This window comes from Oncorhynchus mykiss, chromosome 3 (genome assembly GCF_057628025.1).
Source record: "Oncorhynchus mykiss isolate SJ-2025 chromosome 3, ASM5762802v1, whole genome shotgun sequence".
In the NCBI taxonomy this organism is placed as follows: domain Eukaryota; kingdom Metazoa; phylum Chordata; class Actinopteri; order Salmoniformes; family Salmonidae; genus Oncorhynchus; species Oncorhynchus mykiss.
In genome coordinates this window covers 61,360,481-61,504,659 of record NC_143024.1, presented here as the reverse complement: position 1 = coordinate 61,504,659, position 144,179 = coordinate 61,360,481, and the positions used below count along the sequence as shown (strand labels likewise).

At 42.8% G+C, this 144,179-nt stretch overlaps 3 protein-coding genes across 20 annotated transcripts; all 3 read right to left on the bottom strand.

Moving 5' to 3' along the window:
• Positions 1–36,948: 36,948 nt before the first annotated feature.
• LOC110520115 (cell division cycle-associated protein 7) lies at positions 36,949–40,781 on the bottom strand. Of its 2 annotated transcripts, none has more exons than XM_021597179.3 (10): positions 40,405–40,781; positions 39,535–39,663; positions 39,302–39,421; positions 38,966–39,181; positions 38,799–38,873; positions 38,474–38,662; positions 38,207–38,341; positions 37,960–38,109; positions 37,727–37,863; positions 36,949–37,635 (listed from the first exon to the last, which is right to left on the bottom strand). In XM_021597179.3, exons 1-10 carry the CDS (start codon positions 40,423–40,425, stop codon positions 37,605–37,607), a joined length of 1,203 nt encoding a protein of 400 aa, XP_021452854.3. In that variant the 5' UTR covers positions 40,426–40,781; the 3' UTR covers positions 36,949–37,604. The 2 variants fall into 2 exon arrangements, with proteins under 2 accessions (XP_021452854.3, XP_021452856.3); XM_021597181.3 differs by having other exon boundaries at positions 39,535–39,660; positions 40,405–40,779.
• Positions 40,474–94,432, bottom strand: zak (sterile alpha motif and leucine zipper containing kinase AZK). Of its 6 annotated transcripts, none has more exons than XM_090229777.1 (21): positions 94,169–94,425; positions 92,184–92,385; positions 89,462–89,549; positions 75,651–75,731; positions 63,991–64,092; positions 63,525–63,590; positions 63,322–63,350; positions 63,071–63,208; positions 58,834–58,920; positions 58,363–58,437; positions 56,162–56,268; positions 51,818–51,953; positions 45,841–45,885; positions 45,695–45,725; positions 45,448–45,587; positions 45,241–45,303; positions 45,055–45,150; positions 42,916–43,032; positions 42,563–42,637; positions 42,162–42,315; positions 40,474–42,018 (listed from the first exon to the last, which is right to left on the bottom strand). In XM_090229777.1, the coding sequence occupies exons 2-21, from the start codon at positions 92,340–92,342 to the stop codon at positions 41,312–41,314; spliced, it is 2,496 nt and encodes an 831-aa protein (XP_090085903.1). In that variant the 5' UTR covers positions 92,343–92,385; positions 94,169–94,425; the 3' UTR covers positions 40,474–41,311. The 6 variants fall into 6 exon arrangements, with proteins under 6 accessions (XP_090085903.1, XP_090085904.1, XP_036830330.2 ...); XM_090229778.1 differs by having other exon boundaries at positions 45,448–45,584; XM_036974435.2 differs by lacking the exon at positions 75,651–75,731 and having other exon boundaries at positions 94,169–94,432.
• Positions 94,433–94,665: 233 nt separating this feature from the next.
• LOC110520113 (rap guanine nucleotide exchange factor 4) lies at positions 94,666–143,191 on the bottom strand. 12 transcript variants are annotated; one of them, XM_090229769.1, is made up of 29 exons: positions 142,651–143,191; positions 142,176–142,301; positions 141,987–142,075; positions 123,170–123,245; positions 122,670–122,734; positions 117,942–118,087; positions 117,733–117,854; positions 117,433–117,616; positions 117,173–117,257; positions 115,550–115,610; positions 115,237–115,313; positions 114,866–115,012; positions 111,646–111,773; positions 110,562–110,647; positions 105,748–105,826; positions 105,318–105,468; positions 104,961–105,049; positions 104,838–104,868; positions 104,583–104,661; positions 103,780–103,926; positions 99,814–99,911; positions 99,324–99,449; positions 98,756–98,934; positions 96,661–96,751; positions 96,508–96,558; positions 96,183–96,270; positions 95,797–95,861; positions 95,653–95,707; positions 94,666–95,548 (listed from the first exon to the last, which is right to left on the bottom strand). In XM_090229769.1, exons 4-29 carry the CDS (start codon positions 123,228–123,230, stop codon positions 95,421–95,423), a joined length of 2,619 nt encoding a protein of 872 aa, XP_090085895.1. In that variant the 5' UTR covers positions 123,231–123,245; positions 141,987–142,075; positions 142,176–142,301; positions 142,651–143,191; the 3' UTR covers positions 94,666–95,420. The 12 variants fall into 12 exon arrangements, with proteins under 12 accessions (XP_090085895.1, XP_090085897.1, XP_090085893.1 ...); XM_090229771.1 differs by having other exon boundaries at positions 117,981–118,087; XM_090229767.1 differs by lacking the exons at positions 142,176–142,301; positions 142,651–143,191 and having other exon boundaries at positions 141,987–142,093.
• Positions 143,192–144,179: the final 988 nt, after the last annotated feature.

Here is a 144,179-nt window from a genome sequence, read left to right as displayed (position 1 = left end):
TCACCACTGAGCGGCACATCACTGTCTGTCTCAGTACACTCAGAGAAAAAAAAGGTACTACCTAGAACCCAAAAGGCTAAAAAAAACGGTTATTTGGCTGTCTACATAAGAGAACCCTTTGAAGAACCCCTTTTGGTTCCGGGTAGAACTCTTTCCACAGAGGGTTCTAGATGAGGTCAGCCAATAACCCTTTTGGAACCTTTTTTTCTAAGAGTGTAGCCTACTCCCTGTAAAGCAAAGTTATTATGAGAACTTAGTAGCCAATTGTTTTGCTCTTGTTGATGTAGGCTCTGTTTAACGTTAGCCAGCTAGAAGGATGAAGCAACAAGCTAAGTAAAAATAGCCAGAGCCCTTCAATGTTACTGCAGTAGAAGTCTCTGCCGGAAGCTAGCCACATGACTGACTGACATACAGTCGCAAGAAAAAGTATGTGAACCCTTTGGAATTACCTGGATTTCTGCATAAATTGGTCAACAAATGTGATCTGATCTTCATCTAAGTCACAGCAATAGACAAACATAGTGTGCTTAAACTAATAACACACAAATGATTGTATTGTTATTGTCTATATTGAATAAATCATTTAAACATTCACAGTGTAAGTTGGAAAAAGTATGTGAACTTTGCTGCCTCAGGGCCTGGACAGCTTGCTATCATCGACGGAAAAATGAATTCCCAAGTTTATCAAGACATTTTGTAAGAGAATGTTAGGCTATCTGTCCGCCAATTGAAGCTCAACAGAAGTTGGGTGATGCAGCAGGACAACGACCCAAAACGCAGAAGTAAATCAACAACAGAATGGCTTCAACAGAAGAAAAATACGCCTTCTGGAGTGGCCCAGTCAGAGTCCTGACCTCAACCTGATTGAGATGCTGTGGCATGACCTCAAGAGAGCAGTTTACACCAGACATCCCAAGAATATTGCTGAACTGAAACAGTTTTGTAAAGAGGGATGGTCCAAAATTCCTCCTGACCGTTGTGCAGGTCTGATCCACAACGACAGAAAACGTTTTGGTTGAGGATATTGCTGCCAAAGGAGGGTCAACCAGTTATTAAATCCAAAGGTTCACATACTTTTTCCACCCTGCACTGTGAATGTTTCAATCAAGACATGAAAACATATAATTGTTTGTTTTATTAGTTTAAGCAGACTGTGTTTGCCTGTTTGTGACCAAAGCCACTCCTGAGTTGTCTTGGCTGTGTGCTTAGAGTTGTTGTCGTTTTGGAAGGTGCACCTTTGCCCCAGTCTGAGGTCTTGAGCGCTCTGGAGCAGGTTTATATAAAGGATCTCTCTGTACTTTGCTCCGTTCATATTTCCCTCGATCCTGACTAATCTCCCAGTCCCTGCTGCTGAAAAACATCCCCACAGCATGATGCTGCCCACCACCATGCTTCACCATGAGGATGGGGGCAGGTTTCCTCCAGACGTGGCGCGTGGCATTCTGGCCACAGACTGCAATCTTGGTTTCATCAGACCAGAGAATCTTGTCTTTTGCAAACTCCAAGCTGGCTTTCATGTACTTTTTTACTGAGGAGTGGCTTCCGTCTGGCCACTCTACCATAAAGGCCTGATTGGTGGAGTGTTGCAGAGATAGTTGTCCTTCTGGAAGGTTCTCCCATCTACACAGAGGAACTCTGGAGCTCTGTCAGAGTGACCATCGGGTTCTTGGTCACCTCCCTAATAAATGCCCTTCTCCCCCAATTGCTCAGTTTGGCTGGGCGGCCAGCTCTAGGAAAAGACTTGGTGGTTCCAACCATCTTCCATTAAAGAATGGTGGAGGCCACTGTGTTCTTGGGAACCTTCAATGCTGCAGAAATGTTTTGGTACCCAGATCTGTGCCTCAACACAATCGTGTCTCAGAGCTCTACGGACAATTCCTTCGCCCTCTTGGCTTGGTTTTTGCTCTGACATGCACGGTCAACTCTGGGACCTTATTTGGGACCACATTTTGTTATGGTAGTTTTTTTCTGAAATGGATTAAAGAAAAAAAATGTTAATCAATATACCCACAATACCCAATAAGGACAAAGCGAAAACAGAAATATGTTATTTACATAAGTATTCAGACCCTTAGCTATGAGACTCGAAATTGACCTCCGGTGCATCCTGTGTCCATGGATCATCCAGATGTTTCAACAACTTGGAGTCCACCTGTGGTAAATTCAAATGATTGGACATGATTTGGAAAGGCACACACCTGTCTATATAAGGTCCAACAGTTGACAGTGCATGTCAGAGCAAAAACCAAGCCATGAGGTTGAAAATAGCTGTGCAGCGACGCTCCCCATCTAACCTGACAGAGCTTGTAAGGATCTGCAGAGAAGAATGGGAGAAACTCCCCAAATAGATGTGCCAAATTTGAAGTTCATAACCAAGAAGACTTGAGGCTGTAATTACTGCCAAAGGTGCTTCAACAAAGTACTGAGTAAAGGGTCTGAATACTTATGTAATATTTCCAGTTTTTTTTTGTATAAATTTGCAAAAATGTCTAAAAACTTGTTTTTGCTTTGTGTTATTGTGTGTAGATTGAAAACAATTGAATCAATCGTAGAATAAGGCTGTAATGTAACAAAATGTGAAATAAGTCAAAGGGTCTGAGTATTTTCTTTAAAATGTTTTATTGATTGTTATTAAAAATGACAGAGATCCGGACTTCTACATATGAATGTAGTTACTGCCATGTCTATAATAACATTTACCAGGTTATTTATTCTACTTAGGCTACTTGCCTTACGCTTTTTTAGTAAATACCCACTGGGCACACACTGGTTGAATCAAGGTTGTTTCCACGTAATTTCAATGAAATGACTTTGAACCAACGTGGAATAGCCTTGCATTTACGTCAATGCCCAGTAGGTTTAAAGTAGTCCTACTGACTCCTAGGATGGTGTTGGAAGGAGGAAATGCTATTTCCTAGAACCAACTGTCATGATATTATGTTCTCTGTGCCGTTGTCTGTTGGACTTCCTGTCCTCTCCACTGGCTGACCGCATATTCTCTGTTTTACTTGAAGTCCATCAATAGATTTAAAAAAAAAAAAAACATTTTCCATTAGGTTGCTGAAATCAATTAGCAATAAGTAATTTGACACAGAATACAATTTTAAATGAGTTTCTATTGATATTTTCATTTTTCTCTATCAGTAGAATACCATTGACTAAGAGGTCGATAGGTCATATTGTCAACGGTGTGTCAGTGTCTTACCCTCGATTACTAAGAGGATATTAATCATACACCCACAAATCCATATTGCTGCATACTTGGTGATGACCCTGTAGGTCATGTCAAAACCAACAAGCATTTATTTGTGCTTAAGATAATGCCCCATTCATAAATGTATATCATAAGAAGAGTAGTACAGGTTTTGTTGATGCATTGTTGACAGCTAATATAGCAAGTTAAACCCAGAGCTGTTATGCAGCGTCCTCCAGTTATTTAGCTAATAATGAACCCTTTCACATATTTTGCTCATGTAATTTCCAGACCTCCACAATGGAAAGAGCTTTATAATTTCAGAGCAGATGTATGAGGACCGGGGGTCCTGTCTTCCAAAGACCTGGTACAGCGATGGGAGATGCCTAACCTGAACTGTGGTGCCTAACCTGAACTGTGAGAGGGACTGCATGATGTTCACGGTCCCTTTCTGCCTGTGCGACACCTTTGCAGTGCTACAATATGGGTGACTCCCTCCCCTCCCGCCTTCGCCAACCTTTATTAGCTCTCTGCCCATTAAACCTGACCTGAGCGCTCATTCTGCATGGAGACACTTAATTGCATGCTGCCGTGGTGCCAGTCCTCCATTGGGTAACTAATAAGCGCTGGTTCCTGAGGAGACTATGCATGAACTGCATATGAACTGTAAAACTTTCCCTCTTTTTCCCTCCTCTCAGTTCCGCTCATTATCTTAATCACCTCAGAAATGATGCTCTCTGAATTAAACACACATCTGCCATCTGAAAATATTAGCCCTTGTATAACTTTACAAATATGAATTAAAGATGAAACCATTCCTTCTTTATAAATTATTCCATTAAGTGTATGTTAAATGGTTTACAAATAATCAGTAATTACTTGATTTCAGTTTTCAGAAATGTATAAATCTTTATGCGCAATCACACTTTGGGGAATTATTAAAATTGCTGGGTTTAGAAGAATAGATAGACTAGAGATGTATTTCCAGCGTAATTGTTTTTCAACTTGTGTTTATTATTGAAGTTTGACATCCAAGGTAAAATATTGCGCTGGATGACATCTGTAGTTCTCTTTTGCGAATGGCCATACCCTGTTACTATCAAATATGTCTCATACTGTTTTATAGATTCGGGAATATGCCTTCTTACAGCATTAACCATTTAGTGGTCACCAGCTCCCATGCCTGAGCCTATACAGTTTACGTAAGTGATGATCCAAAATAGGGAATAGTTTGCTGGAGTAGTAAGACACCTCTGTCTAACACTTGGTGCGAAGTCTGTGTGTGTTAGTCATCTCTCTTGGGAAGAATGTGGCAGCCCACAATGGGAGTTGTTCATTTTGTCCCTTGTTTTGCCTGTGGCTTTCTTAGCACATTCAGGTCAGAACCCAGACATGGCGGCCTTACAGATATTCCATGAGAGAATATTGGATACACTAAAGTAATTATGGTAGCATCCATCTGAAAGATGTTTTGTTCTCTTGATGATTTCCCTCGGTATTTCCTTTCAAATCCAGGACAATGTGTACAATTATTTGTTTGTTTTTCATCATCATTCAGAATGCAGTTAATAAACCGTGCCCATTTTTTTTTTTTTTTTGAATGGTTAACTGTAACTGGACACAGTCAAATGACCAGGTCAACATTTGAAACAAACGGATCATGTTTATTTAGCAAATTGCCAAGCATGATAAACAGATGTTGGCTATGAAGGGAAGCCACAAACATCAATAGAGGATGGACAGACCCTTTCCAATGGCTAATGTTCACTCAACCCATTGTAGTCCTTTCTGGTAATTAGTAACAACTAATGATATTCTGTAAAATGATATCGCAGAATGTTGTGATGTATCCCGGCTGTTTGGAAGTTAGGTCTACCCTGAAGGTATTTCAGGGATGCCACGTGACATTACATTTGAGTCACTTAGCAGACGCTCTTATCCAGAGCGACTTACGGGAGCAATTAGGGTTAAGTGCCTTGCTCATCGGCACAGACAGATTTTTTACCGGTTCAAAGCCCTGCAGGGCTTAGGGGAAGGGTTAGCTAACATGCTAAGTGGTTGCAAAGTAGCTAAAAAATAGTAAGTAGTTGCAAAGTTGCTAATTAGCTAAAATGCTAAAGTTGCCTGTGATGAGATTCAAACAAGCAATATTTGGGTTGCTAGATGTTCGCATTGCCTTATAAGTAAGCTTCTGTCTTATGTAACCATACCAAACATAACATACACTACATGACCAAAAGTTTGTGGATACCTGCTCGTCAAACATCTCATTCCAAAATCATGGGCTTTAATATGGAGTTGGTCCCCCTTTTGCTGCCATTCTTCTGGGAAGGCTTTCCACTAGATGTTGGAACATTCCTGCGGGGATTTGCTTCCATTCAGCCAGAAGAGCATTAGTGAGGTTGGGCACAGATGTTGGGCGATTAGGCCAACAAACCATTTCTGTATGGACCTTGCCTTGTGCACAGGGGCATTGTCATGCTGAAACAGGAAAGGGCCTTCCTGAAACTGATGCCACTAAGCTGGAAGCACATCTTGTAGCATTAAGATATCCCTTCACTGGAACTATGGGGAATAGCACGAACCATGAAAAACAGCTTCAGACCATTATTCCTCCTCCACCAAACTTTACAGTTGGCACTTTGCACAGTGGTGGAACTAGAGTTTTATACATGGGGTGGCCAGGGGGTGGCCAAGAATACTTCAGGGGGTCCATAGACCATGACATAAAATGTGTGTGTGTAACCCTAACCTGGCATCTAGGGAGCATGAATTAATCCTATGATTGCTAATTAGAGGTAGAAGTGATAATTCACTTAACCCGGAGTTCTTCAATGTGGCAGATATTGTGGTTCAAAAGGGTTACTTCACTAGAATTCTTTAGCATACTATGAATAGTCAGTGTCTACCTCGGAACTGCAGCTCAATTTCTTTCTCTCTCTCACTCACACACACACACACTGTACTCACATATTGGAGAGACTTGGGTCACTCTGTTCTCATGAATATATAATCTGGGTCTATAAGTGTTGAACATCCAAAATATTTTCAGAAAATAAAACTCAAGCACCAAGGAGATAAGAGCATTTGTTTGTTACATAAATTGCATCGTTTATTTACAAAAAAGTACATTCACAAAAAAACACACTACAAGTCCTCATTTATGACATCTAACATTGATGAGTTGCTGTCAATAGACCTTTTATGCTGATTCCAAGCATACATAGCATTGATATGATGCTTACCTTCGAATGGAGCTTAAACCCAGAATCTTTAAACAGCGCCTTTTTTCAGTTACAAAAACCTGCCTGTGATGTGAAGACAGATTCAGGTGTAGGGCAGAGAAAAATGCCAACAGGCTTACAGAATATTAAAGCCATGAATTGTCCTTATACCACGAGCTGTTGAAAGCCCTCTTCCTAGTACCATGCTGAGTTCTGGGAAATGTTTTCAAACACAGCTGTACAGGACTCTCTTCTCTGGATCTTGAAATGTCTGAAATACACGTTAAATAATGTGTCATATCTCTATGGAAATGTATAATTTAAGGGATCCACAAGATTAGATACTAACAGCTGCGAATTAAAATGTGTAGTTTAAAGTATAGGCCTGGCCTATCATTGGGTTCTTTTGGAACAGAAGTCTGATATCTCATGTTTAATCGACCCTATGCAAAAATAGGAGAGTCTGTGGTTATATCCAATTAGCCACATTTTAGTCCAATCTCAATCTTAATTACAAATCCCCATAACTGTAAATTAACTACCAGCCTAAGTTACTAGTTAGATCATGGCTAGCCCTACTTTGCAGTAAGTAACTTAGCTAGCTATAATTTCTTACACCTTTACGATAGCAAACAGGCTATCTGCAAATTGGGGTAATCTTTTGAGTAATGTTAACAGATTGATAATAAAAGTTGTTCGTTTTGTGTTCAAGTACGAAAATCTAACTGAGTTAATGGATTTCAAATTGCTGAATGTTTACTTTCTGAACACTGACAGCTGTAGCTTACTAGTTACCTCACATTAGCTAAACATTTGTATACTGCAACTTACGACACTACACTGTATATGCGTGTATTACTACCACAGATGTAAATATAATTTTAGACTAAATTGGGAACCCATCTCTCTTATCTGATTATGTCACGACTTCTGCCGAAGTCGTTGCTTCTCCTTGTTCGGGCGGTGCTCGGCGGTCGACGTCACCGGCCTTCTAGCCATCATTGATCCATTTTTCATTTTCCATTGGTTTTGTCTTGTCTTCCCACACACCTGTTTTCAATCCCACTCATTACCTGTTGTGTATTTAACCCTCTGTTTCCCCCCATGTCTTTGTCAGAGATTGTCTTATTGTCAGTGTAGTTTGATATTGTATAGGTGTGCGTCGGGTCCTCGTACCCATGTTTGTTTATGTCTGTACACTTTAGTGTTATGGAGCATGTTACGTGGTCAATTATTAAAATACTCCATTTACACTCCATTTTGACTCTCCTGCGCCTGACTTCCCTGCCATCTATACACACGACGCTGACAGATTAACTGTCTGTTAATGGAGCAAAAGGTCTAACATTAACTTACACAGAGACTCAACTTTCGTAAAAGTTGTTCAGGAAACCTACACCCGATGCTTAACCTTAAAACTTACTTCAAATATGATTATTTTGCCAATCGCGAAAAGAGCTCGTGGAGCTGTGGAAATATTCTCTCTTCTTCTGTATGTTATTCTTATTCTAGTGTATCTCGCAACCAACGTTAATATTCTCTCTTCCTCGTCCTTGATTTGAAAAATGCGCCTCCGAACGTCAAAATAAATGTTTCTTTCAACATCAGCATCAAACTGCCAGTAGCTAATTACATTTTGGGGTGGCACCCAGGGTGGTCAATCAGATGTCAGGGGTGTCCAGTGTGACCCCGGACACCCCTCTGGCCGTCGGACTGCCAGATGGTGACTGCCAGATGGTGATTCCTCACTCGAGAACGTGTTTCCACTGTTCCAGAGTACAATGGCGTCGAGCTTTACACCACTCCAGCCAACACTTTATTGCACATGGTGATCTTAGGCTTGTGTGCGGCTGCTTGGCCATGGAAAACCATTTCATGAAGCTCCCGACGAACTGTTATTGTGCTGAGGTTGCTTCCAGAAGCAGTTTGGAACTCGGTAGTGAGTGTTGCAACTGAGGACAGACGATTTTTCAAACCAAATCAGATGTATTTATAAAGCCCCTTTTACATCAGCAGATGTCACAAAGTGCTTATACAGAAACCCAGCCTAAAATCCCAAACAGCAAGCAATGCAGAAGCACGGTGGCCTGGAAAAAAAACCTAGAAAGGCAGGAACCTAGGAAGAAACCTGTCCTGAATGAAGGGTTGCTACTGCTATAGCCACATGCAAAACAGCAGAAACTGGATCAGCAGCACGACCATGTGTACTGGGGACAACCAGGAGTAATCAGGCCAGGTAGTCCTGAGGCATAGTCCTAGCGCATCCGACGATACCCCCGGATAGGGCCAACCAGGCATGATAGAACCCCACTCACTTTGCCAATGCACCGCCCCCCACACCACTAGAGGGATATCGACAGACCACTAACTTTCTACCTTGAGATAAGGCTGAGTATAGCCCATGAAGATCTCCTCCACCGCATGAGCCCAAGGGGGCGCTTCAGCACATGGCAGTCCCATTCTGTGAACTTGTGTGACCTACCACTTCGCGGCTGAGCCGTTGTTGCTCCTAGACATTTCCACTTCACAATAACAGCACAGTTGACAGGGCAGAAATTTGACGAACTGAATGGTTGGAAAGGTGGCATCTTATGATGGTGCCACGTTGAAAGTCACTGAACTGTCCATTCTACTGACAATTTATGTCTATGGAGATTGTGTAACCGATGTGAAATGGCTAGCTAGTTAGCCCTGGTGCGCGCGAATAGCGTTTCAATCGGTGACGTCATTCGTTTTGAGACCTTGAAGTAGTGGTTCCCCTTGCTCTGCAAGGGCCGCGGCTTTTGTGGAGCGATGGGTAACGATGCTTCGTGGGTGACTGTTGTTGATGTGTGCAGAGGGTCCCTGGTTCGAGCCCGGCACCAGGGACAATTGCATGGCTGTGTGCTCAATTTGATACACTTGTCAGCAATGATGGGTGTGGCTGAAATAGCCGAATCCACTCATTTGAAGGGGTGTCCACATGCTTTTGTATACAGTGCCTTGCGAAAGTATTCGGCCCCCTTGAACTTTGCGACCTTTTGCCACATTTCAGGCTTCAAACATAAAGATATAAAACTGTATTTTTTTGTGAAGAATCAACAACAAGTGGGACACAATCATGAAGTGGAACGACATTTATTGGATATTTCAAACTTTTTTAACAAATCAAAAACTGAAAAATTGGGCGTGCAAAATTATTCAGCCCCTTTACTTTCAGTGCAGCAAACTCTCTCCAGAAGTTCAGTGAGGATCTCTGAATGATCCAATGTTGACCTAAATGACTAATGATGATAAATACAATCCACCTGTGTGTAATCAAGTCTCCGTATAAATGCACCTGCATTGTGATAGTCTCAGAGGTCCGTTAAAAGCGCAGAGAGCATCATGAAGAACAAGGAACACACCAGGCAGGTCCGAGATACTGTTGTGAAGATACAAAAAGATTTCCCAAGCTTTAAACATCCCAAGGAGCACTGTGCAAGCAATAATATTGAAATGGAAGGAGTATCAGACCACTGCAAATCTACCAAGACCTGACCTCTACCAAGAACTTTCAGCTCATACAAGGAGAAGACTGATCAGAGATGCAGCCAAGAGGCCCATGATCACTCTGGATGAACTGCAGAGATCTACAGCTGAGGTGGGAGACTCTGTCCATAGGACAACAATCAGTCGTATATTGCACAAATCTGGCCTTTATGGAAGAGTGGCAAGAAGAAAGCCATTTCTTAAAGATATCCATAAAAAGTGTAGTTTAAAGTTTGCCACAAGCCACCTGGGAGACACACCAAACATGTGGAAGAAGGTGCTCTGGTCAGATGAAACCAAAATTGAACTTTTTGGCAACAATGCAAAACGTTATGTTTGGCGTAAAAGCAACACAGCTGAACACACCATCCCCACTGTCAAACATGGTGGTGGCAGCATCATGGTTTGGGCCTGCTTTTCTTCAGCAGGGACAGGGAAGATGGTTAAAATTGATGGGAAGATGGATGGAGCCAAATACAGGACCATTCTGGAAGAAAACCTGATGGAGTCTGCAAAAGACCTGAGACTGGGACGGAGATTTGTCTTCCAACAAGACAATGATCCAAAACATAAAGCAAAATCTACAATGGAATGGTTCAAAAATAAACATATCCAGGTGTTAGAATGGCCAAGTCAAAGTCCAGACCTGAATCCAATCGAGAATCTGTGGAAAGAACTGAAAACTGATGTTCACAAATGCTCTCCACCCAACCTCACTGAGCTCGAGCTGTTTTGAAAGGAGGAATGGGAAAAAATGTCAGTCTCTCGATGTGCAAAACTGATAGAGACATACCCCAAGCGACTTACAGCTGTAATCGCAGCAAAAGGTGGCGCTACAAAGTATTAACTTAAGGGGGCTGAATAATTTTGCACGCCCAATTTTTCAGTTTTTGATTTGTTCAAAAAGTTTGAAATATCCAATAAATGTCGTTCCACTTCATGATTGTGTCCCACTTGTTGTTGATTCTTCACAAAAAAATACAGTTTTATATCTTTATGTTTGAAGCCTGAAATGTGGCAAAAGGTCGCAAAGTTCAAGGGGCCCGAATACTTTCGCAAGGCACTGTATATAGTGTATCAGACTAATTTTAGTGTCCCAAATTTTCGTTTTCTATGTTACATCTACTCTATGAGACCAGCCTGGTACTAACAGCCCCCTACACAGATTCTACAAGTACCACCGTCCTCCTCCACAACGACGGCCAAAAGCAGCAGTGCCTAATCATTACTTCTCAGCACTCTGTAAAGCCATCTCCAGGTGGCGTGGTGGTGGTGGTGGTGGGGGGGGGGGGGGGGGGTTGAGAAGGAGAAGGGGGGCTCTGGAATAATCACACCTCGTTTGAAAACTTTGACAAACACACTCCTCATCACAGTGAAGTGTGGGGAGCCGGGAGGGGGCACAGGTCAGTGGAGCTGTGAATAGGCCTCATCAGCGAGGGTGAGGGATCAGATCCTCATATTAGTTACACTGCAGTCACTCTCAGCGACCCAAGCCGCTTTATGCAATTATTTGCAATCAGCAAATGTGGGATTCATTATAAAATATTTTTTACCCTGACATAATTTGCTATTGTTCGTGTAAAAAAAGCCACACAAAAGAACAGTTTTAAGTGTTATTGTGAAGAGCAGGACCTCTGTTTAAGACACTTTCACATTGCAGCTTTGAAAGTCTGATTAAACTTTCAAATTGTGAGCAAATTGTGAGCAAATTATGCACTGACCCTTGCTGAGAGAGAAAGTGGCAGGCTTCTTGAGCACCCTTTCTATTGGGCTGATTTGTAAATATAAGCTTTTGAAATATTGTACTGTACAAGCTCATGAATATTTCAATTTGTTGCGTCTCATGGTGCCATAGTAATCCTTTGCATCTTGTGTTTTAAGGATAGACAATACTGACCTAGCTAACTACAATCTCCATATATTCTATATTGATGGCAGGAAGAACTCAGTGTAGGCCTTAAACTGCTGCTGATACTCTCATAATGAGATATACTTTAGACTTCCAAATATAACCTGGATTCTAAGAGGCAATTAACCGCTCGAGGTGTTTGTCTGTACATCTGTGTTTGTCTTAGTTTCATTTGTTGACAGGAAATATATGGAGCCCAAACTCTTCAGCATGCTGCTATCTGTTTTGGTTGGACTGTGCTAGTTAGTAATGCCAAAGAAATATCAGTCTAATTAGCAATTTCCTCACGTTGCTATACGTTGTTTCGCTCTGCATATTTCTGCCTTCCAGATAGTAATGCAATTAGGCACAAAAAAAAATTCTCCCAACAAAATTGCTTAAGTAGATGTAATTACGAAGTACATGCAGTGATGAGGGGAACATAACTTAAAGAATATAGCCATAAACTTCTATAGTGTAGAATCGAAAAAAGCTATTTTTTGTTTCGCAATTTGTTCTTTAATCCTATAAAAATGTATTGTATGTTAGTATAATGCATAAGTTTATGGACACCCTGTTTATATGGATTTGGAGACATTTTTCAAATAGTCAATTGAGTTTCACACCAGCTTGAGAAATTCTGAGTGAATGTGGGATAACTCTGTTGTCCACTAAATGTGAATTCCTATGTTTGAGAGTCAACCTCCTGGCTTGTCACAAAATACCCCACAGCATATGGTATACCATTTCAAATTGGTTGGTTGTCAAGAAGATAACTAATTATGTGATAGCATAGACTGCATTGTTTTCTATTGTTTAATTAACATTGTGTCGTGACCCAATCTCAGCACCCAGAACCAAAACAGCTACTCAATGTTAATGCTGTTGTTAGAGACTAGTGACCAAACCACACCAGTTATTGCATGAAGTGTTTTTGTGTTTTGTACAAGTGGGAATACTCAATGAGCAAACAATTCACTCAGGTATGGAACGCCGTTTGGGTCTTTGCATGTCAAAAACTATACATTACTATACACTATTTGACGCGTCAAATAAGCTTTTAATTTGACACGTCAAATAATACAATTATATTAATGCAGGGAAACTTAAATCCGTTTCACCTCATTTCTACCAGCATGTTAAATGTGCAACCAGAGGGAAAAAAACTGTAGACCAGCTTTAATCCACACATAACGTGGACAAAGCTCTCTCTCACCCTCCATTTGGCAAATCTGGCCATAATTATATCCTCATAATTCTTGTTTACAAGCAAAAACTAAAGCAGGAAGCACCAGTGACTCCGTCAATAAAGAAGTGGTCAGATGACGCAGCTGGTCGTCCCCACAGTGAATGTAAGTACATACCCCAACCAGAAGCCATGGATTATGGGCAACATCCGCACTGAGCTAAAGGTTAGGGCTGCCGCTTTCAAGGAGCGGGACTCTAACCCGGAAGCTTATCAGAAATCCCGCTATGCCCTCCGACGAACCATCAAACAGTCAAAGCGTCAATACAGGACTAAGATTGAATCGTACTACACCAGCTCCGATGCTATTCGGATGTGGCAGGGCTTGCAAACTATTACAGAATACAAAGGGAAGCACAGCCACGAGCTGCCCAGTGACACAAGCCTACCAGACGAGCTAAATTACTTCAATGCTCGAGTTGAGGCAAGCAACACTGAAGCATGCCTGAGAGTATCACCTGTGTGATCACTCTCCCCGTAGCTGATGTAAGACCTTGAAACAGGTCAACATTCACAAGGCGGCAGGGCCAGGTGGATTACCAGGACGTGTACTTTGAGCATGCGCTGACCAACTGGCAAGTGTCTTCACTGACATTTTCAACCTGTCCCTGACCGAGTCTGTAATACTCAAGCATACCACCATAGTCCCTGTGCCCAAGAACACTAAGGTAACCTGCCTAAATGACTACCAACCCATAGCACTCACGTCTGTAGCCATGAAGTGCTTTGAAAGGCTGGTCATGGCTCACGTCAACATCATTATCCCAGAAACCATAGACACCTACCAATTTGCATTGTGCCCCAACAGATTCACAGATGATGCAATCTCTATTGCACTCCACACTGCCCTTTCCCACCTGGACAAAAATAACACCTATGTGAGAATGCTATTCATTGACTACAGCTCAGTGTTCAACACCGTTGTGCCATCAAAGCTCATCACTAAGCTAAGGACCCTGGGACTAAACACATCCCTCTGCAACTGGATCCTGGACTTCCTGACAGGCTACCCCCAGGAGGTAAGGGTAGGTAACAACACATCTGCCACACGGATCCTCAATCTGGGGGCCCCTCAGGGGTGCGTGCTCAGTCCCCTCCTGTACTCCCTGTTCACTCATGATGGCCAGGCACAACTCCAACACCATCATTATGTTTGCAGACGACACAACAGTGGTAGGCCTGAGACAGGCTATAGGGAGGAGGTCAGAGACCTGGCCGTGTTGTGCCAGGAAAACAACCTGTCCCTCAATGTGATCAAAACAAAGGAGATGATTGTGGACTACAGGAAAAGGAGGACAGAGCATGCCCCCATTCTCATCGACGGAGCTGTAGTGGAGCAGGTTGAGAGCTTCAAGTTCCTTGGTGTCCACATCACCAACAAACAAACTATCATGGTCCAAACACACCAAGACAGACGTGAAGAGGGCATGACAAAGCCTGTTCCCCCTCAGGAGACTGAAAAGATTTGGCATGGGTCTTCAGATCCTCAAAAGTTCTACAGCTGCACCTCAGAGTATCCTGACTGGTTGCATCACTGCCTGGTATGGCAACTGCTTGTCCTCCGACCACAATGCACTACAGAGGGTAGTGCGTACAGCCCAGCACGTCACTGGTGCCAAGCTTCCTGCCATCCAGGACCTCTATACCAGGCAATGTCAGAGGAAGGACCTAAAAATTGTCGAAGACTCCAACCTCCCTAGTCATAGACTGTTCTCTCTGCTACCGCACGGTAAGCGGTACTGGCGCACCATGTCTAGGTCCAAGAGGCTTCTTAACAGCTTCTACCCCCAAGCCATAAGACACCTGAACAGCTAATCAAATGGCTACCCAGACTATTTGCATTGTTGCCCCCCCTTTTACGCTGCTGCTATCCTCTCTTTATTATCAATGCATAGTCACTTTAACTCTACATGTACAGTACATATTACCTCAATTAGCACATTGACTCTGTACCAGTACCCCTGTATATTGCCTCGCTACTGTTATTTTACTGCCTCTCTAATTATTTGTTATTTTTTACTTTTCTATGTTTTACTTAACCCTTGTTTTTCTTAAAATTGCACTGTTGGTTAAGGGCTTGTAAGTAAGCATTTCACTGTAAGGTCTGTTGTATTTGGCTTATGTGACAAATAAAATTTGATTTGATTTATTATAGAATGTGCTGAATTTGCAAGCTCCACCACTAGGATCAGTTGCACTGTCAAAACAAACAAGCACACAACGGCCACGAACGATGTGTTTACAATACCGTGTTGGTAATAAGGCATTATTTGTTTGACGGAATGGTTAAACTTCTGTGTGAGCATTTGAAATGAGGATTAAAAATGTTTGCAAATATCTTTGATACAGATGCTATTAGCAACTTCTGCGGTAGCTAGCTAGCTTTAGCTTTGTACCTAGCTAGCACCAATGCAACCAGCCTGAAAACAATGAGCAGTAGAAACTGCAGTCATTTTCAATATTCTTAGCAATGATTAGGAATCCATGTGAGTAAGTATTAGCTAGGTAATCATTACTTCTCAGCACTCTGTAAAGCCATCTCCAGGTATGGGGGGGGGGGGGGGGGGTGAAGGGTTCAACTTGTTGTTGAACTTCAGTTTATGAAAATAACTAGCTAGCTAGCTATTTAATCCTGTTGCCCAAAGCTAACATTATAAGCGGCCAGATAGCTTCCTCTGGCTAGTGAGGATTGACCAGACCGGATATGTGTCGTGAAGCTAGCCACAAAAAGGAATAGCCACAATAGTAGAATTTGAGATCGGCCTTCAAAGTCCCTCTTTGTTTATTTATGTAACTTTTATTTAACTAGGCAAGTCAGTTAAGAAAAAAATCTTATTTACAATGACAGCCTACCCTGACCAAACCCTAACCCAGACGACGCTGGACCAATTGTGCATTGCCCCATGGGACTCCCAATCACGGCCGGTTGTGATACAACCTGGAATCAAACCAGGGTCTGTAGTGACACCTCTGGCACTGAGATGCAGTGCTGTAGAATGCTGTGTTACTCGGGAGCCTTTGAATGTGACGCAGAACATTACAATTGGTGGATTCATGCCATATTTAGACTAGATAATGTTAAACAAGGTTGGAGGGTTGTAATGTGGAGCAATGAAATGGGGTATCAGTCTACTGCTTGGTGACACCCGCAGAACACAACTGTGAAGGGTTTACACAAATATTAGCGTCGTAGCTCTTATCAGGGACTTTGACTGAGTGAAATCACCTGTCCTGTCAGCCTATTGTGCTTACTGACAATCATACTGCACTGTACAGCCATACCTAAGGATTGGGGATTAATGAAATGGGGGTATCAGTCTACTCAGTACACAAGTGCTATTTTCCCAACAGCCTCGTCAGAGTTATCAGACTCCAAAACATCCACGTTGTATTGTTTTCCCCCTGGAATAGTGTTCAATACACATTGAAGGTTGACTGGTACAATACAGGTTCTCTGGGTATCAGTGACAAGACTGATACCCCCATGTCATTGATCCACAATCCATAGCTAAAGCTGTACAATGAAATAAGTATGTGTCACGGATCCCTCTGGAACTTTCATTGCGCACACCTGGCCCCTATTCCCACTGATTGTATTTGTATATATGTGCCCTTTGTTCACCATGGTGCTGTCGATTATTGTTACAATGTCCGTTGGTGCATGTGAGTACCTGTGCTGTGTGTTTTGGCTTTCGTGCCATTGTGGATTGCGCAGATGATTACCTGTCTCGTCCCGTGTGTTAATCATTGTGCGCGTGTGTTATTTATTCGAGGTACTCCTCGCTCTTTTGTTTTGGGTTTCTACCCTGTGTTTTGTTACGTGTCTTCGTCCCGTGCCTTTACGTGGCACGCTGTAATTTGGGTACAATAAAAAAAACTTACGCATTCCTGCACCTGTCTCCTGAATCATTCATGCCGACGTGGCAGAATAATCGGCCATTAAGGGAGACAGCGGGAATGGCCTGTCCGATGACACTGCGACTGGTCCATCTGGCGCCGCTACAACTTCGGCAGCTGCAACTGGGCCATACGACGTCGCCACAATGGGTCCGTCCGACGACGCCACTTCAGCAGCCACAACTGGCCCGTCCGTCGCCACTGCTACTGGTCCGTCCGACGCCGCCGCATCATCGGCAGCGCAACTGGCCGGTCCGACCACGACGCAACTGACGCAACTTCGGCAGCTGCATCAGGTCCTGATCGACCAGCACTGCGTTCCTGTGATCATCCTCGAGGCCGATGTCATTGCGCTGCTGGTCTTCGTCCCGGTGCCTTTACACGGCGTGCTGTAATTTGGGATCAATAAAAAACCCTGTTACGCATTCCTACACCTGTCTCCCGAATAATTTATGCCGAGGTGACAGTATGCCCCCAATACAATTCTAAAGTCTAATACATTTTTATGTTTTATTCATTTAACTAGGCAAGTCAGTTAAGAACTAATTCTTATTTACAATGACGGCCTACCCCGGTCAAACCCTAACCCGGACGACGTTAGGCCAATTGTGCTGGAACTCCCAATCACGACCGGTTGTGATGCAGTCTGGAATTCAACCAGGGTCTGTAGTGATGCCTCTAGCACTGAGATGCAGTGCCTTAAACCGCTGTGCCACAATCCCGTGTGATTTCAACAGATTTGTCAAATTAACAAAATTATTGTCTTTTGTTGAATTTATATAACATTCCAACCTCGTTTAGCATAATCTATTAAATTATTGCATAATTCCACTATTTTTTTATTAATTTTCTTCACCGTCAATGACAGACTTTTATTTTGAAGGCGAACCGCAAATTCCACTAGTGTGGCTAATCCTAATTGTGGCTAGTTTAATATAGGGGAGTCCTTCCACCGTTAATCAAATAAGAACTGTTTTATAAATTAGGGGCATTTTAGATGATGACACCTAGCTATATAGTAAGCTAGCTAACTATAGCTACTGAAACAGATTGTCGTTTTGCTATGTTTTTGGGAAAGAACATCCAACTTGCTAGCTTTTTTTTATAACCAGCACTGTCCACAGTTTGGGGAAGTGAGTCTGTGCTCGTGCGGCTGCGTTAGGTGCATATATCATAACATATGTTTCGGTGAATCGTTGTGACATGTGACATACGAGTGATAGTGTAATCAATGTGTAATAACTACGTAAAAAATGAATGAACCTGTTAAATTATTATGTGACGTCCAGAGTCATATTCAGGTCCTTATTGGTCAACAAGTTTATTTGACGCATCAAATCGCGTTATTTGACATGTATCTTTTTTGACACGCAAAGACCCAAACGGCGTTCCATACTCAGGTTCTAAAACATAGCTCCCGCTGGTTCCCTTTCCCATATCATGCATAGTGAACTCCGAGGCATGCAGAGAGTTTATGAACATGTGTTAGCATGTGCATGCATCTGGGTGAAACCTGGGTGCAGCAGGAGGATGCGTTACCATCGCCCATATATACGATCAGTTACAATGGAAATAAATAATTCATGACGGGGAATGAGTCTAATTAGCAGGCAGTTTTGGGTCCTTTGATAAAGCTGAGGACTAATTCTGTGAAGGGCAGGAAGCTCTGTCATCAGTCAGCCTTGAACAGATTAGCATCTATTATGAATGAGGGACGAGCACCCTGGTGAAACCAAGTGTGTCCTAGAGACAAACTTAATAGCTCCTGCAATGGGACAAACTTCACCTCCCCCTTCCCTCCTCCCTCAGCCAGCTCCACACACACTAGTGAGTCTCCCAGGGCTATTGTGTGCAGGTAGGAGCATGCTGCTACTGTGGAATTCCCAGCCTCCCTGTCCATCATTTTGACAGCTGTGGAAATACATTCGCCAAGCAGTATTTAAAAGCATCCGCTGTGTTCAACAGCACTTTAAGCACAAAAGGAACCTATAATTCAAACTCTGCCCTTGGGGTAACTATGCATGTGTCCAATTTAAGAGTTTTGGCAACGGATTCTCCAGCATTTAAAATATTCGGGGAAGGTGTTGCAATGTTTTGTAGTTTATTTTTATTCCACAGGATGCTGGCACGTGTAAAGGCCTGATATTTAATCTAAGAGTAGTGTATGTGATACGGTGTGTTAGTTTTGGTGAAAAGTAGAAGTAAAACTTACTGAGCTGAGCGATGTCATATTTATTTTCTCTGATGAGAGCCCAACACAATGAGGGCCAATTAGAAGCTGGTGTCATGGCAGTGGCGGCTGGCGTGTGTGAGGTGCTGGGGACAAGTGAGGGCCCGGTGTCAGGGGGACACGGGTGGGCGTGGTATGCCTGTCAGGAGTGCATTGGGAAAGATAACAATAAATGGCTAGTAATGACACTTAATGAGCTTGATTAAGTTGATTTGTTACTGGAAAAAATGAAGTAGCAAAGGGTGGATGTAGGCGATGTAATAAGAGATTCATTTTAATAGATAGCAAATTCTGTAGGGCTTTGGAACACAATGGGACTGGAGGGGAAATTAGTGTAGGGTACAAAGGGATGCTAAATTAATTCTTACCAGACATATTTAAGATAATTGCGAAAAATGAATATCATCTCTCATTTAGCTGAGCACACTCTAGCTCTGTTTATACCTGGTTCTAACATGTGGCCTTTGTCCTGATCTTGTCCTCATACTGATTGTGCCCACATTTTTAGACAAGTGTAGAGAATCAAAAGACGCATTGTGACCTGATTGTGATCATATCTAATAAGTGTAAACAGACAAAATCAGGTTACGATCAGGACAATGGACGCACGCTAACGGCAGATGTAAACAGGGCTGTTGACTGAGTTATGGCTTTCAGGTGTACTTTTTCAACATATTTCATAGTATTTTCCAGATGTCCTTGGGTTTATAATTTTTTTAACATTTTTTCTTGAGAGAACAAGTTGAAAATGTTCCCATATGAATATATCATACTGCTATTATGGATATGCTGATGACTGTCAGGTAATTATCTCACCCACTCACAGTGTTGAAGGCTGTAGGATTCCTTTCATTCCATCTGATAATTGACTATGAATGGGTGGGAAATGTTATATACAGTTCATATAAGCTCACTTTCCCTTACACAATACCAGTGGAAATTATTACAGCCTATACACGTTTCTGAATGAATCTGTAAACAAAATGCCATATTATACAATGTTTTTCACTGCTTTTGAATATGCCTCTCCCAATTTTCCTTTGAAAGCGTCAGAAAGTCAGATGAAGGGAAGTTTAATTAAGTAAGAACCTGTTGAGGAAGATTTCCAATCATGGTCTTCAGAATGAGTGCATTCACCGTATTCATCTCCAGGCGATATCCTCTCTCTTTCTCCAAGTGTGCGCTGGAGTTCTCTAGAGGGACCCCAGTTAATTGAATACATTAAAGGAGAGCGCCGGGGGCTTTATTTATTTTCTACTTTTCTTAGACTTGTTTAAATGAGACCAACTGCTGCTGTTTGGTCCCTTCTAGAGTCTAAAGGGTCTCTACACTGGGATTGGTGGGTAGCAGTGGCTAGAGCACAGGCTCAGTGGAATCCAAAGTGTTATTTATTCATGTTGGACCCCTGAGAAAGACTATCTCAAGCATTTGCCAATCATTCAAAGATAGTAAGGCCATTGCCAAATGTCCCATATAGCTGCTGTATGAAGTGGTATGAGGTGTTGAAACCATTAAGCCTTATATTTGATCTGTCTGGCCTTCTATACCTCTAAATTGCAATGTTGTGTGGAACTTTTGTCAAGAATACACAGAGGTGGGTTGTTCTCCTCTTCGTCCTTTATGTTGATATATTGTTGGTATTATTCTCCTCTCTAGGACAAAGCTGAGCACCATCCATCTCCTCCTGGCCTGGTTGGCATAGCTGCCCTCGGTGGTTTCAGACAAAATGTAAGATTACTTGCGTAACCCCGGTTCTCTGATATTGTGAGTGAGATATGGAGGTTCGCTAGGACCACCTACTCTCTCGGAAGGGGAAAGGTGATACCTAGTCAGTTGTACAACTGAATGCATTCAATTGAAATGTGTCTTACGCATTTAACCCAACCCCTCTGAATCAGAGAGATGCGGAGGGCTGCCTTAATCGACATCCATGTCTTCGGCACCCGGGGAACAGTGGGTTAACTGCCTTGCTCAGGGGCAGAACGACAGATTTTTACCTTGTCAGCTCGGGGATTCAATCCAGCAAACTTTCTGTTACTGGCCCAACGCTCCTACCCACCAGGCTACCGGCCACCGTACCTATCAAAAGAGTTGGATACAGACAGGTAGAGTGGTGAGTGGCGAATAAGGGGAGACCCTCACTTTCCAAACCCGTAAAATGTCATGTAAAAAAATGTAGATTTCCGCCTAAATAGACACCCAAAAGTATTGATTTATCATAAGAGAGCCATAAACAATACCCAGTAATGCTTATACTGCCAGAAATATTAAAATCTCACCTTTCTGGTAAATATAGTTAGCAAAATATCTGCGGTGTAGTCACTTTTGAGGACACAAGCTCAAGTACACTGTAGAAATATGATAAAATTATGAAAATATGAAATATCTGCAACAAAAGTGGGGGAATACGGCTTGAAATGATTAACTGCTTTCTAAATATAGTAATTATCAAATCATAAACTACTTACTGTAATATTTCACCTGTCTTATAACTGTAAAATTAATATGATCATACTTAGCGACAGGACAAAATTGGCACCATTTCATATACCTGATGACAGAGCATTTTCTGCCCAGCGTCCTGTGAGCGACACACAGATGCCATTCAAATGCCTGCTGACTTGTTACAACTTCCGCTTCAAGCACAAGGGGATTTCCTCCCTCTGTGACCAAGAGAAAGTGGTCTTTTTTAAATTCTACAAGATTGTTTTGTTTTTCATGTTGAGAGCTCTAAATCCTTCTGAGAACATTACGGCGAGATTAAACTGTTTTTGCTGCAATCGCTAGTCTCCCATTCATATGCCATATTGTAAGCCATATTGTAAGCCGAGCTGCGAGGTTGACAGACAGGGAAGGTCGATCTTTCATCTAAAATGTAGAAAATGTGACGTGTCGCTCTTTATGCAAATTAGTTGTACGATTTCACATACTGCATTTTAGATGAGAACGGCTTGCGAAGCGATCAGAGCTGTCACGGAGTGCACAGCAATTGATGTTGCTCCATTCACACAAACCTTTTAGTCGGAACTAGTCCCCCCAAAATGACTTTATGTTTAAGTTAAAAGGACAACTCTCCTGCCTTCTGTTTATTATCAAGCATGCCTATCTTCTTCATGCTCTTGTGAGCAGGGGAATGCTGAGAGATACCTCACTCACAATATCAGAGAACCGGGGTTACGCAAGTAAGCTTAAGTTCTCTTCAATTGTACTTTTTGATATCTCACATGGGGGGATATGGCCAACTCCCGTGCTCTCCGAAGCCAGGGTAGTCCCAACATCAGCATCCCTTAGAGGTCCCGAAACTAAGGGAGTACGCATCAAAAATGTTCCAAGACAACACATCAGAAAACACCTCATTACAAAGTGAGGGGAAGCCCAATACAAGGTGCACACAATCTTAGTTTAATGAGATATGTCCCAAAAACAGTGCCCAAGAGGTAAACTCCTCTGTAGGATTGGGCCCTTCCAGTCCCCTCCGAAGGCTATCACCCTCTCGCCATTATAAATCAATATAATAGTCCCAAATATCCGTCAGGATAATGTCAAAACGAGAGGGTGGTTGCCCAATGATCGAAGAGCATAATACCCTTGCCCGAACACGCCTACAATCCAAGTAGATGTGCACTGCGCGTACTTGACAACGACATCCTTCTAGGGAAGGTGACAGCTGAAAAGCCTTAGGCTCCAAGGTGCGCCAATAGGAAAAAGTTGTCTCGGGCCAAAGATTGGGTTAGGTACATTAACCTGAAAAAAAACAACCAGGGCAGACTGTGGGCGTGACCAGTGGTTGGTAGAGCCAGTCCACACGTACACTTAGGGACGCCAAGGGCTGTAGCAAAGTGAAATATCAAGGAATTTTACATGTTTCCACTTTTCAGAGGCTATTAGATGCTGTGGAAAGAGCTTAAGGACAATAGACATGTTCCAGGACGAGCTAAAGGCCTAGAGCAGGGTTCCCCAACTGGCGGTATGCGTGATCGTATACAACTGTAAAAAAAGGTTTGAAATTATGATGTTTTAGTCAAATATGTTATCTGTTTGGGCTTCTTGCGGTCAATTTGTAGTCCCCCCAACCTTCTGCTCAAGAAAAAATCGTCCCGTGGTTGAGACTGTTAAGGTCCTTTAGCCGCTTTTGCCCCAGCCCCCTTAAGAGACAACACAACTGTTATGGGTAAACTGTATCACTGTCTGGTCCTATGCACCTTGCAGGATCTTTTTGATTGAGACAAGGTTAATTGATGTTAGGTCGTCCTGGGATGTGTCTATTGTGCTTAAGATCTTTTCACAGCAGCTACTAGCCACTGAAAAGCGGGGAAAGGTAATATTCATTGATATTTCAGCCCTTCCTTGCTACAGCCCTTGGCGTTCCTAAGCGTATGTGTGGACTGTGCTCTACCAGCCACTGAACAACAATGAACCTTCTCTCTGTCCAAAAGATCCTGCAAGGAGCATTGGACCATGGAAAAAGTGTAGGAAGAAGTGTAGGAAGAAACATAGTCACACCACTTTTCCACAAAAAAACACACCAACTAAAACAGAGAGTGTACATAATGGGCTGGCACTCTTTTCCAAGAGTCGTGGTTTTGTCTCTTTCTTTTTTTCTTTCTCTCTTACTGGCTATGACCCGAAGGCTAAAGCTTCCAGGTGAGGATAGAGAGTTGCTTTGTTCGCTAGGATATAAGCCCTGAATGATGATAGCTGGTCGTAAGCAGCATTGACTGGAAAATCACTGGTCATCAAGGGGCTCGAAGATGAGGAGGGAAAGCAAGCGGCATCACCAACATTTCCCTTGGTGTGTCAGCAAGTCCACCCCAAACGGCGTGGTCCCTGTGTTTTGGTCCCTCATAGGGTTGTCGCTTGTACCAGGCTGCAGCAAGTCAGTCTGGATAGATGTGGGAAGCGGACTGTCTCGGGACAGAGCAGCCAGCGCCATGACGTCAGATCTCAGGCAATACAGGACAGCAGTATTCCTAATGCTGGGCAGTAGGACAGCTACGTAAATGGTATGTCTTGGTCCTGCTCCGTGGAGGACGGCTGTCAAGAACAAAGATAGTTCCTCCGCCGCTCGCTCCTCCATTGGGAGGCAGAGCAGGCAGTGGTCTGGCTAAGTGAACCAATCGCAGTAAAACATGGGACGAGGAAAACCAAAGCTTTGTGGACTCAGGAGTACCAGATAGCTGTCTGGGGCTCTGATGCCTGATTAGGGAATTACTATACTTACTGATCTCTAGCTCAATGGAGAGTGTTCTTAAGAACAGAGCCAAGTTCCGCCACTCAGAATCCCAAAAAGAGCTTCAGAGTGAGCCCTGGAAACCTGTCCTCCAGTAGAACAGGGGAGCGGAATGGTTATGGTTCCCCTGCCTTGTTGTATAAAGTAGCAGTGTCCTCTGGCAGGAAAACCGGAGTGGCGCACACAAGAACTTGCTTGACTGTGATAGCTTGCGCCATAGCAGTCAGAAGCAAAAGGCCATAGACACTGGGGAAATGGGCCACACTGGATGGCGAAAGACAGATTGCCGTCCTGCTCCATGTGTCTGTGAGACCGGAGGGAGGGCTGATATGCTGACTTCTGCCCCCGACTCGAAACCTGAGGGGAGAGCCTCAGGGAGGGAGGCATTCGGGGGGCAACAAAAAAGTGCATCTCCTCCAGGAGTAGCAACCGTTAAACCCGAAAAGAGGGGAGAGGGCCGTAGGCCCTACACACTATACTCCTCAGCCGCCAGGGCTACGCCCTAGGTTAGCTAACCATTCTTACCTCCCTTAAGAGGGTTAGAGGGGCACAAGTCTGCTTCCCTACAAGTTTGGCCTGGTTCATTTGGCAGACTGCTGAGTCGCCGGGGATCTTAGTCCTCCAAGGCCAGCTTGTTGTCCCTTCCCTAAGGCTGGGGCGAGATGCAGAAACCAACAGGCTGTCACGGAGCCCGGATCTGCGGGGCAGGCAGAAGATGAAGGCTTCGTCTTCTTTTTTGTTTATGTCACACTTCTGCCGCATGGCAGCGACAGTGGGCCTGAACAACTCCTTGAGTGTCACTGGAGCATCCAAGAAGACCACTTTTTCTTTGTCTGTTAAGCTGGATGAGCTCATCCAAAGTGCCCTTTCTCCCACTCTCAGTAGGCTCATGGTACATCCACATCCTTGGATGACACTACGGGATGCATGGAGGTTCAGGTCTGTAATCCCACAGATCTCCTAAGCATCTGGGTCTAGGGTGTCAAAGTTAATTTGCTTCCCCACCACCTCCAGTAACTCAGCCTGATATGCCAACAATAAAAAGGTCACATTCAGAACTCTAATTGCTTGGGCTGAGGCCTTGTACATCTTCTGAAAAAACGGAGGCAGTAATGTGCTTCATCTTCCCAGGGATTGAGGCACTGATGTCGTTAGCAAAATGGTACAAGGTGGCTGGGGTGGTAAGAATCTTTCTGGTGAGGGTTTTTTCCCACAAGCTCCGAGCTTCCATGAGGCAAGCTGGTACTGCTGGGAGTAGTTACTAAAACGGAGCTGTATAGGACGGGAGTATTTTCCCGTCATATAGGTCTCTTGACAGGCCCTGAGCCCCTACAGGAGATGACCCCTCGATATCGAGTCTGGCCACGGCTCATTTGCATACATTAGGGAGCCCAAACTCCACTGGAGGAGGTTCTCGGGGCTGTCAGGCCTGCAGGCCTGAGAGGGTGGAAGAACGGGGTAGTCAGTCCCAATCTCTTGCCCTATCTCGAAGACATCCATGAGATTTATCCCATCATCATCCATGTCATCCCTAACTAGCCTTCCCCTGACACTACATCATCAGACAGTGAGGGGAGGGAGTCGAGGCTATCCATGACCTCGACCCAATTGGGCTCAGTTGCGGAGAGCTGAGCCTCATCTTTCGCTGTTGGCTCTGAGGCAAGAGGGGCTATCGAGATAGAAGCATGTATAAGCCTCCTCTTCACTTGCCCTCATCAGCAGTCTGCAGTGCTCACAGAACTCAATATCCTCGAGCGCCTCTAGTGCATGTACCTTAGCAAAGCAATTGATGCATAGAGGGTGGGAATCGTTCCCTGCAATCATGGAACCACAAGCACAAGAACGTGGGGGTTAGAGTGCTGGGCTAGGCTCGTCCTGGGATGGGATAGCAGTAGCCATTGTGAGGAACAAGGCTTGCTAGGGGGACCGAACAACACCTGTCGTAGGAACAACGTGTAGACAGTGTATGTTGCAAAAGATTTGGCAAAGAAATACATTTGATGTCCTGAATTCAAAGTGTAATGTTTGGGGCAAGTGCAACACAACACATCACTGTGTAACCCTCTTCATATTTTCAAGCATGGTGGTGGCTGCATCATGTTATGGGTATGCTTGTCATTGGCAAGGACTGGGAGTTTTTAAGGATAAACATTTATGGAATAGAGCTAAGCACAGGCATAATCCTAGAAGAAAACCTGGTTCAGTCTGCTTTCCAACAGACACTGGGAGACAAATTCACCTTTCAGCAGGACAACAACCTACAACAAAAATATACACTAGAGTTGCTTACCAAGACGACATTGAATGTTCCTGAGTAGCCTAGTTACAGTAATAACACCACGCACAATGAATCTTACAAAAGCAAAATGATCTTCTTTCCTATTGCATAATTGTTCATTTTTGTCACTTGACTTTTGATTTTACCCAATATTCTGTGTTCCTACCTTGCCACCAGATTTCAAAGGTCTATGCACAACAAGGACGTCATCATAAAATTGGTTCCATGTTTCATGAGCTGAAATAAAAGATCCCAGAAATGTTCCATATGTACAAAAAGTTTATTTCTCTCAAATGTTGTGCACAAATTAGTTTACATTCCTGTTAGTGAGCATTTCTCCTTTGCCAAGATAATCCATCCACCTGACAGGTGTGGCATATCAAGAAGCTGATTAAACAACATGATTATTACACAGGTTTACCTCTAAAATGTGAAGTTTTGTCACACAACACAATGCCACAGATGTCTCAAGTTTTGAGAGAGCGTGCAATTGGCATGCTGACTCCAGGAATGTCCACCAGAGCTGTTGCCAGAGAACTTAATGTTAATTTCTCTACCATAAGCTGCCTCCAACATTGTTTTAGAGAATATGGCAGTATGTGGCTTCTTCAGCTGCGCGATTGTCTGATAACAGCCACCCGGACAGCTGATGAAACGATTGGACGTCCAAAGAATTTCTGAACAAACTGTCAGAAACCATCTCAGGGAAGCTCGTCTGCGTGTTCATCATCCTCACCAGGGTCTTGACCTGACTGCAGTTCAGTGTTGTAACCAACTTCAGTGGGCAAATGCTCACATTCGATGGCCAGTGGCACGCTGTAGTAGTGTGCTCTTCATGAAAGAATCTCGGTTTCAACTGTACCGGGCAGATGGCAGACAACATGTTGTGAACAGAGTGCCCATCGTGGCGGTGCGGTTATGGTATGGGCAGGCATAAATTACGGACAATGAGCGGAATTGCATTTTATCGATGTACGACAGTGTGTTCCAGTTCCCACCAATATCCAGCAACTTCGCACAGCCATTGAAGACGAGTGGTACAACATTCCACAGGACACAATCAACAGCCTGAGATGTGTTGCACTGCATGAGGCAAATGGTGGCCACACCAGATACTGACTGGTTTTCTAATCCACGCCTCTACCTTTTTTTAAGGTATCTGTGACCAACAGATGCATATCTGCATTCCCAGTCATGTCAAATCCATAGATTAGAGCCTAATGAATTTATTTCAATTGACTGATTTCCTCATATGAACTGTAACTCAGTAAAATCTTTGAAATTGTTGCGTTTATATTTTTGTTCAGTGTAATTATCCTTGAAACATTACTTTTAAACAAATCATATTTTTGTCTAGTAATGTATTTAGTACCTTTTTTACTACCACGTCAGTAAACTAAGCCTATAGGCATTAACATGTGAAATATTCATCTTTGCTGTTGAAAGATGTCTTTGAACATCAATCGACCTGGCCACAATTCCTCACTGAATATAAAACACTATAATTTGTGGATTGAGATCCCTTTTAATAAAGAGACTAAAGTAAAGATTTAAAATGAACACGATGATTAAGAGCAAATGTGCCAGGCATTTATATAGCACGACTGCAAGATAATTAATAAAGATTCATGCTCTAGACCAAAATTTGAATTTTGAACAAAATGTGCCTGATGTGGGCAGCATTTAATCACCTTACTGACAGGAGTAACTGCTTTCATTTAACCTTGACTGAAGATCATGAATTCTAACGCGTTTAATTGGATACATCATTTAACAGAATGAACAGAGCAAATTTCCCCCAATTCAAAGGCTCTGATTGACAGACAGTGGCAGTAAGACCTGCTACAATTAAAGCTGATCTGTATTCACTGCCCCCGTCACCCAGCTCCATAAGTGATGTGACTGTTTGATCATCGCTGCAGAGAAACTTTGCTGAACTTCACCTTGTTTTGAAAGGGCTAGACGCTGAATAAAAGGGGAAGGTTTGGGGGGGGGGGGGGGGGGGGCACCCTCAAGGGTGGAGACACACACAAGCCCCTTGGGTGCCAGCGATGCCTCCCACCTCTGGCCCAACAGCAGTTACCCTCCTGATTCCTGGCAGGGACATGACAGGACAAAAGACAAAACTGGAAGTCTCACACCATTATGTTTATTATCACCATCAGCAGCTTAATTGAAATGTTTCAAAATCAGGAAAATGACAATGCCACCTTTCCGAGACATTGGAAATAATGACTTTGTCTCATAGCCCTCTGCAGACAATTGCCCCGATGATGTGAAAACTGTGTTAAGTGGCATACAGTGAAATGTGTTGCAGACACTTAATTGTTTTCTTGCCTTTGACTCTCGAGAGAACAAATTTAATCTGTGAGCCAGACATTTCCTCAGCGACGAAGCCTATCCAGACAAAGCATGTTTGGTTAAGCAACCATGCTCCAGGGTTAAATTTCATATTTTGCAATTACAGGGTTTATTTTTTCGAACAAAAAATGTAATGCATTATTTAAATGATCATAGCTTTGGGATGTTTTCAGGGATCATGCTTCCAGGATGTTATATTAGGGAGCTTAAACTGTCAATATGTGAATCAGTGGCATATAGGCTACTGGCTAATGGATGTATAACCCTGTCAATTGAATGATTCATTTATTTAGACGTTTGTGTTGGAGAAAGACCCTTGGTTTGGTGCTAAACCTTCTCTTGTTGTTGCAGCATGTGGTACAAAACAGATGGATGTGTAACAGCGAATCTCTGAGTGAAAGTGAATGTTTAACTCACTGACTTCATAGCTTCGAAACATGTACTACCTGATCTGATCAACGAAGAGGTGTGTTGTTTTGGAGATAAGCAAGGATGTTATGTGGACAACAAATCTCTCACGCTTGTTCATTGGGAACAATCCTTGGATGTTGCAATAGGCTAACTGGGGAATGTTGACACAGTGGTTAGGCCAGCTGGGTCAGATCAACACTGATATTACGGAACAGAAGAAAAAACATGTTAAAGGAAAAACACATTTAGGGGATCAGATCCAGTCGAGTGTTGTTCATTCTGTTTCACCACAATAATACAAACCATCTGTGCTGATTTTAAGTGGTGAGAATGATTTTTAAGATTATTGAGTGGCTTCTGGTGCTAATTATCTAAGAGCTCTTTTCTTTCTCTCAACTTTAGACTGACTACCTCAAATGTTTTCTCTGTTTCTTTTGTCAACTGATAGCTTTGTGGAGATGTTGTTTGAAAGTTGGCTAACAACCATGACAGATCCATTATTTCAGCTTGTGTGGTGAAACAGATGTCACATGATGTTCTTCAAGGCAGCAGTTCTAAATGATAATATGTTGAAATGCAGAAACTTTAGAAGCCTCTACTGTCTCTCCAGAAGTCTACAGACAGCCAATGCTTAAATTTGCTACTTTTACCACTGCACATTATTTCGAGTCTGACTCTTTCCTCATTCTCCAGTATTAGACCATATACCAAGTCAAGCGTCAGATCCAACACTAGTAAGACTTGTTTGTCCAGCTGTTGTACTTAGCGGTCAATCTACAAGGTCACGCCTGGGTGAATTTGAAAGTCACCCCCTATTGCTGCCCCGCCTCCACCCGTTTCCTCTGCGCTGTAAACCAGTATAGTCAACCACCATGGGTTAATAGAGACAGTAGATATTACAGGGCAAAGAAGCATGCGGGTGCTTTCATGATTGATTGATATTGTTGGGTTTAAGACTGTGAGACTATAATATTAAATAAATGATCCATTGAAAAGTAGGAGGTGCCATGGCAATGATTGAAATCCTTGCTGAGGGAAAAGGGACCGCTAGATGTCCATAGATGTTTCAGAAACAGAAGAGTAAACCAAGAGGCCTCATGACATACTTGACTTTGTGTGTCTTTCAGCTCGACATTTTGACGTGGGAACAAGGGTCCGCAATTTATTGATGTAGCGAACATCGTGACGCAACGTAGTTCACAAACATGCAGACTCCTCTTCCAATTATCAAAGTGTTTAACTTTTGAAAACATGGAAAATGACCTTTGCTCCATTTTAACCTCCACAGAACAAACGTACAGTAAATTCCTCTGGATATCAATTCCAGACAGCGTTTATGCTTAACTTCAGTCCCTAGACAAGTCCTGGGATTGTTTCTTAGCCTTTGTTTTCGGGTTCTCACAGCACTGCGGATATAAAGGAGCTTTCACAATAGGATTTATTTGAGACATCATTATATCATTTCTGCAGTTTAATATAAATGCTTCATTTAACTAGCTAGAGTAAAGAATGCTTTGTTTTTCAGACAAGTTTTCCAAATGTGAAGACATTGATCAAATGTAGTGAGCGAACTCATAAATACCAAATGCCTCTAAGGTTCTGCATTTTGCATGTGTTTGTGATTTATTCAGACTGTGTTAGTCAGTATATCCATTGCATTGTATTGTAAGTACAGTTGAAGTCGGAAGCTTACATACACTTAGGTTGGAGTCATTAAAACTAGTTTTTCAACCACTCCACAAATGTATTGTTAACAAACTATAGTTTTGGCAAGTCGGTTTGGACATCTACTTTGTTCATGACACAAGTCATTTTTCCAAAAATTGTTTACAGACAGATTATTTGACTTATAATTCACTATATCACAATTTCAGTGGGTCAGAAGTTTACATACCCTAAGTTGACTGTGCCTTTAAACAGCTTGGAAAATTCCAGAAAATGATGTCATGGCTTTAGAAGCTTCTGATAGGCTAATTGACATAATTTGAGTCAATTGGAGGTGTACCTGTGGATGTATTTCAAGGCCGACCTTCAAACTCAGTGTCGATTTGCTTGACATCATGGGAAAATCAAAAGAAATCAGCGAAGACCTCAGAAAAAAAATTGTGGACCTCCACAAGTCTGGATCATCCTTGGGAGAAATCACCAAACGCCTGAAGGTACCACGTTCATCTGTACAAAGAATAGTACGCAAGTATAAACACCATGGGACCATGCAGCCATTATACCGCTCAGGAAGGAGATGCGTTATGTCTCCTAGTGATGAATGTACTTTGGTGTGAAAAGTGCAAATCAATCCCAGAACAACAGCAAAAGACTGTGTGAAGATGCTGGAGGAAATAGGTAGAAAAGTATCTATATCCACAGTAAAACAAGTCCTATATCGACATAACCTGAAAGGCCGCTCAGCAAGGAAGAAGCCACTGCTCCAAAACCGCCATAAAAAAGCCAGACTACCGTTTGCAACTGCACATTGGGACAAAGATCATCGTTTTTGGAGAAATGTCCTCTGGTCTGATGAAACAAAATAGAACTGTTTGGCCATAATGACCATCGTTATGTTTGGAGGAAAAAGGGGCATCATGGGGATGGAAAATTACGTGGATATATTGAAGCAACATCTCAAGACATCAGTCAGGAAGTTAAAGCTTGGTCGCAAATGGGTCTTCCGAATGGACAAAGACCCCAAGCATACTTGCAAAATGGCTTAAGGACAACAAAGTCCAAGGTATTGGAGTGGCCATCACAAAGCCCTAACCTCTATCCCATAGAAAATGTGTGGGCAGAACTGAAAAAGCGTGTGCGAGCAAGGAGGCCTGCAAACCTGACTCAGTTACACCAGCTCTGTCAGGAGGAATGGGCCAAAATTCACCCAACTTATTGTGAAAAGCTTGTGGAAGGCTACACGAAATGTTTAACCCAAGTTAAACATTTTAAAGGCAACGCTACCAAATACTAATTGAGTGTATGTAAACTTCTGACCCACTGGAAATGTGATGAAAGAAATAAAAGCTGAAGTAAGCAATTCTCTCTACTGTTATTCTGACATTTCACATTCTTAAAATAAAGTGGTGATCCTAACTGACCGAAGACAGGGAATATTTACTAGGATTAGATGTCAGGAATTGTGAAAGACTGAGTTGAAATGTATTTGGCTAAGGTGTATGTAAACTTCCGACTTCAACTGTATCTGATACTGCTGTCCATTTTGCCAGTGCTCTGGATTCATGACCACCAATGAATTGTGTGTTGTAGGCTCTGGAGGAGACAGTTAATTAAGTAAATTAATGAAGCACGGGAGCACCACCAACTCACGGTGGTAAGCTCCTTCCATGCTCCTTTCGTAATGTATGATCTCAATTCAATCAATCCAATGTACCAGTTCTCATTTAAGGTAAGATTAGATTTACACATTACGGCCCAGCACTTCCCTACATCATAATTAGCTACTCCCTCTGATCGGGACATAGTGGCATGCTGGACTCCCCTCATCTCCCTATTGCTACTCACAAATTTAATGAGAACTTTCCCAAGGCTGTGCACACTGACAATGTCATCACCCTCTCAGGTCCCAGCTCTAGGCCCTGCCTGTGTGAAGCCCTCACTAGTGGGACAGAGTGAGGGACAAAGAACCCAGACTAGTCCTCCTCCTCCTCAGCTCTCTTGTTCTCCTCAAGTCCCTCCTAAATCAGTCTCTCGGGGGGAATAAGCTACAGTAATGAAATGGCACTCTAAATTAAGCACTATGCTAGCTACAGTATGTACTTAGCCTACATGGATTGGCGACACATCTGTGAAAGTACTACTCTCGTTGACTAAAGACAAATGTATCTGTCAATTTCCTGTAGTTGCGGGTGAAACCATTACCACAACCTCATTGATAAGATGCTTCTGTTTCTCCACCAACTCTGTGGAAGAGTCACTGAAAGTTGCAGCTGTCAAGATGAGGCAGTGTACAGAGTTGCCTGTATTGGAGCTCCCCCTTCAGGAACAGCGTATTGGGTATCTTCCATCAGATGAGGTGATAAGATAGAAAACAAGCATCCAAAATCTGGTGATGGTGTGAGAAGCCATGCTATGTCTGTCCAAACTGCCCAAAATCAGGTATGTATGTATGGTCAAGAGTGTGGAACATGCAGCACTGACCACCAATGATAATTTGTGTTTGACTACGGTGGTGCATGTGTGATCACAGAGCAGTTAGGGTTGCTGTGGTGAGGAGAGGGTCAAAGGTGAATGTAGTAGAGGTAGTGCATTGACTTATAGCCTAGCTATGGGAGATTAATGACCTTGTTACCCTTCAGAAATTCTCTTTCAGATGTATCACTTATAAACTCAGCAAAAAAAGAAACGTCCCATTTTCAGGACCCTGTCTTTCAAAGATAATAGTAAACAGTGTTTAAACCCCATTGTAAAGGGTTTAAACACTGTTTACCATGCGTGTTCAATTGAACCATAAACAATTAATGAACATGCACATGTGGAATGGTCGTTAAGACACTAACAGCTTACAGACGATAGGCAATTAAGGTCACAGTTATGAACACTTAGGACACTAAAGAGGCCTTTCTACTGACTCTGAAAAACACCAAAAGAAAGATGCCCAGGGTCCCTGCTCACCTGTGTGAACGTGCCTTAGGCATGCTGCAAGGAGGCATGAGGACTGCAGATGCAGCCAGGGCAATAAATTGTAATGTCCGTACTGTGAGACGCTTAAGACAGCACTATAGGGAGACAGGATGGACAGCTGATCGTCCTCGCAGTGGCAGACCGAGTGTAAAAACACCTGAACAGGAATGGCAGTTTTCTGCCATGGCCAGGGAAGAGCCCGGATCTTAATCCCATTGAGCACGTCTGGGACCTGTTGGATCGGAGGGTGAGGGCTAGGGCCATTCCTCCCCAGAAATGTCCAGGAACTTGCAGGTGCCTTGGTGGAAGAGTGGGGTAACATCTCACAGCAAGAACTGGCAAACTTGGAGCAGTCCATGAGGAGGAGATGCACTGTGGTACTTAATGCAGCTGATGGCCACACCAGATACTGACTGTTACTTTTGATTTTGACCCCCCCCCCCCCCTTTGTTCAGGGACACATCATTCCATTTCTGTTAGTCACATGTCTGTGGAACGTGTTCATTTTATGTTTCAGTTGTTGAATCTTATGTTCATAAAAATATTTACACATGTTAAGTTTGCTGAAAATAAACGCAGTTGTCAGTGAGAGGACGTTTAATTTTTTTATGAGTTTAGTAGAGGTAGTGCATTGAATCCTATAGCCTAGCTATGGGAGATTAATAACCTTGTTACCCTTCAGAAATTCCCTTTCAAATGTATCACTTACACCTGAAATATCCAAATAATCAGACAATTCGACTATTTAGGATATTGAACATATGCTCCCCAACAAGTTAGCTTTAATGAAGCATGCAAAAATAACAGGATTGACAAGTTCAGTTGCATGATGTGTTTTTTTCCCCCCTCTGTGAAGAATTCTGTATTTATAACGTCATTTTGTCACGCGTTCTTTGAAGGCGGCAGCGAGTGCACTTATGCCTTCCTTTGTTAGGGTGAGTTGGCAATTTCCTCAGAGATGGAGCAACTGCAGGCAGCCTTTTTTTCTTGGATAATGTCCCTGACACCTGGACCAAACTGCTGTTTCCATTTGCTCACAGTCTGGAGTCGGTGGTAAGATACATGTCATAAGTCTCCTGCCACCCAAGAGTCACTCGCTGCTGTTCCTCAACAGCGGCACACTCTCGACAGTCTACAGGACACAGAGGTCTGGGGGGGGGGGGGGGGGGGGGGGGGGAGGAATATTATTATCTAGAAACTTCTGTCCACCTGCACAAGAAATCACAGAAAAGAGTACCGAAGACATCTTAGTCCCCCTGAATGGGCTCTCCTGCCGTTCTTTTTGTGCTCGTGTGATCCAGGCCTTACAGTGGCTCTTAACATGGAACATGACATGACAATCTAGTTACGGCGTTCCATGGCAGTGAGCTGAAAAGGGTGTTTATTGCGGAGATCTGACAGATGCATTCTACATTGTAATTCATCTGTTGATTTTGACCTACAGATCCCATCGTGATCATGAATTGTGTGTTCCATTTATTCAGCTGTTATTCCTCTGGCTTCTCAGTCACTAGACACCTAGGAAAGTAAAAGTAATTTTGCAACCCTGCAGCCATAATGAAAATATCAATCAATTAAACTGAAGAAAAAAAAACATGCATGAAAAATCCTTCTATGCAATCTGAAAACCTGCATGATAATAGCTATGCAGTTCAACCAGCACAATATCACTATCATTATTCATGTAACATGATTGTCATCATTACTACTCTAACTCCTCCAGCCCTGGCAGAAGAGGGCATTGTGGGGGCTGAGGGCCCATCTGTGTGCGGTCTTCAGATAAAGTGATGTAGTGCTGGGGTCTGGACAGACAGGACCAAGGAAGGGCTGTGGCTCTGTGTTGCTCAATGTGGCATGGCACTCAGGGCACTTCAACCCCCATTCCCTCCTTACAGGTACCCGACAGCCCACCACCGTGCGCTACTCATTTACTGCTACACTGGTTTTCATAATTAGCGCCGCAAGGCCTCATTAAATCCGCTCTAATGAATAAATATTGTATTTCATAGCCTGATTACCAGATCAGCTCAATGCTTGCACGTCGTAAACAATTATTTCCCTAAATATTCATCACCTCAAAGTGGATGATCATTGGTATTTAATACCAGTATTTTCAAGTGCATCTTTATTATGCTAATAATAGATTTTTAAAGATTTGTTTCTGGGGGAGAAAAAGATGATCCAAAAAATATGAAAATGTAAATGTAGGGAACAGAGATGATGACCTAAACACAGCATCACTGTATGGATTTGTGGAGAACTGTTTAAAGCAGTAAAACTTGCTTCTTTCTTTGCACATCTCCAGATGTCTACTTTTATAAACTGAGGATGCTATTCAGACCAAATCTGTGGCGTGCCTTGATCAGCTTATGTGAAACGGTCGCCAAGATTTTTTCCAATGTCAACGCAAGCCAGAGCCATTTTCTACTGCATATGACAGTAGGCAATGGACTACTACAAACTTGTGACCAACATGCATCCTTTCGTAACCCAGGACAAGCTTCCAACTGTTTTCCCAAAATTTAACAAAGCAGCGCACACCGAATTAGAGTAGCTACTCCTGTAATAAGAGTCTTTCGCCGAACACACTCGAGCGTTGACTAAAATGTCAAAACGTAAAGTGTCAGTGTTAATGAGAGCATGCTCACTGGATACGGTGCAGGTCAAATGCAGTACATTTTCAAAGGCTTAATAGCAATGAACCACCAAAGAGTCACCGCACATGCCCTGCGCGGTACCACACTACTGAACAGAAAATACAGGCAATAACTTCTTTGCTACTTGAGTGACAACTGAGAACATTACTATTTGCACTGTAAAACATAGCTGGAAAATGAAAGGAGAGAAAGAGGAGAGCGAGAAAGTGCTTTAATAGAATTGATTTACAGGTATGAGATTCCCATTAGACACTGCTAATTGTTTCCACACCATTAGTGACAGTTATCTAATGAAGGATATAACCAGGCACTGTCAGATATCACAGTGGGGGGGGGGGGGGGGGGGGGTCAATGGCTCACTGTGTCCTCTCCACCCCAGGGGCATTGTGGGACAGTGACAGACTACCAAATAGTCAAGAGTAACCGTGACAACATTTTTTACTTTCCAACAGCTGAGACTAAAACAGCCGATAAGCCTTATTGAAGTTAAAAGCTAATTTTCTTACAGAAAAATGTATGAATCTTGAGTACAATTACCGTAGAGCCCAACTAGTCCTTACACATTTGATATATATTTGGGTTTATAACAACTTGCAGGTTAAAAGTGAGATCACAAGCAAACAACTGTAAACACTGAAGATATTCATCATAACAGTATAAACAGTGAGGAAGACTCATCAAATTACGTCACGTAATTGATGGTAAAACTTTATACATTTAAAACAATGTAAGAAAAGAAATACAGAATCAGGAACAATAGATGAATTAACCGTTTTGCATTATGGAACATAGAGATATTTAACACAACGCTTGTCAGTCAGGTCCAGAATCAGGTGACGCCCTCCGTGGTTTACTGGCTCTCGTCCATTTCCTTTTTAAGGCTGCAGAGAGAGAAAGAGCCATGTTTGACTTCCCAACACAGTAGCAATCACAGTCCTACGATTGAAGTGCTTCAGCGGAAAGAACATTTACCTTTTTAAGTAGGCATGGGCGTTGTCATAGCCGTGGTATTTAGCCAGGTAGACCAGAACTCCAGTGGCACAGCGACCCTCTCTGGCTCTACAGAAGCTGCAGTTGCAGATCCCTCTGCATGTCGGACACTCCCACTCCTGCAACATACCAAGGCGAGTTCAACCAAGGCTGCACAACAGTCAAAGAATGAGTCACCGTTTGATGGCTCGGGAGTAGAACAGTGCAGTACTTACAGGATCCAGCAGGGCATCTCGGACCTCCTCTCCGTAGCGGTTACGGAGACATGGGCCACAGAACTGACCCCTCACCCCCACACACTCCGGGTTACGACAGTTGGTCTTGGTGTCGATCGTCTTCTGGCGGCACTGGTGGCAAGTGGATCCCTAGGTCAAGTAAATCAGAGGGGTGAATTTTCTGAACATGGCAGTACGAATGTGAAACCTTGCGTTTGAGAACCACCGTAGGAGAATGGGAACTTACAGTGGAGCTGTTGTACACCTTCTCCCGCACGTTGTTGGCGATCAGATCCAGCTCCATCTGGGAGATGTCCTCCACAGGCCGCACCACATGAGGAATAGCTAGCCCCGAGCTGTAGTTACGCCGATGAGGCGCCTTCTATAAACACATTCACAAATATATCAACCGAACTGACAATTCCTGGAGTTCAGATCCACTACTGTTGAACGGACAGATCAGGAAACATAAAAATATTTAACTTTACAACAAGGGTATGGGTGTGCCACTCACCGCCTCATCCACCTCCTCATAGTAGCGGCTCCTGCGCACCAGGTTGAACTTGTCCTCCTCTTCCTCTGGAGGAGGGCTGGGGGGGCCGTCCACCAGGGTGCGGGAGCGAGTGTGGGGCCGAGAGGTGCGTTCAGGGTTCCTCCTACGGGGTCCTGAGGCTCCCAGAGACTGGCGGGGGGCACGACGAGGCTAGAGGAAATTAAAACATACCCAATCAAATACAGTAAAAAAAACAAACATGGTAGCTAGACATCAATAGTCAAATCTTCGGTTTCCTGATATGCGTTTTATAGTACAGCCTCATCCTCCATCTTGTCCCACTTACCGTATTCATCATAGGCAGGGATGATCTTCTGGGGAAGCCAGGTATTTTGTTGAGTTCTGCCATCAGCTTTGCAAGCTAAACAAAATATTTCACAAAAAAAAATTAGCACTCAAATGTCACTCAGCAGGCAACTGCCAGAATGACTCCTGTGAATGAGCCCGTCCTACCATTGCTTTGTTCTCCTTAATGTTAAGCGCTCTCTTGTCCATGAAGTTGCCTCCCTCCTTGGAGTCAGACTCTTTTTTGGGCTGTTTAGAGGGCTCTGCTGCAGTAGTCTTCTGGGTGGCCCTCCTGGTGGGGAACTTCAAGGCCACCTTCAGGGTTTGGGACCGACGGCCCTTCCGCCGAGGCCCCACCGACTCCTCCGAGTCAGAGTCCACTGTCTGAAACACAGAGCAACATTCTGAAAGGTTATTGTTTATAGTAGCCACCATTGTGTAATAAAATTAAGCTGGTAATATCAAGAACATTTTTTAAATATTTTTAAAATTTAAATAAATCACCATGGCACTCATTTTACTGCTGAAAGCATTCTCGAACCCAGTGAGAGACTCTTCCTCCGAGCTAGCCTCAAACACCTTGGCTCTCTCCGCCACCTTCTTAGCTTCTCTGAAGCTACTTTTCTGCACAAAGTGAAACCACAAACTACAGTTTCATTAACAACGAACTCATTAAAATGAGTGAATATGGTAAAACATTAATTCTAACTGGGTGGAAACGTAACAATTCGGCTTACCGTGTTGGCAAAGCCACCGTCCGAGCCAAAACTATCACAGCTGTCATCTGAGGAGGAAGAGGATGTCTCCATGGGCACGTTACGGAAGCTCCGCAAACTCATCCTGGTGGAAGGAGGCTGGGGGGCCTGCTGGAGCGACAAGCGGAAAAAGTTAGGAAAAACTGAATGACCATAGACAAACACCGTGAGTACTATTGGTTTTAGAAACTGCCTGTACACTGCTGCCCTCCTAGACAGGGAGAGAAGCAGCAATACCTATGGTGGTAGGGGTGTGACTGCAAGATTCATTCCGGACACCACAAGGTAAGTTAGCTAACGTAGCGCTATATCACGGCTAACACAAATGGATCTTACAAGGTCAATGAAGTTAGCTATAGAAAAAGGAGTTGCTAGCTACAGTAGCCAAGTAAGATTCACTCACGTTGATTTAGGATACAACCAACATTTGACATCTGACAAAACTTGTCAGGATAAAATATGAATCTGAGTAGCCAAATCTGTGGTGTAACTAGTTAGTAGCCACTGAAATGGTTGATTAAAAACATAACTAGTTAACGTTACTTAATATATTTTAAAAACTGTTTAGATTCACACATGGTAGCTAGTTAGCGAAGCAGGATACTTGATTTGAAGCAAAGGCAAAGCAACGGTTGCATTGCAATTCCAACGAGACTGCAGGCAGTCTGCAGCAGCTTTTGCGGGAAGTATGCAACAGCTTGACTAAAATGTGAGCAAGAAAATAGAAAAGTTAACGTTAGCTAGCTACAAGTTTACCACAGGAGAATTGTAGGTAGCTATCATTCTCTGCAGCTATCTAGAAGTACCCTGTAACTTTGATATAGCTATTATATGTAATTATACATTCCTTACCCTAGTGCGAGATGGACTCATTTGGTTTTCTTTAAAGCTTTCTGCAAAGAAAGTCAATCTAAACTCGTGTTCACGCTTGTTCAGTCCTTTAATGAATGCAGAGAAACACCTCCAGACTTGCAGATGGGGCAGAGAAATTTCCCGCGCCAGGAAAATGTCCTAAAAGGTATATACACTTTTTTTTTTAAATACGAGCTAAAAGGAAAATAGAACACACAAATCTGCGACAACAAATTAGCAAACATATATATTTTTACAAACGGCTGTTCAACACATTTTTATTTGACAAATATTTGAAAATACTATGTCATATACTGATCCACCAACTTGTAACCTTTCAAGTACTACGCCCTGGCGCGAAATCATAGCGTAGAACTGTGCATAAAGGGGCGGGTTTATAGAAAAACTCCCGCGTCCTTGCCACCAGGTGTGGTGGTCGTGTTCTTGGATATTGAGAGAATCGTATGAACTTCATATATATATGTTTCTTTTTTTAATCTCTACATATAGTTAAAACCTATATAAAACATATATTACGTACATTAACTTTTCTATATTGTAAAAAAAGGCACAATTATCTCTCATAAATAGAAATATTACAACAATGTAGTCAATACAATTTACTATATAGCCTTATATAAAACAGTTCACATATATGTAGGCTTACATGTTAAATATAAAATATATTTGAGTGCATACAGTACAATTCAGAATTCAGCCCTAAAAGACTGAACTGTGTGCATTCCCTAAATCACAATTCTCACAAGCTCAAATGACTCCTAAAAAGATCCCTCGAGAGAACGTTTAAAAATATATATTTTTGAAGTAGTGTGAAGGATAATGTTCAAAGTAAACCTGCTGTCCAGTCTATTCAGACATGTAAACAGTTTCAAACAACAAATGATCCTCAGCTTCGACCACTACAGCCACCTCTACCCCCTCTCCTCAGTCTTCCTCTGACCTGTTTATTGTCCTGTCGCGGTAACCTTTTCTGGCGCTCCACTTTGATCCATCCCCCCTCACTGACTTTAGCCCCCTCTTGCTCTGTACTGGAGTTTTCCACCGCTGGTGATATGCCCGGTATCACCCTGGGCCGGTTCTGAGGTACTACACTGTAACTATGGGACCGAGGCCTCCCTGTTTGCTGTGAGGTTCTGCTAGACTTATTCTGTGTGAAGTTTCCCCTTGTATTGGACCATGCACCTCTGTTGTGGCCCCCTGTCACAGTCAATGAGTTTTTAAAGTAGCTGCTGTGCCTGCGGTAACCTTGCACTGCCCCAGCACTGAGCGGGCGTTCACGCTCCAATGCGCTATCTGAGGTGGTGCTGGAGGGGCTGCTGCCCTTTGACCCCAGGTAGAGGGGGGAGAGCATGGCAGACAGGCCGGTGGTGGGGGATGAGCTGCGGGAGCACCAGGGAGAGAGGGAGCTGCGGTTGGGAGACCTCCGCACTGCTGCAGCGTAGGAAGAGGCCTGGTCTCCATACGCAGACAGGAACTGAGACAGGATGCAGGTCTCTGAGCCACCGGTGGGGGTCCGGGCACCATGCTGCTCTGCTGCTGACTGGTTCTTCAGCTGCCTCTGTCTCAGATTGTACATCCATCTGGGATCCACATCTGGAACCAAAAAGAACATCCACTGGTAGGATCGGCTACATAGAAGTGCTCATACATTTGTTCATTCTGTATTTAAGACAGCTTTAAATGCACCACGTGTCAATGAAATCTGCATCCAAAGCACAATAGAAAGTAAAGTTTACCTTTTGAGTCTGATCTGCTTCTGGGGTTCCCTTCTATGTTCAACTGGGTTGTTTCTATCAGCAGCTCCACAGTCTTGATCTCATCTCGTCCACCAGTGGGGTTCCACATCACTGCATGGCTATATCGCGTAGACTTTGGTGATCTCACATCATTCTAGTGGCAAGTGTAGGGACACAACAATCACTGTAGGCGATTTTAAACATCAGATCACATTTACAAGTCAAATTAAATTCAATGTATTTCATTTTTTAAGACAGTACACTGTGAACCTACATTTTACTGTAGAATTCTTATTATTGGTAATGACTAGCCTAAAGGTGGTGTAGTGTAGGCCTATGTAGTGCAATGGTTAGGTCATTGTAGGACTGTCTCCCTATAGGATATGTTTTTAATGACTCACCTCATAATTAACAATGCAGTCAACAACCTGATTGTCCCGTAGTCCAACTACCCATTTGTCCATCACAAATGGGGGCTGCAAGGAAATAGTTTGATAAATGGTAATTAATCATCATGCATAAGCTAGCTAGCACGGTGCATCTTCAACACTGCAATGACATCAATTCAAGGAATAATTACATTTATCTGAAGATACAAAGAGGGACTTTAAATGTCATAACATTTAGCAAAAGGGTACGCTCCTTCAATGGTCATAAAAACCGTCAACAAAGAAATGTAAAGGACAAGTGACTGTTGATTTTAAGTCCGGATGCCCTTTCAGCACATGGCATGGCGTAATGCTTATGATCACACCTTGGTCATCTTCAGGACATCCACATCCTGTCTGTTGGCATCAAAGGTCACATCCTTGATGTACGTTATTGCAACTTCATCTCCGTCAAGTTCCATGTACATTTTCCATTTGCAGTCCTAAAAAAAGAGAGATTGTAGGTCTTACAGTATATTTATTTATCCCTGGCTGGCTCCAAACTGTTGCTTTCCGCAAAAAAATATATAAAATAGAACTGCTGTCAGTTGAGAACCTAACTTCATTTTTTCCTAAACCAACAGCACAGCCTAGAGGTAGTTCCTTAGAACTGAACATTTCTGTAATGTGAATGTATATGAAATTCTGATCAAATTTGACAGGAAGCGCAAGTTATGTTATACTTTTAGATTTGAATTCTGCTTTCACCTAGTATCCTGTGTGAGTTGCGTTCAATTAAGACATAATGTTTGAATATTGAGTGCTTTCCCCACACTTTTTTTTTTATGTGCTCTCAGAATCAGAGGATGGCATGTCTCTTGAATTATCATAGCATGAAGGATGACCTAACAAGTGGTCAAACATGAATAATAAAAATGAGAATGTTAACAACCTATGCTTGCAAAGACATTTATTTTACTTCAGGGGTAAACATAAGTTGCTACGGTGGATATCTAGTATTATTTCCTGTAGTGGATATGGTTTGCAGAATCTTGACATGTGGTGCTATTTTTTGTGAAAAAATACAGTGTAATGCTAATATTATTCCAGTTAGCTGAAAATAAACTCAGAATTTCAATATTTTCTGCTCAATGGACATAGGGATCAAATCCTCACTAGGAAATACAAATCTGAGCAAACCCCAACGCCATACTCCTTCTGAATATTGCATGCTGACAAAGCAGTAATGATTTTGCCATCCCCAAAAGCCAGCCATGAAGCCACAGGTCACTGCTTAACCACACAGGGTTCACGGTGTGGACCAATCTATTGTGTGGAAGGATCACAGAAGAAGACATCAAAGAAGTGCCACTAACACACTCGTCTGAGGAGCCTCAGCCCACTCCTGCACCGTCCCCAGGGGCTGGACCGGGGCTCAAAGGGGGAGCAAGTGTGAGGAAGGCTCTGGCTCCGAGACACACCAGGCAGCGGCCCTGTGTCGGCCCTGGCCAGTCGCACCAGGGCCCCCAGGTCCACGCTGGTCTAATCACTCCAGCAGAAACAATGTCTGATAATGATGCCCAAGACCGGAGTGCGTCTGCTCTAATGACAACTCATACATAATTCAGCACCTTTCTCTTGGCTGCGCGGTGATATCCTCATTAGTAGGGGACCCTCAGTGGTTGTCAGATGGTGGCCGCACAATCGCAGGCCCTCATTTTGTCTTTGAGAAGTGCAGCTGCTACCATGACACCGCCAGCAAAGAGAGGCGGGAAAAAAAAGCAGTGCGGGTTTGTTTTATTTAGTGCAAAAAAACCTTCCAGTTTGTAAAAACAAGGCTGACACAGAACCTGACACCAGGCAGGGGAAAATAATTAGCTCTCATTTTCTCAGCCTCCTGTTTCCTTCTCCCTGCTGTGTTTTCTACCCACTAAAGCACCACATGTCAGAAGAAATGGGAGGCAATTAGCAGGCTCGTTTCAGCCCCGCCGAACTCACTGAAAGGGGACTATTTATGATGGGACAATGAACAGCTGAAAGATTAAATAACATTTGCCTTTTAAAAAGAAAATGACTTCTGGCTAAATGGGCTATTTTTTTATGAAATTCAAAAAGCAAGTGGAGAAGCAGCCTCTCTCCAACGTTTGAGACCCTAACAAAGGACGATGAGCAAGTGGGGGTGGATGGGATTATATGAAATGTTTATTAATCTGTTTCTCTTGTAAGGATATGTCTTGAAGGCAAAGCAAGCTCAGTGAAACAGTGGTCAGTGTTTGCTTGAGTTTGATGGGGAACATATGGGCATCTTTACCTAGAGAAACAGCATCTTGAAGATGAGCATTTCCATCTTGGCATACCAGTTTCAATCTTATCTGACAACAAGTTTGCTATGACTATAGGCATTTGAACCAAACCAGAACTGAGACTAAATTATTTTACAGATACATTTGAAAATGCAAAAAAAAAGTACCAAGACATCTTGGTTATTTGTCATATAATATTTTCAGTGTCCATTGAAAACCTACCGAGTGACCTGTTCCTGCTTTCCAGTGGTACCCAAACACCAGCTCCAGATTAACAATCTTCCTCCTCTCCTCCTCCTCCTCCTCTGCCCACGCATCCTGTGGAACAGAGATTTCCAGACGGAACATATTGTAACAGTAAACAATGCCAACCATTTCATAATATTAAAGAGAAAGGACATACAGTACCTTCATTAGTGGAGGGAAGTGGAAGAGCCCAATGTAGTCATTGGTTAGCTTCTCAATTTCACTCTGTTGGAGAAAGCATGTTATACATAGACTTCAAACTTCAAAATAATTAGTATGAGCATATTGCTCAATTTCAATAATTATACCATATGGACACATTGTGAAATGGCTGGCTAGTTCATGCTAGTGTGAAAGGTAATATGGTACCTTGAGGTGCATGATGTGACCTTTGGACCTGACCCCCAGGTCTCGCATGTCTGTTTCCGTGAGCAGCAGCAGCCTCTTGCCAGTGATGTGGTTTTCCTTAAACAGGTCACCATACAGCTGCATGCCATATGCCCCCTCTGCTGAGAACACAGGGAAAACAAATGCAAATGAAAACGCATACACGCCAAAACGATGGGTTTCTTCATTTGAACATACCTACAGCATAATATGGTGACTTTGAACATACCCGCCCCAAATATCTGCTGCATCCAAAAGTACTGTGGGGATGGAATTGGAAAAGCATTACTATTCATAGTCAATGGAGGCATAAATGGTTATTAAAATGGTCAAGTAAACTAAATAAGTCATCGATTGATACGTGTTGATACTGACCACATGTTCCTCTGTCCAGGAATGAATATGAAGGTTGGGAAGGAGCTGTGTAAAAGAAGAAGAAGAAGAATGAGACAAAACTGAATTAGCACTAGGGAATACTGCTCTAAATGGTCACGTAGTACAAATGTGCACAGCTCAAAAGAAACAAATGCTGCCTATTCTTTACGTTTGGACTCTGACACAGATTTTGCATTCATGTGTGCAAGTAAATCATTATGAACATCGGTGCATTACATACAGTATACATTACATACAGGCTTACTTCATTCCAAGACATGTTTACCATGTCTTATAGCAATGGTTTTTGCAGCTAGTGTTCTGCAATCAAGATGACTGGGTCCTGAATGTCTATATCAAACTAAAATGTGTCCAATGCCCATCTGACTGGTCTTTCATGATGCATTTTAAAGATAAATAATTTACTGTTCAAAATGCAAATTTCATCATTATGATCACGAGGCTTCTATGTGGTGGCAGAAACGATGCACCGGGAGAATTGAGGGGAAGATGACTAAATTAATTACTAATCGGAGCATTCTCTATTTGCTTCCCACGGAATCGTATAACAGCCCAGAGCCTGAGATGAATGGCAATCTCAACAGATCGCATTCAAAGAGGGCCGTTTTAGAATTAGCGCGATACACTTCTTTGCAGCCTCCTTCTGAAGTCCCTCGCCCCCAGCTGCATTTTTCGTCTACTCCAGTGGTATGGTTCGGAAGTAATCACATAAAAAAAACACCAACCCTACACTACTGCCACAGTTCCATAACAGAGTTTGCCTAATTAAAGTGACATAATATCGCGATTACAGGAGTCATATTGTATGTCACAAATGACTTCAAATCGTTTAATAAAATCCTTAGCATACTGTTGACAAACGGAAACAGATCTTAATTGATGACAGGAGGGGAAGGATGGGGGGATATCAGTAGAAATTGCTCAGCCTTTGGGATTCCTTTGGCAGGGAAGATGAGTTCAGTAGTTCACACAACTCTGCCCCCATGTGGAATGGGAGTATACTGTAGCAAGTTGATTACACTATAGAGGCGGAAAAGCATTGGAAACCTGTTGGCTAGTGGCTACACCACAAATTCAACATGACTTTGTCAATCCCCGCAGGGGCAATTAAGCAGGCATTGTCCGTAAGTGTAACATATACAATACACATTTATGTTCTGCGCCAAGTATGAGTGGTGCCCAGTTGGCTAATGATAGAAGTCCCACCATTGACTATATATTTATTTGAAACCTTGAGGACTACAGTGTGAACATGGGTCTAATGCAAATCAATTAAATGTAATATGACTCATTTCAGGTCTTACTTGTTAAAACATAGTTATTCCAGACCACATCTGAAGTTATATTTCTAACCAGTCACATTTTCTTCATTTTCTCCCAGCACAAAATGTTTCTTATTGTCTTGGCCACATTTGGAATTTTGTGGCTAACAAACCTTTGTTGTGACGTTATTGTAACGTTTTTGAATTAGTTGTTAGTTTCAAGGTAACAAAAAAAACAACAAAAAAAAACTGGGAAAACCAAGAGGAAATGTGAGAAGACAAAGATTGAGGATGATAGTGGGAGAATGGCATCCCTTAAGAGGGCAAGAATGAGATGAATGTTATGAGAAGTACAATATTACCATAACGAGACACATACATATACAGAGGAGGAATGGAGGGAAAAAGAGAGGCAGAGGAGGTCAAAGAGAGAGACGGAAGAAGAGGGTGAGCTCGAGTCAGGTAAACACTTTGGGGGGAAAAAGGGAGATGGTTAGTCGAAAGAATGGCAGAAAGTGGAAGCAGTGTGAGACCTACGCCAGATTGAAGACAAGAGGAGAAATGGAAGTGAGTGAGTGTGAATTATCGGAGGTGGCAGGTGTGGTGAAGTCCTCGGAGCCTGAGGCTTGCACTGATGGTCAGGATAAAAGACGAGTCTGTGACTGTAGGAGGGATATTTTTGGAGGAAGTGGACCCCTGCCTTTTGTCTGATCCATTTGTGGTTTCAGTGTGTGAAAAATGTGTTTGGTACTGTGGAATCGGTGAAGGTAACCCGAAGTGGTCTTGTGATAATTGTTTGTGTTTCTGCTGGTCAGAGGGAGCAGAGGCTTCGCGCCAAACTAATTGGGACAATAGATGTGACTTGAATTGCTCCCAAGAAAAGGGCGCCATTGAAAGGAGCGATTACTGGGGTAGCAGTAAATGTGAAGGTTGACCAACTGAAGGGGAAGATTCCCGGTGTTTGTGATGCTCGTCGTTTGGTGCAACACAGACAAGGTGGCGTGGGTGGTAAAACAGAAGAGTCATTGGCTGTTCTTTAGAGTTTTCATGTTGAGTCTCTGCCCAACAAAGTGAGGTTAGGATATTTTAGTTCTCGTAAAAGCTTGTTACAGGTTGTTACGTTGTAACAGGTGTCAAGCTTATGGGCATGTGGCAGCAGTGTGTAGGAGGGAGGGTCCTTGGTGTGAGCAGTGTGCAGGAGGGAGGGTCCTTGGTGTGAGCAGTGTGCAGAAGGGAGGGTCCTTGGTGTGAGCAGTGTGCAGAAGGGCATGAGACAAAGGAATGTGTAACATTGGGGAAAGAAGCTGTATGTGTTTATTGTAGGGTTGCCCATGGAGCTGGGGATCAGAAGAGTCCAGTGCAAGAAAGGCAGGTTGAGGTTACCAGGGTTACAGTAGAGCAGAAGGTGTCGTATGCTGAGGTAGTGAAGAAAGTTGAGGAAGATGGGTACAGGGGGAGGGATCCTGACAGGATTTGTGTGAGTAGTAGATCTGTATCAGTACAGAGGGATAGGCCAAAATATGATATATGCTTCAGTAAGAGTTACCGGGTTAAAGGGTTTGTTGAGTGGTAGTGTGTACTGTCCTTTCAGGCTGTTGGCCTGAGGTAGGACTAGAAACGTTTCAATAGTGGAGTAGGGTGGTTGGGTTTTAATGAGAGTAGGGTTAGATGGTAGGGTATTTTAAATGTATTTGACTTTTTTCAAGCAAAGTATAAGGGAGTTATACTACAGTCTAGTTGGTGGCGGTAATGCAACATTTACTGGATGCCAACCGCCGTTAAACCTCATCGAAGAAGAAGGAAATGTAAGAAAACAGGGAGAGTAAAGAACCAAAGCAGGAAGTTTAATGAGAAAATGTTTATTGAAAAACAAGGAACAGTAGAGGTTGCAGAAAAATATGTTCATATCAAACAGCAGTCTGTCTAATAGTGTCTCTTTAATGGTGTGCCATAACTATCGGAATAATTCAAGGAATTGGACTAATCCAAGGTGCTGAAGTTTGCATAGATCATATTGCAACTCTGGGTATTCGATGTCCTGAAATACCTTACAAAGTGGTTAACTTTCACATCAGGAGGTGTATCGGTTGGTTATTGTCTATGTCAATGGATGTGTTTTGGAGTGACTAGGTTTAAGAACTACACAACAGAATACAAAAACATACATCAACTAAGTAGAAATAGGTGGAACCTGTAGGGCCAGAGTCAGACAGAAATAGCCTCCATATTGGATATGTTTAGAAGAGATGAGGTCCCATATGACCATAAATAGCAGAATTTACAGGGCATTTGGTGATGGCACTTGTTAAGGTGAGCTTCAATAGGCTCAGTTTGGGCATGGTTAAACACACTTTTGTCTGTGGTCAAAACTGTTGGTGCAGATGCATACATGTTTAGCTGAAAGATAATCATTAGCTTAGAGAAGCCATCTAAAGAATATTTCATATCTCTCCAAAGAGATACTGTTATTACTTCCTAAATAATTGAATGAAAGGCCAACCTACCACTGAATAACAGAGTTAGTGGAATAAAGGTCCTTAATAGTTGCCTTTTGTCTATGAGAACTTACCCCTGTCAAGGTGTTGTAGTCTAAGGTCTATGGTACTCCTCACAAACATCCTGATTATATGCATCTATAACATGCAGCAGTCAACCAGCACACGAAGCGAGACTACACAAACACCTGTAGTGCACTTTACACCAATAAGCCATGGTTTGCGGGCCTGAAATCCAAATATTCCAAACACTGTATATACAGAAAAAGGGCACAGGAAGTCTGTAGTTTAACATGGATATCAGGAAACTTTTTCTCTCTCTCCCGCTGACATGAGTCAGGGTCAGCTGAGGGACACCACATGTACATTCTCGTCCAGGTGAGAGACTCAATCAGAGCAACTGCACTCCACCACATTCAGAACAAATTGGCCAATCTTAATGTCAGCAAAATGTCATAAAAGCTTTGCCTCCTCAATACAAGTTGCTCACATGACTCTTTACAGCATGGCACTATACATCCAGTACATTAGGCATTAATGACATCCATGTGAGCCATGTAGGAGGACCGTTTCTAATACATTGTGTTCATACGGCGAGAAGAACATCTCTGTGCTACATCAAGTATAGTATCTTTGGATATGCTTTATTGTTTTTCAAAAGAATGTGTGAAAAATGGATTGTTCCAACAACAACAAAAAAAAAAACAGTCAAGGAATAAAAAGCTATTAGTAATGAATGATCTAATGTTTGAAGATGGTGTCCATAACACCAGTAATGTGAAAAGGAATATGCATGGGAGCTTGCTGCAAGACCACAGTTTAGACACAGGCCAAAGTGATTGATGGACAGATGTTACGGATGCTACCAATCAGGTTGCTCTAATCACTGTCGTCTGACATCCCCAAGGCCATGTTGATTTTGCGGCCCTCTCTGACACTGCTGGACTTGGAAGAGTTCTGCTTGGCCTGCATGTTGCCCTGCATGCCAGAGTGCAGGACGGGGCCCCCCATGTCCAAGGCAAACATGTCCCCAAAGCCCTTCATCATGGCCTGCAGACTCATCCCCTCCACCTCCCCGTTACTGGAGGATGTGATCTGACACGTCATCTCCGAACTGTTCGACTCCTCCGTCTTAGACTCATAGAACGACTCAGTGCTAATCTGAGCCGCCACGGGTAGGAACAGCATAGAGGGAAAGATGGGGGAGAGAGGAAAGGTAGGGAAGAAGAGGGAGGAAAAGAAAAGGAGGGAAGGAAATCAGTCTTTGACCACACACTGTACACCAAGACGAATGATTAAATGTGTTTTGTTTTTATACCCATTATAAAAAAGGTGACTGTCAAACACTAGAAGAGTAGAGTTGAGAGATATAGTAAATTGGATTATCAAAGAAGGTTGGACTGAAACAATTGGAGTCTACAGGACAGATTAAGTTAGGAGAAAGGGAGAAAACAAAGAGATAGCTAACACGGTAACATCTCCCAGGATGACAGTACTGATTCTTACCCAATACATCAGTGCATGTATCAATTGAAACTAATGTCAAATTGATGCCAAGGCAAAGCACTGTAAGACATTCCCATTGCATGGCTGTAGAATGCAATTATACAATGGACAAAACAAAGTATTAGTGCTACAATGTGGAAGTGCGATAAACAAATCCAACCAACACATCCAACTACAAAGGTAATATTTAGGTTAAATGTGTTGCATGCCAAAGCAATAACAGAAACAGGAGGCCAAGGCAGAGTGGGGTGTCCCTTTGAAAGCTTCACATAGAAAGGGTAGTATAGGCAAATACACACAAGCAGCGAAGCGTGACAACATTGGCATTCCCAACATTACAATCACACTGACCTCTAATTATCACTGATGGCCAATGGGGGCTCAGTGACATAGTCCCACACAGAGTAGCACGATGAGCTAATACCTCTACTCAACACAACAGCCCATCGGTGAGACTCATTGAGCCTAGCCAGAGCCTTATTTTTAAATTTTCCCTCCATTCCAGACTGAAATCTGAAGTAAACTGAATTATTTGCTTCCCTTTGTGACCAAGAACATAGGCCGTGACACATGGACCAACACAGTGAAGGTGGTGCTAAACTGTGGTGCTGTTCATGTTCAGGGAGGAGACGGTGTGTGGGGGTTGTGCTGAGGGTGTGGGGTGCAGTGGGTTTTGGCTCCTGAGGAACTTACCGGGGTGTTGGACTGCTCGATGAGCTTGCGCTCCCACATCTTCAGGCGACGTTCCCTCTCCTTCAGTTCCTGCTCTTTGGTGCTCAGATCCCTCTCCAACTTCTTCAGTCTCTCGAGTGTGGCCTCGATCTCACAGCTACAGCACAGACAACATAGGGATGCGTTTCAGTGGCGTCAGTTTAGTTAAACCGAGGGTATGGCAAAGTGAGGTGGGGTGTGCGAAGTTGAAGCTCATTTGCTGCATTTCTACAGAGATTTAAAAACAAAATGACCCCAGCAATTAATTATTATCCGCAATATTAGGTTAAAAGGTCTGTGGAACGGCGTGTACAATGTCAACCACTACTCAACTCCCACTCATCATTAATTGACTAATTTACTTGTAGAACGGCGCATACAGTGCAACATGAAATAGATGCATAATTCACTCTATCAAGTCACAACCAGGCCGAATTGAAATGCAGACATCAATGTGAAAGTAACTAGTGCATAAAACAGGTGACCGCGGAAGCAAACTATGCCAGATAAATCCTACACACGCATTGAAATAAAAAGGCATAGGTCTACATCAAATTACTTACTTACAATCGACAAGGACACATGAAGACAAACTCGTTCAAAGAATGTCAAAAATGACAAAAGCCCCTTTACATGTCAGTGTCAAACCTATGCGTTTCGTGTAGTCACATTTTCTTCTGATTGCCCCGTAATGTGGGCGCCCAAGCTAGTTTTTGCATTTGCCTGTCTGCATTATTCGCCAGGGAAGGGAAAGCATTGTATCAACAAGGCTGCTCAGAGAATATTGAAACGTTTTGTGTCAACAAGGCGGCTCCGAAATATTAATACAGCCAACGAGGGGGCGGTCCGCGAAAAAGTTTCCCCGGGCCATTTTCGTCTCCTTCTGATATCATTGTGTTGCCTACAAAGCAGTTGCGATATCTGACTGCTCATTCTGTCAACAACAAAAAAACAGCCCTACAGCTACACTATAGCCAGTACTTGACGTGGACTGAAATAGGTGCCGGTACTGTTTAGGAGCTCCACAACATTTTTGAGCTAATATTCTATAAGACGTGCAGGACCTCTAGCAGTAGAAACATAATTTAGCAATATTTAATGATGTTTTGCAAGCATGATTGATCTGTTAGAATATCTCATTTTAATTCAGGAAGGTGGACAAACTAGACTGAGAGGTGGGAATGCATTATATCAGAGACAGGTAGGGATTATGGATGAAGGCTGAAGATGATGATGTAGGCCTAAGTAATCTTTCATGATTTGCATTATCTGAATATTAGCATTCTGTCACTTCATGAAAATGCACATTTGGCATAAACAGGACATGTATTTTGGGCAGATGCTCTAAATAGCAATTTGTTCAATTGTGTCTATTTTCATACATGAAACCAACATTGCACTAGCCTACTGGGCAAATGAATGAAAATATCAATTAGGCCTAGAGCTATCACAACCTATATTTTAATATCAATAACATACACTGAACAAAAATATAAAACGCAACATGTAAAGTGTTGGTCCCATGTTTCATGAGCTGAAATAAAGGATCCCAGAAATGTTGCATACGCACAAAAAGCTTATTTCTATAAAATGTTATGCAGAAATTTGTTTACATCCATGCTAGTGATTGTTTCTCATTTGCCAAGACAATCCATCCACCCGACAGGTGTGGCATTTCAAGAAGCTTATTAAACAGCATGATCATTACACAGGTGCACCTTGTGCTGGGGACAATAAAAGGCCACTCTAAAATGTGCAGTTTTGTCACACAACACAATGCCACATATGTCTCCCCTAAACAGATGCATATCTGTATTTCCAGTCATGTAGAATCCATAGATTAGGGCCTAATGAATTTATTTAAATTGACTGATTTCCTTATATGAACTGTAACTCAGTAAAATCTTTGAAATTGTTGCATGTTGCATTTATATTTTTGTTCAGTATAGGTTTTGGTTGCGGATGATCACCAAAAAGGAGGGCTCCCTCAACTCCCAATTCCCAATTCAAATAATCCCAGATTATCAGATTACAGCAAGGTTTAAAAGCACGAGTTCAAATGCCAACATTAAATTCAAAACAATCAGCGCACTGCCTAAACGGCTGACAGGCAAAGCAAACTCACACTCTCTGCTTTCTAAAAGTGAGAGAAAAGCCTGCAGGCTGGCAGCTGCTCTCCGAGAGATGTTCTGCATGGTTCTAAAGCCATCCAGCCACCCAATACGCTAAACAGCCATTGGGATTTAAGTCTACTTTTTTGTTGTTGTTGCCTACTTTATATTTTTGGTCTTGAGCTAAGGTATGACACCCCTGATGTGTTTAGTAACCAACATCATCCACCTCAACACTTATAATACTGGTGTTAAACTGTTGATTTGAGGTACTTGTGCTTAACTGAGATTCCAAAACATATCTCTCCCTGACATCCATGCAATATACACAAGAGTTCAAAGTTATGCATGTGTTTCTCAAGTTTGGATTCTGCCCTTTTAGTGACAGCTCTAAGGCCACAGACAGTAGAGGAACACTTACCTTCCAGTGTGTTTGCTAATGTGGTTCACACACACTGAGTGGTCGGGTCTGCTTTGCCCAGCAGGTGGGGCTGTGTGGTGCACCATGGGTAGCTATGCTGAGTCAGAGGCCAAGACAATCGGCTCCCAAAGTAACTATTTATAAACAGGCACGTGACACAGACAGGAACTCCTGCCCTGTTCCTGCATCCTCCCACACTCCCTCCCATCCCCTCAAAGACTTTCCACTAATACTTGAAACTTCCCTCATAATTGATTCTCTTGCTTGTCGCTTTCCTGACAAACACTGTATTTCTAGTCCTATCCTGCTCATTTACAGGTTTTCTAATACCTCTCACATTACCTCCCCCAGCACTCTAACTTCCCCCTTTCTTTTCCTCCCCAACTAACTCCCCCTCTCTGCTCCTCCTCCCTGATCTAGACAGGTGCCAGAGAAACAGCGAAAAGAGGAGTCCCTTCATGCTCTACTGGACCATGTGCAAACTGCCTTAATATAGACTGCAACAAGAGCCCTCTGAGCCATCGTTACAGAGCAGTGAGCAGCTTCTAACTGACACTATTACACAAATGAGTGCATTGATAGCTAATGAGACAGACAGCCACTGTTCACTGGACTAACAGTCTGATAAAAGAGAAGAAACATAGCATGAGGCCAGATTTAGTATAGCCAACACCAGGAGCCATTTGTCAGCGGAGGCTACCGAGGGGAGAACGGCTCATAATAATGGCCAGAACAGAGCAAATGGAATGGCATCAAACACCTGGAAACTATGTGTCTGATGTATTTGATACCATTCCACTGATTCCGCTCCAGTCATTACCACGAGCCCATTCTCCCCAATTAAGGTGCCACCAACCTCCTGAGATGCAAATACAGGACACCTACTCCTAGTTTTACTTTTTTCAAGTGCCAGAATTGACAATACCATTGAGCCTTCATCAGCGGGACACTTACTTATTATAATAATTTGTTGGGTGCTTATATATGTACAAGTTTGTATTGTAGACATGTGAATTGGAAGAGTGGGGTCGCGGCCAGGGTCAGCCAATACCAATGGCGACACTGGAGCAATTAGGGTTAAGTGCCTTGCTCAAGGGCACGTCGACAGATGTTTTAAATCTTCTCGGCTCTGGGATTCGAACAAGTGACCTTTCGGTTCTGGCCCAACGCTCTGCCTGCCACCCTGAGAAACTATAACACACCGCTCCTGCAACCTGTTTGCCTCTGATGCAAGAGAAGCTCAGGCTGCACCACTCCACACTTCTCCCGTTTCTTACTAGCTAGCTACTACGACTGTACTTGGTGTGCAACATTTCCCTCACTCTAACCCACATGTTCTTGATCGACTCTCACTACTGAGCTGCTCACCTGCTTGGACACGGCTCTATGAAGAGTTGTGAGCGTAGAAAAGCCCAGAGAGAGAGAAATCAGTAGCAGCTGACACCCAGGCTGTGCTGAACATCACTAATCCTCCAGCTGCTCATGCAGGCCAATTAAACACTTGGACTTGAAAAAGATGTTGATTATTTTTTAGACCTTATGGGTATAGAGAGGAAGGAGATCCAGATGGGGGATTCTTTAGATATTTGATGCCTTTATGTTATCAGTGCAATTATAAAAGATCTGTATGCACACTCCCAAAAATCCCTTCAGACATTTAGTGGCCCACAAAAGCAGCACTTGCGCATAGATGGGCCTATTGATTTGAAACAGTTCTGGCGTCTCCTTAGAATATAGCGGTGTTGGTCTAGAAGAGATGGAGAGGATTGCAGTCGTACAGTATGATCTCAGTACCTCCATTCTGCCTTGTTGTGTAGGAAGGAGTTGCACTGCTCTGGAAGCTTGCTGTCATTGGACATGGTCTCCAAGGTTGTAAGGATAAGTTTGAACATGGGTCTTTCCTAGGTGGAAACGAAACAAAACAGTTTGATATTCATAAGCAGACATGTAGTATATCTATCTACTCAAGACTATTGGACTGGCCTTGTAACTGTATGTAACATAACATTACTCTTTAGTATTATCCATTGTAGTACTGACTTGTGTGCTGAGTCTACTGTGCACAGTGGCTATGTGTGAGTATGCACAGTTGAAGTCGGAAGTTTACATACACTTAAGTTGGAGTCATTAAAACTTGTTTTTCAACCACTCCACAAATTTCTTGTTAACAAACTATAGTTTTGGCAAGTCGGTTAGGACATCTACTTTGTGCATGACACAAGTAATATTTCCAACAATTGTTTACAGACAGATTATTTCACTTATAATGTATCACAATTCCAGTGGGTCAGAAGTTTACAAACTCTAAGTTGACTGTGCCTTTAAACGGCTTGGAAAATTCTAGAAAATGATGTCATGGCTTTAGAAGCTTCTGATAGGCTAATTGACATCATCATTGGGGCGGCAGGGTAGCCTAGTGGTTAGCGTTGGACTAGTAACCAGAAGGTTGCAAGTTCAAATCCCCGAGCTGACTAGGTACAAATCTGTCGTTCTGCCCCTGAACAGGCAGTTAACCCACTGTTCCTAGGCCGTCATTGAAAATAAGAATTTGTTCTTAACTGACTTGCCTAGTTAAATAAAGGTAAAATAAAAAATAATGTGGATGCATTTCAAGGCCTACCTTAAAACTCAGTGCATATTTGCTTGACATAATGGGAAAATCAAAAGAAATCAGCCTCAGAAAAAAAATTGTAGACCTCCACAAGTCTGGTCACACACACATCCTTGGGAGCAATTTCCAAACGCCTTTAGGTACCACGTTCATCTGTACAAACAACAGCACGCAAGTATAAACACCATGGGACCACGCAGCCGTCATACCGCTGAGGAAGGAGACGCGTTCTGTCTCCTAGAGATGAACATACTTTGGTGCGAAAAGTTCAAATCTATCCCAGAACAACAGAACAAGGACCCTGTGAAAATGCTGGAGGAAACAGGTACAAAAGTATCTATATCCAATGTAAAACGAGTCCCATATCGACATAACCTAAAAGGCAACTCAGCAAGAAAGAAGTCATTGCTCCAAAACCGCCATAATCCAGATTACGGTTTGCAACTGCACATAGGGACAAAGATCGTACTTTTTGGAGAAATGTCCTCTGGTCTGATGAAACAAAAATATAACTTTTTGGCCATAATGACCATCGCTATGTTTGGAGGAAAAGGGGGAGGCTTGCAAGCCGAAGAACACCATCCCAACCGTGTAGCACGGGGGTGGCAGCATCATGTTGTAGGGGTGCTTTGCTGCAGGAGGGACTGGTGCACTTCACAAAATAGATGGCATCATGAGAGAGGAAAATGATGAGATGTTGCTTCAATATATCCACAAGACATCAGTCAGGAAGTTGAAGCTTGGTCGCAAATGGGTCTTGCAAATGAGTCTTCCAAATGGACAATGACCCCAAGCATACTTCCAAGGTTGTGGCAAAATGGCTTAAGGACAGCAAAGTCCAAGGTATTAGAGTGGCCATAACAAAGCCCCGACCTCAACCCTACAGAAAATGTGTGGGCAGAACTGAAAAAGCATGTGCGAGCAAGGTGGCCTACAAACCTGACTCAGTTACATCAGCTATGTTGGGAGGAATGGGCCAAAATTCACCATACTTATTGTGGGAAGCTTGTGGAAGGCTACCCAAAATGTTTGACCCAAGTTAAACAATTTAAAGGCAATGCTACCAAATACTAATTGAGTGTATGTAAACTTCTGACCCACTGGGAATGTGATGAAAGAAATAAAAGCTAAAATAAATTCTCTCTACGATTATTCTGACTTTTCACATTCTTAAAATAAAGTGGTGATCCTAACTGACCTAAGACAATGAATTTTTACTAGGATTAAATGTCAGGAATTGTGAAAAACTGAGTTGAAATGTATTTGGCTAAGGTGTATGTAAATTTCCAACTTCAACTGTATGTGTGCGATAGCATATAATTACATATAATTCAATAGGATCTCTGTGTGCGTGACAATGTGGGTATGTGTGAGGACGTCGTACCTTGGGATCAGTCACCCAGCACTTCCTCATCAGCTCAGCGAAACTGTCTGGGCAGCTACTGGGAATGGTTAACCTCTGGAACAGACAGACACAGTCACACACACAATCACTAAAAGGATTGCAGTCGTCTCAGCTTTCAGTTCTGAGGTCAGAATATGAATTTAGAGCATGTCAGGAGGCAGGTCAAATATACGGATGACTTATGTGACTGGAGACCTGGTTCTGAGAATGCGGATATTGCATGAGTGGGATCAATTGGCTTTGGCCCATATGACGATCCCCCAACTAGTTATACTGGTGTGTGATGACTGAAAGGATTCCTGTAAAGATACACTGGCTCATTAAGAAAAACTGTCAGGAATCTGTCTCTTCACAAAATCTATTAGCATAGATAAAGGAAGCTACAGTACATCTACAGTCAATCTGTTCCTAGAAGACTGCATAATGAGGAAAAAGGAAGTGCAGCTGTACCTCACTCTTCTCCACCACCAGCCAGGCGACTTGTAAACCCTCCAAGCCTTTAAAGGGAATCTCCCGGGTGAGCATCTCCCACAGAACCTGACACAGGGAAACGAGAGGGGTCATGGTCAGTCAACGAGCAAATGCATCTATAAACTAGGGTACCAGTGAGGATTTCCTACACTGGATAACTTATTACAGCTGATGATAAGTCATTGATAATAATCTGCCAATTTTCTTCATGTCATTACATTAAGATTAGTGGCGGTCGGTGCCGTTTAAGAAGAGGGAGGACGATTATTTTTTTATGAGCATGGCCTTATTTCTATTACAGCATATTGGATGACAGTCATTCATATTCCATTCACCCAGCTCAATGTACCATCGATAGGTATAGGCTACTTCATGATACTCAAATGTTCCCTATACCCATCATGAGGTTGCTACAACCTAGCTTATGAATTACATTTTTGTAGGTGCACAGTTCGAGATAAATTTTAGTAGTCAAGGTCACAGACAGTAACACATTCAATACCACCTTGCACACTCTTGCCTGCATGTAGCTGATCTATAATTCCTTCTCGTATATACAGTATGCGCTCTCCTCTCAACTTTTCCCTTCGCTTGTGGACTTCAGTGCACAACACATCAGCTGTCTGTGACCAGGCAAAAACACTTTCCAAGCCAAACCTTCATATCATAACCGCTAACCTCTACACACAGCCTACACCATTGTCACCATGTTAGCTAACGTTATAGTCAAAATAGCTAATAGAACTAACGCATTAGTAAACTTTCTACAATCATGCAGTACAGTGTACAGTCAGCAAGCAGTTTAGCTTACCTTGACTTGGAAGAATTCCAGTGTTGGATAGCCAAAGCCAGCTAGCTAACATAATGTAGCATCCCTCTCCGGGTGTTTGAGTAGGCTAAACTAGCTAGCTGCATTCACTAAGGGAAAGTGAAAAAAAGACAAGGAAATCTCTCTTGCTTCTCTATCATTTTTGAAGAAGTTCATTTGTTCAAAAATGTTCAACTATTCTCTCTCTCTCTTGAGTAAACTACTCACCACATTTTATGCACTGAAGTGCTAGCTAGCTGTAGCTTATGATCTCAGTACTAGATTTATTCTCTGATCCTTTGATTGGGTGGACAACCTCTCAGTTCATGCTGCAAGAATTCTGATAGGTTGAAGACCGTCTTCTGGAATTTGACATAATTACTGTGTAAGTCTATGGAAGGGGTTGAGAACCATGAACCTCCTGGGTTTTTGTATTGAAGTCAATATACCCAGAGGAGGACGGAAACTATCTGTCTTCCGGCTACACCATGGTGCTACCCTACAGAGTGCTGTTAAGGCTATTGTAGATCTTCATTGCAAAACAGTGAGTTTTAATTAATTATTTGGTGACATGCAAACATATTTTGTATAGTTCTAACTAAAAAGGATAACTTTATTAATGTTTCACTATTTTTATTTTTATTAAATTCACTGAGGAGGATGGTCCTCTGAGGGATAATAGCTATTTTCAATCAAATTCAAGAGTTCATTGAAATGTTTTATGCTTTATTATGGTTGGTGTCTTGACAAATGTGTTCAAAATCCTGCGACATAAAACATAACTTTTCTGTCCTTGCATTTATGGCAGTGTAAATTGTCATTATATCATATATTAATCATTAATCAGTTAAAATAGACATTGAACTTGAACGCTGTAGAATCCTGGATCTAACTCTCAGACAGTTTTTTATATAGAGATCTCAGAAATGCAGTGTAAGTACATAACATTTCCTGTCTCCTTATGTTATGGGGTGAAAACAGATTTCATCGGCACACATATCCAAATGCATTGGAAAATTGAATGCTTCTAACCGAAAGAGTCACCTCACCTTAATACTTAAAACCTAAAATCGGTATTGTCATTAATGTGGTTCTTCAATAATTATGCATAATACTTGTTGGATTTCATTTGGTGTCCAGCTGATTAGTTGTGCCTTAATATTTTCACACATCATCATCATCTGACCCAGAAAGGAATTTTCTGAATGACAGTCAAGTGGTGAACAGCTGTTGTGATAGCGCATGTGATGCGACAACAGCCCAAGTGCTGGAAAATAATTGTGTTTGCGAGGAATGTCCAGAATATTTTGGTGTCTCACTCCTTACGCCAGGGAAGACAGTTGTGCCGGGATCCACGTTGGATCTAAGATCCTTAGCGAAATGATGTTGATCATCTATTGTTGTCTGCTTGATTTATAGCAGGATCTCATTCCATTTTTTTTAACAGAGAAAAAAAGCATCACGGTAACGAGTTCATGTTTTCATATGTTTTTGTGCCTCGGATTGGACAGTCTACTGTATGCAGTTGTGTAGTACTGACTATTGCGCAACACACACCCAAAGCTATTTCTATTCATTATTCTGGATATAATGACAAATTACTGTACACAGCCTGTTCAACTATTCATCTGGTAATGAAATAACATGATAAATACATTTTGTTTTCCATGTGAGACCTGCATTTTTAAACAATACAAGGGGCTTGGAGGAGACTACTTGAATCCAGGAGACTCCTGGAATAGGCCTACCTTGAAAATCAGAAATTTTCTCAATTTGATGCTTGAAAAGTTATTCTAATTATTGTAGGCAATTTATAAATTCTCCTGCTCCCTTATAATTAATTATCTGTGATAAAAAAAAAAAATCTGTTTTTGTGAGCGATGTGGCCACTTTCTTTTTCTGCAGCTTCAAATGAAGGGCGTTGCGCCACGCTGTTGCGGTAAAACCATGTGCGGTTATTATGAGGACGACATCTAATGTTGGCTTCAACTTGGCTTTCCATACAAATCCTTCCATTAAAAAAAGGAACCTGGTTTTTGGTCACTTTCTCATGATAAAAACAGCGATGGTGAGATTCAAATTGTGAGATTAATGCTACCGCTATTCATGTGTGCCTGCATCGACCACATAGGAAACAGAAAAATCCCCATGCATCCAATCGATTTAGTCAGGCAATGTCCACATTATTCTCACATACTGTATTTTAGAATGTAGTAATAATTGAAATACCAATGTATTGGCAAGGCCTAAAAAATACATTATTCTTAAAGTGGTAATGGCCTACTTTATTGACACTTTTTGGGGGGAGCGGGGTTCTATATCCGGCCCTGTATGTACAATTATTTAAATTTTACAATTGTATAAACAATTGTACAACTGCGGTCATTGAAAATTACAATTAAGTGCTTGAAAAAGTCCCTGAAAGTCTTTGAACTTGACTTGCCAATGTCTGTATGAACCCTGCTTAAAGGATGTATAATCCTAGGCCTATTTTGTTGAATACTATAGGTGGAGATATGGGCCAATTTGCATTTATTCACTTGTATTCCTCCAAGTGCACATGTGGAATGCATGAAAGTCCTTTTTATTTTTGTTCAAACCATTCTGAAATGTTTATCCAATGTCACACACCGGCCCCATTATTTATAGAAAGACCCATCTATGTTAGACCTGCATGTTAGACCTCAGGCCCTGATCTTTGTTCACTGACTATTTATGTCACTCAGGAGTCAGGCCCTTGACTGGCTGGGGGACTCGAAGCGTCCCCTATATGCTCTGTCACTCTACACTTCACACCTTCTCCATCGCCATGCAGGAATGTAGCGAGCAGTCGCACACGCAGACAGGCAGATACACAAACAGCCACGCACGGCCATGCACAGACACACACACACACTGAAATATGCCCAGGCTTCAAACTCTCTACTCAGGGATGAAAGATGATAGAAATTAGGCAGAAAACGTATGGAACTGCTGCTAGCACTTCTACAAAAGGTCAATAATGCCGCTCCCGACTACTTTTCCAGTGGCAGTAATGAAGGCATGAAAATGTCATCTCTGAAAAGTCTGTTCTTTCAAGTGCTAGGTACTGGTTGATTGACAGTCTACTCTCTCAGCCATGCAGTGATATAAGAGCTTTTTCTTAACCATACTTGTTCTTTGGCTTCCTCTACAAACTAAGCAACTTCCTTACCAAGCTGATTCAGTCCCAAGTCAAACAAGTCTCTCTCTGATGGTTTCTGTACTTAGTAAATAAAAGTCTAATGTATGAGCCGATACATATGAACATCACAAGCAGATTGTCTTGCAGAATCAGCTGGAGAAAAATAGCCCAGTCTCAGTAACTATTGGATTGAGTATGAACAGCTGATCTGTGGTCAGTGTGTGTCCTATGTGTTGGTCACTCACCACGCCGTAGGAATAGGTGTCACAGGTCTCAGACACGGGCAGGCTCTGGATGACCTCCGGGGCCATCCAGGGGAACGTGCCTACCAGGGACATGTGTGTGGTGTGGGAGTGGAACCGGGACGCCCCAAAATCACAGATCTACACAGGGAAACAGGTACTGGTGAAGGTCCGGGTTTTAGCAAGAGTTGGGAGAAAAAGGTTTTTGGGTAAAACCAGTATGCAAACGTATGATCCCATGTAAACAAATGTACCTTAAGAACTCTGTCTGCCGTCACAACCACTGCAATAGAAAACATGTCTGTCAAGTCAGGAAAAATATGTATATTCAGGTTTCTTCTAATTCAGCTTATGTAATATTTGCCTCTGGCTATATCCGTTAGACCAGAGGTGTCTTTTGTATAGACTCAGACACATAACAGAAGGCTAGATGATGAAGATGAATCTGAAATCTTACCATTCCTGGACTTCAGGTCTCTGTGGATAACCTTGACCGGGGCCTCTGAGTGTAAATAGTGCATGCCTGATGGGGAAATAAAGCACATTTCCTCTGACCAATCAACGGGCAACCAGGCTGATATAAACAAGTCTGTGTTCATCTGTGCTCTCCTAAATGCCTCATCCAGACTTTCCTCACAATGTCCATTACTTATGTAAACTAAGGACACATATTAATCACATGTAGGCCTTCGTGTTTTGACTTCACTTGTTCTCAATGAGACCGTATTGTTCTCAATGAGTTGGAATAGACCCCGAGCGTACATATCTGAAATATATTCTACTGCTGAGTTGGTAACGAGCTAAAACAAATGTGGAATCTCATTCAGTGTTTAAGTTTAGTCAAATGGCTTTGCAAAAAATTTGACAAGAACACGTACCCTTGCATGTTTTAAAGGAGCTAAGACAATGAATCATGACTGTACCTTTGGCAATCTCCATGGCCCAAGTCATGACCTGTTCCTGGTCCATCTCCTCACTCTCTGCACTGGACAGGTAGTCATACAGGGACCCTCCACTGGCATAATCTGTGGTGATAACACATACCATTATAAGACTCCCAAAATAGCATTTACATTGCTCTGCACTATCAATTTTGTCTTTATACTATAGTTAAAGGTCCAATGCGGCCGTTTTCATCTTAATATCAAATCATATCTGGGTAACAATTAAGTACCTTACTGTGATTCTTTTTGACCATTTTAATTGAAAACAAACAAAAATAGCTTCTCAGCAAAGAGCAATTACTCAAGCAAGAATTCTGCTAGGACTGTCTTGGGGTGGTCTGAGTGGGGAGGGGAAAACTGAAAACTAGCTGAAATTTCAGGTGGTCTTTTTTTCAGCTCTTAAATGCTGACCAAACCGACGGCATTGCGTCTGCATAACCAGGCGCTAAAATATAACTTGGTTCTAGTTTAGATGCTTGATGTGCTGCAAGTCCCGCCCCTCCCATCTACTCATTGGGTGATTAAAAGAGGAACAAGGTCCCCGCTTCAGCCCAGTTTGTGACGGTAATTCACCTTAAAGTTGGTTGCCAACCACCATATAAACTGAACAAAAATATAAAGAGATATGCATCTGTTGGTCACAGATACCTTAAAAATAAGGTAGGGGCGTGGACCAGAAAACCATCTGGTGTGATCTGATCTGCCTCATGCAGCGTGACAAATTTCCTATGCATAGAGTTAATCAGGCTGTTGATTGTGACCTGTAGTATGTTATCCCACTCCTCTTCAAAGGCTGTGCGAAGTTGCTGGATATTGGCAGGAACTGGAACACGCTGCCGTACATGTCAATCTAGAGCATCCCTCCCATGTCTGGGAGTATGCAGGCCATGGAAGAACTGGGACATTTTCAGCATCCAGGAATTGTGTACAGATCTTTGCGACATTGGGGCTGTGCATTATCATGCTGAAACATGAGGTGATGGCGGCGGATGAATGGCACGACAAAGGGCCTCAGGATTTTGTCACGGTATCTCTGTGCTTTCAAATTGCCATCAATAAAATACAATTGTGTTCTTTGTGTGGATCTTATGCCTGCCCATAACATAACCCCACTGCCACCATGGGGCACTCTGTTCACAATGTTGACATCAGCAAACCGCTCGCCCATCGACACCATACACGCTGTTTGCCATCTGCCCGGTACAGTTGAAACCGGGATTCAGCTGTGAATAGCACACTTCACCAGGGTACCAGTGGCCATCAAAAGGTGAGCATTTGCCTTCTGAAATCTGTTACGACGCCGAACTGCAGTCAGGTCAAGACCCTGGTGAGGATGACGAGCATGCAGATGAGCTTCTCTAAAACGGTTTCTGACAGTTTGTGCAGAAATCCTTCAGTTGTTCTATCCCACAGTTTCATCAGCTGTCTAGGTGGCTCATCTCAGATCATCCAGCAGGTGAAGAAACCGGATGTGGGGGCCCTGGGCTGGTGTGATTACACGTGGTCTGCGGTTGTGAGGCCGATTGGATGTAGTGCCATATTCTCTAAAACAATGTTGGAGGCAGCTTATGGTAGAGAAATAAACAATAAATTCTCTGGCAACAGCTCTGGTGGATATTCCTGCAGTCAGCATGCCAATTGCACGCTCCCTCAAAACTTGAGGCATCTGTGGCATTGTGTTGTGTGACAAAACTGCACATTTTAGAGTGGCCTTTTTATTGTCCCCGGCACAAGGTGCACCTGTGTAATGATCATGCTGTTAAATCAGCTTCTTGATATGCCACACCTGCCAGGTGGATGGATTGTCTGGCAAAGGAGAAATGCTTACTAACAGGGATATAAAAAACAAATTTGTGTACAGAATTTGAGCAATATAAGCTTTTTGTGCATATGGAACATTTCTGGGATCTTTTATTTCAGCTCATGAAACATGGTACCAACACTTTACATGTTGCATTTATATTTTTGCTCAGTATACATTTCTTTGATTGTTTATACTGTACGTTATATACAGTGCCTTCAGAAAGTATTCACACCCATTTACTTTTTCCAAATGTTGCTGTGTTACAGCCTGAATTTAAAATGGATTAAATTGAGATGTATTGTTACTGGCCTACACACAATATCCCATAATGTCAAAGTGGAATTCCGTTTTTTGAAAATGTATTAAAAAAAACTGTCTTGAGTTAATAAGTATTCAACCCCTTTGTTTTATGGCAAGCCTAAATAAGTTCAGAAGTAAAAATGTGCTTAACAAGGCACATAATCTGTTGTATGGAGAGGAAGGAAACCACTCAGAGATATTACCATTAGGCCAATGGTGACTTTAAAACAGTTACAGAGTTTAATGGCTGTGATAGGAGAAAACTGAGGATGGATCAACAGCATTGTAGTTACACCACAATACTAACCTAATTGACAGAGTGAAAATAAGAAAGCCTGTACAGAATAAAAAGTAACAAGGCACTAAAGTAATACTGCAAAAAATGTGGCAAAGAAATTCACTTTTTGTTCTGAATACAAAGTCTTATGTTTGGGGCAAATCCAATACACACACATTACTGAGTACCATTCTCCATATTTTCAAGCATAGTGGTGGGTGCATCATGTTATGGGTATGCTTGTAAGGACTGGAGAGTTTTTCAGATTAAAAAAATAAACGGAATGGCGCTAAGCACAGACAAAATCGCTAAGCACAGAGGAAAACCTGGTTCAGTCTGCTTTCTACCCGACACTGGTAGATGAATTCACCTTTCAGCAGGACAATAATCTAAAACACAAGTCCAAATCTACATGGGAGTTGCTTACCAAGAAGACAGTGAATGTTTCTGAGTGGCTGAGTAACAGTTTCAACTTAAATCTACTTGAAAATCTATGGCAAGACCTGAAAATGGTTATCTACACTCTTAGAAAAAAGGGTTCTTCAGCTGTCATCATTTTAAGTTCAAGGTAGAAACCTTTCTGGTTCCAGGCAGAACTTTTTGGGGTTCCATGTAGAACCCTCTGGGGCAAAGGTTCTGCATGGAACCCAATAGCCAAATAACCTTTTTAGGTTCTAGATAGCACCTTTCTTTCTAAGTGTAGCAATGATCAACAACCAATTTGACAGAGTTTGAAGAATTTTGAAAAGATTAATGGGCAAGTGTTGCACAATCCAGGTGTGGAAAGCTCTTAGAGAAAGAGACTCACAGCTGTAATCGCTGCCAAAGGTGCATCTACTGACTCAGGGGTGTGAATACTTATGTAAATTAGATATTTCTGTACCGCATTTTCAATAGATTTCCCCAAAAAAATCAAAACATTTGTTATGGGGTATTGTGTAAAAATCACAAAATGTGGAATAAGTCAAGGGGTATGAATACTTTCTGAAGGCACTGTACATAGTCTTAGCAAGAGTTTTGGCAGCAAGTTGAACCTATTATAATATTTAGCTACCTACGTTAGTTTAGCTAGCTAGCTACCGGTCTCAGCCTCCTAGTTTCCTAAATGACAGTGGTCGAATAATCTAGTGTAGGCAATAAAAAAATGTCCGTAAAACCAGCTATAGCTTAGTTTACAAGAAAGACTGATGTTTATTTTCTACAGGAAAATGTATTTTTATGCCCACGTAGTGTACAGCAGCAGCGAAAAAACGGAAACAGTCATTTCCAGAGAGTCCCCTGCAATTTGACCACCCCTTGTGCGAGGGAAAGGCCTATACAGGGCAGGCACTTGCTAGCTAGCTAATGATAGGATGTAGCCAGCTTGCTTTCAATAATGTTCAACTTGAACTGGCTAGGTAACGTTAGCTAGCCAACTAATTTCAACTCAGACAAAAATATAATAACTAACCGGGATTTGCAAGTTAGGTAGCCAGCTAGCATTCGGGGGCTTCGTTTGCTAACCCAAAACAACATGCCTGTTCTTATAAAAGTTTGTGTATTTTCGAGGGCAAAAATAAATGAAGGATGGTACTTATCTACTAAATATATAGCTATGGCAGCATAGCAAAACGTATCAGCAAGCATTCAGGAACGTACACAGCTGGTTGCATAGTAACAGCATCAGCGTCACCAGCCTGAATCTATTCGGTAGTTGCCGTGCCTGTTTTAGCATAAAAAGTACTTTTTTAAATATTTTTTTCTCGCTATATGTTTATTGTGTGATTATGTGTCCCTTGTGAATTAGCAGAGAATCAGGAACTCTGACTGGCTATGTTCAACCGTATAGTTACTGTTGGCTTCCATGACTGTGAGCGACAGTCTTTCTCTCTCTCTCTCCCTCTGTGAAACAGGAGCTGTGTCGGATATAGGAGCCGAAGCCAGGCTCCTTCATGACTAGTATCTGTGATGAGAGAGGCCTGGAGCAAACAGGTCAGGGAACACCATATACCCTACAGGAAGGTATAATATTTGCACATTGTTATATTAGCAGAACACTCCTAATATACTTAGGGAACAATGGTTTCTTAAGTATTATGTGAAGTATTATTTTTTTCTACATGGAACTGTTACACTTGAAAGGTATAAAAACACTTTTTTTCAAAATAGGGCTACTTAATGTTAGATCCCTCACTTCGAAGGCAGTTAGTCAATTAACTAATCACTGATCATAACCTTGATGTGATTGGCCTGACTGAAACATGGCTTAAGCCTGATGAATTTACTGTGTTAAATGAGACCTCTCCTCCTGGTTACACTAGTGACCATATCCGCATATCTGCGCATCCCACAAAGGCAGAGTTATTGCTAACATTTACGATAGCAAATGTCAATTTACCACAAAAATGACTGCGTTTTTTAGATATCACAACCTCTGTAAATAATGACAGGAATGGAGGTCTTTATTTCAGTGAGATTGCTAATACGAACACGGCCATGTTTAGTTTTGCCCAACCTAGATTGAGGCACAGACATGGTCTCAATGGGGATGGCTGAGCTGACTACATTGACTATGCTAGTGAAGAAAGTCCACTAAGCTGGCTGAAAGCAGTTTGCAACCAGCGATTGAATTGTGAGTGCTGTAGAGCAGAGCTTCTAGTCAGGAAATCTATGCAGCGTACTCAATCACTTTTTATAGCTACTGTTTACAGGCCTCCTGGGCTGTATACAGAGTTCCTCACTGAGTGCCCTAAATTCCTATCGGACTTGTAGTCATGGCAGATAACAGGGAGGCCTGTACATTCACATTTTGGGTGACTTTAATATTTCACATGGAAAAGTCCACAGACCCTCTCCAAAAGGCTTTTGGAGCCATCAACGACTCAGTGGGTTTTGTCCAACATGTTTCCGGACCTACTCATTGCCACCGTCATCCCCTGGATCTATTTTCTTCCCAGTGGAATAAATATTTTGGATCTAAAAGGTTTTTCCTCATAATCCTGGACTCACAGACCACCATCTTATTACATTTGCAATAGCAACAAATACTCTGCTCAGAGTACAAAAATCAGTTAACCACCTAATCTGAGGATCTAAATGTAATATGGTGTAATACCTTAGATGCAGTCGCACCCTTGAAAACAAAACAAAAATTGTCACAAGAAACTAACTTCCTCCCTGCTATACAGAAAATATTTGAGCCCTGAAGCAAGCTTCCAGAAAATTGGAACGGAAATTGCGCTCTACCAAATTGAAAGTATTCATAATAGCTTGGAAAGACAGTACCGTGCAATATCGAAGAGACCTCATTGCTGCTGGATCATCCTATTTTTCCAACCTAATTGAGGAGAATAAGAACAATCCAAAAATGTATTTTTGATACTGTCGCAAAGCTAACGAAAAAGCAGCATTCTCCAAGAGAGGATGCCTTTCACTTCAGCTGTGATGAATTCATAAACTTCTTCGACAAAAAGATTATGATCATTAGAAAGCAAATTACAGACTCCTCGTTGAATCTGCATATTTCTCCAAAGCTCAGTTGTCCTGAGTCTGCACAAATCAGCTCAGGATCAATGGTGGATCAATGGAGACGCTCAAGTTTTTTTATCCTACATTGTATTTGTCACATTCGCTGAATACAACAAGTGTAGACTTTACAGTGAAATACTTACTGACAAGACCTTAACCAACAATGCAGTTAAGACAAAATAAGTGTTAAGTCAAAAATAGATAAGTTAAAAAAAATTAAAATAACAGCAACAAATAACTAAAGAGCTGCAGGAAAATAACAATAGCGAGGCTATATACAGGGGGTACTGGTACAGAGTCAATGTGGGGGCACCGGTTAGTCGAGGTAATACGTACATGCAGGTAGAGTTAAAGTGACTATGCATAGATAATAAACAGAGTAGCAGCACCGTAAAAGAGGGGGTGTGGGGCAATGAAAATAGTCTGGGGATCCATTTTATTAGCTGTTCAGAAGTCTTATGGCTTGCGGGTAGAAGCTGTTAAGATGTCTTTTGGACCTAGACTTGCCATGCAGTAGTGGAGAGGACAGTCTATGACTAAGGTGGCTGGAGTCTGACAATTTTTAGGGCCTTCCTCTGACACCGCCTGGTATAGAGATCCTGGATGGCACGAAGCTTGGCCCCAGTGACGTACTGGGCCGTACGCACTACCCTCTGTTCTGCCTTGCGGTCGAGCAAGGCATTGCCATACCTAAAAGTGAGTAATAAAGCCTCTCTTGAAAAAGCCAAACCTTGACCCAGAACATGTTAAAACCTATCGGTCTATGGTGAATCTCCCATTCCTCTCAAATTTTTTGAAAAAGCTGTTGCGCAGTAACTCACTACCTTCCCGAAGACAAATAATGTATATGAATAATGTATATGAAACGCTTTGGTCTGGTTTTAGACCCCATCATAGCACTGAGACTGCACTCGTGAAGGTGGTAAATTACTTTTTAATGGCGTCAGACCAGGGCTCTGCATCTGTCCTCATACTCCTAGACCTTAGTGTTGCTTTTGACACCATTGATCACCACATTCTTTTGGAGAGATTGGAAACCTTAATTGGTCTACGGGGACAAGTTCTTGGCTGGTTTAGATCTTATCTGTCGGACAAATCAATTGTAAGTTTCGGTGTTCTTCAAGGTTCCATTTTAGGGTCACTATTATTTTCACTATATATTTTACCTCTCGGTGATGTCATCAGAAACGCAATGTTAACGTTCACTGCTATGCAGACACACTGCTATGCAGACACACAGCTATGCAGACACACAGCTGTGCAGACACACAGCTGTGCATTTCAATTAAACATGGTGAAGCCCCAAAATTGCCTACCCTGGAAGTCTGTGTTTTAGACATAAGGAAGTGGATGGTGGCAAATGTTTACTTTTGCAAATCTGAACATTTGCAGAAAAACTGATCCATGCTTTTGTCACTTCTAGGTTAGACTACTGCAATGCTCTACTCTCCGGCTACCCGGATAAAGCACTAAATAAGCTTCAGTTAGTGCTAAACACGGCTGCTAGAATCTTTACTAGAACCAAAACATCTGATCATATTACACCAGTGCTAGCCTCTCTACACTGGCTTCCTGTTAAGGCTAGGGCTGAATTCAAGATTTCACTGCTAACCTACAAAGCATTACATAGGCTTGCTCTTACCTATTTCTCCAATTCTGTCCTGCTGTACATACATACACGTATGCTACGGTCACAAGACACAGGCCTCCTTATTGTCCCCAGAATTTTGAAGCAAACAGCTGGAGGCTTTCTCATATAGAGCTCAATTTTAATGGAATGGTCTGCCTATCCATGTGAGAGATGCAGACTTGGTCTCAACCTTTAAGTCTTTAGGTCCTATGATTGAGTGTAGTCTGGCCCAGGGTTGCGAAGGTGAACGGTAAGGGACTGGAACGACGAACTGCCCTTGCTGTCTCAGCCTGGAAGGTTCCCCTCTCTCTATTGGGATTCTCTGCCTCTGATCCTATTACGGGGGCTGAGTCGCCAAGGAACTAGAAGCTATCAAACTGCGCCACTACAGCCACGTCGATGAGAATGGGGGCGTGCTCTGTCCTCCTTTTCCTGTAGTCCACAATCATCTCCTTTGTCTTGATTATGTTGAGGGAGAGGTTGTTGTCCTTGCACCACACGCTCAGGTCTCTGACCTCCTCCCTATCGGCTGTCTCATCGTTGTTGGTGATCAGACCTACCACTGTTGTGTCATCGGCAAACTTAATGATGGTGTTGGAGTCGTACCTGGCTGTGCAGTCATGAGTGAACAGGGAGTACAGGAGGGGACTGAGCACGCACCCCTGAGGAGTCCCCGTGTTGAGGATCAGAATGGCAGATGTGTTGTTACCTACCCTTATCTCCTGGGGGCGGCCCCTCAGGAAGGCCCCTCAGGAAGTCCAGGATCCAGTTGCAGAGAGAGGTGTTTAGTCCCAGGGTCCATAGCTTATTAATGAGCTTTGACGGCACGATGGTGTTAAACGCTGAACTGTAGTCAATGAATAGCATTCTCACATAGGTGTTCCTTTTCTACAGGTGTGAAAGGGCAGTGTGGAGTGAAATAGGGATTGCATCATTTGTGGATCCGTTATGCAAATTGGAGTGGGTCTAGGGTTTCTGGGATAATGGTGTTGATGTGAGCCATGACCAGCCTTTCAAAGCTTTTCATGACTACAGACGTGAGTGCTACGGGTCAGTAGTCATTTAAGCAGGTTACCTTAGTGTTCTTGGGCACAGGGACTTTAGTGGTCTACTTGAAACATGTTGGTATTACAGACTCAGACAGGGAGAGGTTGAAAATGTCAGTGAAGACACTTGCCGTTTGGTCAGCGCATGCTCGGAGTACACGTCCTGGTAATCTGTCTGTTCCTGCGGCCTTGTGAATGTTGACCTGTTTAAAAGTCTTATTCACATCGGCTGCGGAGAGCTTGATCACACAGTCGTCCGGAACAGCTGATGCTCTCATGCATGTTTCAGTGTTGCTTGCCTCGAATCGAGCATAGAAGTTATTTAGCTTGTCTGGCAGGCTCGTGTCACTGGGCAGCTCTCGGCTGTGCTTCGCTTTGTAGCCTGTTATAGTTTGCAAGCCCTGACACATACGATGAGTGTCGGAGCCGGTGTAGTACAATTCGATCTTATTCCTGTATTGACGCTTTGCCTGTTTGATTGTAAGTCGGAGTGCATAGCGGGATTTCTTATAAGCTTCCGAGTCCCGCTCCTTGAAAGTGGCAGCTCAACCATTTAGCTCAGTGCGAATGTTGCCTGTAATCCATGGCTTCTGGTTGGGCTATGTACGTACAGTCACTTTGGGGACAATGTCGTCGATGCACTTATTGATGAAGCCAGTGACCGATGTGGTGTGCTCCTCATTGCCATCGGAAGAATCTCGGAACATATTCCAGTCTGTGCTAGCAAAACAGTCCTATAGTTTAATATCTGCCTCATCTGACCACTTTTTAATTGACCAAGTCACATGTGCTTCCTGCTTAATTTTTTTCTTGTAATCTGGAATCAGGAGGATAGAATTATGGTCAGATTTGCCAAATGGAGGGCGAAGGAGAGCTTTGTACACGTCTCTGTGTGTGGAGTAAAGGTGGTCTAGAGTTTTTCCCCTCTGGTTGCACATTTAACATGCTGATAGAAATGAGGTAAAACTGATTTAAGTCTCCCTGCATTAAAGTCCCCGGCCACTAGGAGCGCCACCTCTGGATGAGCGATTTCCTGTAGGGCTTATGGCGGTATACAGCTCATTGAGTGCAGTTTTAGTGCCAGCATCGGTCTGTGGTGGTATGTAGACAGCTACGAAAAATACAGATGAAAACTCTCTAGGTAGATAGTAGAGGTAGTAATCGGAATGGCCGATTAATTAGTGCCGATTTCAAGTTTTCATAACAATTGGAAATCGTTATTTTGGGCACCGATTTTGCCGATTTAATTTATTTTCTTTTTTACACTTTTATTTAACTAGGCAAGTCAGTTAAGAACACATTCTTATTTTCAATGACGGCCTAGGAATGGTGGGTCAACTGCCTTGTTCAGGGGCAGAACGACAGATTTTCACCTTGTCAGCTCTGGGATTCAATCTTGCAACCTTACGGTTAACTAGTCCAATGCTCTAACCACCTGCCTCTCATTGCACTCCACAAGGAGCCTGCCTGTTACACGAATGCAGTAGAAGCCAAGTTAAGTTGCTAGGTAGCATTAAACTTATCTTATAAAAAACAATCAATCATAATCACTAGTTAACTACACATGGTTGATGATATTACTAGTTTATCTAGCGTGTCCTGCGTTGCATATAATCGATGCAACGCTGGGGGATGATTTAACAAAAGCCCATTTGCGAAAAAAGCACAATCGTTGCACGACTGTACCTAACCATAAACACCAATGCCTTTCTTAAAATCAATACACAGAAGTACATTTTTAAAACTGCATATTTAGCTAAAAGAAATCCAGGTTAGCAAGCAATATTAATCAAGTGAAATTGTGTCACTTCTCTTGCGTTCATTGCACGCAGAGTATATGCAACAGTTTGGGCATCCTGGCTCATTGCGAACTAATTTGTCAGAATTGTACGTAATTATGACATAACATTGAAGGTTGCACAATGTAACAAGAATAATTAGAGTTAGGGATGTCACCCATTAGATAAAATACCGAACGGTTCCGTATTTCACTGAAATAATAATGTTTTCGAAATTATAGTTTCCGGATTCGACCATATTAATGACCAAAGGCTTGTATTTCTGTGTGTTATTATGTTATAATTAAGTCTATGATTTGATATTGGATAGAGCAGTCTGACTGAGCGATGGTAGGCAGCAGCAGCAGGCTCGTAAGCATTCATTCAAACAGCACTTTCGTGTGTTTTGCCAGCAGCTCTTCGCAATGCTTCAATCACAGCTCTGTTTATGACTTCAAGCCTATCAGCCTAATGGCTGGTGTAACCGATGTGAAATAGCTAGCTAGTTAGCGGGGTGCGCGCTAATAGCGTTTCAAACATCACTTGCTCTGAGACTTGGAATAGTTGTTCCCCTTGCTCTGCAATAGCCCCTGCCTTTGTGGAGCGATGGGTAACACTGCTTCGAATGTGGCTGTTGTCGATGTGTTCCTGGTTCGAGCCCAGGTAGGGGCGAGGAGAGGGACGGAAGCTACACTGGCAATACTAAAGTGCCTATAAGAACATCCAATAGGGAAAGGTATATGAAATACAAATGTTATAGAGAGAAATAGTCCTATAAATACTATATTAACTACAACCTAAAACCTCTTACCTTGGAATATTGAAGTCTCATGTTAAAAGGAACCACCAGCTTTCATATGTACTCATGTTCTGAGCAAGGAACTCAAACGTTAGCTTTTTTACATGGCACATATAAAAACTTCTCCAACACTTTGTTTTTGCATTATTTAAACCAAATTGAACATGTTTCATTATTTATTTAAGGCTAAATAGATTTTTATTGATGTATTATATTAAGTTAAAATAAGTGTTCATTCAGTATTGTTGTAATTGTCATTATTACAAATAAATTGTAAAATAAAAATAAAAAAATTGGCCAATTAATCAGTATCGTTTTTTTTGGTCCTCCAATAAATCGGTATCGCAGTTGAAAATCCTTGACCTCTAGGTAGATACTGTGGTCTACAGCTTATCATGAGATACTCTACCTCAGGCGAGCAAATCCTCGAGACTTCCTTAGATATCATGCACCAGCTGTTGTTTACAAATATGCATAGGCCCCCGCCCCGTGTCTTACCAGAGGCTGCCGTTCTATCTTGCCGATAGAGTGTATAACTCGTCAGCTGTATGTTATTAATGTCGTCGTTCAGCCATGACTCTGTAAAACATAAGATATTACAGTTTGTAATGTCCCGTTGGTAGGATATATGTGCTTTCAGTTCATCCCATTTATCTTCCAGTGATTGAATGTTAGCTAACAGTACGGATGGCAGAGGCAGATTAGCCACTCGGCGCCTGATCCTCACAAGGCACCCCGATCTCTTTCCGCAAACTCCCTGTTTCTTTCTCCAGCAAATGATGGGGATGAGGGCCTGTTCGGGCTTTTGGAGTATATCCTTCCCATCTGACTCATTAAAGAAAAATTATTAGTCCAATTCGAGGTGAGTAATCACTGTTCTGATGTCCAGAAGCTCTTTTCGGTCATAAGAGATGGTAGCAGCAACATTATGTACAAAATAAGTTAAACATTTTGTTGTGTTACAGCCTGAATTCAAAATTGATTTAATAAAAATAAAACATCTTGCCCATCTACACACAATACCCCATAATGACAAAGTGAAAACATGTTTTTAGAAATTGTTGCAATTGTTTTGAAAATGAAATACAGAAATATCTAATTTACATAACTATTCACACCCCTGAGTCAATACATGTTAGAATCCCCTTTCTTTCTTGGTAAGTCTCTAAGAGCTTTGCACACCTGGATTGTACAATATTTGCACTTTATTCTTTAAAAAATTATTCAAGCTCTATAAAGTTGCTTCCTAGACATTTTCAAGTCTTGCCATAGATTTTCAAACCGATATAAGTCAAACTGTAACTAGGCCACTCAGGAACATTCAATGTTGTCTTGGTAAGCAACTACAGTGTATATTTGGCCTTCTGTTTTAGGTTATTGTCCTGCTCAAAGGTGAATTAGTCTCCCGGTGTCTGTTGGAAAGCAGACTGAACCAGGTTTTCCTATAGGATTTTGCCTGTGCTTAGCTCTAATCCGTTTCTTTTTATCCCAAAAAACTCCCTAGTCCTTGCTAAAGACAAGCATACACATAACATGATGCAGCCACCACCATGCTTGAAAATATGAAGAGTGGTGTGTTGTGTTGTGTTGGATTTTCCCCAAACATAACACTGTCTTCAGGACATAAAAGTTCATTTCTTTGCCAAATCTGTTTTCAGTTTTACTTCAGGGCCTTATTGCAAACAGGATGCATGTTTTGGAAAAGTTTTATTCTGCACAAGTATAGAAGTTCCGGCACCTACAGAGATGGCCGCCTCGCTTCACGTTCCTAGGAAACTATGCAGTATTTCGTTTTTTTACGTGTTACTTCTTAAGTTGGTACCCCAGGTAATCTTAGCTTTTATTACATACAGTCTGGAGGAGCTATTGGATATAAGAGCAACGTCAACTCGCCAACATTACGACCAAGAATACAACTTTTCCGATGCGGATCCTCTGTTTTGCCCATCACCCAGAACAATGGATTGGATCCCCGCCGGTGAACAAAAACATTGACGCCGTAAAAGGGGCAGACGATGCAGTCTTCTGGTCAGGCTCCGGAGACGGGCACATCGCACACCGCTCCCGAGCATACTACTCGCCAATGTCCAGTCTCTTGACAACAAGGTAGTTGAAATCCGAGCAAGGGTAGCATTCCAGAGAGACATAAGAGACTGTAACGTTCTTTGCTTCATGGAAACATGGCTCACTCAAGACACGCTATCGGAGTCGGTACAGATCAAATCAATTTATATAGCCCTTCATACATCAGATGATATCTCATAGTGCTGTACAGAACCCAGCCTAAAACCCCAAACAATAAGCAATGCAGGTGTAGAAGCACGGTGGCTAGGAAAAACTCCCTAGAAAGGCTAAAACCTAGGAAGAAACCAGGCTATGAAGGGTGGCCAGTCCTCTTCAGAAGCCAGAAGGGCTGTGCCGGGTGGAGATTATAACAGAACATGGCCAAGATGTTCAAATGTTCATAAATGACCAGCATGGCTGGTTTCTTCTTCAGCCAGCTGGTTTCGTCACGCATCGCGCCGACAGAAACAAGCATCTTTGTGGTAAGAAGAAGGGCATGCCTTATGATTAACGAGACGTGGTGTGATCATAACAACATACAGGAACTCAAGTCCTTCTGTTCACCTGACTTAGAATTCCTCACAATCAAATGTCGACGGCATTATATACAAAGAACATTCTCTACGATTATAATCACAGCCGCATATACAGTGCCTTGCGAAAGTATTCGGCCCCCTTGAACTTTGCGACCTTTTGCCACATTTCAGGCTTCAAACATAAAGATATAAAACAGTATTTTTTTTGTGAAGAATCAACAACAAGTGGGACACAATCATGAAGTGGAACGACATTTATTGGATATTTCAAACTTTTTTAACAAATCAAAAACTGAAAAATTGGGCGTGCAAAATTATTCAGCCCCCTTAAGTTAATACTTTGTAGCGCCACCTTTTGCTGCGATTACAGCTGTAAGTCGCTTGGGGTATGTCTCTATCAGTTTTGCAAAACAGCTCCTTGCAAAACAGCTCGAGCTCAGTGAGGTTAGATGGAGAGCATTTGTGAACAACAGTTTTCAGTTCTTTCCACAGATTCTCGATTGGATTTAGGTCTGGACTTTGACTTGGCCATTCTAACACCTGGATATGTTTATTTTTGAACCATTCCATTGTAGATTTTGCTTTATGTTTTGGATCATTATCTTGTTGGAAGACAAATCTCTGTCCCAGTCTCAGATCTTTTGCAGACTCCATCAGGTTTTCTTCCAGAATGGTCCTGTATTTGGCTCCATCCATCTTCCCATCAATTTTAACCATCTTCCCTGTCCCTGCTGAAGAAAAGCAGGCCCAAACCATGATGCTGCCACCACCATGTTTGACAGTGGGGATGGTGTGTTCAGGGTGATGAGCTGTGTTGCTTTTACGCCAAACATAACGTCTTGCATTGTTGCCAAAAAGTTCAATTTTGGTTTCATCTGACCAGAGCACCTTCTTCCACATGTTTGGTGTGTCTACCAGGTGGCTTGTGGCAAACTTTAAACAACACTTTTTATGGATATCTTTAAGAAATGGCTTTCTTCTTGCCACTCTTCCATAAAGGCCAGATTTGTGCAATATACTGATTGACTGATTGTTGTCCTATGGACAGAGTCTCCCACCTCAGCTGTAGATCTCTGCAGTTCATCCAGAGTGATCATGGGCCTCTTGGCTGCATCTCTGATCAGTCTTCTCCTTGTATGAGCTGAAAGTTTAGAGGGACGGCCAGGTCTTGGTAGATTTGCAGTGGTCTGATACTCCTTCCATTTCAATATTATCGCTTGCACAGTGCTCCTTGGGATGTTTAAAGCTTGGGAAATCTTTTTGTATCCAAATCCGGCTTTAAACTTCTTCACAACAGTATCTCGGACCTGCCTGGTGTGTTCCTTGTTCTTCATGATGCTCTCTGCGCTTTTAACGGACCTCTGAGACTATCACAGTGCAGGTGCATTTATACGGAGACTTGATTACACACAGGTGGATTGTATTTATCATCATTAGTCATTTAGGTCAACATTGGATCATTCAGAGATCCTCACTGAACTTCTGGAGAGAGTTTGCTGCACTGAAAGTAAAGGGGCTGAATAATTTTGCACGCCCAATTTTTGATTTGTTAAAAAAGTTTGAAATATCCAATAAATGTCTTTCCACTTCATGATTGTGTCCCACTTGTTGTTGATTCTTCACAATAAAATACAGTTTTATATCTTTATGTTTGAAGCCTGAAATGTGGCAAAAGGTCGCAAAGTTCAAGGGGGCCGAACACTTTCGCAAGGCACTATATTCCCCCCCAAGCAGACACATTGACGGCCCTGAACGAACTTCATTTGACTCTATGTAAAATGGAAACCACATATCCCGAGGCTGCATTCATTGTAGCTGGGGATTTTAACAAGGCTAATCTGAAAACAAGACTCCCTAAATTCTATCAGCATATTGATTGTGCAACCAGGGTTGGTAAAACCCTGGATCATTGTTATTCTAACTTCCGCGACACATATAAGGCCCTCCTTTCGGCGGGGGCCCTCCTTTCGGAAAAGCTGACCACGACTCCATTTGGTTGCTTCCAGCCTATAGACAGAAACTAAAACAGGAAGCTCCCGCGCTCAAGTCTGTTCAACGCTGGTCCGACCAATCTGATTCCACGCTTCAAGATTGCTTCGATCACGACTGGGATATGTTCCGCACTGAGTCAAACAACAACATTGACGAATACGCTGATTCGGTGAGCGAGTTCATTAGAAAGTGCAATGACGTCGTACCCACAGCGACTATTAAAACCTTCCCAAACCAGAAACCGTGGATTGATGGCAGCATTCGCACGAAACTGAAAGCGAACCACTGCTTTTAAATCAGGACAAGGTGACCGGAAACATGACCGAATACAAACAGTGTAGCTATTCCCTCCGCAAGGCAATCAATCATACAAGCTAAGCGTCAGTATAGAGACAACGTAGAGTCGCAATTCAACGGCTCAGACACGAGAGGTATGTGGCAGGGTCTACAGTCAATCACGGATTACAAAAAGAAAACCAGCCCCGTCGTGGACCAGGATGACTTGCTCCCAAACAGACTAAACAACTTCTTCGCTCGCTTTGAGGACCATACAGTGCCACTGACACGGCCCGCTACCAAAACCTGCGGACTCTCCTTCACTGCAGCCGACGTGAGTAAAACATTTAAACGTGTTAACCCTCGCAAGGCTGCAGGCCCAGACGGCATTCCCAGCCGCGTCCTCAGAGCATGCGCAGACCAGCTGGCTGGTGTGTTTACGGACATATTCAATCAATCCTTATCCCAGTCTACTCTTCCCACATGCTTCACGAGGGCCACCACTGTTCCCGTTCCAAGAAAGCTAAGGTAACTGATCTAAACGACTACCGCCCCGTAGCACTCACTTCCGTCATCATGAAGTGCTTGGAGAGACTAGTCAAGGACCATATCACCTCCACCCTACCTGACACCCTAGACCCACTCCAATTTGCTTACCACCCCAATAGGTCCACAGACGACGCAATCGCAACCACACTGCACACTGCCCTAACCCATCTGGACAAGAGGAATATCTATGTGAGAATGCTGTTCCTAGACTACAGCTCAGCATTTAACACCATAGTACCCGCCAAACTCGTCATCAAGCTCGAGACCCTAGGTCTCGACCTCGCCCTGTGCAACTGGGTACTGGACTTCCTGACGGGCCGCCCCCAGGTGGTGAGGGTAGGTAACAACATCTCCACCTCGCTGATCCTCAACACTGGGGCCCCACAAGGGTGCATTCTCAGCCCTCTCCTGTACTCCCTGTTCACCCACGACTGCGTGGCCATGCACGCCTTCAACTCAATCATCAAGTTTGCAGACGACACTACAGTGGTAGGCTTGATTACCAACAACGATGAGACGGCCTACAGGGAGTAGGTGAGGGCCCTCAGTGTGGTGTCAGGAAAATAATCTCACACTCAACGTCAACAAAACAAAGGAGATGATCGTGGACTTCAGGAAACAGCAGAGGGAGCACCCCGCTATCCACATCGATGGGACAGTAGTGGAGAGGGTATTAAGTTAAGTTCCTCGGCGTACACATCACGGACAAACTGAATTGATCCACCCACACAGACAGCGTGGTGAAGAAGGCGCAGCAGCGCCTCTTCAACCTCAGGAGGCTGAAGAAATTTGGCTTGTCACCAAAAGCACACACACTTTTACAGGTGCACAATCGAGAGCATCCCGTGGGGCCGCCTGATACGGCAACTGCTCCATCCACAACCGTAAGGCTCTCCAGAGGGTGGTGAAGTCTGCACAACTCATCACCGGGGGCAAACTACCTGCCCTCCAGGACACCTACACCACCCGATGTCACAGGAAGGCCATAAAGATCATCAAGGACAACAACCACCCGAGCCACTGCCTGTTCACCCCGCTATCATCCAGAAGGCGAGGTCAGTACAGGTGCATCAAAGCAGGGACCGAGAGACTGAAAAACAGCTTCTATCTCAAGGCCATCAGACTGTTAAACAGCCACCACTAACTAGCAGCTGTCTATCGTTGTCTCTGATTGGGGATCATATATAAGTTGTGATTTTCCGTTTGTGTTTTTGGGGAGTTCTTTTCTCTTTAGCTGTTTTGTTGCCTGACAGAACTGTGCGCTTTCGTTTTTTCTACTTTGTTATTTTGTTGCGGTGTTCAGGTTATTAAAAATCATGAACACCGTGGTCTCCTTCTTTAACCCATGAGAGCCGTTACATTGGGAAAAAGGAAACTATGACAATATTTTATGTCACTATCATGCACAAGCACCCTCTCACACATAAGGATGACTCTGTTGCGGAAAGACTGATACATGTTTGATAGTGTCTTGATGCTGTATTGTTTGTCCTTCATGTTCTAATACTTTAATGTTACCCCCTCGTGTTTTTTGTAATAAATAATAATTGAAAATTAAAAAACAAAATAATAACTTTGCCATGCTCAGTGATATTCAACGTAGGCTTTTTTCTTTCTTCTTTCTACCCATTTACCAATAGGTGCCCTTCTTTCGAGGCATTGGAAAACCTCCCTGATCTTTGTGGTTGAATCTGTTTGAAATTCACTGATCGACAGAGGGACCTTACATATAACTGTATGTGTGGGGAACAGAGATGAGGTAGTCATTAAAAAATCACATTAAACACTTATTGCACACAGAGTGAGTCCATGCAACTTATTATGTGACTTGTTAAGCACATTTATACTCTTGAACTAATTTAGGCTTGCCATAACAAAAGGGGTTGAATACTTATTGACTTAAGACATTTCAGCTTTTCATTTTCTATTCATTATTAACATTTCTAAGAACATAATTCCACTTTTACATTATGGGGTATGTATGTAAACTTCAACTGTGTATGTATATAAATAAAACTCCCAGTAATTTATTGGGTAAAACAACCCACTAAATTACTGGGAGTTTATATACAGTTGATGTCAGAAGTTTACATACACCTTAGACAAATACATTTAAACTCAGTTTTCCACAATTCCTGACATTTAATCCCTGTAAAAAAATTCCCTGTCTTAGGTCAGTTAGGATCACCACTTTATTTTAAGAATGTGATATGTCAGAATAATAGTAGAACTATGCTAGCTAACTGCTGTCAGCTTGGTTAAACAAGGTCAGCGCAGGTTTTAGCCTACACATAAAACTGAATTAGCTGACCATCTTAAGATGGCAAGTCAGTCAGGAGAGGAGAAGTCCTGAATGTCGATCTCATAGCAAAGCTAGCTTAGCTTACCTCACTACTGGCCTTGTTGTGATTGAATGGCAAAGACACACCCAAGAAACACCCACATCAGACCGACACACACTCATGACCGCTAGCATTTCTTAATGAACATTGATGGAAAACAAGGCCAAATCAGGAAGTGCAGTCACCCTATAAACTATATCCCTGTAAAAAACTATTTTTCTATCATGTTCAAGAAGGATCAGACCATATTACTCTAATGCATACTTTCCCCAGACCAGTAGTGAAGGGAAACACACGAACATAGCAATAACAGAAGCATCATGTGGAAGTAGAATGCTTTGATAGTCCATGCAACACCTCCTTATAAAAAGGCCACAAGCACTGCCAATAATCATTGTTAAATCATTGAGACACTTCGGTACCGGGGAGACACAGAGACAGACAGACACACAGCTCTCCTGTCGCTCCATGAACTATAGAGTGGCCTCACCTGACAAAGACAGATGGCTAAAATTGACATTATCTGATATCAACTAGACTAGTGGGAGTCTGATGTTTGCACAACATACATTCCTATCTCACCACAGATAATAGTGCAAACAAGAATCACGGTTGAGGGAAGGAACCAGGCCTGTACTTGTAATTAATAATATGAATTGACCTGACCATATTATTCCCTAATATAAATCCAGGAAGGATGTAGGTTATAGATCTAATCATTTACATTATGTGGTTTAGATACAAACACCAAGACCTCTTACAGATTTCATTGTGGTCTTAAGGGTTACTCTAAACCCCAATTTCAGCCTTTGCCCAACCCCTTAAAAAAATATATTCAGGTGTGAATTGCTAATAAATATTAATTTTGGGGGTGGGTAAATGTAGTTGTACCTGATCCCAACACTTCCTCACTAAAGCATACTTACCAGAAGTCCACTGGGACTCTGATAATAAAACTACAGTATGTGCATCATTAGCAAATGTGGCTCTGGACAGTTAGCTCACAGTGGTAATGTCACGTCGGTATGAAGAGATCGGGAGACAGGCGCAGGAATGCGTAATAAGGTTTTTATTACCCAAATGACAGCGTGCCGTGTAAAGGCCCCCGGGTCGAAGACCAAACAAACACGTATACAAAACATAGGGTAGAAACCCAAACAAAAGAGTTAGGAGTACCTTGAATAAATACACAATCGCACAATGATTATCACATTGGACAAGACCCGTAATCATCTGCACAATATACGTGGCATGAAAGCCAAAACATCATAGCACAGGTACTCACACAAACCAACGGACATTGGAACAATAATCGACAGGACAATGGTGAACAAAGACCACACTTATACAATTACTAATCAAAGGGAATAGGGAATAGGTGTGCGTAATGACGGTTCCGGAGGGATCCGTGACAGGTAAGTTCCTGACATCTATTGCCACTTGCCAACACAATCTCAAACTTAATTCGTGCAAATATGTACAAAAAGTATTTCAGCGTAATTTGTGTGTTTAATGCATTTTTGTGTGGCTTAATTCGTGGGAAAAAAATGTTTGGGGGCAAACTTCGGAACAATCTTTTGAATGTTATTAGAGCAATGCATGATGGGCAATGGTTTTCTACACTTTAATAGTAGCCTTACTTTTTAAAATGATTTTTTATTAATGTCAATACTGTTTTGGGATACTGGTGCACTTGCAGTCAGAGAGGCCCTTTTTTCATGTAGGCAACAGTAGGCCTACACGATTTTCTTCATAACGCATTTCATATTTTCTGGAGCCTACATTATACAATTTTCTTTCATAATGCATTTTATACAAGGCTATCTTGAATTTTATGAGGGTTTCCAGATTGGAGAATATATAAACTACCGTTCAAAAAATGTAGGTTACTTAGAAATGTCCTTGTTTTTGAAATATTTTTTGTTGTTGTTGTCCATTAGTAAATAAATAAATAAATAAATAATAAACAATAGGGTGGCATCCCTAAGTCTAAATATTCTTGTGACAATGCACAACCTTCAATGTTATGTCATAATTACATAAAATTCTGGGAAATTAGTTCGCAATGAGCCAGGCTGTCCAAACTGTTGCATATACCCTGACTCTGCATGCAATGAACGCAAGAGAAATGACACAATTTCACCTGGTTAATATTGCCTGCTAACCTGGATTTCTTTTAGCTAAATATGCAGGTATAAAAAATATATACTTCTGTGTATTGATTTTAAGAAAGGCATTGGTGTTTATGGTTAGGTACAGTCGTCCAACTATTGTGCTTTTTTCGCAAATGCGCTTTTGTTAAATCATCCCCCAGCGTTGCATCGATTATATGCAACGCAGGACACGCTAGATAAACTAGTAATATCATCAACCATGTGTAGTTATAACTAGTGATTATGATTGATTGTTTTTTATAAGTTACGTTTAATGCTAGCTAGCAACTTGCCTTGGTTTCTACTGCATTTGCGAAACAGGCAGTCTCCTCGTGGAGTGCAATGAGAGGCAGGTGGTTAGAGCGTTGGAATAGTCAACTGTAAGGTTGCAAGATTGGATCCCCCGAGCTGACAAGGTGAAAATCTATCGTTCTGCCCCTGAACAAGGCAGTTAACCCACCGTTCCTAGGCCGTCATTGAAAATAAGAATGTGTTCTTAACTGACTTGCCTAGTTAAATAAAGGTATCATTTTTTATTTATTTTTTAATCTGAAAAAAAATCGGTGCCCAAAAATACAGATTTCCGATTGTTATGCAAACTTGTTATAGATGCAAAATCCATGCAGTTGCAAATTTCAACCAAACAGATTTTTGTTTGCCCACATTTATTGATTCATTCATTTCCCATTATGAAAATGTATCCCCATTCCCAAATCAAATACCTTCATCAATACCACAAAAGATAAAAACAGACAAACACAGCTTTTTACTCCAATCTGGCAACCCTCATAAAATCCGACATAGCACCAGTATCCCAAACTATTAAGCGAAAACAAGCATAGAAAACAGCATTGGCATTAATAAAAATTCTAAATTCAAAATTCAAAATGAAGGCTTATTCAAAGTGTTTCGGTGACAACTTGGCTTATTAACAATATTGGGTTGTTAAATAGTTTTTTTTATATATAAATACATTTAGGATACAAAAAAAGACAGCTCCAATAACTTTCAAAAGAATGTTCCGAAGTTTGCCCCCCAAAAAATGTATTTTCCTATGAATGTAGTCGCACAAAGAGTTGTGTATTTTCCTAAGACACACAAAAATGTGTGTAATTTCAAAGAAACTAAAAATCCTCAAAATCTGCTGAAATATTTTTGTATATATTTGCACGAATTGAGTGTGAGATTGTGTTGCACTTACAGTGTAAGTTCGAATCCCCCATGGTACGCAAAATAAATCTTTGAAATGTGGACTCACATTTAATAAGGTATTCACATTTATTGCGGTATTGTGTTGGGAAGAAAAGTGCAATCATCACCTTGAAAATGACGATCAGGGGCTCAATTCAATCCAACCCACATTGCAGTATATAAGCAGTAGCTTTTTATCCAATGGTCAAATTAACTCACATATTTGTCTTGGGTACTATATAAAAACTACACTACACTCTTAAAAAAAGGTGCTATCTAGAACCTAAAAGGGTTCTTCAGCTGTCTCCATAGGATAATCCTTGGAAGAACCCTTTTTGGTTCCAGGCAGAACCCTTATGGGTTCCATGTACAACCCTTTCCAAAGAGAGAAACCTCAAACCTACAACTTTTCCAAGTATAACCTCAAAAGGGTTCTACCTGGAACCAAAAAGAGTTCTAACTGGAACCAAAAAGAGTGATCTTATGCGAACAGCCAGAGAACCATTTTGGAACCCTTTTTTCTAAGAGTGGCAAATTTAATAGATAATACAACTTCCTGAACTGCTTTTATCATACAAAGTGTTGCTGTCCATCACAGTATAGCCCCCTCAAAGTGAGTATGAATCCTAAACTCAAAGGAATAACGATATAAGGTGTTATGGCATAAAAAACATTTGCTTTCCTGCAGTAAATGTATGTAGTTATTGACAAACACGATGCCACGTGGGTCAGCCGAGACAAATGTCATCTCCTGATAGACATTGTTTGTTAGATAGCTGAGACACCAGCCCCTGATATATGAGCAGGAGAAATGCATAACTGAGCTGATGAATGTGGACATGGCATGATCAGAATTGTCATAAAACACTTTCCTTCATCTGGTGCTAATTAGATTATGCTTTGATAAATAGCGACAGCAGCTCATTGACAACCAGCCGACCCAGTGTTTCCTTTGGATATTGCGGGGGGGGGGGGGGTTTATAAGAACTGAAAAGCTCAGTAAGCATTATCATCAGTAGCCCAACTGATGCAGCATAGTGGCTATAAATAAAAAGGCTGAAGCATGGGGCTGCCCATCTACATTTAGCCCATCAGGCTAATCATTAGCCAGATCTCAAATGTGATCTTTTAAATAGTTAGCATCCTATTGATTGATTTTATGTCCCAAAAAACTTGCATAAACAGTGAATATAATATAATGGGGTAATCCGCCACCTGGTATAACACACACCCCCCCCCCCCCCCCCCCCGCCCACCTGTACTTTTTACAGAAACCACATCATGTCACCCTGGTTGCCACTACTCTTGCTCAACAAAAAATGTAATCCGTCTCATCACAATGTTTTAAGTCACTGCAAGAAAATTATTTTAGGTAGGGTGGCATTTTACCCAAAGTTACCCTACAATTGACCCGTGTTACATATAGCCCCACTCTCCCCTGTGCACTCACAGTGCATTGCCGAGAAGTAACCTGCTTAACCATGCAGCTGCTAAGGTCTCTGGGTTTCAGATGGTGCAGTTGGCACATATTTAGGGGTTGAGAAATAAATCAATCGGGAATGGAAGGCTGGGAGCCCCCTCTTTTTAACAAAGGCCATTAAAACTGCTGTTTTCATAAATTGCAATAATTGTTGTGCATTGACTGCTTGTCAGAATGCATGTTTCCATCCCTACGGCACTCGTAACTTGAATGCACCTCGAGATGAATATTTATCTAGCATAGAACACACAACAACAAGGTAAATAGATAAACTATTCTACTATGGGCTAGTCTGATTTTTCTATTCATTACTCATTTTGTTTGCAGAGGAAAAGGGCTGTTCTATTATCTTCAAAGTGCGCTTCGGCAGAAATATTGTTTTATGTTCCTTATTTTTTTGGGGCGAGGCGGCAATGGTTTTGCCATGGAGCAGAGCCACAGCAAAAAGACTGCAACGGAAACACTGAGCCAACCCCATCTCTCGCACCCATGTAACACTGGCTGGAGGTTGTGAAATGTAAAGTCGGAGAACACTGTGAACGATTTGAACATTACTGCCTCGTAGCGACTAAAGGGCAAATATGACTGTATTATAAGACATAAACAGACAGAGGAAACATCAAAGGGGCATCTGTTTTCCTGTCCGAGCAATACCTGATTTTAACAAAGATATTTCCCAATTCCTCAATCCATGAAGTCGCACAATGCTTATACAATGTGATTCCCTTTCTTGTTTTCCCCAACTAGGGCTGCGTGTTTCCATACAACAACATTCCACGATCTATGGGATCAGAGCAGGAGCAGGTGGAGTAAACATGGGAGATGGGAAAGAGTACATGTAGTTAAATGTCATTTGTGGAAATCATCCTAAAGGTAGTGGTTGGACACTTCCAAAATAACCTGATTGCTTATGTCACTGTGAGGCCAAACTGCAAAAACTTAAAGGAAAATACCACTTTTGTTTCATTAGTCCACTGTTGATACAGTCCCAACATGTTTTTCATGTCAGCAATCACGTTTTCAAGATATATAGCTTTCAAAACACAGAGTTTGGACACATCACTTTCTGTATTTTGAAAGTTCTATATCTTGAAAAATGTGTTCATGAAACAAATATCAAGATAGTGTTTTTGAGTGTTATTGTCCTTCAAGCTTGCCCAATAAAACGAGTTATAGAGAACAAAGATAGAATCATGTCTGAGGCAAGGCTGCAGACAAGAGATGAAAGGTGAAAATCCACAAAGTATAACTCAATACAGTAAATAGATACCTAGTGAGCACTATTTCTATCAACGGCAGTGTCATTCACCACTCATTCACCACTCATAGCTTACATCCTAACCATGGGAGTATTGAGTCGGCCAATGACTGCCATGTGATGTGATACTCAGAATATGCGCAGGGAGGGGTTTCTCATACCACAGGGTGAGGACTGTCACATGGTATGAACTCTAAAAACATCTTAGTCGCTAACATTAACAAAAAGCCAGCAACATGTAATCTTACTGAACCATAAAGCCATCTACTAACTAATGTGTTAATATAGACCACAGCACCATTCAGTTCTAAGCAAACAAAATAGCTGTGAAACAAGTATGAACAGATGGTGTTTGTTGGTTTTCCATTAACCCGATAGATATAAACGTGGTCTGAATCTCCTGAGGAGATAATAGCTGTGGTTACTATTGCATGACAAACTAGCAAGATTAGGGTTGTCGAGACTTACCAGTGACGATTCCATAGTTGGGTGCTTCAAGGATCGCTCCATAAAACTGAATGATGTTCCGATGGCTTAGTACACTGAGGATTTCAGCCTGAACAGGGGGACACACCGGCAAACATAGAATTCACAAACAAAATATACAATGCCTTCAGAAAGTATTCACACCCCTCGACTTTTTCCAAATGTTGTTGTGTTACAGCCGGAATTTTAAATTGATTAAATTGAGCAGGGAGGTTTTCCAATGCCTCAAAAAGAAGGGCACCTATTGGTAGATGGGTAAAAAAATAAAAAGCAGACGTTGAATATCCCTTTGAGCATGGTGAAGTTATTAATTTCACTTTGATTGGTGTATCAATCCACCCAGTAACTACAAAGATACAGGTGTCCTTCCTAACTCAGTTGCCGGAGAGGAAGGAAACCACTCAGAGATTTCACCATGAGGCCAATGATGACTTTAAAACAGTTACAGAGTTTAATGACTGTGAGGCTGGATCAACAACATTGTAGTTACTCCACAATACAAACCAAATTGACAATCACCATATTTTTAAGCATTGTGGTGGCTCCATCATGTTATGGGTATGCTTGTAATTGTTAAGGACTGGGGAGGTTTTCAGGATAAAAAATACATGGAATGGAGCTAAGCACAGGCAAAATCCTACAGGAAAAACCTGGTTCAGTCTGCTTTCCACCAGACACTGGGAGAGGAATTCACCTTTCAGCAGGACAATAACCTAAAACACAAAGCCAAATCTACACTGTAGTTGCTTACCAAGAAGACAGTGAATGTTGCTGACTGGCCGAGTTACAGTTTTGACTCAAATCGGTTTGAAAATCTATGGCGACTTGAAAATAGTTGTCTAGCAATGATCTCCATTCAATTTGAAAGAGCTTGAAGAATTTTGAAAAGAATAATGGGCAAATATTGAACAATCCAGATGTGAAAAACTCTTAAGAGAATAACCCGGAAAGACTCACAGCTGTAATCACTGCAAAAGGTGATTCTAACATGTATTGACTAAGGTGTGTGAATACTTATGTACATTTATTTGTATTTCATCTTCAATTTATTTGCAAACACGTCTGAAAACATGTATTCACTTTGTCATTATGGGGTAATGTGTGTAGATAGGTGAATTTTTAAAATATTTAATACATTTTGAATTCAGGCTGTAATATTACAATATGTGGAATAAATCACTGGGGTATGAATACTTTCTGAAGGCACTGTAGCTGACATCTAAATTGTGCAGGATATCAGTGAAAATATTTCTGCAGGCCCCAAAATAGGCATATTAAATAGAATAAGTATGAAAAGGTAACCGTATATACAAAAGTATGTGGACACCCCTTCAAAATCAGTGGATTGGGCTATTTCAGCCTGTTGCTGACAGGTGTATAAAATTGAGCATAGAGCCATGCAATCTCCATAGACAAACACTGGCAGTAGAATGGCCTTACTGAAGAGCTCAGTGACTTTCAACATGGCACAGTCATAGCATGCCACCTTAACAACAAATCAGTTTGACAAATTTCTGCCCTGCTAGAGCTACCCCGTCAACTGTAGTGGCTGTTATTGTGAAGAGGAAATGTCTAGGAGCAACAACGGCTCAGCTGAAAAGTGGTAGGCCGAACAAGCACACAGAACGAGACTGATGAGGGCTGAAGCTCGTAGTGCATAAAAATAATCTGTCCTCAGTTGCAACTTTCACTACAGAGTTCAAACATGCTTCTGGAAGCAATGTCAGCACAGGAACTGTTCGTCGGAAGCTTCATGAAATGGGTTTCCATGGCCGAGCAGCACCACACAAGCCTAAGATCACCATGCGCAATGGCAAGCATCAGCTGGAGTGGCGTGAAACTCGCCACCATTGGACTCTGGAGCTGTGGAAAGCCTTCTCTGGAGTGATGAATCACACTTCACCATCTGGGTTTGGCGGATGCCAGGACAACGCTACCTGGCCCAATACATAGTGAACACTGTAAAGTTTGGTGGAGGAGGAATAATGGTCTAGGCCCCTTAATCTTAAGGCTACAGCTTACAATTATGTGCTTCCAACTTTGTGGCAACAGTTTGAGGAAGGCCCTTTCCTGTTTCAGCATGACAATGCTCCCATGCACAAAGCGAGGTCCATACAGAAATGGTTAGTCGAGATCGGTGTGGAAGAACTTGACTGGCCTGCACAGAGCCCTGACCTCAACCCCATCAAACACCTTTGGGATGAATTGGAATACCGACTGTGAGCCAGGCCTAATCGCCCAACATCAGTGCCCAACCTCACTAATGCTCGTGGCTGAATGGAAGCAAGTCCCCACAGCAATGTTCCAACATCTAGTGGAAAGCCTTCCCAGAAGAGTGGAGGCTGTTATAGCAGCAAAGGGGGGGGACCAACTCCACATCAATGCCCATGATTTTGGAATGAGATGTTTGACGAGCAGGTGTCCACATACTTGTGTACATCAGGTGTATTTTTGTCACAAGAAATCTCCAGAATCAGAATCATCCATTCTTTAATTGGGCCTAATATGATCCCTCATTTGGCAATAGTCGTTCTTTAAAGCATACAGCATGTGAAATTCTGTGCAAAGCGAGGGGGAGTATAATGACTATGACTGATGGGTACCAAAAAGTCACCACAACCCACTAAACGGGGTAGCAATTAAAATGATTACTATACCGACAATTAAAAAGTATATGAAAAGCCTCGGCAATTAGGACTCCTACCTCATTTTCGATCTTGAGCAGCTTTTTCACCGCCACCTCTTTGTCCTGAGGGATCCACCTGGCTCGGTACACGCTCCCGAAGCTGCCGCCGCCGCAGTTCTCGTAGAAGTGGATGTCATCAAACTTGATTTGCACGAAGGAGGCACTGAGAGGCAACATCTCATAATAACACTCAGCCCCAGATCAACGTCTGTCTGGAGGACTACAGGGAAGGAGATAGCGGAGGAGGAAAAAAAAGCATAGAGCTCACTAAAAAGCAGTTAAGAACCGATGCTCAAATCTGTCGTAGGCTTGTCCCCCCCCCCCCCCCCAAAAAAAACTCTGATTCCTCAAAGTAAAAGTCCTGCACCAGTGACACAACTGAGAGCAGCTGTACACTTGAGCACACCATTAGAGTGTGTGACTGGGAAGCTGGATGTGCTGCTAACAGTACCCCAGGGAGGCCTCTGTGTCATTGGCTATGTCTGCCCGGAGTGGCACCGTGATATCCCTGATCTCAGCCAGTGATTTACAGGACATTCAACGAGCCCGCCTGTCCCAGACCTACGCCACACAGTCACCAGTAAGCACGAAGTGAGTGTCCCAGGATCCTCTGCTTGTATAAGGACTATGGATGGCATCCCAGGCATGCATTTTCCCTCTACTGTGATCACTAAGCACAAAATACGCACGGCAAAAGTCACCGACTGTTCCAGCAGAGTCTAGAGTGGTCTGTACAGTACATGTAAGGCTACAAAGCTAGACACAGCAGAGCTCTTAACGGGATTGCATCCTCTAGTCTCCCATGAATCACTGCAAACTTTTCATGACACACTATCACTACACACTTGTTTTAAAAACAAACCCAAAAGGTGCTACACACCTCTAATTCTATATTCAAAGAACAGGGACCATGTCTTCCTAATGTATATAAATGAAAGTGCGATAATAGGTAGAGGGAACACCAAACCAACTTTTTGCCCACAGACAACAATTAACGCACACTTCCCTTTGTTTTTAAATATCAACCCAAGTGCATCTTGTAAAGAAATAATCCCTTCATTACAGGAAATTGTAGCTCGGATATTGTTCAGAAGTTTCCCATTTACTGCTCAGCAATTATGGCTTTTAAGAGGCTGTTACCTGGACCTAAATCAGGATTGCTATCCAGCCCAGCAGGAAATGCCTCCATTGTCACAGAGGGGAGCCAATTCTCTCTACTGATTTACGGCTATTGATGCTATACTTAGCTTCACACCAATCTTTTCAGTACATGAGCAGCTCAGACATCTTCTGTAGACACTTAAGCCCGAAGGGTTACAGGGTTATTGGAGCTCGTTTTTGCCTGTACTCACTGGAAAGTCAACACTCTGCCCCAGACACTGAAATTATGGACCAATACCCATGTGAACATATACAGGCAAGTGGATACCTGCCAGAGCTCTACAGATGAAAATGTAAAAATGTAGCAGAAATAATCTAAATGTATTGAGTTAACCTCGTCTGCTTGACCCATTCATATCATCCCGGTGGCGGACATACTGTCCCCCATCAGGAAGTACAAACTTCAGCTCCAGAGTTTAAACTACCACCCGAAGCAAAACTAAATAGAAGTCTCACTGCGGTTACTTACATAATCAAAATGTCTCCAGGCATTTACAGTAAATAATTCAACCAGGAAATGGTCTATTTGCAGTTTAGACTGCATACATACACCACACACAAAATATGTATAGACTCGTGTAAATTGTGTTAAATATAATTTTGCAAGATTAAGACACTTCAGCAGTTCAGGATCAACAGGAGTTTAAAGGCAAGAATACCAATTTCCTCGATGACACGCATGTTGCGATGACACGCATGAGACCAAAGCTTTTGCCAAACAGACAACTGCAAAACAATGGAATTTGTTATTCACAACTTTCAAAAAAATATGTAATTGAAAACATGTAACGGCGTGTAGGCCTACTCACTGAAACATAATGCGATATTAGTACATAGCCTACCTTTGAATTTTCCAACAAATACTAGAAACATTCAGTTTGACAGATCCAATGGGTAGCTTAACTTCTGCAGGTAAACATAGAACTACTGTAAAGAACCCACTTTCCTGGAAACCGGGCGTGACGTTTATGATTTCCTCACACCGGGATTTCTAGTTGCACAACTTCTTCCTTGACTTGGGCTGAGTGCTGAACGCTAGAGAAATAGCCATAGACATTAAAACCAGGGAAGTATCCCAACATTTTTCAAAGAGCTTCACAAATTCTGATGACAACAGCGCCACTCAATGGGTAAAACCGGTACACCTCCAACGACACCATTAAAATGAAGTAGCAGTCTGTTATAACAACCAACACCTGCATTAATAGGGAATTTAATTCGTTTTCCTATTATCAAAAGATAATACTATGACAGCATAAAAGTTATTAGTTATTAGTTAATTAGTTATTATACTAACTAATTATCTAAATAATCAATGAACAATCAAATGGACAGCAGATACATCGAATTCATTTTTAATATTTACAGAATACACATGGCTAAAATGTTTGCAGAAAACGGTTACCTTAGAGACTTTCAAAGAGGAACGTGCTCACATACTGTACACCCCAGCCCAACATCTCAAACCATTGCATGCTGAGGCCATAATAGATATATGAACACATTGTACATGTGTAATAAAAAAGCATCAAATCTGATTTAGAAAAAAAGATTGGAAACAACATCTGAATATCAGGATTTGGAATTTAGGAGGTTAAGAGAGTGAAGTAAGAGCCAATGTTCCCACCTGGAAAAGTTATCCGTTTAACATAAACCTCACAGATTATTGTACAACAATCAAACGGACGATTATTTCCAAACGATAATTCGCTTTATAGATTGTGTCCTTTTCGTGGGGCTGGTGACTTCAAAGAATTAAAATAGAGCTTCAGGGACATGAGAATGAGATGAATTTGAAAATACTTGGTGAAATTTAAAGCGGAGTGACTGTTGCCCATTGATAACAAAGATGAAAACGATACACAAAGGAAAACAAGCAGCAGAAATGATACTGACATTTAAAATACAGTTGAAGGTGGAGCCGATGAACTCTGCAGCTGCAGCTTACTTGACTATACTGCATGTATAATAAATGTGAAGTTCCATGTAGCAAAGTGGATATGTGTGTGTGTACTGGTACAACATATAAAGCAAGCTTATTGTTGGCAGTAGAGCAGCAGCATGTGACATGTCTGTCCAGTGTCCGTCCAAGCTTCAGGTCCTGCGTGGTTCCAGTCTGTGGGAGAACTGAGATAGTGTTCTCTGGTTGTCAATCACAGTCAGCTGGCGCACATAGCTCCTCACGTCCAGGTGGTTCTTACTGGTCTGAGATGGTTCGGCACCTGAGAGACGATGGGAAAGCGAAATACCACCTTCCTTATAAACCGTGTCCTGTATGCCCAAGCACTTAGAAACCTTCCCAGTCAAGTGAAGACTGTTTACTTACTGAATGGCAGACTTCTGCAGTATCTCACTATTCTCACTGTGTTAGCGATCATTCGCTGAAAAACAAAAATAGATGTTACCATTATGAATTTAGACTTCCAATATAATATCATGTCAAAATCAATATCCTCAGGGAGGGCCTTACCATTTTCTCAAAATTGACCAAACTGTCAATGAACGTCTTGTTTCCATCATGAGTGAAAGTCATGTCTGGAAAGATAATAGCAATATGATTGCACACACAGAACATAGACAAAAGAATAAGGATTGGAATTGACAAGAGCAAACAATATAGAAGCTAGATACACTGTGTCCCAGGCTGACACTCCAAAAAGAGATCAAAACTTGCTGATAATAACTTCTTCACACAAGAGGCAGTGAGGACAAACCTCTCAATAGTCAATCAATAGGTAAGATAATGGGTAAAACAACATGGAGGGTCATGTAGACGGTGGGAGAGAGCTGTGTTGGGTAAAACAACACGGAGGGTCATGTAGACGGTGGGAGAGAGCTGTGTTGGGCTGCACTGACCTTTGATCAGCAGCGGCATGAAGGGAATGATGGGCGGGTCCAGCTTGGCCACAGTGAGCCGGTACGCCCGGTGGTTCCTGGACGGGTCCTGTGGAAATACTCACACTGTTCTGAGATCTGCCACAACCATGTTAAGTGGGCACATCACAGTCACAGCCAAGGGTGGTGTAGCTCAATACATACATTGTTAGATGACAAATGACCATGCAAGAATGTGACGTTTCAATTAAATATTTGAATAATTGGAGCTTTAGAAAGCAAGGATAGAGACTATGTGAGTGGATGAATGGTTGATATGGGACTAAAAATAGTTTAGGGTACTCACCATTAAGCTTTCAAATTCGCTATAAAACTTCTTAAATTTGCTGGGTAGTTTCTGTCAACACAAGTAACAGGGAAAGTTAACAGACAGTTAAAATCATATTTTTGGGCAGATGCTAAACACATTTGAGGGACAGACAGACAGACAGACACCCACCTCCCATGTCTGACTCAGTCTGCTCACGGCTGGGTTACTCATGCCCATGATAATAGCGAAGAAGGAGTTGAGGTTCTTATACTCCTTACAGCTGTTACAGAGAGAAAGTAGTCCAGAGATGTATCAGTATCAGGTAACATGTTACGTGGGACTAATTTAAGTCATCACAGGGGGTCATGAAGGAAACACTTGTCATTACCAAAATGATACATGTACAGGTCATTCGGAAAGTATTCAGACCCCTTCCCCTTTTCCACATTTTGTTACGTTACAGCAACTTTGTTACGTTACAAATTGATCAAAGAAAAATAAATCTCAATCTACATTACCCCATAATTACAAAGCAAAAACTTGTTTTTAGACATTTATACCAGTGTATAAAAATAATAATAAACAGAAATACCTTATTTGCGTAAGTATTAAGACCTTTTACTATGAGACTCGAAATTGAGCTTAGGTGCATCCTGTTTCCATTGATCATACTTGAGATGTTTCTACAACTTGGAGTCCACCTGTGGTAAATTAAATTAAATTAAATTCGGTGCCAACCTTGCTAGGCGCCTCAGAGATTTGGGAGAGGGCAGTGAGTACTCCCTAATCTTGAGGGAGGACAGGGAGTGCTTCTCACAGTCTCTAATCTTTGTCGGCTGGGTATTGATACACTATGTGCGTAGGATACCTGTTCGTGTGTATGTGCGTATGATATCTACTGTTTGTGTGGAAGTATGTGCGCCGCTATAAAATTGATGTCTTTGTATTGTGGACTTCAGAACGTTCTCGTGAATAAACATTCGACTATTGTAGGCTGGGCCTCTGTCTGTTTTCATTTCAACCAGTATCTTACAAATTCTGGGTTGCAAGACTGAGTAGTTAATTGAAGTTCAGTTTATGAACATTGAGAACATAATTCTCGCAACAGATGGTCACTCTGACAGAGCTCCAGAGTTCCTCTGTGGAGATGGGAGAACCTTCCAGAAGGACAACCATCTCTGCAGCACTCCACCAATCAGGCCTTTATAGTAGAGTGGCCAGATGGAAGACACTCCTCAGTAAAAGGCGCATGACAGCCCGCTTGGAATTTGTCAAAAGGCACGTAAAGCGCACTCCGACCATGAGAAACAAGTTTCTCTGGTCTGATGAAGAGATGGCATTCAGGCCAAAGAGTTCAAAGTGTCACATCTAGAGGAAACCTGACACCATCCCTACAGTGAAGCATGGTCGTGGCAGCATCATGCTGTGGGGATGTTTTTCAGCAGCAGGGACTGGGAGACTAGTCAGGATCAAGGGAAAGATGAATGGAGCAAAGTACAGAGACATCCTTGATGAAAACCGTCTCCAATACGCTCAGGACCTCAGACTGCGGCAAAGGTTCACCTTCTAACAGGACAACGACCCAAAGCACACAGCCAAGACAATGCAAGAGTGGCTTCGGGACAAGTCTCTGAATGTCCTTGAGCCTCCAGTCAGACCCCGGACTTGAACCCAAAGCCACTCCTGCATTGAACCCGAAGCCATCTCTGGAGAAACCTGAGCAGCAACGGTCCCCATCCAACCTGACAGAGTTCTGCAGAGAAGAATGGGAGAAACTGCCCAAATACACATCTGCCAAGCTTGTAGTGCCATAACCAAGAAAACTTGAGGCTGTAATCATTGCCAAAGGTGCTTCAATAAAGTACTGAGTAAAGGGTCAGAATACTTATGAAAATGCAATATTTCAGTTAAAGATTTAATACATTTACCAACATTTCTAAAAAGCTATTTTTGCTTTGTCATTATGTGGTATTGTGTGTAGAATGATAAGGGGAAACAAAACTATTTAATCAACTTTAGAATAAGGCTGTAACGTAACAAAATGTGGGAAAAGTCAAGGGGTCTGAATACTTACCGAATGCACCGTACATTCAGCCATTCACACATTTGTTCATCTTGACACTTAAACCTTTCCTTTAGGGATTGATTGGGAGGGTTGACTGTACCCTACAGCTAAGTGACACAGGTATGCAATTCTACTACTACAGCTCTGCAGTCAGGGGAGACCGTGTGCACGCAAATGTGCATGCATGAGAGAGAGGGCGACAAGGCAAGGGCCACTCACTGGGCAGCGATCTTGATGAACTTCTTGAGCAGCTGAACACGCTTGCTGAGCTGAGCACACAGACAGATCTCCGTGATCACCCACAGCTGAATCTCATTGAACCTCCTGAGGAACAGGTCCATGTTGGCCGTAGTCTTCTTGAAGTTCTTCCTCCCAAATGTATAGTAGATCAGCTCATGCTGTAGTACAGTGCAAGAGAGAAAGTCAATGACCGTGTCCCTGATAGTTTCCATTATAATGTATCACTATATTGGTTTAATAGTTAATAGTTGCCATCTAGAACCTTCTGAAGAAACCTTTTTGGTTCCAGGTAGATCATTTTGGATTCCATGTAAAAACCCTTTCTTCAGAGTGTCCGAAAAGGGTTCTACCTGGAACCAAAAACGGTTCTACCTCCTATGGGGATAGCCAAATAGTGTAGGAAGACAGCCTGCACCCAGAATGGCACACTATTCCCCATAGGGCAGGGGTCGAAAGTAGTGCAAGAAAGATGTATAGGGAATAGGGTGCCATTTAGGTCGCAACCATAGAATCAAGTCATTCCTAATTCGTCATTGGTCTGAGGCACCTCGTGTACACAGTGGAAGAGTTCCCAGTCGTAGAGAGTCATCTGGTAGGCCAGGTCTTTAGAGCTCATCAACTCAAAGCTGCCCAGGGAGCCTGTGGAGGGTCCTTCCTGCTCTGGTAAGGGCATCTGAAATATTGCGCAAATGTAAAATACTGTATAATTTACAGTTGTCTGTATATCATTCTTCCTCATACAATTCACACTGATATGACATACAGGACTGTTTTGATAGCTACAATGACCGTTATACAACTATAACAAGTCGAATTGCAACAGTAGCCTCAGGCCAGTGAACATATGTCAGTCGATTAAAACAAATATATTCCATTAGAGAAACACAACATGAGACGCAACATGCTTCATAGTAACAGCTGCATGAGATGTAGCTTGTAGGGAAACCTCTGGGAATTAGTTGGGTGGGTCTGAATGCTTGTTTTTCTGCATTGTTAATTTGTTGGGCAATATGTTTTTCTGGGGGGTATTTACGCACCAATGAATCCAGTTGATCCCCGGGACAGACAAATAGACGGCCGTTGATGCTGAGTGTGGAGAAGACGGAAATATCGTTGGGTTTTAGCACCACTTTATCTGAGGGAAAACAACAAACGAGCGATAATTAAAACATGATCCTATTAAAGAGCAGCATCAAAATAACAATAGCGAGACTACAGAGTCAATGGGCGGGGGCACCGGTTAGTTGAGGTAGTATGTACATGTAGGTAGAGTTATTAAAGTGACTATGCATAGATGACAACAGAGAGTAGCAGTGGTGTAAAGAGGGGGGAGGGGGCAATGCAAATAGTCTGGGTAGCCATTTGACTAGATGTTCAGGAGTCTTATGGCTTGGGGGTAGAAGCTGTTTAGAAGCCTCTTGGACCTAGACTTGGCGCTCCGGTACCGCTTTCTGTGCGGAAGCAGAGAGAACAGTCTATGACTAGGGTGACTGGAGTCCGACAATTTTTAGGGCCCTCCTCTGACGCCGCCTGGTATAGAGGTCCTGGATGGCAGGAAGCTTGGCCCCAGTGATGTACTGCGCCTTTCGCACTACCCTCTGTAGTGCCTTGCGGTCAGAGGCCGAGCAGTTGCCATACCAGGCAGTGATGCAACCAGTCAGGATGTTCTCGATGGTGCAGCTGTATAAACTTTTGAGGATCTGATGACCCATGCCAAATCTTTTCAGTCTCCTGAGGGGGAATATATTTCATCGTGCCCTCTTCACGACTGTCTTGGTGTGCTTGGACCATGTTAGTTTGTTGGTGATGTGGACACCAAGGAACTCTCATCCTGCTCCACTGCAGCCCCGTCGATGAGAAAGTGGGCGTGCTCGGTCCTCTTTTTCCTGTAGTCCACAATCATCTCCTTTGTCTTCATCACGTTGAGGGAGAGGTTGTTGTCCTGGCACCACACAGCCACGTCTCTGACCTCCTCCCTATAGGCGGTCTCATCATTGTTGGTGATCAGGCCTACCACTGTTGTGTCTTCGGCAAACTTAATGATGGTGTTGGAGTGGTGCCTGGCCGTGCAGTCATGAGTGAACAGGGATTACAGGAGTGGACTGAGCACGCACCCCTGAGGGGCCCCTGTGTTGAGGATCAGCGTGGCGGATGTTGTTACCTACCCTTACCACCTGGGGGTGGCCGGTCAGAAAGTCCAGGATCCAGTTGCAGAGGGAGGTGTTTGGTCCCAGGGTCTTTAGCTTATTGATGAGCTTTGAGGGCACTATGGCATTGAACGCTGAGCTGTAGTCAATGAATAGCATTCTCACATAGGTGTTGCTTTTGTCCAGGTGGGAAAGGGCAGTGTGGAGTGCAATAAAAATTGCATCATCTGTGGATCTGTTGGGGCGGTATGCAAATTGGAGTGGTCTAGGGTTTCTGGGATGATGGTGTTTATGTGAGCCATGACTAGCCTTTCAAAGCACTTCATGGCTACAGACGTGAGTGCTACGGGTGTAAGATGGCGCCGGAGCAGACGTTTACGTTCCCCCAGCAAATTGTGTTTTTTGTTTATTTATTTGCGTTGTTTGTAACTTATTGTTTTTACAGATTTTGTACATAATGTTGCCGCTACTGTCTCTTATGACCGGAAATAACTTCTAGACATCAGGACCGCGATTACTAACCACGGCTTGGTAGAATCCTTTTTTTCCGTTCACGACTCTGACGAGCCCGACGCGAAGGATATACTGCTTCCTCGGGAACAGGCCTCGATCCCCGTGATCTGTGTGAAGGGGAGGCGGAGAAAGAGGGGCCGAAGGGCGGGCTGCTTTCTGAGAATTCATAGGCTATCGAATAAACCCCCACTTCCCTCCATTCTGCTAGCAAACATGTAATCCTTGGAGAATAAAATCGACGAGTTACGCAGAAGATTAAACTTTCAACGGGACATTAAAAACCGTTACATTTTATGCTTCACGGAGTCGTGGCTGAACGATGACAATATTAACATACAGCTGGCTGGTTATATGATGTAAGGGCAGGATAAAACAGCGGCGTCTGGTAAGACAAAGGGCGGTGGACTATAATATTTTTGTAAATAATAGCTGGTGCACGATATCTAAGGAAGTCTTGAGTTATTGCTCGCCTAAGGTAGAGTATCTCATGATAAGCTGTAGACCACACTACCTACTGAGAGAGTTTTCATCTGTATTCATCGTAGCTGTTTACATACCACCACAGTCAGAGGCTGGCTCTAAGACAGCATTGAACGAGCTGTATTCTGCCGTAAGCAAAGAAGAAAACGCTCACCCAGAGGCGGCGCTCCTAGTAGCCGGGGACTTTAATGCAGGGAAACTTCAACATTCACAAGGCTGCAAGTCCAGATGGATTACCAGGACGTGTACTGCTGGCATGCGCTGACCAACTGGCAAGTGTCTTCACTGACATTTTCAATCTCTCCCTGTCCGAGACTGTAATACCAATATGTTTTAAGCAGACCACCATAGTCACTGTGCCCAAGAACGCCAACATAGCCTGTCTAAATGACTATCGCCCCGTAGCACTCACATCTGTAGCCATGAAATGCTTTGAAAGGCTGGTCAATAGCTCACATCAACAGCATCATCCTAAACACCTTGCACGCACTCCAATTCGCATACCGCCCCAACAGATCCACAGATTACGCACTCTCTATTGCACTGCCCTTTCCCACCTGGATAAAAGGAACGCCTATGCGCGAATGCTGTTCATTGACTACAGCTCAGTGTTCAACATCATAGTGCCATCCAAGCATATCAATAAGCTCAGGACCCTGGGACTAAACACCTCCCTCTGCAATTGGATCCTGGACTTCCTGACGGGCTGCCCCCTGGTTTGGAGAGTATTTAACAACACATCTGCCACATTGACCATGAACACAGGGGTACCTCAGTGTCCACAACGACAGGACTGTAATGGAGCGGGTCGAGAGCTTCAAGTTCCTCGGTGTCCACATCACTAAGGAATTAACATGGTCCACACTAACCAACACAGTCGTGAAGAAGGCACGACAACACCTCTTCTGAAAATAATTGGGCCCTTAGATCCTCAAAAAGTTTTACAGCTGCACCACTGAGAGCATCTTGACTGGCTGCATCACCGCTTGGTATGGAAACTGCTTGGCAGCTACCCCCAAGCCATAATACTGCTGAATAGTTAAAATAAATGGCTACCCAGACTATTTGCATGGAACCTTTTTTGCACTGACTCTCTTCCACTGACTCTACACACGCTCACTGGACTCACAAAACACACACATATGCATATTGACGCCACACACACAAACTTTCCCACTCTTCACATACACTGCTGCAACTATGTTAATTTTCAATCCTGATTGCCTCGTCACTTTTACCCAGAGTCGTCCTCTAACTTTATTATCAAATAAAATGGTCATAAATACTATGAAGAGGATGCGATCATGATAGCATTAGAACTGGCAATATTGCATTGATCATGACAGACAGGGGCATCCATCTTCCTCTGAATCCTCAGTAGAGAAGTGGGCAGCAAAACAAATGCTAGTAAATAACAGATTTGTGGGCAATATGATTAGGGTCTCAGAGACAAAGGAGCAGTGCTTCTGGCTTTATATTACTACTTGGTACGGGTGAAGCGCAGGTCAAACATAGGCCAGAGAAAGAGGTGGATCAGTACACCCTGGCAGAGACACTGGAATATCCATACAGCAAGTCCCAGCCGATGGCGGCAACATGCCGGTGTAGAATCTTAGGAGTTGAAGCAAGCTTGCAGCAATATTGCCCCAACCTTTTCTCTATGCCGCAGGCCATGGCCCTCCTGTCCCTATACTGAGCATACACCGGGTAACTGAAACAGACCAATCCAGCACCAACACACAATAATTTCTAGTAAATCAGGCCTGATTAATGAGCTTCATATCATCTGTAAATAGCAGGCCATGTGTGGAAAGACTGTCAACCACCATCGTTTGATTAGCGTGTAGCTGTGGCCCTTTTCACCTCCGGCCGAACTGAGGTTGACCAGGAGAAGGTCCTCCGCTGACCCCAGCTTGTCGGCCACTGCGCTGATGACCTCTCTGACCGAGGCGGCCATGGGGACCCGGATGGTGGTGTAGGTGTGGTCGCTGCAGTACACTTTGAACAGGACTGCATGGGGAGAGAGCACAATGCAGGTCCCTTAACATTTAGGGTTGAAGGATGGGTACTGGGAAGACAGATGTGAGGCCAAGCGCATCAGCCTTGTCATGGTAGAGGTTCAAAACAGATTAGAAAACACTGTGTGTCACTCCTGGCTGCAAGGCCAAAAGGCTCATGACTGCTAAACTGTGCTTTTCTATAGCTTATAGCTAGCTCTCTTCGAACGCATATCCTGCATGCTTTCACACACACACACACACACACACACATACATACATACATACATACATACACACACACACACACACACACACACACACACACACACACACACACACACACACACACACACACACACACACACACACATACATACATACATACATACATACATACATACATACATACATACATACATACATACATACATACATACATACATACATACATACATACACACAGTATATATATATATTTTTTTTGAATTTTCATGGTAGGACATAAAAGACTGTAAAAACACCAGGAAATCAGCTCCAAGTATCTCCACGCATATTAGAGAGACACGTGATCATCTAACAATATAAACAAAGGTTTGAAATGATTGTTTTAGTAAAATATTCTATATTTTTGGCCAGTTGGAAAACCCTGCACTATGCCATACTTACTCTCATCATTACTCTTGATGGCCTGTCGTTTCTGCAGCTTCTCATCCCCCATGCTGAACTGCCTCAACAGGATTTTGTGCTAGAACAGAACATGACAGACAGAAGTGGTTCAGAAGTGTGTTGGTTCAACAACATGACAACAAAACCATGGGTGGGAGTAGGATGTAGCTTGGGGAAATGTAGCTCGGGCTGCCAATGAAAACAAAAGCACAGAACATGACTGCAGAGTGCTTGGGTCATAGCTGGGTGACATACCTTTTGTTGAGAGGATCTGGCGTCATCAGAGCTGAGAAGGCAAACAAAGTGAGATTACATCATGCTAAAGCCGGGGACACTAAAGATAAGTACAACGCAGTAACAATACATTCACACACTTACTTGTTTTTAACGATCTTCTCTAACTCTGGGAGTTGATCTTTCAGAGCAGGAATCACCCTGGCATCATCAGATACAGACACAAAGAACTCCTGGAGCACACAACACACTCTCAATGAGGAGAGATTAATGAGCCCAAACTAATTTGGATTATCAAATGACAAATCACTAATACTATTACAGCAAACAGTATATTTTTAAGCAACAAGCTTAATAAGAGCGCCTATTAATAAAGGTTTGTGAGGAAGACACTGGTTACCTCTGCAATGGCAACCTATTCTCTTCATAGGGCACTCGTTTTGACCAGGGCCCTATGCCCTATATAGGGAATAGGGTGGGACTTGGTATGCATCCACTGACCTCTAGGAAGGCGAGGGAGGCATCCTCCTCCTGCAGGTGGTCTCCATGTACTGAGGCCCACTGCAGCACCAGCCTGATCACCTTCCGCTTGTTGTTCAGGGTATAGTCAAGACGCTCCTGTTCTGAGCCCTGGGACGCCTCAGCATGGTAGGTGCAGGGCAGTTAAGGACAGAAAAACGTCTGCGCTACATCATCTTCACTGACTCACATCTAGTCCAGGGGCCGTTTGTAGCAAGCGTCTCAGAGTAGAGGTTCTGATTCAGGATCCATGTTGCAATTTAAGTCACAATGAATATGATTATTTGGACAGGGCGGGCCGGATCCTACTCTGCAATTTTTAATACATATAAGGGATACTGATTCTCATCAGTAGAAATACACACAAAAACATACAGTAATTATTTGCTATTTTCAGTGACTGAAAGGATATTGGGCCATGAGCACCGGACACAGCTGACTGTTAGGGATGAAGACGCAGTGCATGAGCAGAAAGTCGTCCAGAGCTGGATCTGGGCAGAGAGAGAGAGAGAGAGAGAGAGAGAGAGAGAGAGAGAGAGAGAGAGAGAGAGGCAGAGAGAGGCAGAGAGAGGCAGAGAGAGGCAGAGAGAGGCAGAGAGAGGCAGAGAGAGGCAGAGAGAGGCAGAGAGAGGCAGAGAGAGGCAGAGAGAGAGAGAGAGAGAGGAGAGAGAAAGAGAGATTGAGAAAGCGTGAGAGAGAGAGAGCAGAAGACAGACAGAGAGAGAGAGAGGGGGGCACCTGTGATGTCAGATGAAAGGATGCCAGACCAGGCCAGCAGGCTGACAGTACTACAGGCCTGATCACACATGGCTGCTGGCTCTGTCACCGCAGACGGCTGGGACATGAAAGCAGCCAGGAGTTCAAGCGTAATTAGATCAGCCCTGTGATGCGCTGCTAATTATAAAACATGAACAAACAGGTCAGCAGCAGCATGGAGGCCGGATGCTCGCTCTCTCTCTCTCTGATGATACATCTAAGCACGATAGCCATGACGAACACAACACATTCATCTACATTACAGTCAAATCAAATCTTATTTGTCACATGCGCCGAATACAACAGATGTAAGTAAGCACTTCACTGTAAGGTCTACAAGTCCTTAACCAACAATGCAGTTAAGAAAATTGCCCAAAAAGTAAGAGATAAGAATAAGAAATAATTAAAGAGCAGCAGTAAATAACAATAGCAGGGGGTACCAATACAGAGTCAATGTGTCAATGTGCGGGGGCGGGGCACCACCGGTTAGTTGAGGTAGTATGTACATGTAGGTAGAGTTATTAAAGTGACTATGCATAGATGACAACAGAGAGTAGCAGTGGTGTAAAGAGGGGGCAATGCAAATAGTCTGGGTAGCCATTTGATTAGCTGTTCAGGAATCTTATGGCTCGGGGGTAGAAGATGTTTCGAAGCCTCTTGGACCTAGACTTGGCTCTCCGGTACAGCTTGCTGTGTGGTAGCAGTGAAAAGTCTATGATTAGGGTGGTTGGAGTCTGACAATTTTTAGGGCCTTCCTCTGACGCCGCCTGGTATAGAGGTCCTGGATGGCAGGAAGCTTGGCACTGGTGATGTACTGGGCCGTACGCACTACCCTCTGTAGTGCCTTGCGGTCGGAGGCCGAGCAGTTGCCATACCAGGCAGTGATGCAATGGTGCAGCTGTAGAAACTTTTGAGGATCTGAGGACCCATGCCAAATCTTTTCAGTCTCCTGAGGGGGAATAGGTTTTGTCGTGCCCTCTTCCCGACTGTCGTGGTGTGCTTGGACCATGTTAGGTTGTTGGTGATGTGGATGCCGAGCTCTCAACCTGCTCCACTGCAGTCACGTTGATGAGAATGGGGGCGTGCTCGGTCCTCCTTTTCCTGTAGTCCACAATCATCTCCCTTTGTCTTCATCACATTGAGGGAGAAGTTGCTGTCCTTGCACCACACAGCCAGGTCTCTGACCTCCTCCTTATAGGCTGTCTCATCGTTGTCAGGGATTAGGCCTACCACAGTTGTGTCATCGGCAAACTTAATGATGGTGTTGGAGTCATGCCTGGCTGTGCGGTCATGAGTGAACAGGGAGTACGGGAGGGACTGAGCACGCACCCCAGAGGGGCCCCCCGTGTTGAGGATCAGCGTGGCGGATGTGTTGTTACCTACCCTTACCACCTGGGAGCAGCCCGTCAGTAAGTCCAGGATTCAGTTACAGAGGGAGGTGTTTAGTCCCAGGGTCCTTAGCTTATTGATGAGCTTTGAGGGCACTATGGTGTTGAACGCTGAGCTGTAGTCAATGAATAGCATTCTCAGATAGGTGTTCCTTTTGTCCAGGTGGGAAAGGGAAGTGTGGAGTGCAATAGTGATTGCATCATCTGTGGATCTGTTGGTGCAGTATGCAACTTGTAGTGGGTCTAAAGTTTCTGGGATAATGGTATTGATGTGAGTCATGACCAGCCTTTCAAAGCATTTCATGGCTTTAGACGTGAGTCTTACTCACATCGGCTGCGGAGAGCGTTATCACACAATTGTCCGGAACAGCTGATGCTCTCATGCATGGTTCAGTGTTGCTTGCCTCAAAGCGAGCATAAACGTTATTTAGCTCATCTGGTAGGCTCGTGGGCAGCTCTCGGCTGTGCTTCCCTTTGTAGTCTGTAATAGTTTGCCAACCCTGCCACAGCCGAAGAGCATCGGAGCCGGTGTAGTACGATTCAATCTTAGGCCTGTACTGACGCTTTGCCTATTTGATAGTTCATCAGAGGGCATAGGGGGATTTCTTGAAAGCGGCAGCTCTACCCTTTAGCTCAGTGTGAATGTTGCCTGTAATCCATGGCTTCTGGTTGGGGTATGTACGTACAGTCACTGTGGGGACGACATCCTCGATGCACTTATTTATAAAGCCAGTGGCTGATGTGGTGTACTCCTCAATGCCATCGGAACCGGAACATATACCAGTCTGTGATAGCAAAACAGTCCTATAGTTTAACATCTGCTTCTTCTGACCACTTTTTTATAGACCGAATCCCTGGTGCTTCCTGCTTTAATCTTTGCTTGTAAGCAGGAATCATGAGGATAGAGTTATGGTCAGATTTGCCAAATGGAGGGCGAGAGAGCGCTCTGTAAGTGTCTCTGTGTGGAGTGGTCTAGAATTTTTTCCCCCTCTGGTTGCACATTTAACTTTCTGACAGAAATTAGGTAAAACTGATTTAGGTTTCCCTGCATTAAAGTTCCCGGCCACTAGGAACGCCGCCTCTGGATGAGCGATTTCCTGTTTGCTTATGGCGGAATACAGCTCATTGAGTGCGGTTTTAGTGCCAGCCTTGGTCTGTGGTGGTATGTAGACAGCTACGAAAAATACAGATAAACTCTCTAGGTAGATAGTATGGTCTACAGCTTATCATGAGATACTCTACCTCAGGTGAGCAAAACCCTGAGACTTCCTTAGATATTGTGCACCAGTTCTTGTATACAAATATGCATAGGACCCCGCCCCGTTCTGTCCTGCCAATAGTGAGTATAACCCGTCATTTGTATGTTAGTAATGTCATCGTTCAGCCACGACTTGGTGAAACATAAGATATTACAGTTTTTAATGTCCCGTTGGTAGGATCTGTGCTTTCAGCTCGTCCCATTTATTTTCCAGCGATTGAACGTTAGCTAGCAGAACGGAAGGCAAGGGCAGATTAGCCACTCATCGCCTGATCCTCACAAAGCATCCTGATCTCTTTCTGCAAAAACCTAAGTTATTGGATATTTCAAATCAAAAATCAAAAACTGAAAAATTGGGCGTGCAAAATTATTCAGCCCCTTTACTTTCAGTGCAGCAAACTCTCTCCAGAAGTTCAGTGAGGATCTCTGAATGATCCAATGTTGACCTAAATGACTAATGATGATAAATACAATCCACCTGTGTGTAATCAAGTCTCCGTATAAATGCACCTGCACTGTGATAGTCTCAGAGGTCCGTTAAAAGCGCAGAGAGCATCATGAAGGAACACACCAGGCAGGTCCGAGATACTGTTGTGAAGAAGTTTAAAGCCGGATTTGGATACAAAAAGATTTCCCAAGCTTTAAACATCCCAAGGAGCACTGTGCAAGCGATAATATTGAAATGGAAGGAGTATCAGACCACTGCAAATCTACCAAGACCTGGCCGTCCCTCTAAACTTTCAGCTCATACAAGGAGAAGACCGATCAGAGATGCAGCCAAGAGGCCCATGATCACTCTGGATGAACTGCAGAGATCTACAGCTGAGGTGGGAGACTCTGTCCATAGGACAACAATCAGTCGTATATTGCACAAATCTGGCCTTTATGGAAGAGTGGCAAGAAGAAAGCCATTTCTTAAAGATATCCATAAAAAGTGTCGTTTAAAGTTTGCCACAAGCCACCTGGGAGACACACCAAACATGTGGAAGAAGGTGCTCTGGTCAGATGAAACCAAAATTGAACTTTTTGGCAACAATGCAAAACGTTATGTTTGGCGTAAAAGCAACACAGCTCATCACCCTGAACACACCATGCCCACTGTCAAACATGGTAGTGGCAGCATCATGGTTTGGGCCTGCTTTTCTTCAGCAGGGACAGGGAAGATGGTTGAAAATGATGGGAAGATGGATGCAGCCAAATACAGGACCATTCTGGAAGAAAACCTGATGGAGTCTGCAAAAGACCTGAGACTGGGACGGAGATTTGTCTTCCAACAAGACAATGATCCAAAACATAAAGCAAAATCGAGCTCGAGCTGTTTTGCAAAGAGGAATGGGAAAAAATGTCAGTCTCTCGATGTGCAAAACTGATAGAGACATACCCCAAGCGACTTACAGCTGTAATCGCAGCAATAGGTGGCGCTACAAAGTATTAACTTAAGGGGGCTGAATAATTTTGCACGCCCAATTTTTCAGTTTTTGATTTGTTAAAAAAGTTTGAAATATCCAATAAATGTCGTTCCACTTCATGATTGTGTCTCACTTGTTGTTGATTCTTCACAAAAAAATACAGTTTTATATCTTTATGTTTGAAGCCTGAAATGTGGCAAAAGGTCGCAAAGTTCAAGGGGGCCGAATACTTTCGCAAGGCACTGTATAATATATATATATATATATTTTAATAAAAAAAAATATCACATAGGGTTGAAATATTTGTCATTGAAAATAAGAATTTGTTCTTAAAAAAATGGTCCTTACACAGAAATACAATGGTCCACAGTGACGAGAGATGTTATTGGAGTGACAGAGTGCACTACTACTCTACCTGATTCGTTAAGGTGAGAGTCCAGTCGCATCATTTCCAGAAAGTGCTCCAGAATCTTCTCCGGTGTCCCGGACATCACAGTGTATCTGGAATGCCAGTGTCAATCAATCACCTACTTCATTAATCAAGACAAGTTTACTGCTAGTGCTCACTACTGTTCCTATGCCACACTTCAATGACCTGTGTCCTCTGAAAACCTGGCTGTGATTACTACATTAGATAACAATCCTCAAACAGTCAAAGAGGTCCTGACCACTGCTGTAGGTTTTAGGGGGATGGCTGGGTGAGAAAGGGTGTGGAAGTCTCTCCATAAGTAAAGCACAGGAAGAGACCACCACTCGACCATAAGAATCAACACGCTACAGCCAGGCTTGTTGTGATTGGCTAGGTAAGGGGAGAGAGAGGACGAGGCGTGTCTGTCCCAAATGGGACCCTATTCCCCATAGGGCCCTGGTAAAAAGAAAGTAGGGAAAGGGATGCCGTTTGGGACGCAGGCGGTGTGTGCCAGGCACTCCACAGGGGAACAAGAGGAGCTTGACACCCTCACACTCTTCATATGTGACTGGCGCTGTAGTTGATTAGAGGCCTACTCTGGCAGAGTGATTGTGACCCGCGGGGCCTGCCTTCTCCCCGGGAGCCCATCTCTCAGTCATTACCATTAATGTGTCTCTCTCCATTACTGCAGCCGCGGTCACTGACAGCAGCTGCCATTAAGACTAGCTAGTAGCTAACAGACGTCTGCAGCCTTGTAGCCTCAGTCTTATAACTTCTACCCCCGGCAACCAGATCCGCACTACTATACACTCTTTAGCCGAGGGTAGCTCACAAACTCACCCACTTTTTACACTCACTCTGTGCAAATGTTCAAGTCTCTCACACTAACCTCACTCCCTGTTATGAATCTAACGTCAAGAGACATTATCACACACATGGCCCTCCAAACAGGAGAGAGTATCTCACACACCCACAGTCCCCTTTAACTTCCTAGTGAACTCTACCTCTACTGAACAGTGCTGCTACAGAAAGCAGTTCAATCATATTGTGAGGGGATGACTGGGTGAGACAGATAGAGTTAGCTCAGTACTTATAGTGTGAGGAGGTGGCTGTGGTGGTGGTGGAGCCATGGGTGGAGGCCTGGCTGCTGGGGCTCTTCTCCAGGACCAGAACATCCTGATAATGCTCTTTCAAACGCACCGTGTTGGCCTCCACATCCTGGACACACACAATAGATCATTATGTCATCATAAATCATTGTACTGTAGTTATGTTTTATTATGAAATTACATGCCATTCCTAATGACTACAAGTGGTTGTTATCTGGATGTTTTTCATTTTTGAAAATGAATAAATACATTTCCGACTGAATAGTATTGTAGCAAATCCTGCACTGTAGACCATCCCCCAAAATGGCTAGGATGACTTCTCTCTCCGACTCTAGTGGCATCTGGTAGTTAACATGGAGGATGCACTACATTACATCATCCCATCAGAACTATGGTACTGTAAGCATGGTGGATTAGTCTGCTAGTACAACTGACAGGGAGACTGGGCGGTCAGCATTTTGACTGAGGCGGAGTCACAAATGGCACCCTATTGTCTATGTAGTGCACTACTTTTGACCAGGATGTGCAGTTTATAGGGAATAGGGTGTCGTTTGGGAAGCAGACTATGTGGCCCAGAAGCCCATCAGTCCAAAGCCAACAGGAGATTTACAGAGGAGGAGGACTCAATGAGCCGCATACAAAGGGTCTGCCTCTGTGGATCACACAGATGTCCATCATCCATCCGCTTTTAAGTAGACACAATCAAGACCCTGATGTCCTATCAAAGTCCAATGCAAGCTGCACGTGGGCGGAGCTAAACAATAGGCTGTGGAGGGAGAATGTAGAGAGACTGATAGCCCAAACGCAGGCAGATGTCGGTATTGATGGTTGCAGCTTACAATCCAACCGTATTGTATGCAGCCGGTAACACTCTCGTATCCCCTGTGGACCGGTTCGTACTGTGGACCGGTTCGTACTTAAAACATTGTCCACTCAGGCTGCAAAGGCGATGATTTCCTCCTGAACTAAAAACTCAGCAACAAAAAAACTTTTCCTTTTTTTATTACCTTGTCTTTATTACCCTGTCTTTCAAAGATAATTCCCAAAAATATATATATTTTTGCAAATCCAAATAACTTCACAGATCTTCATTGTAAAGGGTTTAAACACTGTTTACCATGCTTATTCAATGAACCATTAACAATTAATGAACATGGACCTGTGGAACGGTCGTTAAGACACTAACAGCTTACAGACAGTAGGCAATTAAGGTCACAGTTATGAAAACTTAGGACACTAAAGAGGCCTTTCTACGGACTCTGAAAAAAAACTAAAGAAAGATGCCCAGGGTCCCTGCTCATCTGCATGAATATGCTTTAGGCATGCTGCAAAGAGGCCTGAGTACTGCAGGTGTGGCCAGGGCAATAAATTGCAATGTCCGTACTGTGAGACGCCTAAGGTAGCGCTACAGGGAGACAGGACGGACAGCTGATCGTCCTCGCAGTTGCAGAACATGTGTAACAACATCTGCACAGGATCGGTACATCCGAACATCACACAGGTACAGGATGGTAACAACAACTGCCCGAGTTACATCAGGAACGCACAATCCCTCCATCAGTGCTCAGACTGTCCGCAATAGACAGAGAGGCTGGACTGAGGGCTTGTAGGCCTGTTGTCTGGTGAAGACCTGCCTTACATCACCGGCAACAACGTCACCTATGGGCACAAACCCACCGTCGCTGGACTGAAAAAAAGTGCTCTTCACTGACGAGTCGCGGTTTTGTCTCACCGGGGGTGATGGTCGGATTCACGTTTATCGTCTAAGGAATGAGCATTACACCGAGGCCTGTCCTCTGGAGCGGGATCGATTTGGAGGAGGAGTGTCCGTCATGGTCTGGGGAGGTGTGTCACAGCATCATCGGACTGAGCTTGTCATTGCAGGCAATCTCAAAGCTGTGCGTTACAGGGAAGACATCCTCCTCCCTCATGTGGTACCCTTCCTGCAGGCTCATCCTGATGCCACCAGCAATACTGCTCGTTCTGTGTGTGATTTCCTGCAAGACAGGAATGTCAGTGTTCTGCCATTGCCAGGGAAGAGCCCGGACCTCAATCCCATTGAGCACGTCTGGGACCTGTTGGATCGGAGGGTGAGGGCTAGGGCCATTCCCCCCAGAAATGTCCGGGAACTAGCAGGTACCTTGGTGGAAGGGTGGGGTAACATCTCGCAGCAAGAACTGGCAAATCTAGTGCAGTCTATGAGGAGGAGATGCACTGCAGTACTTAATGCAGCTGGTGGCAACACCACTGTTACTTTTGATTTTGACACCCCCCCCCCCCCCCCCCCTTTTTGTTCAGGGACACATTATTCAATTTCTGTTAGTCACATGTCTGTGGAACGTGTTCCGTTTATGTCTCAGTTGTTGAATCTTGTTATGTTCATACAAATATTTACACGTTAAGTTTGCTGAAAATAAACGCAGTCGACAGTGAGAGGACGTTTCTTTTTTTGATGAGTTTAGATTTATTGACAAGGAAAAAAACTGGGGAAAATATGCGTGCTTTCTTTATGGCTAATGCTACTTCCTGATGTTGCACCCTGCATGTAGAATGCTGCAGCCTGATTGGCTGAACGCGATACGCAACATCCGGAACTAGCATTCCTTCCTAGGCATTAACCACTTTAGCATGGTGGTGGAAAATTGTGTTTCATAAAGAAAGTATGATTATTTTTTCCCCCCACCTTCTCACCGTAAAATCAAGTTCAGGAACAAATTGATGCATTTGCAGCCTGAATGGAGAATGTTAGGTACGAACTGGTCAACGGGGATATGAGTGTATTGCCAGCTGCATACAAGCGTTTGGACGGTAAGATGGCAACGACCCAATATCGCCATCTGCTGGCCATTGGGCTAAGAGTCTGACAGTTGACAGTTTGGCTTTAGCGTTTATACCGTACCTCTCCTACAGACAACGGTCTCCATTGAACCACGTAGTTGATAGTAGTCTATCATTAAAACAATTATATATGAAAACAGGGACTTGACTCTTAACTGGTACAACTGGTTAATATATGCATCATTCTGATGAACACCTCTCTTTTTAGGAGCTGCAATGTTGAATCCGAATCTCAAACAATAGAGGGAGACTACGCCATTGAATACAGACAAAGTGGAATTTCACTGAGCTTAGTGGACAGAGAGGTGGAGGGGGCCATGCCATCTCCTGTGAGGACAAAAAGGATTTCCCCAGATAACTCACTTTGAGGATCCGATTGAAGTCCTCCTTGTCCACACGTAGGAAGTGGCAGTTATCCTCTCGTAGGACAATGGAGGCGGCGCGGGGGGCATCGTTGACCAGGGCAAGCTTCCCAAAGTCATCTCCCTCATGTAGCGTGCAAACAACCCCCTATGTGAAACAGGACAAGAATAAGCAAACAAAGAATGGCTGTGCCTTAAAGGGCATAAGATGACAGCATACAATAGTTTTACATCTGCTATGTAATTTATCCACTCTCATATTCTCTATAATTGGCTATAGTGATTAGCTGAATACTGATCAAATGGGGATGAGTCGTATGAGATGCCAGATTCAAATAACATTTGAACAATCTTTTTATTTTATTTTTTTACCTTTCCATAAATGACAACGTTTACAGAGCCCTTTAGAATGATGTACCACGATGTGCCTTCCTCCCCTTGATTGAACACTGTAAGTGAAAATGATAACATATCAAAACGGATATTTTCCAACAAAACATTTCCAAGAATGCATCTCAATGCATTCACTTACAGAAACAACCACAAAGGATTTACTATTTAATCTGGGATTTTCTTTCTGCCTCCATATAGATGATGCATTTATAAATCAATGAATAGCGTGCAAAGTTGATCAAGTTAAAAAGGGGTTGAACTTTGGTCATGGAGGCAGTGTTAAACTACTTACACACGGTTCCTGCTTTGGCATGGGACTCAAAGATCAGGACTCCGGCTAACTCCTTCTTTACCTGTAGAAGCGGGGGGGGGGGGGGACACAGCTAGGTTACAGGGTTGACATCATACAGTGCCTTGCAAAAGTATTCACCCCCCATTTTCATTTGGATTTCATGTGATGGACATACACAAAATTGTCCAAATTGGTGAAGTGAAATGAAAAAAATGAATAAAAAATGTACATTGAAAAGTGATTTGGTGCAACCAATTACCTTCAGAAGTTACATAATTAGTTAAATAAAGTCCACTTGTGTGCAATCTAAGTGTCACATGATATGTCACATGATCTCAATATATATACACACCTGTTCTGAAAGGCCCCAGAGTCTGCCACACCACTAAGCAAGGGGCACCACCAAGCACTATGAAGACTAAGGAGCTCTCCAAACGGGCCAGGGACAAAGTTGTGGAGAAGTACAGATCAAGGTTGGGTTATAAAAAAATATCTGAAACTTTGAACATCCCACGGAGCACCATTAAATCCATTATGGAAAGAATATGGCACCACAACAAACCTGCCAAAAGAGGGCTACACACCAAAACTCACAGACCAAGCAAGGAGGGCATTAATCAGAGAGGCACCAAAGATAACCCTGAAGCTCCACAGCGGAGTACCTGTTCATAGGACCACTTTAAGCCGTACACTCCACAGAGTTGGGCTTACCGAAGAGTGGCCAGAAAAAAAGCCATTGCTTAAAGAAGAAAATAAGCAAACACGTTTGTTGTTCGCCAAAAGGCATATGGAAGAAGGTACTTTGGTCAGATGAGACTAAAACTGAGCTGTTTGGCCATAAAGGAAAACGCTATGTCTGGTGCAAACCCAACACCTCTCATCACCCCGAGAACACCATCCCCACAGTGAAGCATGGTGGTGGCAGCATCATGCTGTGGGATGTTTTTCATTGGCAAGGACTGGGAAACTGGTCAGAATTGAAAGATGGTGTTAAATACTGGGAAATTCTTGAAGGAAAACGGTTTCGGTCTTCCAGAAATTTGAGACTGGGACAGAGGTTCACCTTCCAGCAGGACAATGACGCTAAGCATACTGCTAAAGCAACACTCGAGTGGTTTAAAGGGAAATATTTAAATGTCTTGGAATGGCCTAGTCAAAGCCCAGACCTCAATCCAATTGAGAATCTTTGGTATGACTTAAAGATTGCTGTACACCAGCGGAACCCATCCAACTTGAAGGAGCTGGAGCAGTTTTGCCTTGAAGAATGGGCAAAAATCCCAGTGGCTAGATGTGCCAAGCTAATAGAGACATACCCCAAGAGACATGCAGCTGTAATTGCTGTAAAAGGTGGCTCTACAAAGTATTGACTTTGGGGGGGTGAATAGTTATGCATGCTCAAGTTCTGTATTTTTGTCTTGTTTGTTTCACAATAAAACATATTTTGCACCTTCAAAGTGGCAGTCAGGCTGTGTAAATCAAAAGATACAAACCCCCCAAAAATTCATTTTAATTCCAGGTTGTAAGGCAACAAAATAGGAAAAGTGCCAGGGGGGGTGAATACTTTCGCAAGCCACTCTATACAGGCCGACAATGAATTATGAATGTAACCGAATCTGTACTCACAGTGGTGGATAGGTGCGATAAGGCTTTTATATGGAGCAGCTCCTCATACATTATCTCCAAATCATCTGCTGTCCTCTGTCCTGGCCTGGGGAAGGGGAAACATACACCGATAAAACAAATCATTTTTAAACTTATTAACTTCAAACAGGACATTCGCATCAGCTTTGCACTTTGCTTACATATCTTATTTATCTTGCCTAACCCAAACTTTCCAGACCTGCATACATCCTACCCGCAGGTGGCGATCTCTGGGATCTTACTGTTTCCTCAGGATCATGCGCATGTGTGCGTCAGGGCCTATTTGGGAGAGGAGGAGGAGGGTCTCCTGCAGCTCCTCATCGCTCTCCCTGGCCTCCTTCTCAGTGGGCAGGGGAGCGTCATCCTGCTCATCATCCAAGAAACGGTAGAACAGATACTTGTCCTGGAAGGTCAGCTCCTGGTCCACTGCAACCCCAACAAACAGAGAACACAGAGGGTTTAGAAATGGACCGGCTTTCACATGCACACAGACAGACAGAGAGGTTACTCTTAGTACGGTCTACTGGACTGTTCTGGCTCACCGTGGTTGAGAACTCCTTCCTCCAGCAGCACCTGCCACATGCCCACTGCTTGAATGCGAGAGTGAACACAGGAGCTCTGCTGCATCTGCCAGTCAACCAGCTCTGTTCCCACACAGCATTGCCTGCAGGAGATACACACATCACATCAGGAAATACATACAGCAAAAAACAAACATAACCAATACACAAACCGACAGATGCACACGTACTGTGATATGAGTGTACCAGGTGTACATATTCCAACCCACCTGTATGTCTTCAGGTGGTACTTCCTGTCTCGGATGATGTGGGGAGCTCTGGAGAGGATGGCATCACGTAGAACCTTCCCTGCTCGCATGATCTTCTCAGATGGGACCTGTGGGGAGAAAATGGGCCTTATACTAGAGAGGCCAGGCCTTATAATAGAGGAGAGAAAATGAGATCACACACGTACACACGGAAACATCATGGATTTCAAAAACTCCCTAAAACACTTCTGCGAGCAGTCCTTTAATCGACCTGGCCCGGGTATCCTGGAAGGATATTGACCTCATCCCGTCAGTAGAGGATGCCTGGTTGTTCTTTAAATAGTGCTTTCCTCACCAGCTTAAATAAGCATGCCCCTTTCAAAAAATGTAGAACTAAGAACACATATAGCCCTTGGTTCAACCCAGACTTGACTGCCCTTGACCAGCACAAAAACATCCTGTAGCGTACTGCACTAGCGTCAAATACTCCCCGCGATATGCAACTTTTCAGGGAAGTCAGGAACCAATATACACAGTCAGTTAGGAAAGCAAAGGATAGCTTTTTCAAACAGAAATTTGCATCCTGCAGCACTAATTCCAAAAAGTTTTGGGACACTAAAGTCCATCGAGAATAAGAGCACCTCCTCCCAGCTGCCCACTGCACTGAAGCTAGGAAACACTGTCATCATCAATAAATCCACCATACACGAGAATTTCACTAAGCATCTCTCTACGCCTGGCCATGCTTTCCATCTGGCTACCCCAACCCTGGCCAACAGCTCTGCACCCCCCGCAACAACTGGCCCAAACCTCCCACGCTTCTCCCAAATCCAGATAGCTGATGTTCTGAAAGAGCTGCAAAATCTGGATCCCTACAAATCAGCTGGACTAGACAATCTGGACCCTCTTTTAAATTATCCGCCACCATAGTTGCAACCCCTATTACTAGTCTGTTCAACCGCTCTTTTGTATCGTCAGATTCCTAAAGATTGGAAAGCTGTTGCAGTCATCCCCCTCTTCAAAGGGGGAGACACTCTGGACCAAAACGGTTACAGACCTTTATCCATCCTGCCCTGCCTTCCTAAAGTTTTCGAAAGGCAAGTTAACAAACAGATCATCGACCATTTCGAATCCCAACGTACCTTCTCTGCTATGCAATCCGGTTTCCGAGCTGGTCACGGGTGCACCTTAGCCACGCTCAAGGTCCTAAATGATATCATAACCACCATCAATAAAAGACAGTACTGTGCAGCAGTCTTCATCGACCTGGCCAAGGCGACTCTGTCAGTCACCGTATTCTTATTGGCAGACTCAACAGCCTTGGTTTCTCTAATGACAGCCTCGCCTGGTTCACTCATGCTGCCAAACATACCCTCGTAAAACTGACTACCCTACCGATCCTCTGGCGATGTCATTTACAAAATAGCCTCCAACACTCTACTCAGAAAATTGGATGCAGTCTATCACAGTGCCATCCTTTTTGTCACTAAAGCTCCATATACTACCCACCACTGCAACCTGTATGCTCTCGTTGACTGGTCCTCGCTACATATTTGTCGCCAAACCCACTGGCTCTAGGTCATCCATAAGTCTTTGCTAGGTAAAGCTCAGCCTCATCTCAGCTCACTGGTCACCATAGCAACACCCACCCGTAGCACACGCTCCAGCAGGTATATTTCACTGGTCATCCCCAAAGCCAAAACCCCCTTTGGCCGCCTTTCCTTCCAGTTCTCTGCTGCCAACGACTGGAGCGAATTGCAAAAATCACTGAAGTTGGAGACTTATATCTCCCTCACTAACTCCAGTGTTAATTGCTAAATTGTTATTACCTCGCCACTATGGCCTATTTATTGCCTTCCCTCCTTACTTCATTAGAACACACTGTACACCAATTTTTTTGATTGTGTTATTGAGTGTGTTTATCCCATGTGTAACGCTGTTGTTTTTGTCACACTGATTTGCTTCATCTTGGCCAGGTAGCACTAGTAAATGAGAACTTGTTCTCAACTGTCCTACCTGGTTAAATAAAAAAAGGATTTCAAAATAAAAGCACAAAATGAAGGACAGGGATGATAAGAACATTTGAGATTGTATGACACACGATACAGACTTTAGTGAATGGTCGCAGTTCTCGCCCTATCAATGATGACAGAGATTAGGCCCTTGTGAAGATGTAGCCTTTACCACTATCAACCAAGGGCATACTTTCAGATAAACCAAGGGTATGGCAAAATGACAGCTGAACAGATGCACTCTCCAAAAAGCCAGCCAGCCATACAAACAGCCTTCCCTCCCACTCCCAGGCATTCCCATGGTCCTAAAGTCAGCCTGCTAAACTGCATTTGCCTTTAAAAATCAGGATGGGAATGATTTCAGTAGCCCATTTAAAATTGTTGGTGTTGGGCCATACCCAATTGACAACCATGCTAACAACCTTCACTGTCAACAGGGCCCTGTTAAATCGGAGATTAAATCAACAGCTGGTGTCTGCTGTCTGTGTTTACATCCCAACCCTTGGACCCACAGCACAGAAACCACCTTGAACAAGTCATGTATGGATGTGGTATTCATGAGTTCTACAGCAGAGAAGAATCCAACTGAACTATACATACAGCAGCACTCTATACTACAAAGCGGACATGATGACGACTGTTCAAACTCTATAACACCTCCTTTCTAACATAATTTCTCTCACAGCCAAGAACAATACTTACATAGATGCTTAAAGGGATACTTCATAATTTTGGAAATGAGGTCTAGTATGAAGGAAGTTAAGCGATGGTGTCGCAAGCCAATGCTAACTAGCATTAGCACAGTGACTGGAAGTCTATTTGTATCGGGGTATAACTGAGCTCAAGTGCATCCCGTTTCCATTGATCACCCTGGAGATGTTTCTACAACTTGATTGTGGTAAATTCAATGGATTGGACATGATTTGGAAAGGCACACAACTGTCTATATAAGGTCCCACAGTTCACAGCGCATGTCAGAGCCAAACTGAGCAGTCGGGGGAGAAGGGCCTTGTCGAGAGGTGACCAAGAACCCGATGGTCACGCTGACAGACCTCTAGAGTTGCTCTGTGGAGATGGGAGAACCTTCCAGAAAGACAACCATCTCTGTAGCACTCCACCAATCAGGGCTTTATGGTAGAGTGGCCAGATGGAAGACACTCCTCAGTAAAAGGCACATGACAGCCCGCTTGGAATTTGCCAAAAGGCACGTAAAGCACTCTCAGAACATGATAAATAATTTTCTCTGCTCTGATGAAACCAAGATTGAACTATTTGGCTTGAATGCCAAGAGTCACGTTTGGAGGAAACCTGGCATCTTCCCTGCGGTGAAGCATGGTGGTGGCAGCATCATACTGTGGAGATGTTTTTCAGCAGCAGGGACCGGAAGACTTGTCAGGGTTGAGGCAAATATGAATGGAGCAAAGTACAGAGAGATCCTTGATGAAAGGGCGAGAGTTCACCTTCCAACAGGACAAATACCCTATGCACACAGCCCAGACAACGCAGGAGTGGCTTCGGGACAAGACTCTGAATGTCCTTGAGTCTTGAGTGGCCCAGACAGAGCCCGGACTTGAACCCGATCGAACATCTCTAGAGAGACCTGAAAATAGCTGTGCAGCGATGCTCCCCATCCAACCTGACAGCTTGAGAGGATCTGCAGAGAAAAATGGGAGAAACTCCCCAAATACAGGTGTGCCAAGCTTGTAGCGTCATACCCAAGAAGACTTGAGGCTGTTTCAACAAAGTACTGAGTAAAGGGTCTGAATTCTTATGTAAATTCATTAAAAAATATATATAAATTAGCAAACATTTCAACAAAAAAAAAACTTTTTGCTTTGTCATTATGGGGTATTGCGTGTAGATTTATTTAAAAAAAATGTTTTGCCTAATCAATTTCAGAATAAGGCTGTAACCTAACTAAATGTGGAAAAGGTCAAGCGGTCAGAATACTTTCCGAAGGCACTGCACATGAATTGCATAACAGTCACTGCATTTGTTGTCATGACTACAATATGTAGAGCCTTCGAGTTAGACAAATATTTACCAACAATTCAACTGCAGGGTGGGATTTTCTAAAAAAACAACATCAAAATTACAATTATCATTGTAGTTATTTATAGTGCGCATGTTTTGGCTGGTCTGGAGAAGAAGAAAAAACAGGAACAAAGCCCAAGCCGTGTTATCTGTGTGGAGGTAAGGAAGTCACAACCGGGTTAAGGTGGAACGGGAATTATTAAGGACATGCTGCACACCAACGGAAGCTTGGTCTCGGCTGCCGCCTTGTTTATATTTAGTCAAACTTTAAATAAGCTCGACATTCCAGACTTATTTTGAGCTTATTCTAACTAAAGAGGATGTTGTTAGATCAGGCCCCACGCAAGCAGCATATAAACAGGAGTAAATAACCGTCCCTTTACCACCCGCGGTCACTCTTCCATTCACAACAGTGTTCAATCTGGGTGATATTCACTTCACATAAAGTGCTTACTGATCTCTTTCACACAGATGAGTAGCTGGTCATTTACGTGAGATTTTGTTTCTGGGTTGCCAAGATCACATGGTTCCTGCCATAGTCACACAGTGTTTTTTTGAATGTTCACTATCATCATCCAAAAATCAATGTTGGATGGTGAAACTAAGTCATTCTGATATGTAATGATGAGGTCTCAGTTTTGCGTTCAGGGATGTTCTACTGTACCTTACTCAGATGTTTAGAGATGGATCCAAAAGAGTTGTTGCTTATGTTCTCTTTGTCCGGCATTCCTGAGTGAAAATGTTGAAATGTGTAGTCAGTCATCGGTAAAACATTAAGACCGAGTTGAAAGCCAATACATCCCTACTTATTTCTCTGTCACAATTGGTGCATTTTCACAAATATACTTTGATGTTAATACATCATCTCAATGCGATGTTGAATGTAGACATGTGTCAACTAAAATCTCCTTGGGGAGTGAGTGACATAACGTCTTCAGTCGCCGAGGGAGATTTCTACAGTAAGAAGAGGGTGACGTTTTTTCCCCTCTCAGGGAAAAAACACAATTAGTTATTACACTTCAAAACCTTTTCTGGAGGGGAAATTACCCCAATTCTTAGACATGACTTTCAGACTGCTGATATCACCTTTTCCATAGTAAAAAGGTGAGAGGTAGGCCAGTAAGTAAGCATTGTAGATGGACATGACTGTTGTCTTGTACTCACTGTCAGGGCTGGGTCCACCACTTTCCATAACTCCATAAGATGGGGCTAGCAGTCCAGCCATGCACTGACGATATCTCTACAGAGAGAGACAGAAGAGCAGTCTTCTTATTAGACATGGTAGAACAATCCACAAGCCAAATCCTCAACACTACAAGGTTTATTATACAGTGTGTCGATGCAATTCCATTCAAGATAACGATGTAATTCATTGTGAACCACGGTCACCTGTTTATGTCAGGTGGTACCCCGTGGAATCATTTGGATTGTAGTATTATGCATCTCTCCCCTATACGCGCGTCTCTTAATCAACGTGTCTATTGAGGACTATGTAAATACACAGCTGAGACTCCCAGCTGGCGGTTATGAGTATTCAGAAGCGTCACAACTGCTGCAGCCTCATTTAAATGATCCTTCATCTCACAAACCAGTGCATTTCAAAGGGCAGGAACAAAATACACGTTTCATGTAGCTTCATTTGAAGTAAAAGCCTATTGCTGTTGGCCACAGTAGCTGACGTGTATACAGGACAACATGCTTCCATACGTATAGTAAGGAATCGATGTGGGAAATGGGCAAATGTTCAACTACAGTATCTATGCTTTTCATGCCATATTTTACTAATGATGGCATCATTGGAGATGAGTAGATTCAGTCAGTGTGGCAAGAGTTGATCAAATACCCTTAATATGTAGTCTATACAGATTAAAAGGATGTACAACAGATTATACCAAGAATCAATCAAAACACACCCTTACATATACAGTGGGGCAAAAAAGTATTTAGTCAGCCACCAATTGTGCAAATTCTCCCATTTAAAAAGATGAGGCCTGTAATTTTCATCATAGGTACACTTCAACTATGACAGACTTTTGTCTGAAGAAGAAAAAAAATCCAGAAAATCACATTGTAGCATTTTTAATGAATTTATTTGTAAATTATGGTGGAAAATAAGTATTTGGTCAATAACAAAAGTTTCTCAATACTTTGTTATATACCCTTTGTTGGCAATGACAGAGGTCAAACAGAGGAAAACAAGGTTTTCACACACTGTTGCTGGTATTTTGGCCCATTCCTCCATGCAGATCTCCTCTAGAGCAGTGATGTTTTGGGGCTGTTGCTGGGCAATACGGACTTTCAACTCCCTCCAAAGATTTTCTATGGGGTTGAGATCTGGAGACTGGCTAGGCCACTCCAGGACCTTGAAATGCTTCTTATGAAGCCACTCCTCCGTTGCCCGGGCGGTGTGTTTAGGATCATTGTCATGCTGAAAGACCCAGCCACGTTTCCTCTTCAATGCCCTAGCTGATGGAAGGAGGTTTTCACTCAAAATCTCACGATACATGGCCCCATTAATTCTTTCCTTTACACAGATCAGTCATCCTGGTCCCTTTGCAGAAAAACAGCCCCAAAGCATGATGTTTCACCCCCATGCTTCACAGTAGGTATGGTGTTCTTTTGGATGCAACTCAGCATTCTTTGTCCTCCAAACACGACGAGTTGAGTTTTTACCAAAAAGTTATATTTTGGTTTCATCTGACCATATGACATTCTCCCAATCTTCTTCTGGATCATCTAAATGCTCTCTAGCAAACTTCAGACGGGCCTGGACATGTACTGGCTTAAGCAAGGGGGACACGTCTGGCACTGCAGGATTTGAGTCCCTGGCGGCGTAGTGTGTTACTGATGGTAGGCTTTGTTACTTTGGTCCCAGCTCTCTGCAGGTCATTCACTAGGTCCCCCCGTGTGGTTCTGGGATTTTTTGCTCACAGTTCTTGTGATCATTTTGACCCCACGGGGTGAGATCTTGCGTGGAGCCCCAGATCGAGGGAGATTATCAGTGGCCTTGTATGTCTTCCATTTCCTAATAATTGCTCCCACAGTTGATTTCTTCAAACCAAGCTGCTTACCTATTGCAGATTCAGTCTTCCCAGCCTGGTGCAGGTCTACAATTTTGTTTCTGGTGTCCTTTGACAGCTCTTTGGTCTTGGCCATAGTGGAGTTTGGAGTGTGACTGTTTGAGGTTGTGGACAGGTGTCTTTTATACTGATAACAAGTTCAAACAGGTGCCATTAATACAAGTAACGAGTGGAGGACAGAGGAGCTTCTTAAAGAAGAAGTTACAAGTCTGTGAGAGACAGAAATCTTGCTTGTTTGTAGGTGACCAAATACTTATTTTCCACCATAATTTGCTAATAAATTCATTAAAAATCCTACAATGTGATTTTCTGGATTTTTTTTATTCTCATTTTGTCTGTCATAGTTGAAGTGTACCTATGATTAAAATTATAGGCCTCTCATCTTTTTAAGTGGGAGAACTTGCACAATTGGTGGCTGACTAAATACTGTTTTGCCCCAGTGTGTGTGTGTGTGTGTGTGTGTGTGTGTGTGTGTGTATATATATATATATATATAAATAAATAAAAATCACAGGTGAAAACACGGTTTTAAGAAACTTGTGATATTTCAGGTAATTTTTCACGTGAACAGATATATTTGGAAAAATGTCACGTGAGGAAAAAAACGACGTGGTTTTTAGACATGCGTGAAGATTCACATTTTCATATGACTCAGACACATAGGGTTTCCCATGTGATATTATAAGTTTTACATGTGTGCTTTTGTAACTGCCGGGATTAGAACCAGGGATTCCTATGGGAGAAGCCAACGTCTTAATCATTCGACCAAGAGGGCAAACACAAATGTTGAAGTCGCAAGCAGGACTACCTCACCACGTGACCATGCGCAACCATGGCCGACTCATGTCCACTACACTTTCACATGTGCATTTTCACATTTTAATGGGAAGGATTTAATGTGAATAATCACAAATTCATAATTTGCTGTTATGATTTTGTCCAAAAGGTTAGCAAAATCAGGATAATTGTTAAACATGCTTTCTTTTTCCTCAAAGTCAACTTGTTTTGACATCGCATTGTTGTTTTTAGCTGGATAGATTATATGTATGTGAATGTTTTCGGTGTATTTTCAACGCTTTCAGACAATATGATTAATTTTTTTAAAGTCAGTGCTTTGAATGATGATCGTGGACAATGTTTGATGGTGAAACCAAGTCATTATGACCATATTTTCACATGTATTAAATTTAGAGTTCACACGTTAACACCAGCAGTAACACCCCCGAATGGATGGTACAGAAATAATACACCTTGAATCGTTATACTCAGGTAAGCTAAGTTATCTTTTACAGAATGGCATTACAGAATTTGCAATTCCATATGTGGAAACATTGCTACTGGAACCTGTTGACACCACCTTCACACATGTGAGGAGAATAACACTATTTCACCACCACATGTGAACTTGCAATTCCATCTGTGAAAGTTCGATTTTCACATGTGAATGTTTCTTACAATGTGAAACTGCAATTTAGATTGTCACTGATTGTGATTGATTTTTACATGTGAACGTGCATATCCAATTTTAACATGTGAACCCGCAAATTACACGTGCAACCTCAACCTCAAGTGAGGTGAAAAAAATGCTGTGTTTTTCCCCCTCACATGTGAAAAGGTGGTGTTAACATGTGAACTCTAAATTGAATACATGTTAAATTATGGTTTCACATGTAAAATTTAAGCTCAAGGTGTGAAAACAGCTATTTCACATGTGAAAGTACAAATTTGACATGTGTTTTTTTTGTAAGGGCACACACACACACACACACACGAGAGGGAAGCATCCAAACCTCTGAAAATGTGTCTGGATCTCTTTACACTGCATTAATATCCAGCGTGTAGTCCCTCCCATCAGAGCACAGGAGCAGCTGGGTTCCTGTGGTTTTCTAGTGCACTGTGGATTAGGCCTCTCTCTATACGCTCCCCAGACTCCTACTACTGGGCATCGCCTCGACCCATATCAGTCTGTGAGCGTTAGTGCACTCAGCCTACATGTAGAGAGCGATCCTCTGAGGAATCAGAGCATGACAATAAGGCCATAAGTGGCTTATACTGCAGCTGTGCCTTGCAGCATGGCTATTACGTAAACAAACATTATACCCATGCCAACGTAAATGCCGTTTCTTAGCTCATGACAACGCAATACGGGCCTACAGGGGTCAAAGGGCACATTAACAGGAATATCACTTCAATAATCCAAACATGCACGAAACCATGTGTAATTCTATGTGAAGAGCTTCCCATATCAAGGAGAGTGTAGTAGAGTTATGCTTGTCTGGTAGAAATATAACAACCAGAATGTCTAATCTTTCTGCTAACCTTTTATAGGCTGGTACTGTGCCTTACTAGACCTTAGCTGCACAACAACAACAACAAATCAAGAAGAGGGTCCTTTAGATTGACACTTTATGCAATTTCACTAATATTAACTGGATTGGCTAGTTAATTACTCAAGAATGCACTTCACAAAACCATTGTGATCAATCAAACACGTCAAAATCCCTGAAATGGATTGCTGTTAAATCAATACCCTATACCAGCATGTGCTGAAGGGCTTCCAAAAACAAGCATAATACAATGGGCTAAGAGCCTAAATGAAGGGTGGGACTCCTGACATCCCCCTTTTTTTAAAATCTTTTGGTCACTACAGACCTAATGAAAGCCCAATCTACAGAGTCATTTGTTACCGGATGGCAGTTTACGCCCAGAGGTCAAATTCTAAATTGAATTATACCCACAGCTAATCACTTTAAGATCCCATAAGAGGCAAACAGCTTTTTCGCTCAATTAAGAAGCCTTTTGAAAATGGCTCAATGACCTCTGATTTTAGAAGCATTTCCCCTTAATGTAGTCCAAAACGCTAATTGACTCTGCGCTCTCTGCATGTTGCTGAAATATGAGCAAAAATGGTATCATAAACCATGAGACTATATACTGTATCGGCGTGTATTCAATCTTAGAACTGACCTTAATCATCACATTTGTCTGAAAAAGACATTCCAGCAATTGGGTGCCTTTTGATTAGTGTAAAAACAGTTTAAAAATCTTTACATTCTGTCATAAAGAGGGGTAATTGAGGGGTAATTAAGCTTCACAACAATTGTTTACATTTACATTTCTAGCTTATCTATTGGTAACAGGGTTGACGTGTTACTCACTCTGTTTCCCAGCACAAAACACCAGAAATTTGTCAAAATGAGTAGAACCAGCTCACCTGCTTTTACACTATGATATTTATCAGATGTTCAATGTTTATTTTGAAAAAAAAAGTTAAGTTCATGTAACAGGGTCGACCTTAAAAAAAATACTCTTCAGAAATGACTGTCAAAAGCAACAAAATATCTAGGGCTTTACAATGGTGAAACCTTGGAGAAATGCTGGCGTTAGTAGATTAAAATCTTCCTAAGAAGATGTCACAAAGGATGCTTAGAGGGACATGTCAAAAGGCTGACTTTTGCATTTTAGCAAGACTTTGTTCATATTAAAAATCTGATTTATAGAATTTTCCATGTGGTTTATATTAAAGGGCACTTCATTTAATATAACAGGCTTTTAAAATTCTACATTTTTGCACAATTTCTACTTAAAATATTAAAGGGATGCAAAAGGCACTCATTTCGTGGAACAATCTATATAACAGCATGCTTTTTCAGTTAATTATTCAATGAACATTAGTGCCACAGAAATAAGCCTTCAGGATCAGTTACTGTAAACATGCCCACTGTTCTTTGTTGACAATTAAAGGGCTTGGGCTTGAGAGTAGCACTTAAACTGAGCAACAAATGAGCATTCAGTGCACAGGAGACGCCTCCAACACTTAAATGACCCTACTGAACCAATAAGTCTCTCCCCTGAGGGACTGGCTGGCTGAAGGAGAGAGGGTGGGGTGTGGAGAGACGGTGGGTGGGGTGTTGTTTTAGAAGGGTGTTGTTTTAGATGGGGATTAGTGCTGGTGGCAGGAGTGTCAGCAAACACTCAATTTTCACAAAGCTACAGTCTCCCCCCTGTGACCTACTGTACTCTGCACTCGCTTCTATAGGAAGCCGCTAGCTATACAGATGAGGAACAATCATACATTATCAATGATTCCTTTTGCCAGGGCAGCCGTATTATAGTCTATCCGAAACATGCTCGAATGAAACATTTTATATAGATATTACATCAAATATAATGTATATTTGATTGTTCTTCATCTGTGAAAATGAATTAATCAGCTGACTAAGACAGATAGATATTTATCTATCTCAGCCAATCTTACAATAGTACAGAGTTGTGGGACAACTGAAAAATAGACTGTTCTCGACAATGCAATCGACTCTTGTCCATTTCCCTACTTTCTTGTCACGTGAACCCATTCATTCTAAACTCAGCAAAAAAGGTCCTCTCGCTGTCAACTGCGTTTATTTTCAGCAAACTTAACATGTGTAAATATTTGTATGAACATAAGATTCAACAACTGAGACATAAACTGAACATGTTTCACAGACATGTGACTAACAGAAATGGAATAATGTGTCCCTGAACAAAGGGGGGGGGGGGGTCAAAATCAAAAGTAACAGTCAGTGTCTGGTGTGGCCACCAGCTGCATTAAGTACTGCAGTGCATCTCCTCCTCATGGACTGCACTAGATTTGCCAGTTCTTGCTGCGAGATGTTACCCCACCCTTTCACCAAGGCACCTGCTAGTTCCCGGACATTTCTGGGGGGGAATGGCCCTAGCCCTCACCCTCTGATCCAACAGGTCCCAGACGTGCTCAATGGGATTGAGATCCCGGCTCTTCGCTGGCCATGGCAGAACACTGACATTCTTGTCTTGCAGGAAATCACACACAGAATGAGCAGTATGGCTGGTGGCATTGTCATGCTGGCGGGTTATGTCAGGATGAGCCTGCAGGAAAGGTACCACATGAGGGAGGATGTCTTCCCTGTAACGCACAGCGTAGAGATTAGACGATAAACGCGAATCCGACCATCACCTCTGGTGAGACAAAACTGCGACTCGTAAGTGAAGAGCACTTTTTGCCAGTCCTGTCTGGTCCAGCGACGGTGGGTCTGTGCCCATAGGCGACATTGTTGTAACGCACATTGCTGAGATTGCCTGTAATGACAAGCTCAGTCCGATGATGCTGTGACACACCTCCCCAGACCATGACGGACCCTCCACCTCCAAATCGATCCTGCTCCAGAGTACAGGCCTCGGTGTAATGCTCATTCCTTCGACGATAAACGCAAATCCGACCATCACCTCTGGTGAGACAAAACCGCGACTCGTCAGTGAAGAGCACTTTTTGCCAGTCCTGTCTGGTCCAGCAACGGTGGGTTTGTGCCCATAGGCAACGTTGTTTCCGGTGATGTCTGGTGAGGACCTGCCTTACAACAGGCCTACAAGCCCTCAGTCCAGCCTCTCTCAGCCCATTTCGGACAGTCTGAGCACTGATGGAGGGATTGTGCATTCCTGGTTGAACTCGGGCAGTTGTTGTTGCCATCCTGTACCTGTCCCGCAGGTATGATGTTCAGCTGTACCGATCCTGTGCAGGTGTTGTTACACGTGGTTTGCCCCTGCAAGGACGATCAGCTGTCCATCCTGTCTCCCTGTAATGCTGTCTTAGGCATCTCACAGTATGGACATTGCAATTGGCCACATATGCAGTCCTCATGTCTCCTTGCAGCATGCCTAAGGCACGTTCATGCAGATGAGCAGGGGCCCTGGGCATCTTAGTTTTGGTGTTTTTCCAGAGTCCGTAGAAAGGCCTCTTTAGTGTCCTAAGTGTTCATAACAGTGACGTTAATTGCCTACCGTCTGTAAGCTGTTAGTGTCTTAACGATCGTTCCACAGGTGCATGTTCATTAATTGTTTATGGTTCATTGAACAAGCATGGAAACAGTGTTCAAAACCTTTACAATGAACACCTGTGAAGTTATTTGGATTTTTACGAATTATCTTTGAAAGACCGGATTCCTGAAAAAGGGACGTTTCTTTTTTTGATGAGTTTATTAGTTAGCCCAAATCCCATTAGCGGAGATTCAGCACTGTAATTACAATGAGCACTTTCAACTCTCACACGATTATATGTATAGTATCGTTTCATTTTTACACACACCAGTTACTGTAGAGTGATCAGGGTTGGAAAAACAACAATGGTCGAAGCTCTGTAGCATCTGTTGCAGGTAAAGCGGTCACAAAGGGCATGGCTGCTCAAGAAAACAGCATTTCAATATTTCATAACAACTGAACGATTACGTGGGAAGTTATGCACCTTTCAAAATGATTTTATTCTGTTTTAACCACAAGTCTCATTCAGTCACACCAGATAGATATCAAATTTTACTCGTATGAAAATGGGAGGCACTACACAACAAGACAACCATCAAACCGTGTGTGTGCAGAGATTTGACGCAATGTGATATGACAGGTCAACAGAGCTTCATTGATGGTCTGCCTGACACACCTACTACAGCATCAAAGGAAGTGTCCTACATCACCATGTCAGATTACCTAGCCGGCCCTACTGTATCACTTGACTGAGGTTGCCTGCCCCCTGTCCATTAGAAGTAGTAATGAGGCTAAATCAGATTGAGGAGATGTAGGACTACATGCTAAACCTATCCATCCCACAGTGTTACACTGGTGCAAACATCAGCAGGTCATTCAGAACTTGTTAAGAACTTGTTTTCACATTAAAGGCTCATTTGTTTGAATTATCTATAGCCAAATGTAAATCAAAAATAAAATGTTTCCTATTGGGTTAACATAGAAGGGTCACAGTCCCTGATGCCTTCACCCCCTCCCCCCAACAAAGCAGAGTCAACAGGATTGGTAGTCACCGTTCAAAGTAAAGGCAGTCTATGGAGATAATCCCTGTCAAGAAGTCCTTGAAGACAGTTGTACAACTAGGCAACAGCCAAAACAATGGCTTAAGTCAAACGCTTCACTCTTTAACTGATATTAATTACTTTTACCAGATAATGAAACCGTTTGTGATCGCGTCATAGCAGTGAGCTTAGGAGGTTGTGATAAGAAGCATTGTTAGAGGGGATTTCCTCGGAGTTAATGGAAGGATTTAAAAGCATACACAGGGATTCTTTGGTGTTTTGTTCTCTGAACTGGAGGACATGTTAGGACCAGATCAGGAAGTTACCTGGGATTTGAATCTGAAAGAAGAATCGTGAGTTACTGTGGTGGAGTGAATCCAATGCACAAACCCGGATTACACAAATAAAAGCTACTACTGTATCATATAGTGCCAAAATCTCTTCTATGCAATTAAACAAAGACCCAAGTATAAACACAGGCCCAAAACACCCCATATCTATATAATAATACACTCATAATAACAGGAGTGAAACTATTCCTCTGAGACTCATCCTAAACATCACTTATCCCATCATACAAACCGAGGCTTTGTCAACGCAATGACAGCGGTGTCTATTCTCTTTCTCTCTGTGTGTGACACACATACGCTCTGCTCCACCTCTCCAACCATTGTGGCTTTTCTCTATGTTACTAATTTTTACAAATGCATGTTTCAAATATACTAAAACACTTCTAAAATAACATTATCCATTTGTCAAAAACATACAGTAACATTTCTAAAATAATGCCGACATGCATTGAACATATCATACCAGTGATCATATGTATGGCATGGATCTACAGTAATACTGGATTTTAAAATCAAAGTCTAGAAATATGAAAATACAACAACTTGTCACATTACTAAATTCACAGCTCATGTTCTCGCTCCTCCTCTGCACATTTTGCACTCTGAGCATCATTACGCATGGATGTTGTATGTTGAATAATTCATCCCAGATGACAGAACATACATCACACAAACTGCTGCCTGCTCTCAAGACATTTCCTTAACTAGTCCATACCCTCCACTGTCTGGCAGACTACAGGCTGCTTGGAAAACTATTTGGGGAAGCAGCCTAAGGCTCTCAGCAAACAGAGACGTTTCATGCAAACTTTTCCAAAACATTCTAGTTATAGGTTATAACTATAGTTATAATTTAAGCACGCTTATCCTTGTGATGGGTTTCTGTAGAAGTCAAGAGACACATTATTCAAATTGTGCAATTTATTATAATGTATTAATTGTGTAGAAGTGTATCTCCTTTCTAAACTCCTTGTGATAGATTTCTGTAGAAGTCAAAAGACACATTCAAAATGTGTAATTTATGACAAATTATTCAATTGCCTAGAAGTTTATCCCATTTCTAAACTCCACATTAGCATCACACAGAAGGTTTGATAAAGCAACTCACCTACACGTGTTCCCAGTCTAGTTATCTTCATGAGATGATTCTACAGTCCCAGTAGTAGAATCCACCTACAGTCCCCCGTGTCAGAAACTGGTCTGAATTCCCTCACATCCCCCGGTTGTCAGTGTGGTCCAGTCCTGGTGCCCCAGCCTCCATCCCTCTCTCAGAGCAGAGTGAGTTGAACCCAGCCTGCCTGTGCCCAGTAGAGTCCCTGCCTCCCAGCCAGCTGATTTCCCCCCATGCAGCAGTTGCTAGGCGATCACTCCACCCCTCCAATCGGACGCTCTCTCCGTTGCAGCGGCACACAGCGACACTACACGCAGCGCAGACACAGTTGGAACTTGCTCATGTGGTCCCAAAAGGCAGGGACATAGGGGGGCTTTGCTCTATTAGTTAAACCATTAAGTCGTGTTTACACAGAACACAGATATGTATTTTAAGTGCTCCCCTGTCCCCACTCAGCATAGTTGTACAAAAGGGATGCCAACAATTTGTGTCATCTTCCATGCAGTTGCCTACCCTTCAGTGTTACACCTTCAACAGCACCCATGTCGCCATCTCCCAAGCAGGGCATTCATGAAATGAATTATTCAAAATGGCATGTTCATACCTACAGTTGGAAGGAAATTAATCTGACAGTCTTGTATTGTCCAGGCACACTGGGCCTACAGCAAGGTATTACGTGACATTACATCCAGAACAAAGCAGAAAGCCAACTGGAGTAATAGCTTTTTGGACTCAGCCATCGCTCTTGGCCTCCGATTCTCCGGGGGCGACAAGGAGCCATACAACAAAGGTCCTATTTGATGCCCTGAATACTTTCTCCTTTATTTAGTGAGTTCTGACCCTAAAAGGTTCCGTACATTCAGTACTCCGGCTTCTATTACTTAGCCTCTCTTCATCACATCAAGGACAGTGGGCAGATGGGATCTTTGACCTTCCAACTGGTTAGAGCCACACAGTCCTACAGCGTTTTAACTCTGGCCTTGTAGCTAAACAGAGAAGTAAGTGTTTTTGACAACATTGTTACATGGGTAAATCCATTTGAATTCAATCACTTTTTTGACACTGCATCCTTTTTCCCTTAAACAAAATGTTCCATACATGTTTGCCCATGGAAGAAGTGGTCAGAAAGTGACTTTATGTACCTGAATGCCAAAACATTCAAGAGATAAAAGGTGCTCAAAAAGGTGACCCTTTTTGCATACCCTACCATACCATTAGACATCCATGTCTTCCTCACTGGGAAAGAGAAATGGTTCCGTTTGATTATATTTAAAAGCTTACAAACAGGGTTGTCAAACTATTTTAGAATAATTCAGATTTTGTTTTCCCTTTTCTGCAGTTGCTTCATTCATTTAAATGTACCCATTGATTCATGAAGAACTTCACTTATAAATGCCTCATGAGCTTAGTTCAACTGTCGTACCCCATCAGAACCCAAAATATAAGCTCGTTTCGCTCCAACGTTTATAAACAAAGTACAGTGTAAACAAACTATTTTAGCTTAAAAAAAACATGCTTAAAAACACTCATTTTGATATCATGGATAGTCAGTCCATGTATCCATAGCTCTGTCCATGAATTTGAGAGTGGTTACATATCTCCAGCCCCATCGCTTCAGCTTTTTTTTTTACTGAAACAGGCATGGGGAGTACACATTGTTATTGTTTCAACTGCTGATTGCGACTTTAAAGTCAATTATCTAAAAACATGTGCATGCCGATTTTTGTTCCCGTTCGCATGTGTTCTAACTTAGACCGTATTTTACATTCACTTTTTTTTGTGTGTTCCGCCCACCAATCGGTTGAGACACAACATGTTTACAAGCTTTTAAAAATGACATCGACCTCAACCGTTTCTCTTTTCCAGTGATGAAGACATGGACGTTTCATGTTATGGTAGGGTATGCAAAACGGGTCACCTTTTGAGCACCTTGAATGTTTTGGCTTTCAGGTGTTTTCAGCACTTCTACAATGGGCAAATACGTATAGAAGGTTAGATTTAGCCAGGTTGTAAATATGTTAGTATTGGAGGGCTGACCACTGCAAAAAAATGTATCAAAGAATAAAAGTAATAATTGGACGACAATGGAGAAGGGCCAGCTTCACTCCGTGCCATAGAGGGAACTCCCCCCACTACTGCAGTGAGGTAGTAATAACGAATGTCAATGTATTGGTGTGACAGGGAGAACAGACCATAGCCCCAGGGTGTGAACAGTATTGCCAGTGTTGCATAACTGCTCAACTGCAGCCAAGTTAACCCTGAATGAGATAAAAGAGAGACAGTGAAATTGGAGAGAGGTGTCTGTGTGAAAGGGCCCCTCTGTCAGTTGGTTTGGAGTGAAACAGGGGGAGAGGCAAGGAGATGAGCAGGTGCAGATGGATGTGTGTTAGTGGAGAAGCTCTGGTAAATGTGGACACCTCATATCCAGCCTCTGGGTCTGTCACGGCTGCTTTGGGGAAACAGAAGAATCATGAAGTTATTGGAGAAAGATGACATATATAATCATAATTGTAAATCACATAACTTGTTTATGGTTTTCAATGGGACAAAATTCACACTTTGACCGGTGACCCCCAAGCCTGGCCTGTCTAAATTGTTTTAGTACACATTCAGTCAGCTTTAGACAAACGCTCTGGGAGGTTACAATAATGTGTTTGTAAAAGATTGGGAACATGGCATGACGGGGAACACAAAGCTCGATTTTGAACAGTTCTGTACAGACGTTGTTTGTGACAAAGTAATTTATTAGATAAGGTTGGGTTACTTCCACATTTTCAGAGAGAGTGCATGAAGTCCACAATGCAGTAAATAACGGACCACTGTGAATAAACAAAATGAGTAAATCTATGTCCTGCATTTCTATTCTCCTCATGTAATAACAGTGCATGGATTTTCAATTCACAAAGCCCCGACAACACCACTAAGTGCAAAAACAATTAAATGCAACCAAGAAAACAGAGAGAGCCAGATTTAGCAATTCTCCTCTCTACATATCATCCACTAGAGAGTGAGTGAGTGAGTGAGTGAGTGAGTGTGAGAGAGAGAGTGAGAGAGTGAGAGTGAGTGAGAGAGTGAGTGAGAGTGATGAATGTGCACATCTGATGGTGAATATACAGATTACGTAATCCCTTTGATGACTTATGGTTCCATCTAATTGAACAAAATCAGCCATGAAAAGCTGATTCTCTTCCAGGTTGAAAACCATTGTTCTAACATTTATGCAACAGCTGCGAGAACGGATAAGGAGATAAACAGAAGTGTTGTTGATACAATGATCTCAGTGCTCTTCACTTGTGTATATATTCACTGTTCTCTGGGAAGGACTTGGGTCTGCTGGCGTTTAGATGCCACACACACACACACACACTTGCCACTGGTCTTACACTGCCTATGTATGTGGATGACTCCACACTTTACAGGTCAGCACCCAAAGCCAGTGAGCTTAAAAGTGGTCGCCCACCACCCACCCACTGTCCTGCCTCCAACAGAGCCTACCCTCAACACTGCATGGGCTTGCCTGTCATGCACAAACGCTAACTAGGCAACGCCTTTGAACACTGTCGCTCCACTACAGCACAGATGTACAGCGTATAATATCGCAGAAAAGTGGGCTACGATAAAATCCTGGGTATGAAAGTGAATCCTAATGTGCACCACAAGCGAATGGAACAGAGACAGGGATCTGCTGGCTAGAGGCTACTGATCCAGACCCTGCTGTCGTGCAAGAAAGAAAAGCACAAATCACAATTGTGTTGTTTCATTCTCGATGACCGACGGAAGCAGAGAACAAAGTTTTGGGTAAATTGATGAGCAGGTCATTGGTGCCTCAGCAAGTGTTCCTGTGTGTGCAGAGCACAGCCCATGCCTGATCTGTTAAATAAACAAGCACATGCCTGCCTCTCCCAATAACATAAGCCAGACTCGGATGTGCAGAGCGGGAGCCATGCCTGATAGCAGTGACAGTTGACGTTGTTGTTGAAGGCGGGAGTCAGGGGAGTAGAGAAAACCAACATTTCATGTTCCAGCAAAAATGTCTGTGACTGCCACCACCTTCAGTGTCAAGCTGAGCGGGACACTATATCAAACCATAATCACAAATGGTTTGTGTCCCATTCGCCTCAGCATGAACGGATGCAGCGCTTTTGAAGAAGATTGATGGAGCAAGATGTTCAAATGGGGAGCAAAGGCCATCAGTAGAAATACTTGAATATAAAGTATTCGAAGCGAATATCCACGTACCGTCTGGACTTTTTTTGTGATGTTTTGAATTCAGAGACTGGATGAAGAGTGTGTTCTGAATACTTGGCAGCCATTAATAAATAATACCCGGCAGTTTATTCAGGCTGTGCTGTTCTCAGCCTGTAGCGGTGTTGAGGCCAAGGGTTTCTGCAGGGAGAGAGATCTCAGATGTGTGGGTGGAGTTGTGTGTGTGTGTGTTCATGCGTGTCAAAGGACCTCCCTTACCCTAAGCATCTTGTTCCTCGGGGGATGGACCTTGGGTTAGGACAACTCCGGTCAGCACCCTCCCTCCCTCCCTCCTCCTCCTCGAACTACTACTCTTTGTTTCTTCAGACAAATCATTAATTACAGCTAATACGCTGTTCAATCATGGCCCGAGGGAGACCATTTGCCTTTTAATGAGCTTTGTGTTTGACTCAATCACAAAAAAAACACACAATGTCAAGTCAGGTTGTCTATGCCGCTGGTAGTTAGTCTGCATTTATACAATCAATTACAGCACAGTACAAGAAATATATCTTAAAACAGGCAGGGCATTAACAACTAAGAAAATGAAGAAAAAGACCTGTGCTGCTAGTAACAGGATATCAGGAGTACTTTCTGAATTGCGGCAAGGCAGACAGAAATAAATGGCCACCCCTGGACCGTCTCAAACCAAGGCTCCACAGGAAAGCACAAGCAGGGCTGAATATTCCTATAACAAGATGTGTCTAGCACCTTGACACATAGGAGAGAGGAGATTCTCAAAAGAACTGAAAGGGATGAACTCAATCTGGTTTCAATCGATGTTCTGTGCACGTGAGCAAAATGCTGAGTGACAGCATACAGTATAGGACCCAAAGTCGTATAGGCCCACACCACAGACACGCTGACAGCATAATTCATTTAAAGCTTGCCAACGGGAAAGCTCACAGGATTCACTTTTGATTGCCGTTCACTCATTCCCAGCTTGTCTGACATCGCTAACTCAGCATGTCAAGCAACAAAGTCATGATGGAGTGATGTTTTGCTGAACCCAAGGTCTGTCATTGGCATTGGCTGGAGTGGCTGGAGCAAAGGAAATTGTTATCACTGAACACTATTTACAGCAATTAAAGACATGCTCCGGTACTTTGGTGACTAAGAAAGTATTTTCAAACCTCCAGCTTCAGACTGGATGTGTCAATGTGTAGTTCATACATTAATCTATTAGCAGAATTGCCGTCTTACCTCAAGTAGCCACAAAATAGTTTTCTTGAAGCTGTGCCACGCCATTTTCCATACATTTCCCGGAAAATTTAGGGAAAATGGCGTGGCACAGCTTCAAGTCGAGTTCTAGCCAATGAGCTTAAGCCCCTCGCATTTTAGTGACAGCTAGCAAGAAGCCTCCCAGCGTTATCCAATGAGGTTGCAGGGCCGGGCCCAACAGCTCAGTGGATGAGAGAGAGAGAAAGAAAGAGGGATGAGAGAGAGAGAGAGAGAGAGAGAGAGAGAGAGAGAGACGAGAGAGACGAGAGAGAGGGGGGAATGACGTGGTGCACATATCTGCACGTGACATTTTACGCAATTTTAGGGGACCACTTTTGGCTCATGAGTACTACTTTCATAATTACTGGCTCAAAGGTATACAAAAGTACCAGATAATCTCTTTAAGCACGGAGCTGTGAGCTGCTACCTCCAATGACTAGGCTGCTTTAGTAATAGGAAAAAGTCAATGAAAAACAAAACATTTACATCATAGCGGGGGACATCTCTAAACACTAAAGTATGTTCATAAAGAATGTCCGACATTGCTCGTCCTAATATTTATATATCTTAATGCCATTCTTTTACTTTTAGATGTGTGTATTGTTAGATACTACTGTACTGTTGGAGCTAGAAACAATTCGCTATACCTGCAATAAAGTCAGCTAAATATGTGTATGTGACCAATCAGATTTGATAACAGCCAAAATTGCTGTATGCCGAGACAAGCTGTTGTTCCACCATCACAAGCTCCCTTCCCATTTGAAAAGTTTGAACTCATCAAACAAGTAGATTCATCCGTAGAGATCATTGTAAAGCGGAAATAGTTTGAAACGAACAGCCCGGAAACATAACGACATAGTCATCCAAAGTCCTGAGCTGAAACCATCTTTTATATCAAACAGAAAGCTTTATCCACGGTCATTATATCACTCAGTACTCCTTTTATCCCTGCTCTAAAAAGCTAACTGCAACCGTGGGTATTAAATATTATCTGAAGACAGAACCAAAAACATGCCACATCAGTGAAGCATGAGCAAATGTACAATGATGATGTTCCTGCCTGGCAGTTAAAAGCCTTTTTTGGTAGGCTCACCTCAGACCAACCTTTCAGAAGAGCTTATTCTCTGGATAGAGATAGTAGTATTTCCATGTGGTTGTCCACAGCCTAAACACAGTAGGCTACATCCAGACAAGGCTCAGATTCCAGTTCAAGTGAGGAGGACCAGCGAGTGACATACAGTCCATAGTTTTAACACTAACAGCCCCCCTGCCTGCCCTCTGCTCTCAGAGGAAACCAGCTCTCTCACTCAGGAAGCTAGTGTAGTGGATCCACCAGGACAGACAGGGGCCTCTGGACAGTGTGGCACCTCCATCCCGGCCAACTCAGTCCTTAGTACCTTCCTGTACTGCTGGGGGGGGTTGGAGGGTGGGGGGGTGGGGGGGGTGCTCAGTGGAGCAGGAAGGGACACAGTGGCAAGGGACATAACTGTCTAACCTGCTGCGGAGACATTCAGATATCACTACTGCTCTTCAAAAAAATAATTTCCCATGGAATTATTATGCCCTGAGTACAAGGAACAATGTTTCACAGATATGGCAAAGAATCTTCGCAGGGGCACTATTTTTCCTAGACTAATTGGAGAGGAGAATGGCTCCAAATGTTGACTTAAATGATGAAGCGAGCGATCTAACCACAATTGTAAATGTATCCACACAACATGAAGAAGTGCACTGAATCTCTATAACACTGCACTTCCCCCTAGTGGTCAAAAGGTCTAATGAAACTTTAAACAGATGCTTCATTGAACTACCGCTAAAGAAATACTATCCCAATTAAAATAGATTTAAAAAAAAAAAGGCTATTTCTTGTGGTCTACTTTAAGAATTAATGTCCTGCTCACGTGATCTATACACAGTGTATAAACACAAGTAAAAACCAATGCCTCAGAGACACACCTCAAAGGGTAAACAACTTACCAACAATTCTGCATGCTCACTTTTGCAGAGATCAAAAGAAAATCCCAGAATATAGAACCCCCACAAAGCCTCATTATTTCCAGCGTGGGTATTATCAGTCCCCTGATACTTAACTACAGCTACTATCTAGGTAAGTCATACTGGATGGTGAATTGAAAGCGTGAATCCACAATAGTGAGGAGTACTGCAGAGGTGCTTACCTCCCACAGAGACTTGAACTCCCTCTGGTCAATGCGGAGGAGTTCACTGAATTCCCGGGTAACAATGGTGGCGTGCCGAGGGGTGTTATCCAGGATCGACTCCCCAAATTGCAAATCGTAACCGCATCCTACAAGAGACACCAAAAGCATCTCTTCTTGGATGGTTCCTTGTTGTTTTCAATAGGAGGAGACAGGGGGGAAGTAGGAAGGACTACGCTAATCAAATGTGTTTATTCCCTTTTAAAATGGGCCTCATTGAGAGGCACTCAAAGTGCTAGGTACGGGCAGTGATCAGATCACGCCCAACGGTGGGGCGCAATCTAGCAGCACTGAACACTTTCATTAGACAAAGGGCTTCTAAAATCACTCCAATCAACACAGGGCCAGGCAGACTTGGACATACAGGTCACTGGTAATGATAGGAAAAGACTCCTGGTGTTCCCAAGGTTAGCAATTTCAGATATAAATCATTGTGAAGTAGAGTGTCCTTTCTAGTTGACTCTTCAGATGAGCTCCAGGGTTAATGTGCATCTTGATCTCCTCATGCACATTCTACAGAGCAGTTCATCCTTTTTGACGTGAGAGGAGACTAATAAAACTAAAGGTAGGATTATTGGAAAGATTTTTACCCATCTCAGGCAATACATAAGGAATACCAATTATTATTTTTTTGCAGGAAAGTGGACACCTCTGATACGCCTATCTTATTTGGTATTTAACAATTGTATGACAAAAATATGAACATTAGCTATAGTACAATTTATTTTTGGAACCAACGAATCGATTGGATACAGGGGCGAGTGATTTAAATTGTAAAGAAAAGTAATTCACAGTAAGTCAGGGAAGTGGTTTTAATATGCCATTTCGTTTTGCAATCTTGTTCACTTGCAATCTTTTACGCCATCGACTGTTTATGGCATCTACTGAATAAATACTATTGCTTTTCATTAAAAGGGGTATAATTACAGGAATAGTCAACCGTTCTTACCTGATGATTTGCTGTCTCTGACACTTTGACATCAAGTGAGCCAAAGAGGACAGCATACCAGCTGGTACCAATATCTCCTTGACGACATACTAGAGAAGAAAAGACATGATGTGAGAACATATTTTTAGATATGCACAGAGTAAGAGTCTTGCTAACATACGGGTCTTTGAACATAATTGCAAGACTTACATGTGACGCCTCTCTCCACACAGGCATATCTGTTGTAGGAGGCTAGGGTGGAACCGCTCAAAGACCTTCACACATTTCAGCCTGGCCAGTATGATGTCCACATCTTCACCAGATCGCTCAGCAGGTCTGAACGGAGAGGAAATATCCTATCAGTCAGTTATTCAGCACAACGTTAGAGAATTAGGAAAATAACCCTGTATGACGTTGCGCATTGGCGAGCCCCTGTCACCTTAAACATTCCACTCCTTTCATATCCTCTCGTAGAGTGCAAAAAAAAAAAAGAGATTGCAAATGTCTGCTGATGTTTGTTCATGTTGCTAACGTTTTCAAGCATTTTCCTATATCTGTATCGCTAAATGTGATTTTACGCCCTGATATGTTCAAATGTATTATGTATTGGCCATTGATATTGAAACCAGTGAAAGGGATGCATTATTAAGTGAGAAATTCCTGTTAATTGATGAAATAGGCCTACCTGTTTAGGTGCATTTTGGAATATCCCAGATGGGTTTGGGCCTTTAACCTGTTCAGGGTCCTCATTTAAGGAGGGCTGGAGTGATATGTTGTCCCAGTGTTCTCTAAGCCTCGTCCGGGGTTTGGCCGGTGTAGGCCGTCATTGTAAATAAGAACGTGTTCTTATCTGACTTGCCTAGTTAAATAAAGTTTAGATAAAAATGTCAGTGTTCGTCAAAGTCTTGTAAATATTAATGGATCCAGCACACCTTCTGCACGTGCAAATCACTACAACTATTTTCCACGTGATTCTGTCTGACTCCTGATGCTTCACACCCACTGACAAGACCTCGTAGGGTCCACTATCTTACCGCCACTTTCCACAGTAAAAGCAGCAGAATATTTAATCGAGCTATAGCCTGGGGGTGAAGTGTGCAAAAAAACATTCTGACACACTATCAACTCTCTGACGTTGAGATAACTTCCCGGTACTGATAAAGTGTAACAAGATGCCTGAAGCAGATTCAGAAAGATACTTCCTAAATGTGAGGACACGGTTGCATATTCAGCTATTCCCATTTCCTGTCATTCCCTTCCGAAACAGCGCCAAATTGTATCACGTGAGTTAAAACTTTTCATCATGACATATTATGGCTGCTTATTCTGTACCCTACTAGCCAACCATGGTATCACATAATACATATTTGAGAGACTATCTGTCTTGGTATTTGGTATTGGCATTTTTCTTCCTGTTACGTTAATGGAAGAGTGGAACAATGAAAATATGAAATGCTATATTTAGCCATTCACATTGTATTTGCGCTTACATTTGGTGGGTAAAGTGACAGAGGAATTTACAATTATACAACCAAAATCTAGTCAAAAAGTCTGTGCTGTAAATGTCAAATATCTACATCATAAGGTGAGCCATGTTTGCCTGCAGGTGGCGATAAGCCACACCAAAAGCAACTCCTTTATTTTAAGCTGCACTGCCTAAAGTGCCTAGTATGCTCTACAGTGACAAAGGGACATTTACTGTGTAAACACATCTGGCAAGCGAGTCACACGGTCGTGTGGCTAATGCACTCTCTCACATGGAGGTGAAAGTCCTGAATGGAGAGACCACTGAGGAGGTTTCCCTGGCGCGCTGGGGCCTCTCTCCTTCCGGTCTCCTGCAGCCTTATCCACAGCTCAGTAATCAGAGCAGCCGCCAGAGGGCCTGGAAAACCATGCCTGCCCCCTCTGTGTTAGAAATAACCTTTCAGACACAGGTAGCTTTGCATCCTGTTACCTTGGGCAAAGCTAGAATGGCAAGTTTAAAGCTCTAGAGCAAATCAACAGTGAAACACCACGTCCTCCCACCTGTATCACCTAATAGCTGATGCAATACATATATTTTCTATTTTCCTGACAGCTTCCTCACCTTTACAATGCTGTTCCATCACATAGTCCAGGAGGTATTCCCTTACATTTACAAATCTCACTTGATTATAAGAATCAAATGAGTAATGTATTTCTGACCAAAGGTTATAACCTGTATGAAGAGTAGTG

What these genes read in the sequence shown, in the direction of transcription:
- LOC110520113 (XM_090229769.1), bottom strand. Translation starts at nt 123,230, where the DNA reads ATGGCTGGACTGCTAGCCCCATCTTATGGAGTTATGGAAAGTGGTGGA. An exon ending in TGTCCGGTGCTCATGGCCCA is followed by an intron (nt 105,469 to 105,747) that starts ATATCCTTTCAG and finishes ACTGCCCTGCAC; the next exon opens with CTACCATGCTGAGGCGTCCC. An exon ending in GCGAATTTGAAAGCTTAATG is followed by an intron (nt 96,271 to 96,507) that starts GTGAGTACCCTA and finishes GTATTTCCACAG; the next exon opens with GACCCGTCCAGGAACCACCG.
- LOC110520115 (XM_021597179.3), bottom strand. Translation starts at nt 40,425, where the DNA reads ATGAGTCCATCTCGCACTAGG. An exon ending in TTAAGGAGAACAAAGCAATG is followed by an intron (nt 38,874 to 38,965) that starts GTAGGACGGGCT and finishes TATTTTGTTTAG; the next exon opens with CTTGCAAAGCTGATGGCAGA. An exon ending in AGGTGTACAACAGCTCCACT is followed by an intron (nt 38,110 to 38,206) that starts GTAAGTTCCCAT and finishes TACTTGACCTAG; the next exon opens with GGATCCACTTGCCACCAGTG.
- zak (XM_090229777.1), bottom strand. Translation starts at nt 92,342, where the DNA reads ATGTTGCCTCTCAGTGCCTCCTTCGTGCAAATCAAGTTTGATGACATC. An exon ending in CGGCAGACAGAGTTCTTAAG is followed by an intron (nt 63,209 to 63,321) that starts GTACATTTGTTT and finishes TTCCCTGTGTAG; the next exon opens with ATCTGTGATTTTGGGGCGTC. An exon ending in AAGCAGATCAGACTCAAAAG is followed by an intron (nt 42,019 to 42,161) that starts GTAAACTTTACT and finishes TTTTGGTTCCAG; the next exon opens with ATGTGGATCCCAGATGGATG.